At 38.3% G+C, this 144,179-nt stretch overlaps 1 protein-coding gene across 1 annotated transcript; it reads right to left on the reverse strand.

The window, feature by feature from the left end:
• Positions 1-228: 228 nt before the first annotated feature.
• On the reverse strand, positions 229-111,478 carry galnt9 (polypeptide N-acetylgalactosaminyltransferase 9). The gene is made up of 11 exons (XM_033973392.2): positions 110,560-111,478; positions 97,134-97,314; positions 76,688-76,854; positions 59,134-59,308; positions 44,389-44,586; positions 36,565-36,682; positions 12,417-12,602; positions 10,084-10,221; positions 7,390-7,485; positions 2,589-2,756; positions 229-1,038 (listed from the first exon to the last, which is right to left on the reverse strand). Exons 1-11 carry the CDS (start codon positions 110,798-110,800, stop codon positions 892-894), a joined length of 1,815 nt encoding a protein of 604 aa, XP_033829283.1. The 5' UTR covers positions 110,801-111,478; the 3' UTR covers positions 229-891.
• Between the last annotated feature and the right edge of the window lie 32,701 nt (positions 111,479-144,179).

Here is a 144,179-nt window from a genome sequence, read left to right on the forward strand (position 1 = left end):
ATTATAGAGGCTACTGAACGGCATACTATTGACATTATATGAACTGGAAAAGCTGTACACAATACCAACGATAAAAACGACCCCACAAAAACTCCTCATAAAAATGTTTATTATCCTAACTGTTATCAGAGGACAGATATCAACTGTTCACTTTTTACAATATATTACTATCATTAGACTGTTTTTATTATACATTGTTTTAAATATTAATGATTTTCAAATAACTTTGTACATGCTTTCGGGAGTCACATTCCCTGGTCTGATGAAGCAGAAAGATGAGGAAAAGGCACTCGATTGCTCTGGTCTGCCGTGAGCAATACTGTCCAAAGTAACACTGAGCTGGAGTGTAGTTTGTGTGGGCGCGCGTGAGGACGTCTCCACCGTCACCAGACAACGAGCCCCTTAGAAACCTATTACAGTTCTTCGCCAGGGCCGCGCAATATGTCCAAAGCAATTTTCCAAATCATACCCCAAAATAATCACTTTGATATGGCGATCGACAGCAATTATACCTTTTTTTTTCCGATTTCACTTCAAAAATAACACACACACTGACACACTCCTTCTTGTTTTAACGTAGAAAATTGACAATCTCTACGACCCATTTTCAGAAGCTGCGTACACGTTTTATTATTTTGTACATGTAGCCTACAGTCAAAGCTATGGGTCATTTGACGTAGTATTTGTAAGGTGTCTGTATGCTGCCCTAGCTTGAGCTTCTTAAGATGTGTTAGCGCTCCATGGCCTGAGGGTAGCTTAGCGTGTGTGTGGAGAGAGATACCACAAGCTAACACGCTAACAGCAGCTGGACCCCCGCAGTTTGCAATCCACCTGCAACACAAAGCCCCCAGCAGTGTCTCGGTGGCGCACATTAGCTCATCGGCGCCTCAGTCAGTGCCGCGGGTGTTTAATCCAGTTTCGGATCATCCACTTCTGACCCGAGCAGCGCTGGACCACAAGGCGCAGGCCGAAGTTAGCGTCTTTGGACATTTCCACCTCCAAGCACCGACCAGTGTCCCTGCTGATGATGGGGCCGTTCTGGAGACGAGATGGAGGCAGAGAATATTAATAAGTAACTTAACACATTCAAGATCAATAAGAATGTTACAGTGTTTCTCATAGACGATAGGTGAGACTATGGCGGCACATGAAACTTTAACATAAACAAATTGTGTAATATAGGTGTTTTGCAATTATTAAACTTAAAACAGCCCTTTTCAATCAGTATACTTATTTATGTTTATTGTTGATATTATTGTTGATTTTGTAATGCTCCACAATGCTTTTATGTTTTAATGCAGATTTGAAAGATCATTTGCATAGTATTACAGATTGACCTATGAAACTGTGAGAAGCACCTCTTCACTGTTGCCACTGTCATGGATATAAGTAAATGTTTAACTGTCAGGCTGCAGTAAGACACATCTTGGCACTTCCCAACCCTCATCACGCCAGACCTAAATTCCATTTTAAGATTCATGGATGCACATTTGAACAGGCACAGATGTTTAAAAGTTTTATTAAACTTTGGAATAAACTCTTCATAAAGAACTACAATGTTTCTCCTACAATGAAACAATTGACAAACTGAAGTAACTCAGTGGAATTTTCCATAAATGAAAGACTTCACAATTAAACAACAAATGCCACGAGATTAAACACATCAGCTCAGCTAATGTGACTTTTCCAGAGGATATAGCATCCCTTCAGCCTGATGCTGCCTGAGCCTGGATTTACTGTTTAGATCACATAACCACTATCTGTCTCAGCGCCTCTGATTCTTCAGACCTGACGCTCTGAGGACATCAGACCTCCAAAGCATCGGGCCCCTGGATGACACACTGACTAACATCTCTGCTCTCCCCAGGTGTATGCATGTGGCAGCTTATCTGATCTTTAATCTTTACATCCAACTCTATAGCCACACTCATTTGCATATTTCATGTTCAAATGCTCTGTTTAACTTGATCAATAAATATTCATAAAGCACAATTTGCTTTGCTTAATTTTATGCTGGATGCCCTTCCTGTCACAGCTCCCTCCATGCACTGTATTTGGGCTTGGCAGGAGTAGTATGAGGAGTATAATGTCCTGTGATTCTTTGTATGTCCAATACCACATGTTTTCTTAGTGAATGTTTGTTTGTTTTAATCTTAGAATTCCTGTCAGTGTGTACATTCACATGTAAAAAACTCAGTAATTGGATCAAATTCTTGGTGTGAGTTTATTCAAAAAAAGAAATCTGTCTTCCAAACACAGTTACTTGAATTAATCCAATTAACTTACAATGATGATCACAATAAAACGACTTTCCAATCTTTAACATTGCCACTGACATTTTTGTCTTTGCCTCATTAGTTTGCTCATTTTCCTTGTCAACACCTACTGAGTTACTCTTATTAGAAATTTACATGGCGTTTTAATTCGTTCATAACTCAAGAAATCAGATAATGATCAGATTTGTGGTGCATATAAGCATAGCCAGTGTCACAAAATGCAAGAATATGAAAGCCAAGTACATATTTTTACTACCTACTATGACGTGTGTTGAACTAAACAGACCCTCAGTCCTCTCATATGGGACCCACCTGTGTGAAGTCCCAGAGGCGCTGGGAACTCCTCGTCACAGCCTCACACTTCTTGAGGCTGGGGGTGCGTCCTCTGCCGTCGTCAATCAGACATTTGGTGTCAGGGAGGAAGGTGGTGGAGCCCAGGGGCCCCAGCTGCAGAAGGCCCTCAGTGGAGTACCGAGCCAGCTGAAAACACACACAAAAGAGAGGGTGTGATGGTGTACCACTGCTCTTTATTTGTGTATTTATTAGGATCCCCTTTAGCTGTACCCGAGGGCCTGTTAATCCTCTGTTAATCTTAGGGTCCATTAAAAAATAATTTACAAGTTTTAATTTCATAAAGATATAAAACTATATAAATAGTAATAGACATGGGAGTTTTACAGTCAAAGCAGAATATTACTGCTAGTGATGTCAAGGTTAATTGAAAATTGTAATTATTGTAATTAAGTTGCAATGTAATCATAAGAGCTAAAAAAATATAGTGAGAATTTTGGAAGCAAAAATAAGTTATTTGATGTCCCATAGGAGGAGCAGAGGAATGGTGATCTATTAAGACAAGATAAACAAAAACATGGATTTCACCGTTGTTTGGTCCTGATGTTATAATTGTGAATAATCGTAAACTAAAATAATTTAATATGGTGACATTCCTAATTACTACTAGACCTGCTATTTCATTCTCATTTGGTAAAGACCATATGACATTTATGAATAGTAAAGTTTACAGATATTAACGCAAGGATTCTTTCTGACAGGTTGCATTACGGCTGTTCCATCAATACATAAATAAAACTATTCAATACTAACAGAATTATTCAGTGTACTTTTGTTATTGCTTCCACAAATGCTACTTCGAAAACCTTGCATTGCCTTTTTCCGATTGCCAGACAAGCGTAACCACCTTTCTACAGAGGTTCAAATCTTTTTACTTATTTAAAGAGAAAATCAATTGAGTAAAAGTATCTTGTTGCTTTCACCTTCTGGATTTGAGACAGAGGGCATTCACTACTGTAAGCCTGAGCTTGCAGAGTTTGAATGGGAAAGTGACAGCGTTCCCAAAAGCAGAACTTGATCCTCGCTGGCTAATCCTGCACATGAAAGAGCCAGCGCCGATCCGTATCTGTTACGTAAGGATACAGTAGAGATAGCATTTATTATTTATCGATGCCAGTGATCCTCTCTCTGAAAGGCGAGATGCAAAAGATATGGAGGTCTACTGTACAGTCCTGCTCAGAGCACAGACCTGCTTCTTATTCACTGCACTGGAAATCAATGGAACTCAATCCCTCTCAATCTGTTGATTTATAAACAATGTCTTCTTTAATGCATAATTCATCTCTTATAATAAATATTTCAATATGATGTTGACAGTGGAATAAATTCTGCAAAAACCCTATAGCTTTTCTACATCTTAAAGTGTTGAATGAGCATGTCTGTGAGAACCAAAGTTGGTACAAGAAACTGCTTAGTCATTGCTTGACCACTATGTTATGGTTCGTTGTACACTGATTCAGTATTTTATTTTAATTGTTTTGTTTTTTGGATAATTGTTCTATAAAATGTGTTGGTAAGTTTAGTTTAGAAAGCATTGAATATAGTAATTTGTAATTATTATGGTCTCAATTGGTTCATTTCAAGGAATCCCTCACCCATTTACACAAACATCCACCCACCTGCGTGCATAGACACTGAGGGTAAAGTGGGTCAAATGTCTTGCTCAAGGACACAACAACAGTACACTCTGGTGGTAGCTGGGATTGAACTGCCTACCTTTGAGTGAGCGGGCAAAAGCTCTAACTTTCTGTCTATGCTTCAATGTTTCTTTTAGTTTTTTCTTATACTGGTATTCAAAGTAGCAGAGCAAGACCATCATGACATACCAACGTGTCTACTAGGAAAATTACACAAATGAGTTTTACATTCCTGCAGTGGGTCTTCTAGGGTCATTATGATCTGAGCAGATTTATGCATGGTGTAAAATGTGACTAGCCACAAAAGCCCATATAATCCCCCTCTAAGACCTGTTTACTGGCCTCTCTGACAGCCTCCTTCAGCTTAATACATTTACAATGAGACCGCAACAAATAATTAAGAAATGATTGAACCAGGCCATTTACCCTGAGCCTTTGAAGCTGCCTCAGACACACTGCTCCTTCTGCTCTTTGTTAAAGTTTGGGAGAGACTTGTGTTGAAGGTCAAAGTCTTCACAGGTTTTAATTAGCTGCTGACTGGAGGCACACAGCGGTCCTGTAAACCTCAAACTTGTACCTCATAATCTGTGCATTATAACTCTTTATGTGCTTAGCTCAACCAAGAAGGACATGGCCTATACTCAAAGGGCAGAGATAAGGAGCAGAGCTGTTGGCGCACATGCCACATTCATGTGATAAAGAAGATTTAATTTTAAAAAGTTAACTAATACATTGAAAGCAGAAATTCAAAAAATATTAAAGGTGATGGACACAATTTTCGTTCTGTAATCTGTAATAAATGTAAATCACTTTTAACATGTAATATAGCACAACAACAATTTTCACCATTTCACATTAAATGGCATTAAACAGGCAGTTGATGCCTCTTGTACATATACATACAAGTACATACTTTGGCCAAGTGTGGAGAGGAAAGCTTGCTCACAGTAAGAATGCATGTTTTATTATTTTTCAAACATTTTTCTTTAGCAAAATATATGTGATGGATATGTTTAATGTCATACTGTGCATGTAATAACATCTCTGTGGAGACCGACAGGTAAATGAAAAAAAAAAAAAAGTATTCATTTGTCAGAGCAGTGCATGTTAGTAAAAGGCAAACCCAACAGCACTGACAGTGACTGAAGCTGGAAGTGAAGCGAACATTTGGATTAGTGGGCGGACACTCTGCCACTGGCCCTTTCTGAGTAGACCATGAGTTTAAAACTAGTTAAATGTTAACAAAACATTTGTCAAAATCAGGTATAAGACATAAAATGAGTGCTAATCGATGTTTTGCCCAACAGCACTAGTACCTAATAGACCCGACACCTGCTTGGAATATCTGAGCAGGCTTTTCTCTCCTACAGTTTTATACTGTCAGATTTCCTCTAGAGAGCGAGCACAAAGCAAAGTCATCCCTCAGACACACTATCAAGATTTCTCCTCCGCAATTGCATAATTTTTCATAAGTAAAACGAACGTCGCTAAAGGGACGTGAAATCACAGCATCCGACTAAATTGAATCGAGCCTCCTCACGGTAAAGTCGGTCATCACAGTAATCTAATGGTGGATAGAAAGAAATTCATCTTTGTTTCCGTAGGGGATTAGAGCCTAGCAGACTTGCATTACTGGGCCTCTTTGAGAATGGAAAATGCCAGTGCGCGGCTTTCTTAATTTGACAGGTAACAAACATGACACTCGCCGGCAGCACAAGCGGTCAGGAAGAGATGAAAAAATGTAAAACAAATGAATCATGAATAATATTTGCATGTTTTGTCTTTGGAATCGCCTTTTGTCTTTTTGTACACAAACACACACATCCTGCCTCCCACCCACAGCGGTGTTTGTCCCACGCTCTTTTTAGGTAAAGGTTATGCTGAGCAGGCAGTACTCTTTTGCATATTCATATAATTACATCAGCGCTCACATGGGACCTAAACAGACTGTTAATGCATACAAAAGAGCCACTGGAGAGTATTCACTGAGATGGAGAGACAGAAAGGAATAACAAAAATACAGTTTTATATCTACAAGGAACAATCCACATCTGGGCTTATGCTGTGCCCGTCAATGTAATTTTGGTAGTGCTTGTGTCAGTTTCCATTTTGTTGCTACTGTAAATGCAGTAGCTTCCTCTGAGTTGTACTTTAATGGATTCATGCATGTTTGAGTAATCCTACTAGGTCTCTTACGATAACAAATTTTGAAGAACGACATATTGTTACCAAGAAATATTGCAATAAATGATAATATTACTACTTTATACAGTACTTTATAGCCCAGTAAACCTATTTTAAATATACTGTGTCATTAAAAGGAGTGAGCTGCAACAAAACATTAGTGATAGAAGTTATGTACCCCTCTGCAGATCAAATCTTATTACAGAAAAATGGCTAAAATCTCCCCACTATTGCAAAGTAATTGTACACATGATAAATATTAAGTCCCAAAATATATTGTTCCTATATCCTGCATTGTTCTGCATTTGAATCCTCAGAAAAATCCTCTGCCCACTTTTCTATACTTGTAATTATTTAAAAACATCAGACAAATATGTGGGGATCAAATGTAATGTAATGGAGCCTGTTTGCGCCAAAAATAGAGACTGCTGAACCATCTGTGTACATGTGGAAATCTACTCGAACTAACTCTATTATTAGCCCCTGCATTTGACAGATTTCCTATTGGTACAATTTATATACTGTGTGAATATCCGCCCATCCTTCTTTAGTATGTTATGCATGTACAGTTCACTGCCTCTGCAATCAATACCAAGTCAGAGGTTCTATAGACACACTGATCTCCGTATGAGTTACTGCTATGTATAAAGCCTGCCTATGGAGAACATTATATGACCTTGTATCCTGTTATTAGATTTTTCTGGTGTAGGTTGAGCAGTATGGAATATATATCTTCCTCTACATCTTGGTTCCTGGTGAAATACTTTAAGATGGCTAAAATCAATTTGTTCGCAGCCACTCTATGACACTCTAGTATCGCCTCCAAATGTGTTTAAACTTTTGAGATGACTTACGATAAAGGTGCAATTTCTACTAGTTTATCCAATATCTACTTCCACTCTCTCCCTGATTAAATGATGAATTTCTCTGATTCGTTGTACCTGTGATGACATGCCGTGGCAAGGGTAGAGTATTGCCTTGTCGTCGTCCTCTGAGCCCTGGTCCAGACAGTACCCGCTGGCTTTGCTGTTCCTTACCTAAACAAATAAAAGGGAAAAATTTGTGCAGCCCATGAGTATAGCGCCACATTTTTTTCAACAGGTAGATCATGATTTAAAATAACCTTGCTGGAAAGGTTCATGTAGACGGCACTGAAGTTAGAAATGTTAAAAAGTGTTATATTTAGATGAATCTGTTTCATGTTGAGCCAGACTTTCTTACTCCCTGTTCAAGTTTTGGAATCAAAATTGACCAAATATCCTTGTAACATTTAGAACAAAAAGAAATATTTAACTTCTTTTCTTTCAGGGTTACAGATTATAGCGTCTTTCTAGTTGATTCGGAGTTGTTTCTTAGTCCTTTTTTGTTTTTACTTGACTTTTTTGTTTTTACTTCCACCATGTTTTCTTTGACATGAATCGTCCATGGGTCCCTCCGCCTATTGGGAATCATGAAGACATAGTTGGATATAGTTCCAGATTATATTTTAATAGTGTTAAATACTATAAAAGCAAATGGCAAATCAGGGAATTTTTAAATCTTTGCTGAAAAGGGTAAAAAAGTGTATAAATAAGAGGATGTGTGATAACACTTGGTCAAACAATCACTAATCATTTACCCTCCTAATAAAAAAAAAAAGTCACAAATATTTTATGAAATGTATAGATCACAAAAAACACATGTGTCTAATTGTTGAATGTAAAGTCTAACAGAAAAGCTTTCCATTGATTTAAAAATAAAGAAATGACTTGAATTGATTCCCGCACTGCCTCTGTTCTTCCATATCCTTTGTGTTTCTCCTCTAACAGCGTGATCATGATTCAGGACCCGCTCTCCCCTGTCTCCTGCCCGTATGGTGATGTGTTCACTGAGCCTGGCCTGGTTTACACGTGATTTGAATGTGCACGGCTCTATTTCCAGGTTGTGACATATCGCTCATGCTGCGGTGTCAGGGAAGGCTTCACTCGACTGGTGCGGTCAACATGGCCGACTGCAACACTGATGTGAGGTGACAGACGAGAGCCACTTCCTCTCAGCAGCAATGGGGCTGCACGGGCTAAATGTGTTTGTTGTGTAAACATACCGGAAATCACTTTAATCTGAAGAATTGATTATCTGGTTGTCAATGTCGTGTGCTGAGGGATGTAATGATATCCAGACCACCAGCTACTGCATCAACGTGTTTGGGACCTTACTACAGACTGACTGATATGTGTTTTTTTCATGAGAGATGCCGATACTGATTGTTTAGAATACAATCGGTATTCTAAAAAACGATAAGCTCTACCAATATTTTGGGCAGATATACTATATAGGGCCTTTTTAGATTATTTTCCTCAAAGTATGTCATTTAAATTTATGAAAAACTGACCCACAGATCCTTTTTACCACAAACCAAACACATTTAGTGCAGTTGTGTTTTTTTTTTTTTGTATTAAAGTGTTAAAATTAAGCTTTTTGTGTATGTTCTAGGCAGCAAATCAACCAAAACAAAATATCGGCTTGTATTAGAGATATAAAAAGTTCAAATATCGAAATATCGGCCCGATGACCTGACCATTTGAGCGAACGTCTTGATGTTGTCAGCATATTTCCTTTATCTTAATATTATGGGAAAGGGTTGGAATTTGAAGTTATCTCTATAAAATGTTGAAACAAAAATCTAAAAACGGCCACTGTGTCTTAATTTTCGTATCTGTGTTTATTTAGATTTTAAAATACATCATTATTTACATGGCATATTCTCGACTGTAAAAGAGCAGCCCTGTAGACAGTCCACCCCATTCAATCTTGCATGGACTGTTTCACACACTTCACAAAGACAAAATAGGGTCAGTTGTGTTAGGTACATAGTAACTGCTCCTGTCTTATTTAGAAACCAAAACCCAAACCACTTAAGTAGATTTCGTCTGAATAATCTATAACTACCTGCCACAGTCAAAGAGGAAGCAAAGTAAGACCGATTCTCCCCACTGACAGATCTCCCGTTTCATTTGTATACATTCTGACACTACATTTGCACTGCATATTGATCTGCCTCTATTTTCCTTTGTCAGGATTGATATCAGTTAAAGAGCACATTTCAGCATTCGCTCTAATCGCATGTGGCTCCGAATCCTGTTCAATTCTTCAACCTGTCATATTCCTGTTCCCTCACCACACTGCGGTGAGGGCAGCAGAGCCCAGACCAATCAAGACGCAATGGAAAACTAATAAGTCTTTAATTAAAGCTCATTATAAGAAAATTGCATCTAATCCTATGTGATATTGCATTACCATAGCAACCAAATGTTTTTTATATCTGTGATTTAGGCTATCCATGGGTTTCACAACGATCAGAAATTACAACTATTGCCATTGTGATTAACTCTTTAAAACAAAATATATAATATCTTTTGAATGAGAAAAAGTCTTCAAGCTGTAATTGATTCCAAGGACATGACGGATGAGAGAATGAGAGGCTATAATTATACGTATAGAACTAGAGAGTGCATTCTTGGCTGTCAGTGTAAATCCATACTTAGTTTCATAAAAGCTGTAAAATATTTGCAAAGAAAAGAACAAAGCTTCCCAGTTCAAAAGCCTTGCACTGCTGTGAACAGAAAGTGAAGCGGTTCTTAGGTCAGGCCTCTGACCTCTCCGTATGTGATGGTGTTGTTGTAGATCCTCATTTCGGGGTAGACGTGTTCAAGGTACCAGCGGAAACTCCGACACTGCAGCTTCTTCCTCAGGGCCAGGCGCTCCGAAACATCCCCAAAATCAACACCCGGGTTCTGACAAAAACAAAAAATTGTACTTATTCAGTGAGTTTAATGGGGTATAATGAGGTACAATACTTTAAGATAATAATTACAGCTAAATAAATACAACAACTGCTGCTATGACTATGCTTTAACTGCCAACAAACAGCAAAAATATTTTTTTCACTGCACCAAAAGTTGTTCTCAGACAAATCAGCAGGAGCAGTACCAGATGGATTCTCATGAGTTTGTACACTCAAGCATCGCAACAATCCAGCTTATGGCAGAACTTTAAGTATTACTTCTTATTATTGCTCATTAAAAAGGCTTTAAATATACATTACAACGCAGAAAAACTAACAAAACAAGAACAGTGCAACAATTTAGTAAAAATATTGAAATAAAGGCAGTGTTTCTGACAGACAATAACATGTATTTGAGTGTGTTTGCAATGGACATTAGATGGATAGAGGCTGTAGTCATGAGGGACCTTCATTGTAATGTGGGAAGTGAGTTGCACTGAGCCAGTCCTAATCAGCTGTTTCATTATGAGTGCTCACGGCTCGATGTGTTACGGGGGTGGCTCTCAGATCGATCGAGGAACGCCTGAAGACTGCCCTGCCTGGCACAAGGTCCTGATTCGCATATATTATGACTTACAGTTTCCCATAGATGGTGCCCATAATAAATGAGTCTAAACATTATAGGAATATTATATCTTATACTATTCCTGTCTAACAGCATTTCACACTTGTGGAATACTTGGAAAGAAGGCAGCTCTGTCTTGCCAAGTCTGTGCACAAATTAACAGTGAAGGATGATCAAGGAAGGGTGGAATAAACAGAAAATACACCAATTACTGCTTGCTAACAATTTGATTTACAGGGAAAATATATACTATGTAGTCATTAATAGTTATAGATCCTGTATGTAAGTTTTTTCCCTTGTATTTGAGCAGAAATATGAGCAGCTCTGGAGGTAAAACTATATAATAAGCGCTGTCAGCATCTAATTTAAAAGCAATTTGTTGTCTAATATTCAAGAAGTGCGTGTTAGCATGCTAGTTGTTGTTTTACAGACACTATGCACTGGTCTCTGAGATTTGCTTATGAACTCATTGTGGTGAATAATTAGGATGCTCCGAATGCATAAGAGTGAGGAAAAGCTAAGGAAAAACTCTGGACCACTGAAGAACAAGCTATGTTTTTCATTTTTATAATACCATAAAAATCAGGAACAGTGCCCTTAAAACAAACTTTCATTGGTTCAAGTTTGGTCTAACATTTTCCAGCTCTAAAACTGGAGGCAGAAATGCAGCATCACCATCAGATGACACAAACAAATGCATTTAATTTCAGAAGTTGATGTTTTTAGATTTTGGACTCGGGGCTTGTGCTGTGCTGAATCATAAGCTTCCCCCCATAGCCACAGAAGTAATTTTCTCTTAGTAGCTCCAACAGACAATAACTAAACTGTTACTGTGTGTATGGGCGAGATGGGAGGCAGGCTGAAAGAACGAAGGTAGATGGAATAATTGTTGCGTTCGCTTTTTATACAGAAAACAAGATAACTCCACGCCGCAGGACAGCTGGGTAATAGCGAGCCATGCCACTGTGTTGGTAATTACACTGGAGATGAGATAGCTCCTGATTGGTTACTTATTCAGTACCAAAAATGTCCACCCCACAGCTCGAAGCAATAGTTACATGTACGGGGTTAGCTTGTCCTGCCCGCGTTTAGTGAAACATTGTGATAATATTAAGTCAAAGTGGGGGAGCACGCAGTTAGCAGCAGCCTGTTGGAGCACACTCTTTGACAGCCCCCCACAGTGCTGTCATCATTTAGTCAGAGGAGAGGTCCGGAAGCCATTGCTGGTGTCTTTCAGTCTTATTCTGCATGCTTCCATGGTCAATTAGGATGCAATGTTAAACTCTTTTGGAAGCAGAGGAGCTGTTTATTATTGTAGGTCCCATTTCAGCAGACCTCTGAAAGCAATTAGGCTAAAGTGATGTATGAAAATGGGCTGATTAGACTGAGGCTCCTCCTGTCTGACTGCTCAGCCTTCACTCTGCTACACTGAAGGTCAAGTGGGACGAAAACAGAATTTTGAGTTTCTATTGACTTGTGTCTCTGGAGAGCTCAGACGCATTTCAGAATGAGAAAGTAAGAGTAGGGTAAAGCAGAGAGAAAGATCTGAGGAGAAGGTCTACTAAGCCGAGCAAACTTACGTTCATGGGAATGTTCCAGGCCATGTAGACATGAGATTTGTATTCATCCATCCACACCTCGGCGGCTCTCAGGGCGTTGCGTTTGGCGTAGTAATCGATGTCATTGTTGTAGGGCTTCTTCGTGCGCTCAATGTGAGCCACTCGGGCACAGGGCAGGACCTCCATACTGCCTCCGCATTGCCACACCTGGGACAAGAAAATAACAACAAAACAACTTAGGATAAAAGCGTTTTCAAATAAAGCAGCTTTTGGCCAATGCCAATCTAATGCAGATGTATAACAAACAGTCTTAAATTCTGAGATAGAACTAAAATCACTTTACTCATTTTTGCACACAGTGATTTAAGCATTAAGTCAGATTTGCATTTGTGTTATCAGGGCTTATGAGGATTTGCTTCTTCTTATCAGCGCTCACGGCTGTGGCGTTTACCTGCTCCTGCTAAACACCTTCTGGAGCTGCCTGTGCATTGTGTTTGTTTTGTAGAAGCCTCTTTCTAAAGTCAACACTGTTGTTCTCAGAAAACCTAATACTGTATTTTGAGGCTAACTGCTCACATTTTCATGGTGTATGAGCTGCTAAAACAGATTAAACAGTGCTGACGGCTGCGGTCAAAGACACTGCTCATTACTGTTGCTCAGCTGTTGGGGAAAGTTCAGAGCTGGACCTTCAGTCGAGGGTCACTGCTTCATTTCACTGATTAAAATGTGGAAGGATCAGGCATGACTAGTTCAAAAACAGCCACTAAAGTAAATCAAATAAAAGATAAAAGATTCAGATATGAAATGTAGCTCACACAAGAACTCTCTCAATCATCACATCACTCAGGCAAAAGTATTTACTATGTATAATATTAATCAAAAATCAACACAGAAAATTAGACAACACTTTACAATAACTGCACCTTAATTGAGCAAATAGCTTATTAAGTATTTGTGCTCGAGGTATTAATTTGTAGTTACCAAATTAAAATGTCAAATGACTTTTTTACTTAATAATCAATGTTACGAATCATCTTTCAAACGTGATGTGTGATTGACTGGTCCCACATCAGCATCGTAAGGTCAAAATAAACGGGATTGTTAATGCAGTCTGTCGAAAGATTGGAAAAAACAATGTCCTCATTACATTCCTGGTAATAGTTTAATGATTGATTTAACTAACTATCGTAACTCATTACAAGTCATTTCCACAGATCAGTGCCACATATGGCCACAGTATACAAAGCTGCCATTGGTATAATTGAAGTTGTCTGTCAGTGGGGGGAGGCTTGTGTGATAAACAGCCTTTTCACTCTAATAGTCATAAATACAGCAGCCCTCGAGAGAGCAGCCTATGACAAGCACAAACCCTGATCCCTGCGTGTTTGTAGTGTTCAGATATATAAACCCTGGCAGGAACTAGATGTCAGCCTGAAATACATCCATCATGGCAGAACGTATTGATTTTAGTGGCACTTGACTGTGGCGCTCAAAGTGAGAAAAAGTAGTGCCAGCGCTTTCCCCCAAAGTGCAGAAAAGAAGTTGAGAATTTCATGCCACGCTAATGCAACACTGAAAACGCAACGCTATGGGGAAATAAACAGTCATTTGAATACCGTGGCATATGGTAATGTCCCTGGGTTGTATAAAGTGCTGAGACCACGCCACCCACCGTCTTGTAATGACTCACAACATAAGCAGGTTCTGAACAATTAGCTTTTTTTTTAACTTTGACATTAAAGACAAATAATGCTGTTGAACCCAGGCCATAAAATTCAGCGGTTTATTCAGCTGACCATGTTAAGTAGAGTTTATTTGATATTTAAAAGAGCTTCTCCTTCAGTTTAAATGCGTCGTCATACTCGACACTGGATTGAATATCAGCAAATAAAAAGACCTTATAAAAGCATCATAGAAGAAAGAAATGGTCCAAATGTGTGTTATGCTGTTGCTCCAAACTAATGTTGAATGGCAGACAGAGTGCCTCAAAGTTAATGCTAACTTTTATTAAAACCATGTAGTCTAAAATAAAAAAAAACTATTAAAATCTAAATTGATTCATGTAAAGACTACCCTGTTTTATATGTAGATTATCTCAGTTTGTGGTGTTATTTTAATCTGTCATGCCTCAAAATTAGCATTAGCGTTAGTATTGCGACACAAACACCTGCCTTTGGTTAGTGTTTAACATGTTATCAGAAACATGCACCCTCAAGTCATTGGCCACTGTCTTATCTTCAAATATTTATTCATTTTTACGTGACTCTGCAAACTCTAGACAACTGGACAGGAAGTAGTGGCACTGACAGTTTTTTATTTATTTGGCATGTTATTGAACAGAAATGACATGACAGACATGAACGTAAACACACCAGATTGTAAATAAAGGCTAATTTCCATTCGTTGTCCCAAGGGTGGGGTCACAGAGGGGTCAAAATAAAAATTACACAATTCCCATAGTTGCACATTCCACTCACTGCACATCCCACATATTGTACATCCCACATATTGCAAATTCCACACATTGCACCATCCAAAATGTTAGACATTCCACTCACTTCACAATTCCCATAATTGCACATTACATTAATTGCACAGACTCCATTATTCACATTTTATACCCACCCCCTCCATATTTGGGCTGTACATGCAAAATAAGCAGTGAGGTTGCCAGGACTGTTGTGCACGGACCCATATGCCAATTTACTTATTCATGGACAAACTATATCTTTACATATAGTATGACATAATCCATCTCCATGGAGACAAACAGGTGACACCACCAGGCCACATTACAGGTCAGATCTGTGGAGAGGCAACCCTGCGCTCAGTAAGAATGCACATCTTTGTATCACCTTTGTGTGTATTTTTGAGCAATTAAACATGTAATTGGATAAATGCAAGAGATTGACAAATTCCATACTATAGAACATTCCTGGCAAAGCAATAATTTCTCTATGAAGACGAGCAGGTAACGGACCACCATCTGAAATGTTACATAGTGCACCTTTATGAGACTTTTGCTGTTGTTGTTTTTTTTTAGCCACGATGCTTATTCTTCACTGTATGTCATTCAAGACAGAGTTCTCTATCCATTCACATGTTGCTGATGTGTTAAACTGTGCATTACTAAAGCCATTACAGACTTGAGCTCAGAGTTATTCCACCTGGACTGTACCTGTGAGGAGCTGCACAGAGCTTACATTTAAACAGCTCCATTGACTGAGTGACCCCTCATCTTCAGTGCTCCTGATCCACACTGACCCGGGACTAAAAATCCATTATCTCCTCACAGCACACTTTACTGTGTTGTTGCTACAGCCAATGACTTGCTCAGCTTTGCCACAACAGCTGGCTACTGCTGTGTGGGTGAGAGGGCCAATTTACAGTGAATTCTGAGGTCAGTCCTGCATTAAATGACACTAGTGGTATATTTTTGGGCGCATTCTCCAAAACCTACTTACTTTTTTGTACTGGCTTATATTTAAAGTCAATAAACTAAAGTGCAAAACAGTACAACAGTCCCCGTGGCAGCATACATATGGGACACTTGTGGTTAATTGAAAATGTGTAATCGCAGTTAGCACATTTCTTAGCACTTCAAGCTAATTGAAGAGAATTTCTTTTTCAACCACTTTAGCAGAAGGTCAAAACCCTTTAGCTAACAAGACTTGTGAAACACTTTTCTGCAACACATTTAGTAGTGTTGCTGGGTCTGTGAATATATATGTAGAAAACAAGACAGGCTTTTGGTGGCAGAAAAAAATACATCAACAAAGGATTAAAAAGTATTATGCATAATCAATTTTTGAGCTTTCTACCATATTATAATGTTGTTCCCTCATCAAAAGCATGTCTGGAGAGGTTTTGGATGTCATCCCTGCATGTGATCTCTCCCAGGCCTGATTTGAACCCTCCTTGTGGTTAGCGGTAATATTCTGTGCAATGTTCAGCCCATAAACCTCCATAAATATACAAAACTCTACACAACAACTTCACAAACCTGACGTGATGCGGTGTAGTTTGAGCAGCAGGATGCACGCTGATTATGTGGTGATCGTGCTGTGAAAGGGAAGTGACTTAGCGTAGAGAACGAAGACGGGGGGGACTCAGAACATCAAAAACAGAAGTGAAACTTATAAAACATGTTAATATGTTTTGGCAAATATAACATTTTCAAAACAAAAAAAGAAAACATGGTGATCTAAATGTGTTATGTGTTATCAGTTAATATTCCATAGACATAAAATACCTCCCTCTTTAATAACTATATCTTATAATCCAAGCAAATCTAAAGTATTGGTAAATTTATATCCTAACTGATGTTTTTCTTACGTTGACAAAAATATCTATATATATATTCTATCAAAAAGTTCTCATATCTGCCATAGTGTTCCAGTCAAGGACACGGAAATCAATATTACAGTTTGAATGTGTCTTATGACTTGGATGCAATAAAATCTGAGCGCATCCAAAAATTCTACCAAATAATTAAACCGTTGTAGACACCACATCTGTGCATAACTTATAAACTTGTCTCCGCACCAAGAAGAGTGTGACCGCACATCCAGAGTGTGAGTTATGCCCACTAAGTTTGGTTGCCAAGTCATACACACAATTTCGGCTTGTCGTATTTGGTTGTATTTTGCTTGGGCAGTGATCCACAATGTTTTCACACCTAGGGAACCAGAAAGCGTTTTTAAGTAGGAGTAGTCCAATATGGATTTTTTTTAAATATATACTTTTTAAAACGATAGCAATTTTCAGTATGTCTTTCTGCCAATAACCAATATTTGCCCATACTTGATTAAGGTTTTAAAATCCAATGCAACAACTTTTATTCTATTTCCATTTTTATTCCGTTCTCTTAAAATAAATAAATAAATAGATAAGAATTTATTTATAAGAAAATAAATACATAAATAGTTAAATAAATACATAGAAAAATTAATAAATAGAAAAATTAATAAATGAAAAATACATAAATAATCTGAGGACAAACTGGGACCAACACATGGGCTAAATGTGATTGGGGCAGAGGAAAACGCAAAAAATCTGCAACATTTTCAATATTGGACTGACTGATACCTTGGAGAGCCGTCTGATATCACCGATACTGATATTGGAACAGTCCATCCTTGCCATCTTCTCATCCCTTCATCTTCCTTCCACCATTTACAACTGGACTAAACTTGAACTTAATCCTTGCTTAAACCATGATTAAACCAAGACTAAACTAGGACTAAACACGTAGGAATGGAACCAAACAAAACAGATCTCGTTCAACTTGCAAAAAAAAGAGTTTGCTTATAAAAACTCTTCACGTACGAGCAGAGATATAGGGTGAGCCATAAATGCTGAGGTGACCCTTTTGGTGCATTGGAAATGATAATATAGAGGATAACAGGTGGTGCTCTGCAGACTGCTGGCCTGTTCAGTATGCTCCCGGCTCTATACTGTATCCCGCAGTAAAAAAGGAAAAAAAATCCACCAACTGTTCCTTCTTCCTATAAACACATTATAGAAGCCAGTGTTCATTGGGGAAAACATATTATTATCACGCTGTGAGCATCTTCGCTAACGATCAAGTCTCATGTGTTTTCTCATTGGAAAATAATTGTGCAATTTGTCATTTGAATAAATTTGAATGTAATTACAACATAAAAAGGACGCAAATGCTAATAGAAGCTTTGTCCTTGGTCCACATATAAAAAAACAAAGAGACTATATGAGAAACCTACTTTTTATACACTATTCATGGGTTTCAACATCCTGTCATAGGCAACATTTTGTTTGACATTGTTAATTGCTATGGCAGTGGTCCTAATTATTTGTCATTCTGAATGTAAAGGCTATAGAATGGATATAACTTGTTAGGTCCATACAAAAATAGCAGTTGCATAAAATCTGCTGTTTTTATAAACCAAGAGCTCTCCATGCATTGGTGAATAATTGGTATAAGGTCTAATTTTGCAAACTTTTCCAGGCTGTATTTGGACCCTCCTCATGGTTAGCAGTAAGATTCTGTGCAATATTCAGCCAACAAGTCAATGTCATCCACGCTCCCACATGACAATTCTCCATAAATACAGAATATCCAGGTTCATTAGCAAAAGTTTTCACTTTAATAAAACATGTAAATATGGTGTTTTTGGTGAACATAGCATTTTCAAAACAATAAAAGGTAACATGGTGATCTAAATATGTTTTGTGTTAGTAGTTAATACCCCATAGAAGTAAAATACCTCCCCTTTAAGGCAAGAAATCTGTACTAATTCTCCAAAGTGCTCTGCAGGCAGGCAGTGGACTTCCTGAAAAGGGAGATAATCAAATCAGATTCACAAATGATGTTATTTGCAAGCCCTCCCCTCCCACACAATGTTGTATTTTGGTGAATACTATCTGGCTGTGACCCTTGATAAAATTGTAGAATGTGTGGATGAGAGGCAGCACTTAACATGGAGTACTTTGATGTAGTGCTAATGTAATTACTAATTGAATTGAATTGTCTCCGCACATGCAGTTAGTTAATTGCAGCTGGACCATTTGCATGATAAGCTCTTAGAAGGAGTTCCCCTGAAACATGAGCCATAAACCCCATAAAGCCCATTAGCAGCAGTAAACAGGTATCCGCCATTGCAGTTACACAATACAATCAATAATACCAGCAGACAGCACCCGCACACACATGCTCTGTTTACAGCTGTAGAAGAAATGAAGGCTCTGAATGTGAATGCTGCAGTTGGACTTTTAAGTTTTGCAGTTGATTTGATTGTCATTACACAAATAAGCAATAACAGAAAACACTTACTTAGAGATTTTAATAATTAATCAGTGAATTATCAGAACCAGAATCAGAATCTCAGAAAGAAGAAAGAAAATGGACACCACATTAATTGTTTGTAAAGGCTACCAATTACTCCACCTAGACATAGACATTTACTTAATATGTGAAAATAATGTTTGCCAATTAAATTACCACATTGTTAATTGCTGTGGAAGCAGTGCCAGATTTGCATCACTCTGAAACCCATAAATTGGTGGTTTTCAGATTCTAGCACCAGATTTCCATTTTATTTTTACGATATTCTCTTAAGAAATCATTTAAATGTAAATTCACATACGTCGTAACTTCATAATTTTGATTAGTAACGAGGTAAACATTATGCCTCTGTAGTATCTTTACTAAGCTAACTGGGTTTTTTAATTAGCTGACCCCGACTTATACGATGCTCTACATTTTTTCACACAAAAGAGCATCAATTGGACTTGTTAATGATTTTTCTGTACAATGAGAACTTCAAAGTTTTAAAGTTGTTATTATTATTATTACATCTATTCCACAATATCAAATGAGCATGAGTAACTATGTTTGTGTCTTTTTACTCTTTGCCAAACTTTATTCATAATTCAACACTGAAAACTTGATCTCCTTCTACATCAGAAAGAATCACTTTATTTTAATTAGTCCAGCTTTTGCTTTGATTGTTTTTGTATGAAGGACTTATTCATGTTATTCATTTCCCTGTTGGATACATCACTACTATACGGATCCTCAAGATTTTACTATAGTTGTAAACATTTTTAACAGAGATAGTTGGAGACTTGGAGCCTCAAACCCAAAGAAATCCCAAATAGGCAGTAAAAGTTTTGTCAGCAGTGTCTGCAGTCTTGTGTCTTTGGGCAATACACTTCATCCACCACCATGCAAGAAAACATATTAGAGGTGGTGGTAAAGTGAATGGAGTCAGTGATGTATATGTTGATTGAGGATTGATTGTCTAAGTTAAATGACTCCACATTTGTACCTTACTCACCCTTTTGGGACCAGACATTCATTTATCTTTGTTTTGTTTTAACACTGACAATGTTTACATGCACCGCAAAAATCTGATTATTATCTGATTTCTGGAGTTTATTGAAGTGTCATGTAAACAGTGACATCTGACATCTGTTTTTTCACAAGGAAGATTATGCCAAAAGTGTTGTGACAAAGGCAAAAATGAAAGATAAAATGTTAAAGCTTATAGATTTTAAGAAAAATTTTTTAACCTTTTCTTCCAAATACAATGTGTCCATAAAGGCTCTTTACATGTTCTATTGTTACTCAGTAGTAGTAAAGTTTTTAATCACATTGCATTTTTCGTGAGTTCCTCAATCAAACATTTCCAGACCGTTGGATCAGAAGGTATGGACCAATTCCGTGGCCGCCACATTTACCAGATCTCACACCTCTGGATTTCTTTCTATGGGGCTATGTTAAAAATATTGTGTATTGAACAAAGATAAGCAAAACATAACAGATGCAACTGCAACCATTGATGAGGCCATGCTACAGCCAACATAGCAAGAACACGAGTACTGTCTTTATGTGCTTTGTGTGATTAATGGTGCCCATATAGAGGTGGATTTAATGAGGTAAAAAAAACAAAAAACTTTGGAAATCAATAGAACTTTGGAGTACAATAGAACAAGTCTGATTAAGATATGTTATCAATTGTCTTTATAATACTTTTTTATTGGAAAGAGATTTCATGGACATCCTGTACAACCATTTCTTTTGTTCATGTAAACAGAGACCAAAAATCTGATCTTATTGTTCTAATTATATGATTTCTGGCCATGTAAATGTTCCCATAGCTAATAATTTAACTCCTAATCTGTAACTCGGTTGAACTTGTATTTCAAATTACAATTAACAACCCACGTAGCACCATTACAAAGCCTGTTAAAACTTAAAAGACGACATTAAAAGTTAGCCTTACAATTACTGTGAGAGCTTGTGACGTTTAAACAAAAGAACAAGCTTTTTTCCAGCAGGTGTCAAGTGGAACGCCATAGCCTCTCTGCTTCACCGAGTGCCATTAATTTACTGCCAATCCAGGCACTAGATAAGACCTTTACACTACACATCATAACCCGGTCTCATTTGTTTCACTGTGTATAGAGCTGGAGACAATTACAAAACTGTCCACCTTCGAGACGCTTGCAATCATCTATACAAGCTACCAGGAGAGTTTGAATATGCGTTGGATATTGGTTATTCAGTACAATGATGCCTGGAGTGAGTGGATTATATTAACTGTCATGGCGGCCAAAAAATCTCAGAGTGAAGCTTGACAAATCCTCGCTCTTCAAAAACACACATCAAACACATTTTGCACAATTTATTTTTGCAAAATTCCACATACACCACTGCGCCCACTGTTCACTGTGTCGTTATTTTATTCCTGGCAGTTACACCAGGAAACATCTTGTACCAAGTGAAGTGGCCAAAATGTGTCATTGTACTCTGCTGCAAATCTAATTGTGAAATCATTTTTGAAAAAAAGTTTGTCCAAAACTTTTGGAGCAGAGAGCAAAATCAAGCCTTTTCACTGGGGTATGATTGTGAACATTGACTGGCACACATGGTATAAAGGTAAAAATGCCTTTTTAAATTTAAAACAGGGTAAAAACAGCTACAATTCAGCTAATACAAGAATAGTTTGGAGACAACTGCAGCCTTCAAACAATAATTGGATGCAGCTTACACACAGATTTTGCTGGTAATTTACAATATTCTTATAAGGTTAGGTTTAGGATGAATCACATCGTATCATAAAAAGTAGAATTACACAAACCCCTCAACACACATGGCAAAAGGCAAATGGACATGGCTAACTTGCTAGCTGCCTTGTATAGGAAGTAGGAAATAGGAAATGGTCATGGGCGCGGTTCTGGTTCCATCGACTGTGGCTCCAATTCACTTTACATTGAGTTCAGGCTTGTAAAATGTTAATTTTAATGTCTTAAAAAGTTCATATTAACCAGCTCTACATAATCCTGGTGTTTTTATTTCACTATTGTGTCTGTAACTCAACGTATGAACATTAATAACAAATCAGGCGTGTTCTTTCCCCGAGGTTGCTCCCAGTAGCGTTAGCAACAGGTTTGATTGACAGCGTTGCTAAGCACTTGCTCCCTGCTAAACCAGCGGTGTGGGTGAAAAGGGGCGTTACCTTCAACAGCATGGCTCCAGATTGGCTCTTTGGTTGCTATGATACTCGCAGAACTCCGAATTTGCCGCTGTAACTGCTAGCCCTGGGAAGTCCAACAGAAACAAGCCTACAAACAATCAATCACACACTAAATCCAAACAGCTGGGTGAAGTGTCTTGCCCAAGGACACAATAACAGTATTATAATTCCATTCCATTCAAAAAGTTGTGCAGTAAAACCAGCAAAAGACCAACTATTCACAACCACTGATCATTTCACGTAGAAGTCAGGACCCAGTGTTTACTTTCTCTCACTCGAATCATGACTACATGTGTCTATTGATCCACTACTTTTTCTGTCAGTCTAATCAAGTTTGACAACAGTGTGTGCCCCCGCGGCGGCCCTGATTACAGATCATAGTGCATGCGCATTCATCAGCAGCTGCCATGTACACGAGTAACGAGCTAACAAGGTCCTGGATACGGCCTGTTCTCTTAGGTGTTAATTAGTGTCAGACTCATGGTGCTAAGGCAGATGGGCTTTCCTTTAAAATGCATTTGTGCTGGAATGGTTGAATTTTGGTTTCTGTCCTGGAGTGAAAAAGCAGTGGAGGGCATCTTAGCTTTGGCACAGTTTCAACAAGTCAAGATGGGATGTTGTCCAGTATAACATATAGTAATTTTGAATATTGTGGAAAAGTGTTTATATTGCATAGATTCATTACCATGTAATCAAGCAACAGGGTCACAAAGCTTCCACACTGGCAGTTGAATCATGGACATCTGATGGGGGAAACCAGAGTGCCCAAAGGAGACCCACTCAGACATGGGCTGAACATGCAAAACTGCACAGAAAGGCCTGGGCAACCCAGAGATTGAACCCAGAACCTTCTTGCTGTGAAGCAGGAGTGCTCTCCACTGTGCCACCACAGGAGCTGCACTGCAGTTCTACAGACAACAGAGAGCAATAGATTTGCAGTTGACTATAATCTAAAAGGAAAGGTGGATTATACATTTAAAGGAATGACAATTTTGAACTGTTGTGTCTCTCATGTAAATATTATATAGATGTTATGAACAATCAGAAAATGATTACTACAGCTATTTCTGTACAAGTAAACTTGATTTTCTTTGTTCCGTGTCTTCCCAGTAGAGACTTGCCACCTGCACTTGAGATAATGACTTGGGATTGCTTTGTTGTGTTTGGGGAATTTTACCTGTTTCTGTTTTTAACTGAAACACTCTCTACGGTATTAAAGTTTCATTTGCGGCACAGAGTCATTTCCACCAAAGCTACACCTGGGTACAACTGTAACTGTAGAACATATAGATTACTGATGAAGCCACGTAAATGAACAGACTTTTTTATAGAGCGGAGCGATTATGAGCTGTTTTTAATCATAGGGACATAGAAAGCACACACAACTAATCCTCTGGTGCTGTTTCAAATGAATAATCTGGTGCCACTAACAATGTCTCCTCTCACCAGTAAGTCACTTATAGCCATGAAAGCTGTGAATGCCTCAAGGTTACAAGTCACAAGTCTCTTTTTCAAATGTGAAAAATCATCAGGGAAGACTAATGTGTTTTTATTTAAACTGTGCAATATAGAAGACACCAAGATTAAAATGGCACTACTTAACCTCATACAATACAGTTTATTTGGAATGATATCAAGTCAAATGTATTAACTAATATGGCATATTTAAAAACAGCCAACCTTTGAACAGTCGTCTAATTATTGCCATTCTCCTCTTTAGCTGAACTGTATCATTCCAACAATGTTCCTGCCTATTGATGTTAGCATTGTCTACTTCCCTAATGGCTGTTTCTTGGCTAAGATAAGGTTTACTTTATTGTCACCATAGGGAAATTTGTCCTCTGCATTAGACCCATCCTTCAATGCTGCTGGAACAACTTGTCAGGAGCAGTGGGCAAACAGCTTCAGATTTTGAGCTTGGTTTAATCAGAACTCCCTTAGTTGGAGGATTTTGTATTGGGTTGATGGGGAAAACGGAAAAGCTCCCAGAATAAAACACACCCAACCTGCAAGCTCCACACAGGAAGAACCTCGCACCAGGAATGGTCCTACATGCAGCTGGCTTTACAATCTTTCTATGAAGTAATGTGTCCCCATTTTTATAGGCGGGCATTACTTTAGTGCTGCTCTGGTCACTTATGTACAGTATTGAGTTGTTTTGCTCATTCTACCACCTCAGTGCAGGTACGAATGTTTTTTCCTCCCCCCTCTCTCCTGCCTGCCATTGTCATTATGAAAATATATAAACGCTGTACCAGAGCACGTCTTAGTGTGACTTGCTCTGCATCTATAACAGGCTTGTGTCAGAGTAGTTAAGTGTATGATAATATGTTTTTAATCACTTGCAAAACACCATTATTTCCAATTAGACCTGCTTAAGCTGCACTCAGTGTGTTTACTGATGCAGTTTTGAAAAGCATGGATTTTCTAAAACAGTGCCCAGCCCATTATTTATATATTAGCACAATATTTAAGGTTTTTCTCACTTGTTCAGCCTCTTTGAAAAACATTTACTGTAGTCCTTAGTAGGGGAGGTATTTTAACCCTATATCAAATAGCTTACAGGGGATTTTCGTAGTTATCCTTATCTGCTTCCTTTGCTTTAAGACTTCTGCTATCTTCTTTCCTATACTTCCCAAGGCTTTAAAAACAGGACAGCCCCTCCCTCTCTCCTAGACTGGATATGATCTACTCCCCACGGTCTCGTCTTTTCATTTCATGCCTCCTCTGTGCTGCGTGCATCTATAAAATGCAGGAAGTTGATGGAGAGACTGATATGGCACCCCTTTTAACTGCTCTTGTCAAAAAGGGCTCCGGCTCTTGCCCCTATAGCCTTTCATGTGCCCGCGTTTCCTTTTGCTTGTGCAGCCAAAAACGCCTCATGCAACTACCCTGCAAGTGCTCCATCCCTGTCAGAGCATCTCAGATCTCCGAGACATCCAGCAGCGGCAATTACGTGCATAGATTAAGTAATGGTGAGATAATGAATGAGATGAGCCGACGTGAGCTTACTTAGTTTTACTTAACTTTTCTTGCGGGCTTGACGAGCTTTGTTTTGTTTAATTAGTGCAGATACCCAAAATGATGCACGGCGTTCCCTGTAAATTGAATTAGCTTTTGAAACTTGGATTAAATTAAGTCAGGGAAAATGAGAATCCCATCTAATTACACCAGGTTTGTCGTGTTTATAATGATCATTGTCAAAAAGCAAATGTGTGCAAACTTCAAACTTTGCAGAATGAGAAGATTTTGAGATTATTTCATTAACATCTTCTCGTCTTCTAATGTAGCTACTGTATATTATTTTGCCTTTAATACACTCACACAATACGCTCTGTTTTGTCGTAATATCCGTACATTGGTTCCATTTTAAAATGAATATTCACATGTAGCAATATTTGTTGGCACTTTCAGTTTGCAGTAAATTAAAGTGTGTTATGTGGTTCACTGCCGTTTATCTCCATGGATCTTTCTCCGTGTACACAGGCAGATGACACTGCAAGGCCAAGTCACTTACCTGTGCCTACGAATGCATGAAAACACTTGTACAATGTTAATGCCATGCTGTAGAACATTCCAGCCAAAGCGATAACATCTGAATAGAGACAAGCATGTGGCAGCCTCATGGTGTATCTTTGAAGGTCTTATATTACACAAACCTGAGTCTTGTGAACTTGTTTTAAAGCTCACAAACTTTATAACATGGCTTTAAAAGATTGTGTGTTTACCTCATCCAAAACAGACCTGGAGTTGGGTTTTTTTTCATTCACATATGTCTAAGTAGTCCCGCATAATTAGTTTGTCTACATCAGCTACCTTTTACCTTTTGTTCAGTGGAGATCGGCAATTCCCAGGCTCAAATTATCCAAATGATTCTAGTGAAAAGCACAGTGGAGCACTTTCTGTATGACATGAGTGTTTTCTTTTTGAGAGAAGAACTCAGCCTAAATATGCAGGGTTTGTGTGTTAAACATGTGTGAATGAAACAAAACACAACTTCAGCTATGTTTTTGATGAAGAAACAACATTATAAAATAGATCAGAAAATAGCGTAATACAGGCTCTTTAAAAAGGAAAAAATGTTAGATTTACCAGAGAAACCAGGTTTGTCACATAGTTTGAGGCTCAGAACAGCACTGCATGTCACTGCTAAGCACACCAGACGCAAACATGTCAATCTGTTGCACACGTAAAACCCTAGTATACAATCCAGTATACGTCTTAAATTATATATATGCTCCCAACAGACTGACACATGCAAATCCAGAACATGTTGTAAAATGGTGGCAGATTGAATGCATAGACTAGAACACATATCACAAACACACGACATACGCAGCCCTACTCTGCAAGACCATATGTGAGCAATAAGTCAACATTAGTGGTGGTAATTTCACTCGAACAATACCTGATGTGTTTTGTCTGTTGTGTGTGTCTTAGATGGATGAGCTAGAACATACAGTAATGGAGCATGCCGTGTGTAAAGTTGAGTCCATTAAGTCCTTTGCGAATTGATTTAGCCACTAAATAATGCAGCTGTTGAATAAGACAAATGCCCGATCGATACTCAGAGCTATTGTGATCTTAACATATTGAGTATGGAAGGCAAGAGAACAGTGTTTTAACATAGACTAGATTACAAACTGGACACATTGTTACACAAGTTTATTCAGATGTTTTAGCTGGTCCAGAAGCATTTAAGGACAGACTTGATGAAGCAAAAAAAGCAAAAAAGATTTTTGACACTTATACTTATAAAATTGAATTATTATTATTATTATTATTATTATTATTATTATTATTATTATTATTATTATTATTATTATTATTATTATTATTATTTATACATGTATTTATTATTATTATTTTATTATTTGTATTATTATTATTTGTATAATTTTTTATTATTATTATTAAAATACGTAGTGCATCTTTAAGTGTAGCATAAAGAGCAGATAAGCAATAAAAAAAAAAAAAGCATTACAGTAGGCTGACCCAGTATGGACCCTTTGTTGCCATGGAAACATCATTAAAGTGACGCAAAACGGAGGAAAACATGGCCCACAAACGGCATTTAGTTCGCGTTTTAGCTCACGCCTGTTTCCATGGTGACTGAACACAGCTGGGATTTATCTATTAAGAGAAAAGACAAACTATAAGTGGTTCTCATGAGGCACTAATGGAGTTTTAAACAGAGTGGAGCTAGTTCACCTGGAAGAGGGTTCGACGCTAAACAGAAGGTCAAGCTCAGTGTGGGTTAATTTAGTGAGGGACAGTTTTGTACAGTCTCATAATATGAAATAAAATAAAGAAGTCTAGTTTATTTGAACCTGTACTATGTAACTTTTAGCGTAGGAAGACTATTGTCTGCTTGCCTCCATGATTTTTGGTTTGGAATATTATGCAGTATGACATTTAACTCAACTGCCTTATCTTTATTTAACTGCACGTGCTAAAAAAATATATTCTTACAGTAAGCAGGGTCGTCTCTCCACAGATCTGACCTGTTGTGACTTGGAAATAGGTACATTTAAAGCCACGTGGAGCATTTCAGAAGGCAATCACATGTCTCCCCCAGAAATGTTACAACATCAGCAGCCTGGAAACCACTTTTACCTCAGCTACTTTTCGGTCTCTTTGTGGCATCTGTTTGTCAATCTTCATCTTTTAGCTTCAAAAATCCTTGAAGTTATATTCAGCATTCTTGTGACCTACTTTTGGATCCCGAACCAAAGTGAAAGAGTCTTATAGTCACATAATTAGGTTTGAAAACAGTATCTTGTTGAGAGATACAACACTCATCTACAGATCTCCACTTGTGATCACAGAGGCATTCAACCAAGATACAACAAACATGGCTGCCACACTAAAACGCTCCAACACTCTGTGCGGTACAAGCTCCCAACAGCCCTCCTGATTCTGCTGTTCATCCAGTACAACAAATCTTATTATTGTGAATTTTAATTGCAGAATGCCACAGTTGTCCCAGATTTGAGGCTCTTCATGAGATGATTCAGTTTGTTGGCCTGCCTCACATATGGTCTGTGCCCGGTGTAATTTGCTGTCTGATGACCACAGGCTCTGAGCTGAGTCGGAGGCTGGCAGAGTGGCCGGTGTCTGCAGATGGTCAGGGCCTAGTGCCACTCCATAACCACGCCGCAGTCCTTCTCAAGGTGACCGTGGAGAGCGGCAGCCCAGAAGGGACCCACACAAGTGCTGATACAAAGAGGGAATGGAAAGTTTAAGTTATTATCTAGATAGAGGTGTCTGGCAGGGAAAAAAGGAACCTAGACCACGGTGAATTTCTGACTGTGAAACTAGCAAAAATGTGAGCTGAAATGAATAGCATTATCGGAATGTTTTTTTGGAAAGAACATTGCTAGGAAACAAAAAGCAAATGCCTTGAGTGAGTATGCTGGAGAGAAAATAAGAGATTCTGCTGTTTTCATGATGTTAAAGTGCAACATACAAGCGCAATACCCAGTTTAAACTAATACCTATGTGACTAGTAAAGCTCGTGTTGTTTTGTAGCAACTGACCTTGACAAAACTATACTAATTGCTATAGATTTTGACTTTTTTTTCGAGTACAGCTACTATGGAAACTGGTTCAAGCTTGGACTAACTGGTTGATGGCTCACGATATCAACTTTTTTCTCATGACTGGATCTATACTATATTTAAAACATGAATCTTTTGAGTACTATTTTGATTTCTGTACACAGCCTAAACCCGGTTGTGAAGGTGGTCCAAGGGCAAACATCTATAGCTTCGACATACTCCCAAAAGTACATCCATTTCCCGTTCAGCAGCAGATGTTTGTAGCATAAGTGTAATGTGTATTTTGTTCAGAGCTGGTATCAAAGGTTTACTATCTTTATGTTCAGATATAACTAACGGCAACACCTGACTGCATCTGCCAAACGCTTTGAGACTGCACCTGTTACCAAACCACCTCAACAAGCCATCTTTTTCACTTTGTTTTTTCTACCATCTGGAAAAAAGGCACTGCTTTTTCATTACCGGAAATGAAAAATATATGATTCATTCTGAAAGTGCAGCTAATACCTAGAAGAAAATGTAATAAGTAGGACGATGTGATTAGAAGTCGAGAATTAAAAGTGCAGAATCGAAATTTCATGTGGAGAAGCAATCTAATATTTTTCAAGTATGGGAGTCTTTGGAACCAGCTGATGTTGTACAGGCTCAGTGGGACTGGATACATCTGTCACCACTACAGTCCTGCAGAGGAGGAGGAGGAGCGTCATGGGGAAACCAATTGAGATGCAGCAAACATGTTGTTGGAGAGCAGCAGAAACTAATTCAGCGCAATATTAACAAGATTATTCGGTTTGTCTGTAAGTCTGTCCTTGGGTCCATGATCAGTGCTCCCTGTTAACTAAACACACAGGCTTTGGAACAGTTTATACTGTACATGTTCATTGTACATTTGTGTATGGCATGTTTCAGTATTGTTCCTTACTTTCTGTCCATGTTCCCAGTAGAACTTTGAAATCAGTGGACCAGATTATTCTTGGATGTTTCAAGGTCCCAGTTAAAGACTAGAGAGGACCAGGCTTTTAGTGTAGCTGACCCCAGACTCTGGAACAATCTTCCTCTGGGTATTAGAGCAGCAGTATCTTTAACATTTAAAAAAAAATCTCTTTTGAAAACTCATATACATGTACTGTACTGGCTAACAAGCTGAGCGGAGCACTTGTATTGTGTTGTTTTATCGTATTTTCGCAGGTTTTGCTTTAGAATCTTGCACTTTTTATTGCTTTTGTACAGCACTTTGGCCAGCTGTGGTTGTTTTTAAATGTACTTTATAAATAATTTTGACTTCACTTCACTTCCTTTATGTGCTGGGTCTCCATCGTAAAGATATTTTTTCAGTGTCTTTTTTTTTTTTTTTTTAATGGAAAGTCAATATGGACCAAAAACGCTATCTTGGAAGATATGAAATAAATAAATATATATAAATGAGTATAGTTATAAAGTTGCAATAAAACAACTGATAGAATTACAATGTCCAACATGAGTATTTCAGAATTTTTAGGTTACTTTTACAGTCCACTGAAGAAAGGGTTTCAAAGGACATCATACAACAATTTGAGACTATTCAGATGCCACCCAGAAGCAATTTTCAATCTGAAGATACTGGTCTCCAATTCAATTTACAATTCACTCACTTTTGTGCCATACTTTTGCACCATCTCAACCACTACATTTATATGCACATGACTGAGGACATTTTTAGCTGCAGTCCTGGTTTCAGACTGAGTGAAGTGTATTGCTTACTGACACCGCTGAGTTGCTGCTGCTGCTGTTTAATTAGCTCCATTGTCCTCACTACAGAGAGATAATGGCCAGTCACCTCCAGGCTCAACTACAACAAACGCATTACTTCAAACAAAAAAATAGTATGTTTTTAATGCATTATTTGAGAAAAGCTGTTCCTGTTGAAGTTAATAAATGTCGCAAAGTCCGCCCATAGTAAATCAGCAGTTTTCAAGATGAAGAACATTTTTGAGTGTGTTGATTAAAATGAGACGGCTTTAGCACCGCACCTTGGAGGTTTTCTTTTCTGGCAGTGCAATCATGTGGGTTTATTCGGTGCGGTTAGCCAGCTGAGGTGATTTGGGGAACTTTTAGCAATTTCAAATCAAATTTTAATTTTGCAAAAAGGAACCAGATGATTTTTTTATTTATTTTTTTATTTTACTGTTACATGTTGAGTAACTGGAAAAGCATGACATTATGCAGTAGAAACAAAATGCAAGCTGCTTACGTTACATATTTTATATACATTTACACAACGTATGCATTCTTTAAATTAAGCCAATAATGAAAAATGTCCATTGAAATGATCTACCATTTAGCCTTTTAAATACTGTATCAAATAACAATGATGTTTTACCTAAAGCCAGTATAAAATTCATTCTAAATCTCCCATATTGGACTCCAGCAGGACAATAACACATTTTCCAGATGAGGTACTGTCTGTATTATCCTTAAATTGCTATGCCAGTTTATTTGATTGTTGTGAAAAATAATTTCTTTTCTGTTATTAAACTGTTAGATTCAAAATAATTCATGTCACAGCCCTATAACATTCCCACACAAAAGATTGTCATTTTTGCTGACATTTCCCAGAGGTTTTAGAGGCAATTACAAAATAAATAGAAAGTACAAATTGAGCTGGAGACGAAATAACAGGGAACAGAGGCAGCGGGATGACCTCTGTGAGATTTGATGTAGTGTTTTACGGGACCACAAAGTATTAAAAATATAACGTGCCCTCAGGAACTTTGAAATGAAGGGCAATGTGCTGGTCGCTAAGAAGAGTGGGACCAAGTGGTGAGTGCAGAGGCCATTAGGAGATAAAGTCATATTGACACAGCTGGTATAGGATTCATCATGGCTGTCCCTGGCCTTTTGTCTGTTTGCTGAGGGAGGCTGCTGCAGAGCTCTGTGTCCTCAAATAGACTATGAGTTTAGTATGATTTATAAAGCGATAAGATCAAAATAGTGAAGCTGGCACTCAGGGAATATAAGTTTACCTCATTTCCCTGTTGCCTGGACTACGGCTGGTCTAACATGACATTACATTCATCGATTCATATGCGTTTCTGCCAAAGGGAGGAGTGTGGCAACATGTGAAGGACAAGTCAAATCCCCAAATAACTCGAGGGTTGAATGGATGATAAATAGATGTGGCTAAATCTGGTACTTTTCCAGAAATGTCAATTATAAGGTCCTTGTCAAGTCAATAAATAAAAAAAAACAAGCTGTTAACACTTGTTTCACTCCCCTCAAAGGGTACACTGTAAACCCTAATAGTATTTCTTACAAGAACAATGTGAAAAGTTTACTAAAAGGTCATTCAAATGGACTGTTTACTGAACATTGTTGAGTAATATGGTGTTTTTTTTTAACAAAGAGTAACGTTACAAGATTTAACTCAGTGGTGTTACTCACAAAGTTTAAGTATTACTAAAACTTTCCTTTAGATAGTAACATTACCAGAGTAAAATTAATAAGTTTACTCATCCAGGCATCCACTAGGACTAGACCAGGACTAAATCAGATACTAAACCAGGGCTAGACCAGGATTAAACCAGGACTAGACCAGGATTAAACCAGGACTAGACCAGGACTAAACCAGAACTACATCAGGACTAAACCAGAAGTTCTAGACAAGGACTAGACCAAATCTAAACCCGGACTAAATTAGAAGTTGAGTCTGTGTTGAGTCCAAACGCAGACTCAACACGGACTCGACCAGGACTAGGCCTGAACTAGACTAGGACAAAACCAGGGTTAGACCAGGATTAGCCCTGGACTAAACCAGGATTACATATAGTTAACCTAAATATGGTAAAAGTTGAAATTTTCTTTTTATTCTGATCTCTAGCCACTGTGTGCAGTAAAAGAAAGTTATTTTTGTCCAAAAACTAAGGTAAGGATTTAAATTTAAGATAACTCATGCTGTTGGCAGACATGTTGTGTTCATTTTAGAAGTGTGTGTTTTTACTTTAGTCAGGACTAGTCTATTATTGATTTCACTGTTAAAGACATTGCATTTTCAGTGCTGGTTCATCTTGTGCTTAAAGCTGGTCAAATGAGCCTCAGATTTGTGTTTTGTGTTGTTATTTTAGCCTAAATTTTGCAGTGACATTAGTAAGAAAACATAGTTGTCATGACTTAAAGAGTTTAAGTCACTACTAATATAGTATTAATTTAGAGGACTAACACTGACAGAGTAACTTAAATGCAAAAATGGTGTTGCTTACTCAAATATTTGAACATTATTCGTGAGTAATCATTACAGCGTATTAGTTAACAGAACTTAAGAGAACCTTGGACCTCATTCATAAATGTTTCTTAAAAACTGTTCTTCCACTTTATGATGATGCTGAGAGAAGTCTGCGCCAGATTCACAGCACGTTCCTAAGAAGCCAAATGTCTTCTTAAATGAGAGCTGTGCCTAATTCACCAACATCCAGCTGCAAACACCACCGCACTCATTTACATTTCATTTACATCAAAATTAAAATCTATCTACTAAGACACACCCTCTAAACTTCCATTTATACAGGATTTGCAGTAATACATGTAAAAGTGCGAGAGAGCGAATGAACGAGGAAGTCAGGTTGAGCAGACTACAACCTGCTGCTGTTTTACTGCTTCAGTGGCGATTTAAAATGTCCAAACACATGAACACACTCAGTGAGGATATATTTAAGCCACCAACTTGAAATAAGTGAGTGTAGTTATTGCACTTTCTGCGAGTGTATACATAGCGAGGGAGGAAGGCTGGAGTGGGGGCATGTGAGTGCGCTCTGGTCATGGGGGTGCGGGGGTGTTGAGTCCAGCGGGGCAGGCACAGGGCTGTAACAGTGGTCCATATGGAGAGCACTGGGACTGGGACAGGCTGTGGCTGTCACTGCAGCCTGTATAAAGTCTGTTAGACCAAATAGACCACATGCTCTATAAAACTTCTCATAAATGTTATTGGATCCAATATTAATATTTTTATAGGAAATTATTTAAGAAAATATATAATGTACAATCATAGAGGAATTCAAACTTTGTGCTGCATTGTCAGAGTAATAAAACAGTAGAATTTTTGTTCTTACGAGTGCTCCTGACTGTAGGATTTGTCCTTCCAGAAGAACATTTTAGGTTAAGAAAACATTTAGTGAATTCCAAAAATATTTATTAAAAGGTCTTAAGTACAAATTTGTTCGTAAGAAGGCTTCATTAATGAGGCCCCTTGTGTACAAAGTGGATTAGTAATATTAGCTGCTACTCTATTGTACTTATGTTACTAAGGTTACAGAGTATCATTGCAAGGACCTTCTGGTAACACAGATGGTTAGTACTACAACTTAAGCAACTTTTTAATTGACACATTTATGAGAGAAAAAAGCTTTAGCGTTTGCATTTCTAGCCTAGATCTTGAGTACAATTTTTTGTCTACTCTGCTGACTTCTGATAGGTAACATGACTATATAATAACATACACAAAACTAACACCTGCACATTATACAGGCTATTCAAAGTTTCTATCTGAAAATGTTAATTGCTTTCCCATCACAACACTCACAAAATTACAATGCATTGCCTTCCATTTAGTGCAAAAAACCCTGTGCTTTTGAACCAGCTGGAAACCTTTCTCCTTTCTGTTGGCAACAAAAGCCTCTCCAGCCCAAGTCAATTATAACTCCAGCATAACCTTTCAGCATGATCCCTGCTTTTCATCAGCAGCCCTCTCCATTCTGGGCACACTCGGCCATTGTGAACTAGCCCAGGCTAATTGTTAAACATGTCCGTGTCCATCAAACCTAGCCCTGAATGGCAACTGCTCACCCGGCACCAACAATAACTCTACCCCTGGACCTCAGTAGGAATAATTGTATTCAGAGACCCATCACCATTCCATTAGTACAGTATGAATGGATAAAGCTGCTTGTTGACTGCAGACCTATTCAAGCGACACTCAATGGACCTTGCTTTCTCTCGCGCATGTGGTTTATTTCGGACAGGCCAAATGGGGACGAAAAGGTAATTGCATTTGTGATGGCTTAGTGCAAATCTGGGGTCCTTGTGTCTCATGAATCAAAAGTTATAGTACAGAATATAATAGGGTGAAAGAGAGGTGGGGTTATGTAGAAGGACTACACTTTATCACAGACAACTCTATAGGGTTGTTACAGGTTTATTCGGCAAATACAGTGAAATTTATGCTGTGCTAAGAAGCAAGTAAAGAAGTAAAAGTGAGTCTGAAGTGGGGTAGTCTAAAGAATCATACATAATATCGCATTCATTCATTAAGAGTTATTAATTCTCCCATGTCTTATAAAGGTGCACGATGGAACTTATCCGGTGGAGGGTCCGCCGCCTGCTCCATTTACCTCAATACCTCTATGGAGATAAGCAATTACCCTCCACCAGAAAAGTTACATAGGACAAGTTACATCAATAAAAGAGAAAAAAAATCCATTTGGAGGGAATAGAACTAGCAACTGTATATTGCTTGGGGCAGAAATACTATTTGAAGTGGCTCATAAGGGATTTGTAGACATATTGAAAATTATGTTTAAATATTGACACACTACATTAAATGTGTACTCAATCTTGCCACTCAGAAAGAATAGCATTACCACTGCAAACGAGCGCACATATCATTTATTGTCATGCCCCAGACAGAAAACAAAAATGACTATCTTGTAACTGTCTATTTGAGCGTTAATGCGCTGGTTTTATGTAACACTGCTCCACAAAGACATAAAGTAATGGCTTAAAGTTCTGATATACAAAAGCCGACATATTCAAACCAGCACGGCACCAATTTATAGAATCAATTCTCAGGTAAATTTTCCTTTAAATACTTTCATAACGCTGTGCCCACTCTTCTGTCCCATCGAGCCTTTGAGAGCTACAGAGATGGATGTGACGACATTACATGATGAAGCAGGCTCTTTCAAGCATTTCTCATTCCAATAAGTCGAGGAGAGCGTTTAGACCCGAATGGTTCCAGTCGGCTGGAGAGAAACATTTTCTGAATTTAAACTCAAACCAATTCTTCAGCAAGTCCCTGCGCTCTCATGAAGCGTTAAATTTTACTCAAAGCACTAGCAAAAGCATTTACATTTTGCGTATACAGGCTTTGGCGCCGTTGGGTTGGCTGACGATTTGCATTAAAAGGATTCCTCCCGCCCTCCTTTCCATCTAAGAAAATTCAAAGTTTGCAAAGTTTAATCATGTCTTGTGTTGACGCCCCTGGGTTTTGTATCTTAAGCTGTCTCCCTTGGGCTGGAAACAGGAGCAGACCTCATCATAAGCTCTTCCTGAGTCTGAATATAGATTTCTCCTATCGCTCTCGCCAAGACCGCTCGTCGAAAAATTACCTCTTCAAATATTGGATTTGTAATTATGGCTTTTGTGTGGCCTTTCTGGTGAACAAATGCGCGAAAAAACTCCAAAGTGAAGACTCATTAAAAAGAAGCACATTCCTTCACAGCCAGTATTACCCCGGCCTATAACATCCACTGTTATCTTTGTTACATATTCCGGATAACTATCTAATTATTTCTCCCAAGCTCCTAACATTGTGGCACAGTGATAATATTGCATTGTACTCACCCTCATCCCTAGCTCGATGTTCTCTCCGCCGTAGACCTCCATGCCGGGGTCCAGTAGTCCGATCTGCCCAAAGTATTCTCGGTCTACCACAAAAGAGCAGCCGATCATAGCAGGAGTTCTGTAGGGAAACCGATAGAACAGTTTTAACAAGCTAAACGAGCTATAGTGGCTCTAAAGTGACCGTTTTTGGATTAAAGTTTTTGTCTGTCTGTGTTTGACTCCGTGCAAACATAATCTTTGGTATGAATTAAATGAAACAGATGGATTAAAATGTCTACGAAAAGTTATGAGGCGTTTAATCTTTTTCAAAGTTAAAGGTACATTGTAGAAGGATCAGCATCTGCTTGCCTGGACTTAATCATTTTCAAGGAGACGAACAAGTGACGCCACCAGGCCAAGTTACAGGTGAGATCTGTGAAGAGGCGATCCAGCTTTCAGTAAGAATGAATGTTTTATAAGTGTTTTTGAGCAATAAAAACACCTGTGATTGAATAAATGCTTCACACAATTATTGGTGTGGGGATTTAGGAATAATAATGGCTGCTCTGCCACTGCTACTTTCCTGCAAAACATATTAATTCACTGTATTTTATTGCGACACGCTTTCGACACATTTCTAACCAAAAATCTGATAAATACTTAAATGTCCTTACAAATAACATACCATAATGAACCCGGTTTGGCCTGAATCACTCTGTTACTTTACATAAGTGGAGTGTTACTTAAAAAAATGGTCTTACTCTCCTTCAGGCCTGGTTTTGAATACTATCTGTCAGCTATAAGTGCCGTGAGATGCACCCCCACAACATGACCCACATAAAGAGTGTTCACTACTTATCCAAAATCAGCCAATCAGGACGCTTTATTTCTCTTCTTGTCTGATAACGCCTGAGGTTATATACATACAAAGGTGGATGTGCCTGTTCTGTTTGAGGTGGTACAATAGAAAGGAGAGCAGAAGTGGAGCTGTGTTCTTATCCATCGGTTGACGTTTGACCCTGCGTGAATAGCACTACACAACACTGTACTGTATTTTATCATTTATGTTTAAGGCATTTGAAAGGAACTGTATGTCTATATGTTTTATAGGTGTCAAACAAGCGAGGTTTCTTCACAATCACAAGGTTGGGACAGGGAAGGATAGTAAATGTTCACAGAATTACAAAACATGAACATTGCATATTTTATACATCTTATTTGAACAGTATGTTTTTGCTGACCGGTCGTTGGAAAGTTCAAAAAGTAAATAAAGTCAACATACTTCATTTTATTCATTTAATTTTCTACTTTCTTATCTATTTGTCAAAGGAGCTGTGAATATTCTGCACAGATAACAACAAACACTGTTTAATTTTAGTTTTTTGTTGTTTTAAATACAGTCTGTAATGCCTTAGTCATCCAGGTAGGTTCCAATCAAAAGAAAGTTTAATTCTGTCAACTGGACAAAAGCTCTGGAGTGAATATGTTTCACCACTTTTTAGTTCTTTAGGTTACTTGTAGTTAACTAGTTAGGAGTTAGAAGTAGAAGTAATTATTTCTCTTGCCAAAAGTCTAAACAAAAGTCTATAGCAGCATATATATTTTTTTTTTTTGTATATTTCAGGCCATATTATAAAGGGGGTATATAAACAAAGTATATTTAAATCAACCCCATAAAAGCAATTATATGCCATATTTCTATTGTAAAGTGCCAGACGTTTACTTCCTTGATTACTATAGTTTTACTGCATGAGCCTCCCATCCATCACTTGTGTTATGAGATAGTTTATTTGACATGTTTATGCGGCCACAACTTGGGTCTATTATACTTTTACTGCAGTGTTTTGTCTAAGAATAGATCTCTGTGAAGCATGAGTACCCACAAACATTGGCTTTTCTCCCCTCTTGCCCTCCGTCTCCCACCGCGCTGCTCTGTCTGTGGCTCCTATAGCTCACTGGTTAAATCCCACACTGGTGACAGGAGGTTGTATGGTGTTGTTTGCTCACAGCCCACACTGAGAGTTCCCCTCATCACTCTCCTGTCTACGTGGCTGTCGCTGCGCCGCTAACTTCAGTGCTGTTTCAAGTGTCGCCTTTGGATAAGACCCCTCAGACACTTTTTAAAAAGAGATTACTTTAAATGCAAACACTGTGTATGTGTTTAAGTCAAGAGGCAGCTCCAATTATGCTGAGTGGATGCAAACTTATTATGTGGTCAGAACTCGAGTGTAAATGTGAGTTTTATGTCTCCCAATGTAGAGGTACAGCATATATTTTTAATGAGTCTAACTTTAATTAATGAGCACAGTTTTCAATGTGCTGTAGCTGATTTTTACCGCAATGTGTTTATTAAAGTGTTTCACAACTTTCAGATCCTGTCGTGTCCAGTGTTGAAAGGTAATAACAAGAAGTATTAAAGTGCTGTAGAAGTACTGTAGAATTTTTAGGTATCTTAAGTAAATTTTATAACGGGTACTTACTTTTACTTCACTACATTTGAGAGCAGTATCTGTACTTTCTACTCTGCTACATTTTTTAACTGGACTGAAAAGTAAAAAGTACTTTTCGTATAGTTTGAGGAGTTATTTTTTTTACCCTGTTTGTGGTAATATCCTGATTAAAGTTTTTTATTTCAAGTTTCGGCTTTGAGCAAACAAAAATAAATACACAAAATCCATAAGAAAAATTAAGAAATTGATTCGTATTGCTACTGTTGACCCAAATCTGTATGTTTTAATCAATATCACTACATATTAACACTTTAACAACACTTATGTGAAATACTTTTACCTTTTACTCTCAAAGAACATTTTAAATTTTTTGAAACATTAATACTTTTACTTATGTCGAATTTTTCATATGATGCTTTTACTTGAGTAACATTTTACCTGTGTATCTGTTCTTTAACTTAAATAGCATAATATTGAGTACTTCATCCATCACTGGTCGTGTCACTGCTAATGACAACTAGCATGCTAACAGCACACCAGCCTTATTTCCTGGCTTACAGAGAACATAAAGCATCACAACAGAATACAACAGTCTCATTTTGACCTACATGTACAATTTGTGTGTACTGGGACGACACAGATTTGACCAAATTATATTATACAAAGCCATTTACTAAATCACCACCACGCAGCTACTATTATTACTACTACTGCTGCATACTACTACAGCCAATACTACTCAGCCTACTGCAACTCAATTCATTTATCAAACCCAGTAAAACTTTACAGCCCTAAAGTTAAAATACATATCAAATTAAACGACTGGTAGTAAAAGTATCTAGTTACCCGACCCCTTCTTCTATTCCCTCGCGCCCTGATGTTTATGTGGGTGTATTTCAAAGCAGGAGAGAATTTGGCTCTGAACCAGGGCGTTGATTACTACTCTGCGATGGTGAAACGTCCCTCCGCGCTTCACTTCATGTCCTTAGGTACTGGGAGTATTTTTAGAGTGCAGATGGCCGGCCTGCTGGGAAAGTGCGTCCTTGTACCCCGGCCCAAACTGACATTCGGATCAGCGGATTTCAAATGCAACGCCTTCAACACTTTTATTTAAGGTCTGACCTGGGTTAATGCTGGTGAATGTGCCAAAAATATTAGACAGCTCTCATTCAGACTTTAACCTTTCTCAAATTGGAGAGATGTGACTTAATTTAATATAAGCAGCACTGCCGTTTAAAATATATCTATAAAAAGTGTGGTTGAGGTGAAACAGCTGTAGAAAGTATTTTGAATAAATTGTGCTTTAGTGACAAAAAATAGGAGTCTTCTCTATTGCCAATAATATATCAAGGCTAATTCTCACATTTAATCTAATAGATCCATACCATATATATTTTTTGTGTTGTAGGATTATACATACTAAAAACTGTAGCGTAAGTGGTGTATGGTTAATACACACTACAGTCTAAAATGGACTAGAATCACAGTAAATTTTTTAAACTTTTTGCTTTTGTTATACTCTTTTTGTCGTCATGTTACAACTAACTGGAGTGGGATTTTTTTAAGAAACACAAAAACAGTATATACACAGTTTTAAACCTGCAACCGTTCTTTTTCTTCCATTCCAAGTACAGTACTTCAGTAGAATTTTTAGATATCTGTACTTTGCTTAAGTACATTTTACAGTGGATACTTTTTATGTTTACTTCACTACATTTATAAGCAGGTATCTATACTTTCTACTCCACTACATTTTTGAACTGGACTGAAAAGTAACATCCACATCCTAACTAAAACTTTCGAGTTCAAGCTTGGCCATTGAGCAAACTAAATAAATACACAAAATGCATAAGAAAAAAAATAAATAAATAAAAACTATTCGCTTGTATTGCACATGCTGACCTAAATATGTATCTTTTTTCTATCAATATCACTACATTTACAAGTGTTGTTAATTTGTTAAAGTATGAGAAATACTTTTCACTCTTACAAGTACATTTTTAAACAGTTACTTAAATACTTTTACTTAAGTTGATTTTTTTTTCATGTGATACTTTTACTTTTACTTGAATAAGTCTTTATCTCTGTATCTGTACTTTTACTTGAGTAACATAATTGAGTACTTCATCCTCCATTGACTGCTATAAATAATATGCTGCAAATAATCTGTAATCTAATCTGTATTTGCATAATTCAGGATATGTTTAAGATACTCTTTCCATCTTTCTTGGCTTTGAATATCTTTTGCCCACTTGGGACTGAATTTCAGTGACGCACGAAGAAGCGAATACACATTTTGAATGCTTTCTCATTCTCCCAACACAGACTCGTGCTGCGCAGAAAATCTTTTGCTTTTGATAGCAGTCTGCTTCAGCACACCTCGTTTCTTTCTTTACTTCTACATTGTTCATTGAGTCCAAAGCATTGTAAAGGGAAGTCCGTCAGAGCTGCGAATGGACTTGTGTTGTTGATGGGCAGAAACCTCAGAGAAACAAGTGGACCAATGATTTCCAATAGAAATCCTCACAGCCGCCACACTTCAGCCGGCCCTTAGGCAATCTGTCGGCACACACACACACACACACACACATGAGTCGATGGCAAACTCCAAACAGCTTTGTGCGACTCCGGTTTGATTTGATCCTTTTTACATCTCTCACCTGGATGTTGCTATACTCAATCAATAGCACCGAAGAAGACTGTGAGGGAGCAGACAAAGGTGCATCAAAGTACAAAAATACACCAAAAAGTCTAAATCAAATATTTGGACAGTAAAACCTAAAAATAAAAACTACTGCTCATATGCTACAAAAACATGGTATGCCTACAGTTAGGATTAAAGATTGTCTAGTGGTTTCTAGTACGGATACGCAAAATATATATACCTCAAGATGGTTTAGATGATGTTTTTGCTTAACCTGGAGTGTGGAGCCAAATAATGAGTCTGGGGTTGCATTTATAAAACAGTACGTGGAACTCAAACCAAAAGAGTATGTAGGAAGAAAGCCCGGACTTCGTGTATGTAGAAAAATACGAGATTTGTACAACTCTTTGCACACACTCCAGCAGGTCATTTCCTCCTCACCGATGACACCTGCATGATCCCACCTCACGCCACGCCCCTACACCACCTCCATCTCCCATAAAAGTGTAATGCAAATTGTGTCCCATGTCAAGTTGTCTTTTTATAAATCCCAAACCTAATGTGAAACGTCAAGTACGCAACGCTGAGACCCCAAAACTATATCTCTTTAAAGCAAATGAGTTGAAAGATGGCTTCTAATACGTCTCTCAACAGTGATCCGCATCCAAAACAAAATGAATAATTCTGCCCTTGACTTTCAGCTGACCCTTTTCTAAAATGGCAATATAACACAATTTGCATTTATTAAATCACTCTATACGTTAACAGCGATTCTCCCACCTGCCTAATATATGCACAGCACTATAAGCTCTAAGCCATTCTTTTAATTGAATGACATTATTACAGGAAAGGCTCATATGCTGGCAATAATTTAAATTCTGGTCTGACTTCAAGTGCCAATACACCAAGCCCCCAGCAACATTCGCAATCCAGCAGTGTTTATGAATATGGAAAGGATGAAAAGCAATAGAGAAGCTGCGTCATGCTGCTAATATGGATTGACCCTGTGCACTGAGCTCCTGCCTTCACCATTTAAACAAACAACTCCAGGCAGAGCTGCAGGAACGTGGGGCTGTCAGAGCGCCCTACCTGCGTGCTCTCCTCTGTCACATACACATCAAAGCAATTAAGTGTATTTCCATTTATATGTGACTGAGTTGTGTGGATGAGAATAATAATGGGTGGAGATGTTAACTGTATGTAGCCTGCATTCTTACAGTTTTAAAAAAGATGCTACAATCACAATTGAACCTGTGCTGCCGGTGCTTTAACCTGCATATGGAGTACACATACAGGTTTTGCTCATTCTCAGTATACGGACATCATATACTGCAGCAGCACAGGTTCTGATTAATGATTAGCTGCAGGTGCTGGGGGTTTAGGTACTGAGGATTTAGATCAGAGAGTCCTTTTAGATTTAAATCAACTGAATTTCAGAATCAAAACTGGCAACTGAAATGAGAAACTTGCCTGAGGCTCATTCTGCATTCTGACTGGGTAATCATCATGTCTAATGTTTTTGTAATTAAGAATAAATGAGCATTACAGTTGTTATCAGTAAAAGCTGTATTTGATTGAACATGTTCATATCTGGGGACAGTTATCATTTAATTTTCAATATTCACAAGTGCATCATCCCAAATCTAAAAGAGTTTTCATTTGTAAAAGCAAGAAATGAGTGCGGTTACATGTGTACGAGTGTGCTGGTTATAGTCGGGCTTTTTGCGTTCCTGGTTTTGTGTGTGTCTACGCAGTATCCTGATTTCTCTATCCTGGATAAGGCAGTATCCTGATTATGAGAAACCACAATACTCTCACTGATATGTTCTTATAGTATCCAGGATAATGTGGCATGTAGAGACACTATTCTGATTTCTCACACTGGTGCTGTACTGGGCATGTGCACACTGCTCAGTATATCAAGTAACAAATATGATAGGAGTAACAACTTTCCCAAAACAACTCAAACCTCTACCAGAACTTTTAAAAACAATATTATTTTACACCTATAAACAAAATAAAAGCAGCTCATTTCAATACAACCACCTTTTAATACTTTTATTTTAAAGTATATCTTGTTTGTTTGTTATTATTTATCAAGGTTAGCAAAATGTTTAACTCCTCGCCATATCTGTGCCATGGCTGCCATAGCGACCCCTCTAAATATCCAGGATACTCTGATTAAGCTGATTGTGCATGTAAACATCATATCCAGAATACTGTCACAACTTGTCGTTAACGTACTCTATCACATTTTGTATTCTATTCTGGAGCCAAACGAGGCCTTTCTAGGGAGACTTCATGTTCTCCCTTTGCCTGGGTGGGTTTCTACAGATTCCCAAACTGAAGATTGTCCTGGTGGATGGATCAGTTAATCATAGAGGACAAATTTCCCTACTGGGATAATAAGTCAACAAATCCAGAATAGATATGCAGGAGCGGTACTTCTTTCATAGCAAAATGTCAGCCTGACCAAAGCACAAGCTAAATGACAAGCTGCTCATTTAAAACACACAATTACTGAAAACACATCTCTGCAGCTTTGTGATCCTGCATCCAAATGACCCGCATTCATCTGGATAATTAGACCATTTTGTAGCGGGAGATATATTGGTATGTTTAGGTGGCAGGTTGCGCCCCACACTCTCACCTCACTTTGATGGTTTGGGCACATGAATAAGTCATACCCTGCGGCTATCCATATTTCACCAAACACCCTCATCTATAATGGAGAGATACGTCACAGCTCACCTGATGGGGGCAGTCTCGTCGCCCTTATCCAGCCACTCCTGCGGGGGTATGATGTACATGCACCACAGGCCCCAGTTGTAACCGTGGGCCGCGTTGGCATATTGTTGCACCTCGAAGGTGTTGTATTTGATGTTGTCGATGGCGGGCAGGATGATGCGTGTGTGGTCTTCCTTCATGCGGGTCAGGATGGGTTCAGCCCTGTGGACATTGGCATAAGGAGACGTGAGGGTCTAATGTGGTAGACAGTAATGATAGAATCTACTAACTTGAAACAAAAAACAAAATATTTGCATGTGTGCGTGGAATTTTTAAACATAATTTTCTCTGAATGGATTTTGGTCTCACAAAATGGTTGATGCCAGAAAAACATGCAGTATTAGAATATGAGAGTATAAGGGCTTATGATTCGATTCGCACTTTTTGATGGGATGTTGTTCAAAGCAAAAGTTTTTAGAAGTCCAGGAACATTAACAATTGAGAGAAGATTGAAACACTAAACTATATTAGAATCCCATGCATTTCAAAACATGTATGTAGTGAATGAACTAGGTTAGCGAGTATTTTAAATGATAGGATAATTTGCTGTTAAATAATTGTACTCTTCGTGATTTGCTAAGTGTGACTTTACAATATTGTGATCTAATGTGCAGCCCTACAATGTCAAGAATTAGTAATCACTATTAAAATTAGAGAACATAAGAACACATGCAACATGCTGCTATCACCATATAAGCATACAGCAGCAGCTTTATTTCACCTGTTATGATAGAAGTACTAGCAGTGGTAGTAGCAGTAATCCTTCTTCTATTTAAGAAATATATGGGCCTACAAACAGGGGCTTTTCATATTCTGTGCATTCTTAAGGCCACTGTAATAATAACCCAGACTGTCCCTGGCTTCTTTGAAACAGAGGTCAGGAGCTCATGTTTTTGTAAGTGTTTCTGTTCTTTGGTATCGCGTGTATCCACTGACATTCAGAGATAGAGACCTAACCAATTTGTAGGTGAATGAGGTTTAGAATAGACTTATCGTGGAGTGAAAAGTCAATACTGAGATGTTTCTGATTTGTAGCACAAATAAGAAAGGGGCAATAATCATTGATTTGGCTGAAATAAAACCACAAAACAAGGTAGCAATGCTGTCAGCTGTAAAAGGTCTAATAAGGCACCAGAGAAAATGAGACTGTCCCAACTCACTTTCTGTAGAAAAGAAGAGCTACAAGCATACATAGTCTTTACTGTATAACAAATAGTTCAATTTTTACTTAAATTTGTACACTGTTCACAAATATCTACTAAATAGTGTGTTTTCTTAGCGCAGCCACATCAGCAGTTTGTGCCTTTTTGATCAGATATTGGACTGGTCTGACATCATAAATAATTCCAAGAAGTACCTCACTATGGCCAACCATTTCAGCAACTCGTATAGCAGTGTATGATGACAGGGTATTGGCACCGCAGCACAGCACAGAGGAGCTGAGGCCTATTTCACCAACCACGAGGTATTATTTACAGTAGATTCAACAGAACAGGGCCAGGAGCTACGGCAGCCTATGAGTCCTCCTTTAACTCTCAGCTCATGGCAACGTTTATTCAGCTTTCCACTGTTCTGTTGAATCAGCGTTTCTCCAACACCCAAAATGACATCTGTGATCTGCTCCCCGCCACCGCACAGAATGTCACTGGTCTGACAAACACGCATTTTAGCAGGACAAAGATAATATCATATCATCATTTTTATCAGTTGCTTGTGAAAACAGAATGTCAGACAGTGGCACTTTTCCCAAAGCAGGTAAAATCCTATAAATCCAAACAGTTGAAGAGAAAGGAAGAGGTTTAGGGAGCTCTTGAGACCAACAATATCCTTTAGGCCGAAGAGGCAATGGAAAAAATGAAGGGTTTACAAGAGCATTTGAGAAGAAATCTCTTGAAAGTGATGACACTGCTTATGATTGTCACATTTGATTTGTTCAATTATACTTTAGGTCAGAGCAAAGATAAAGTAAAAATATAAGAATTTATTTCAGCTACAGAAGCATGACAGTCAAATAATAACAACATAAAACTGGCAATGTGTTCTCTGTCACATCTTATGGTGGTAGTCGTAGAATAAATTGATGTAGCCCGAAAGTTGGAAGAAAAGGCTGAAGTTGTAATGCAGGAGAAGTTTATCTAACTTCTGTATGGGACCGAGATTCATGAATCGTCAAGACATTGTGATAGTATTGTCTATTCCAGTCCAGTCTGGCTATGCGTCTGTTGTAGGGAGTATTATACCTCTGGTAATTTAGGCCAAGATAACAAGGACGGAGCTCGCAGTGTGGGTCTGGCAGCGCAGGGTAGCAAGTATCTTTGTCACTACCATGCAATTGGACAGAATGTTAATGCAAACCTAAAAGCCCACTCATGAAACCCATGAAAACATTACTTCTTTGATTTGACATATTTGGGGCGATAGTGGCTCATGAGGTAGAGAAGGTTGATGGTTGGATCCCAGCTATAACCAGAGGGTAAGACACCATTGCCAAGTGACTGTGGCATGTGTCTGAGTGATTGGAAATTGCACAGATTGTCAGCCATATTTCCATTGTCTGTTGCTACAGAAGTTTACCAGGCACGAGTATGAGAAGTCACTACTGTAGAGCTTTGAGAACCATAACAAACTTAACCATAGATATTTTTTTTAAATTGACAATTTTAAGAAACTATTAAAGACTATTAACCAATAATTAACTCCACATATTTCACCTTTGAGCCTACAGATCTTCCTGAGTGCACTTGACGTCGACTGCGAGTGCTTGTGCCCCATAGTCGGTGATGCCACATAAAATCTCTCTGCTATTTTAAACCTTGGCCGAGAGCACTGGGCTTCAAATCCATATGGCACAGAAGGAAGTGAGTGCCACCAGCCACATTTGTCTAATCTCCTCCATGCTGACTTCATCTCCCAATCTTCAAAGCAGTCCCCATACTCGGATTCCCCTTGGTACTCTTCTAAATTTAACCCAAGTCGCTATTGTATAATAACTAATGTTTATAGTTCGCTTTCTGTGACTTTGCTTTTGTCCCTGCCCGCTCTGATACCATCTACACCTCCAAAAAGTAGAACAAATTTATCAAACGTCGCAATACATAAAGATACACAGACTGGAGTGCCCATATGCTCTAATAGATGTCTGATTTAAAGCACTTACTCAAAGATGGAGGGGAGAGTGCACTCAAGTTTAAAGGCATGCAAAATTGATAGAAGATGATTTCTTTATATTACTCGTACTTCAGAAAGTCATCGTGCTCTAAATCAAATGTAAGTTTCAAGCTCACATCCCCAGTCCGCTGCATTTAGAAATTCCCTTTGATCCCATACAGTGAAACAGATCTCAGCCCATCTTTTTATAGAGGATTTTTGCAGCCCTTTGTGGACGAGGTATATTTCTTCTATGCTATAATTTTATTTTCAATTGATCTGGTACTAAACTGGTTCATTCACCACCTTGTCATGTTATTATGTTTTATTATTTGAAGGACATTATTATTGAAGGTCAGCACGCACCAAAGCCTATCACCTTCAAACTCTATCAGTGTTTAATCAGCCCCCTACTGCGCGAGCGGTGGTACTGCGGAAACTCCAACAGCTTTCCAATTACTTTAACCTTGCGCAGTCAATCTCAAAATTAATATGCAGGTAGAAAGAATTGTGGTTAGTCTTAAAATGTCTATCAAACATATATTTTATGTTGTGCGAGTGAGGGCTCACTTCCGCTCTGCCTCTGTAAGGACTGACTCTCTGCAGCTTTCTCTTTCTTTCTGCTATCGTGGACTATGTAGTGCTATCACCTCATCTGTTTAGTCATAAGTGGTCCTGAAAAAGCTCAGAAAAGTAAAATAAACCCTCTATGACAATGTACAAACTGAAAATGAGCAAATGGCAGGCTGTTCAGTCCAACTTTCGATTTTGAGAATAGTCTTTATTGCTTTGGTTCCTAGATTTGAACAAACTATTGGATTGGCAAATGCAGCAGAATACAGGAATTAAGGCGTCTTTTTCAAACAGGGAGTGGAGAACCAATGATAAAAGAAAAAAAAAATATATATATATACATGTTTTTCCAACAAGAGGTCTCTCATTTTCACACTTTGTCCCACTTAAACAAAGCTGCTGTTCCACATTTGGTTGATTTCCATTTGGTCACGCTAATTATAACAAAATATACAGCAAAACATTACAACTACCATAAACGCAGCTAGCCGAAACCCTAATTTGTTACTAACCGGTATAAAATGCAACACTTGATTTTACACAATGGCGTTATGTTTTTTTTAATGTCCTTGAGAACCAAAAGCAGACCTGCCAGACTTCGTAAGAGCGTGATTGCAGTGATAAGATAGAGATATGCTAGCAGAGGACACATCTGGTAGTGACATTCTCTCCTCCCTCTTCTTGTACCCGCCGTTTCATCTGCGCTCCACTGCCAGGGTTATTCTTTCAGATCACATCAAATCCATATTCAAATAAGATTTTCTCTCTCCTCGCCACCTCCATCAGACTGACAGGTTCCACGGCACTTTTATACCCGCCATGTCGGTTCTTATCAGGACCAGGCGGCTTGATTTATTAACTCTTCATTCCTCATTATTTGTCTTTGGATAATGGCAGATGGCAAAATGGAGCTGCGTATCATGCTAACACACATTTGGGAAAATTAAACTAACAGGAAAAAAAATGGATAAACATGATTGGAGTCTCAACACAGCTCAATATAAGTCCCAATAATAGTTTTGGGCTGCTGTGTGTCAAATATGAGACTAAGTTCACATTTTACATTCAGATAGAGGGCAGGCGTCTATATAACTCTATAGGAAATTCATTGGCTATGTTTATGTGCACACTCAAATTGGGTCATTATCAGGTTTCTGGACATTTAAGTTTATTTAAATGACAGGTAAAGCACTAAATTGAATATGAGCAATCAGAGGGACCATTAGATAATTTTAATAATCTTATAACAAAAAAAAATCTAATGATAATAATTTTCTGAACTTTACAAACTGAAAATCTACAGAAAAACTAGATTATTATTTCTTAGAGATTGGATCCACCAACCAGCCATATTTGGATGGTGGATTTGTGGCTTAAGATTCATCACCATTTTTATTTTAATTTATTCTGGGGGAAAAATTAAATAAATAAATAAATAAATAAATAAATAAATAAATAAATAAATAAATAAATAAATAAATAAATAAATAAATAAATAAATAAATAAATAATACCAATGATACCAATAATAATTAATCATATTAATTTGTTTATGCTGACTTTTATGTGTTAAGACCCAGATATTAACCATAAACCTGGTCAAACATCGGCATCGAATCCTAACCTGTCCTCCAGCTCAGAATGCAACCTTGACATTTATAATGAATAAGTTTTCTTGTTTTTGAGCAAAATTAAAAAAATCTTGAATATTTCTGAAGCTTGCAGCCTTCAGCAACAGCCCAACAGGTCTTTTGTGCAGAACCACCATTCATTCTGGCACAAATTAGATATTGGGATGGAGCAGCACAGGCTTCATAATAGGTGGGACTTTAGATTCCACAAATACATTTTTCACCACATGCTGGCAGATAGGATTCAAAAGCAGGAAAAACACAAATGTGGTCTTTTCAGTGGTTTTCAGTGGAAGTGTTTGGCTCTGAGGACGGCTGCAGCCTCCTCTCTGCTCTCAGACTGATATAAAACTGATCCAGCAGCAGATGCCGAAAGCAGACATGATTTACCAAAGCTAAAAATATTTCCCAAGCCTTACAGACACAGGCAGGCAATAGTTTTATACAGAAATACAGCTGTGGCCTCCGCAAGTATTCTTAGTAATGTAAAAGTTAAACCAGTTTCTGTAATTATTGCCATTTAAAAAAAATACTTGATCATTAATTGACCAAGAAGCATGGCTCTTAACCTTATAAACCGGAACTAAAAGATGAAAGTGAATGATGGAATTAGGAATGTGCACTAATCAGAGCTGCATGTTGACAAAAGAAAAGTTCACGCTGAAATGGGTAAGAAAATTCCAACAATAAAATTAAAGGTACACTCCGTAACCTTTCTGTCAAGTTGCCATCTGCCTGTGTTCATGGTGACAATTACTTATTTAAGCTGGTTTATTCTGTATTTGAAGGGACAATGCACAGAAACATTAAGCTCCACACCAGATTATACCTAAACCAGTGGTTCTTAACCTGGGTTCGATCGAACCCTAGGGGTTCGGTGAGTCAGTCTCAGGGGTTCGGCGGAGGTCAAGACACGCACCCGACTCATGATTTGCAGACTGCGAGCGTCTCCAGAAGCCGGCCGTGTCTCAATTTGACAAATGCACCCTTCGGTGTGCCTATCGAAGTACCCGCCTGACTTAAATGCGCCCTTCGCACGCAGCAAGCGTTTAAGGCAGTGGTTCTCAAATAGTGAGGCGAGATGCCGGGGACGCGCGTATGACTCCACGTATGACACTAGTACTGTAGGTATCGCGTACGCAGTGCACACGCAGCATTGAGTAGGAGAGAGCGAACAGATCGTGACACAGGACAGTGAACAAGAGACACTTTTGCTAAAGAGACACTATGGAAAACATTTTAACAGGGATAAAAAGAAAGGCGGAGATAGACAGAGGTAATGAGACACACGAAAGTCACACGAAAAATAAGACAAGGAAGTCTGATGAAGTGTATTTAGCACTTGGCTTCACCGTGACTCCGGTGGGACACAAGGACAGACCGGTGTCTGCTGTGGCAGCGGACAGTATGAAGCCAAATAAGTTAAGACCCCACCTCATTATACCTCAGTCACGCTGATAAGACGCTGGAGTTTTTTCAGCGTAAACGTGCCAAATATTAACAACAATCATCCGCTTTGTGAATGTCACTTAAACCAGCGAGCACTGAGCATCATATAAGGTGGTGTACCAAATTGCTAAATTACTTGTTTTAATTTTATATTTATTTAATTTTAATGTATTATTTTGATATTTATTTAATTTAAATTTATTCATTTGATGTTTATTTAATTTAATTTTTTTGTTTTTAATTTGATATTTAATTAAATTTCATGATATTTAATTTTATTTTTTGAGTATCAAATGGTTCAATCAGTTGTTCCAAAAATATGTATAGTTCAAATAAGGATAAAAAAAATAAAAAAAATAAAAATAATTAATTACTTTAAAATAATCGCTGTAAAAACAGTAACATATTTAAAGAGCCCCATGCCTCTGCTTTGACATGAATTTACATGAAGCACAATTGGTTGCGGAGTTATGGTGTGTGTTAAAATGTTAAAAATAATAAATAGCATAAATACAATATGTTCATTATTGGAATACAAAAGATGCATTGTATTTATTCTTTGAACACAGTGATGTTAATGCACGGTTCACTTTGTGCACCAGTAAAATATACATATGTCTTGAATTTGAAAAAAATCATATTTTATTTTTCAATAAACAAGGGTTCGGTGAATGTGCATATGAAACTGGTGGGGTTCAGTACCTCCAACAAGGTTAAGAACCACTGACCTAAACAAATAGTTTCCATCTGCAGTTCTGACCTGTAACTAGGCCTGATGTTATCACCCACCTGTTTCTATGGCGATAGATAAGTCTATTTATGTATTGTGGAACAGGCAAAGTTGAATATATCCATGAAGACGAAGCAGTGGTAGACCCGCAGAAAAGATACGTAGAGTAAGTATTGACACTTCAGACGGGAGGAGTATATATGGAATTACACGAAGACGAACGACTTACAGTGAGAAGCTCCTGACACTGTACAGCTATGAGGTAAAAGAATAAGTACTTGTATCTGCTGAATTGGCTGTAGTGGATACAAAATGGTTGTTATTTCTTGATGGCATCTATAAAATGACTGGAATAAAATGTTCAGTTAACTGCAAAAAGCCATATAGCTGTAGGAACTATTACTAGCCCACAAATGTAACATCATTATACATAATATAGTGTAAATAACCAGAGGACATTATTATTTATAATGGTGCAGGCTAGCCTTATGCAGATTTTCCATTTTAATTCCCTCATGTAATTATTATGAGTTCTCTCTAGGTCATATGGCAGCAGAGAATTCAATATTGATCAGCGCTGTCTTGTGATGCATGTGTTTCATTTGGACATGCCTGAAAATGACAACCTTATCTCCAGCACACACTCAGCAGGGAGCTCCAGCATCTACTCCAATCATTAATCCTTAATAATCAGAATCAGAGCTGGCCTTGGGTTTCAAAAGCCACATAAATATCAATGTCTCTGTGTGTAGCTGCATGCTCAAGAGCCGAACACTGTAGATCCTAATTACAACGCGCTCCTATTTATGCCATTAATCCTGGTTATTCAACGGAGCTCGCAAGGGAAGAGACAAGGCTGAATGTGCAACCGCTAATACAGCAATGGGTTGAGTAGTAACACGTAACAATGTTATATATATATATTAAAAAAAAACATTCAAATTGTAAAATGCTAAGTGTTCTAAATGTAAGAGATTAAAGGACTTTGTAACTTTTTTGTGAAGATCTGCCACCTGCTTTTGTTACTGCTTTGCCTGTTGCCAAGTCGCAGTTGTGATACATGTAATTGCATCGATGGAAGATAGATGTCTTACTATGTTTTTATTATGGAACATTCTAGGGAAACCAATAACTTCATCTGCATTGCATAAGCAGAAAACACAGATTTTCTTTGAAGAAAATAAAAAAAAAAAAAACATCTCACTTGACAAGTTTAATTTGCTACTCTGTGCTATGTTTTGGGTGTTTCATCACATTATTACAACAACCTTAAGTGTTTTTTCAGCATTATTTATGAACACTTTTATTTGAGTACACTATTCTATCTAAGTCTAATGGAACATGAACACTTAGCAGATGCAACTCACTCTAAATGTTCTGCAACACTTTCTCATCCCACCCAACATTACCATACGAACAAATGCAAATCTGATTGTATCACTCCTCTGGCCCGTCGAGCTGGCTTCTTAACTCGCCATAAAGCAACATGGTGCACGGGAATAGGCAGCAGCTGTCAAGTGCGCTGTGCAGTATGATACAATTATATTTGCTTTAACGCTAATGCCAGCTAGCAATACGTCTGCGCTATGAATGCTAGTGCTGCGGGGAGGGGGGCGTGTGCCAGTGAATCACAGCGCAGCGCGGTTCAGGGCGTAAGCATTGTCTCTATGGCTCCCTGTGTGCAAGGTCATTCGCCACCCCGTCCAGCGGCGCCATCCATCTCACTTATCACTGTACGTGCCATAGCGAATAATCATATTGTGATAAATAGCAGGCTTCTCCCACTGTAACAAATGGATACAGCAGGGCAGATAGCTGGAGTGAATCTATTTGAATAAAAAGAGGATGCATAAAGGAATATGTCGCCACCTCTATCACTATGAGCATATGCTATGTATTAAATCTACATCTTTAGTAAGTGTAGAAAATCCATTGCTTTGGCATTTCAGTATAAAAGTAGGGTCTATCTTTTTACACTGTACAACTTACGTGAACAGTTGGGATATTACTTGCTAAAAAAACCTATATATGAACAAATATTACAAATCACGGAAACATACAAACAGCCATTTTTCAAGTACATATGGCCAATACTACTAAACTGTATCCACAAGAATTAAATTAAAGATCTCCCTGGTGAATTTTACTTCCTGTTTGGACATAAGCAACAGATGTGACGTGATTAAGTAAGAGGTAATACCATTCATCTGTTACTTAGCATCTACATCAGTAATGTTTAGGTTAGTTTATTTGTCATTTATAAATGGAAAAATATGTGCAAGAAGCTCAAAGTGCACCATGAGACATTAAAAACAACCATGTAAACAAACAGTAGATAATCATTACAGATGACATCCTGGCACTGTCAAATAAACAAACTATAAAGATTGAGAAGATAAAATATGAAGGTGCTAAATCAAAGTTCAAAGTGCATTGTTGAAATGTATAACAGCTCATGGGAAGAAGTTCTTAGCATGGCGAGAAGGATAGCCAGGTCATAGTTCCCGTTTTTGTTTTTTCTCTGAGTGGACCACCATGTTTAAAGCGTTCCTCTCTTTGGCTATAATGTTGCCGAAGCACACAGTGATGACTCAACCAGAAGCCTTTCAATGGTACAGCAATAAAAGTTTAGAGTTCCTTGTGAATTCTCTTAGTTTCCACAAAAAGAAAAGACGCTGCCGAGTCTTCTTAACAATGTTACTAGTGTTTTCGCTCCAGCTCGAATCACAATTTGAACATCAACATCGGCAATTACAATAGCCAGATGAATGATGTTATGACTTAACTCGATCATAAGTTTAGAGGTTTTAAATGTGTTCAAGAGAAGGCTGTTTTCTTTGCTCTACTCAACAACACTGACCTGAACCTCTGGTCTGTCACATGAGTCATTATTTGCCCTCCTCAGACTAAGGTTAGCAGTGCCCAGTGGTGGATGAAGTACTTGATTTTGTTACTTAAGTAAAAGTACAGATACAGATACAGAGCTACTTAAGTAAAAGTATTTAAGTACCCATTTAAACATGTACTTTAAGGGTAAAAAATAAAAGCATTTCACACAAGTGTTATAATTTTTTAAGTAGTGATACTGATTTAAAAATGATACATATTTTATCCAATAGTAGCAATATGGATACATTTCTTAATTTTAAACTTTAGTCAGTATATTAGCACGAACATGGTAAAAAATAACCCCTCAAATCATATGAAATGTACTTTTTACTTTTCAGTTCAGTTCAAGAAAGTAGTGGAGTAGAAAGTATAAATACGTGCTCTCAAATGTAGTGAAGTAAAAGTATCCACTGTAAAAGTTATTTAAATAAAGCACAGGCACCAGTGATATTGATCCTCCCCTATGTATATTGTAAAACATCAGCTTGACAATATACATAAGCAAATACTCAGGTTAACATGTTTGTTTTTGGAAAAAGTGCAACTCCCAACCACCCAACCACCAACCGAGCCACTTTCCCATCCCTCCGCCCTCCCTCCATCCAGCCATCAACCAGAAATCTTACAATGATGCATGGAATTAAACCTTATCTGAGCAGAACACTTGTAAAACCATCTGCCAGTTGTGTCCACAGTTCAATAATCTGTTGAGAAGCTTTTTAACTGTAGCTGGATAGTTCAAGATATGCAATGTCCAAAAAGCAACAAAGCCAGTGATTGAAGAGTATATCGTTAGGCGGTTTCCATCTCTGAGCTATTTTTTCCCCCTAACCTTTCTTCAAAAACTGCCACTTGATTGTTGCATAACTATGATAAAAAATTTACCACAGTTATTATCCAACCGAATGAGGTGATAATTTGAAAAATATGAAAACCCGTCACATTTATATCAGTCATATGGTTTCAGTTATGTGCTAGTAATAATTTAGTATCATTTGCTTGTTATGTTCTGGATGGTGTTGAATAATAAATGAAACATGAACATTTAATGTAATCATATTTTATAAAAGCTCTAATTCCTGATCCTTGGCTTCATCAGTGGAACAGTTTCAGTCAATAAGTTTAATACAAATGAGCCAAACATTTCCCCATTATACTGTATGTGCTCTGTAGCCCCGTATCATCGCTAGTGTGTGCATTAGCTGTGATAATTGATACCCCAGTGACATGTGTTCCCCATCTGTTCTGCCTCCAAAATAGACGTGCCTTTTCTGCTCCCACATAACCTGCTCACCTCCGCTGTGTTCGGCGTTCTCCACCTCCTTACTCTTCATGCTGTCAGCACTTTGGCTTTGTACACCTGTGTGCTACGCACACCTATCTGATACATCGCTCACACATCTCTCAAATATTCTTTGATTTACTGTGGCTGTATTTTTCCCTTAAGGCTTTTCTCTACTTTTCATTATATATGGGTCTGGCTTGAGTACAACAAATAATGAGCACCGAATGAATTTTGTCTTGTCTGTTAGTATCTTTACTTTGCAGAACTCATGACATGATTATAAAATATGTAGCAAAATGTGTGAAGTAGTAGGAGGGAAATTTCCTTCTGATTGGTCTGATTCATTAAGTTTGTAAAGAACATATTTGAACATTCACCATGTTTGCATGCATGCCAGGCAAATAAGATAACTGGCCTACTCTTTTTAAAAATGTTTCAAAATAAACCAGGGAACTACAAGTGAGATGCTTTGCCTCCCAATAAAACATCTGGAGAACTCTGTGGGTAGGATCGTAGTTTGACCAGTAAATTGAAACCTTTGCCTTTTGACTCAGCTCCTTCTTTACCAGAGCAGTCCGATACAGCGACCGCCTCACTGCAGCTGCTGCACCAATCCACCTGTCAATCTCTCGCTCCATCCTGTGGACATTGACAGGCGGGCTCCATCCTATGGTCATGAGCTTTAGATAATGACCGAAAGGACAAGATTGCAGATACAAGTGGCCGAAATGAGTTTTCTCTGCAGGGTGGCTGGGTGCTCCATTAGAGATAGGGTGAGGAGCTCAGTCACATGTGAGGAGCTCGGAGTAGAGCAGCTGCTCCTCCACATCGAGAGGAGCTAGCTGAGGTGTCTCAGGCACGCCTCCTTGGGGAGGTGTTGCTGGCATGTCCCCCTGGGAGGAGGCCCCGGGGAAGACCCAGGACACGCTGGAGGGGCAATGTTTCTCAGCTGACCTGGGAACGCTTTGGGGTCCCACCGGAGGAGCTGGACGACATGTCTGGGGTGAGGGAAGTCTAAGAGTCCCTGCTTAGACTGCTTCCCCCCGCGACCCAGCCCCAGATAAGCAGAAGAAAATGGATGAATGGATGGAGAACTCTGTGTACTTGGATGCTCACTGGTTGTAACAGCACAGTCTGATCGTGCTATGAGCAGAGTAGGAGAGGCAAACCACTGCACGGGGCAAGAAAAAGCAAGGAAAATCTTACATATTTGTGTGTATTCACTCGTTTTATATTAGCAGCTATGTCAAACTACGGCCCCTGCAGCATGGACTCGCTTGTGTTATTTCATTGTTATGGTCAGCTATGTTAAAGTGGGTAAAAAAAAAAAAAACACCAGAGCTTCAATGTGTTTATTTGCTAAAACACAGTTAGAATGTATGTATGTGTAGTATGTATGACAATTAGCCTACGTAAGCCTACATTAATGAGATGTCCTTATCAGTGTTTGCTAAAAGTGGAGTTATATGTATGATAGTCATTTTATTAGCAATTATGGCCCCCGTTAGCACCTATTTGGTCCTTTGACCTGCATGTAGACAGTGATAAGAGTGGTTTGACCAGTCCTGTGGAGAAGTGAGACAAAAATCAGCTGAAGAGCGTGCTCAGAGTTACCTGTGCATGTAAACGTGATTGTGTAAACCATGTTAGCAATTACAGAGTATGCGGTGTTCAACTGATGCGCTTCAGGGTTAGTGGAGCAGTTAATTAAGACAAGTTATTTAACACAGTGACATAGTATGCGATAACAAGATTATGTGAGGTTAATTAGAATAACAACACGAAAAGCTCAAGACTTTTGGTGAACTTTAGTATTATGCATATACTCACATCCAAAGTAGAACTTCTATCAATCAAAGGTATTCTCCACTACAGTATAGATGTGGAGATATCACACTGTTCTGGCTCATATACAGAGCACCTTACAAAATATACGGTTTTTCCCTTCATTCAGTGCCTCTTGTGCCTGCAGGTTCCTCCCTCTACTCTTCATCTTCAAACGCTGACAGGATGACAGCCACAAATTAGCTGCCAATTACACAGATATGAGTGACTGAGTGAGTTTGCTGGTAAACTTAAGCAGCAGGCAGACATTGGACTGAGACTCCCACAAGTAATTCCATATCACAAAATAAGCAGCAAGCCCTCGAGTAAAATAGCAATGCAATTTCAACATTTTGGCTCTCCTTTTTAATAACAGTCTTTTATTTGGGCTCTTCTGGTTTAAAAGACATCTCTTCAATAACTGGCTTTGCTCTCTTTTTAATGGGACACAAAGGGGAAGCTTATTAAAGATACATCCCTGGTAATAATAAGGGTCATTGCAGGAGAGTGCTGCTCCATCCAAATTCAGCCTTTTTCAAAATGCTCCAGGCGCCTGCGCTGCATTATACAGGAGCAGTTTTTATAATGATAATGTGATGAAAGATACACATGACAGGCATAATATTATGACCAGCTCCAAATTCTTCATGCCCTTGTTTGATTGTTACCAGTTCAATAATGTAAAAAAAAAATTGAAGAAAACATTGAACCAGGAACATTTTCTATTTTGTTACTGTACTTCCTGTCTCTTATCGGTCTGTCAGCCAATCACAGCCATTCGTATACACTAACAGTCATTTTTACTACTTTCTACATCTTATATATATATACACGGAAGACAATAAACATATGAAGCAAGATATATGGAATTATGTTTTAAATAAAAAAAGTTAAATAACTACTAAACATTGTTTGACACAGCAAAGTTTGGCTATTTAGATACAGAGTTATTTAATGTTTTTTTTCTTTGCTATATAATATATCTTACTTCCTATATTTTATGTCTTCCGTATGTATACAAAATGTAGAAAGTAGTAAAAATAAATAACAAAAAAAAAAAAAAACACTGAATGAGATGGTGTGTCCAAACCTTTGACCTTTGTAGTGTAAATGCACATTCTCTAGTCAGTCATCGTACGTCACTACTAACAGTGAGCTGCATAGATTTGAAGTTTACTTACCAACCGGTGTTGAACTCGACATGAGCATCGAAGAAGCCGACAACAGGAGCTGTGGCGGCGTTCCAACCATGAATCCTGGCTCTGATGAGACCCTCACGTTTGCTGTTCCTCACGATCTTCACCAAACCTGGGTAACGCTTGTTCACGTACTGGTCCAGGTTGAACTTTAGCTCAACTGAAAGAACAAACAAAACAACAAAATTACTTAGGTGTACGGGTCTTTCTCCCTAAATAATTTCTAAACCCAGAAATAAAAAGTGAAAAGCACCCTTAAAATCCTATCAAGTATAACAGAGGTAGTGACATTGTCTCTACAAGTAAGAAGTAATAAGAATTTAACAAGAAGAAATTTGTTTACTAAAGTTAGATGTTTTGGGGATAAAAACTGGGTTCATGCATGAACAGCGGAGGGATAAGACGATTACTTTTATTATGTGTTATTCATCCTGTGTTTGTGAGATTCCCTAATTTAAGCAATGGGGAAAAAACCTTGCAGCATGTTCTGATACGCAACCATGCAAATTACAAAAGCAGGCACAAATTCTCCAAACAACTCTCAAAAAACCCCCAAAAAACTGCGAGCTGTGAGCTGATATGAAACGAGTTTTAGGTAATTATCACAATTAACTCACTGTACAAGACCTTCACCAATACAGAGTGAGAATCTAGCATCAAAACCTTAAATTAATCAGTGCCAGAGGGTGATAAATGAGAGGGAGTTGCTTTACTTTTTAGGTGCAACCATTTTGTAAAAACCCACATTTGAATTTACAATGAACTAAGATTTAGGTCATATATTATACAAAATGGATTACTGTGAGCTGTAAGTGTTAGACTGTGGTTACCTCTTCAAAAATAGACCTGAAGTTGGGTTTTATATGTTTTATTTCATTCACACATGTTTGAGTAACCCTTGATTATTGTCTGTAACACCTCCAAAGCTCAAAATGCTCCGTTCCACCTTGTGATGTTATGAAGTGGTAGTTTTGAAGTTAACAGCTCTTTTTACCTTTTGTTCTGTAGATATTTTGCAGTTCCAACGCTGAAATCATCCAAATGATTCTGGTGAAGGTGTGTGGAGATTAAAAACATAGTAGAGCACTTCCTGTATTACCTCATGACATCACAAGGTGGCATGTTTTCAGTTTGAGAGAAGAAATATGCAGGATTTGTGTGTTAAACATGTGCAAATGAAACAAAACACAACTCCAGGAATGTTTGTAATGATAAAACGACATTATAACATAGATCAAAAAGTAGTCTAATATAGGTCCTTTAAATATCTTAAGTAAAACTCCATCTAACTTTCTACTATTTTACTTTTAACAGTCTAACCTATACGCCCCTTCAGTGCACTCCGATCCCACGGCATCGCTGCCACTGGATTATAACATCTTTCTTGGTTTGCGCTCACAAAAGGTGCGGCTGTCATCACTGGAAACAAAGATGCTCTTCCAAACAGTCAGCTGCACAAATTGCTGTCTGTGTCGGTTGCGAGGATAGATGAGTGCTCGAGCTGCTCCTCTGGGTTACTGCTGAGCGATCCACTTTCCCACATGGAGAATAATAAGGAAGCTGGTGGCGTCTACACCTAGCTCCTGACTCGCTCTCGCCACATTAATCACAGTTAGAAAGAAAAAAAGTAGTGAGAGATGGAAGAGTGATCCCCTGTCTGCGAGTGAGGAAAGCTCTGGATCAGGGTTTGAAGAACAGTGAGGCGTGAAGAGGAGGGATGGGTAAGTCGGAGAGGTAACGACAGGCTTGTACTTGTATTTAGGGTTGTCACAAGTATCAAAAATCAGATACTAATCAATGTTAAAACTAGTACCGGAGCTCCATATGCGTTTGAGAAGGGATCGAAACAAAAAAGTCGCATTCACAGATAGAAATGAACCTTTCCTGAATACTTTTAAAATGATCTTGAGCTGTATCTACTATGGAAACTACCTTGAAGACAGAGGGATTACGCAAAAATAAGGACACATGATAATATAAAAGAAAGTACCATGGTTTAATTGTGTTTGTGTCTACATTAAGAGTGTGTGTTTTCTTTTATTATTATAATTGCGGTATTGGTATAAAATATCAAGTTCATTCATTAGTACTGAAATCAAGTTAGAAATTTTAGTATCATGAGAACTCTAATTACTCTGAACTGATTCGGCGGCATATTTTGGTGCCACATTGTGTGACTTCTTTTACAGTGTAGTGATCTTGCACCATTTTTTCCATGTCCTTAATGAAGATCGGAGTAGAATTTCCAGTAACAATGAATGAGAACTGCACATTAATGACCCTTAATAAAGCATGAACAAAGACTTAATAGTAAGTCTCAGTCATTCTTTTAACTATTTGCTCATTAACTCCTTAAAACATAATTGGACCTTAAATAGCAAAAGCCTTTTGCTACGGATCAGACCTGGACGACTGAGGGTTTACACAGATATGGACCTTAAATACTAACCCGTTAACCGCCTGAACTGAAGCACTGAAACCTGAATTATTGAGGCTAATTAAGGCTGTAGATAGTGTAGTTATTATGTGTTACCAAATTTCCAGCTAACCCACTAATAAAAACTGAGATTTTAAGATGCTACCTACCTGTTACCTTTTCTTCTCCAGTTTTCTGACACAATAGTGCAGAAAAACGCATTTACTGCTAGTGACTCAGCAGCAAATCTTGTATCATTTGTTTACTTTTTTATATTGCTCTGGTTTTTTGATGTTCGATCTCTGTTGCTGCCTTTCGCGTTTTATCTCCATAGAAACATACAAAAATAGAAAACCCTAGCTATCTTATTTTAGCTTGCAGCATGTAATTTGGTAGCCCAAATCTGAGATTCTTGTTAAGTAATGCTATTAGGGTGAGTCATTTGCTCCTAAAGGCATTGCATATGTTAGGAGAAATAGTGACACTAAATAGTTTACTGAATAAATGTGGGAAGGAATGATTATGGATGTCAGAGTCGCAACGAGCTAGTTTCTGTTTAAAATGTAAACTGCTTGTCCTATACGTGGCTTTGAGAAATAAATGCACAGAGGAAATTAGGATCATTGCCATAGAGATTGACAACAAAAACAAAATACTGTATTATGTTTGAATGGGGAAACATAAAACAGGAAGCTAAATACCTAAAGCCTCTTCGTTTGATTTATCCACAACATGGCAGAGTATTCCGGTGACTTTGATAAAGGAGAAGTGGATCACAGCTTTGTCTTTTGGGAATATCTGGGACGCATTTAGAGGCACTGACCCTTTAAGTAAACCGGTCACAACATTTGACACTGAATTAAAACAAGTGCAGCGTCATGAAAAACTGTATTCCATCTCTCAAACCAAACTGATATCCAAGTGCATTTTCCACATGGACTCTCCTCTTCAATGACTCCAAGGTTATAGATCACAATCACCTTTTTATATCGCCCATATACCGCTGAAGTTTTATACAGTCCATAGATTTGATGTATTGGTTTTCAAAGTTGCACGCCGAAGATAAAGTAATCCACCTTCAATAGCGGCAGAAGCAGTAAACAAAATGGCCACATGTGATTACCTGGAGCCTGCACCTTCAAGAGAACAAATCAATGGGAGATGCAATTCCACGGTGAGGCGCTGCTTATTTTCAGAGTTTATGAACAAAACACTATTGACTGCGCTCATTTACAGATTCACATATTGCTAGTTTACTGCGCTCCCGGTGTAAAAATAGTAAAAGGATAAAAAATAGGAAAAAATATGTAAAAATAATAATAGTGTTGTGTTTGAATTACGTAGCTGTTATCTTCACTTTATATAGTGACAGTATAAGAGTAAAAATAGGCTGTTATGTTAATATACTCTGAAGAAATATTGATTTACTGTTCAAAATGGCAACAGACCTATTGTACTCTATGAGTTCTCATGTAGTGTTTTTTCCAGGGCCCAGCATATACAAGAACATTGAATTTATTAAACTATTTTAACAGTATAACAGTATAAATCATTATTTTTTTACATGGGGAATCTTCAAGTGGAATCTTCATTAATGGATGCACTGCAGACTTGAGGAATGGTTGGTCCAATTGATATGTAACTATAAACTGTCATGGTGGATATAGCCTTGGGTTGATATGTAGTTTTTCTGGTACTTGTATATGTGTGTTTAGGCCTAAGGAGAATGGTGGGAGTGTGGCATAGTGAATGAATGAAACATGAAAAGTACCAACAACACTGCGGCAAAACAACCCTACATCTCCCTGTTCTTCATGTTTTATCAACACTTGTTCGAATGTTAAATATAGATGATTTATGCATATCGTCATAACAACGATTGAACATTTTGACTCTTTTGTATATGCAATATGTTACCAACCTCTACAAAGAGCAATAAGCAAGCAGTCTGCAAAAAAAATCTACTAAAAATAACATTATGAAAATGTTCTTAGCATTGTCAGAAACACTGTCACTTTATAGAAGCAGGAAATGGTAAACGGTCATGTTTTTTTGCACCGTCAAGGCACTCAAAGTACTTTTACTTCAAGGAACCACTCACTAGGCTTGTCATGATGATTACGATATCGACTTTATGGTTTGTTTTCCATGTTATCGTTTATCATTTATATTCAGTTCAACAATATGTCGCGCTTCAAAAGAATTAGTTATCTGTCAAGATCCCAGTCTGCCTTGTGTTTAGTTTTCCCCCCTCCCTTTTGAGTCAGAGCCTGGAGTTGGGCAGAGATTCGGGCTCCTCCCATACACACTTGCAACTAATCTCTAATCAAGCTGCACCTGGGGAGGACAAAGGGACCAAGGAACTAACACTCAGCACCAGATCGCCCGTGTAGCCGCTCAGTCTCATGTTTTGCATTTCTTACTTTTCACTAAGTTGGATGTTTTTTGCTCCTCGTCAGATCCCGCTCCCTGGACCCGCTCCTCTGCCTCCGACCCAGCTCTCCACGAACAGTACGGATTACCTCGTCTCTAACCCCGCTGCCCACGATCCACTCAAGGAATACTCCAAACAACCCTACCCCCAACTGTCTGATCCATCTACTTACATTTGCATATTACAATCTATAAATAAACATTGTTAAACTGTTACCTGAGTTCTGAATCTTCAGCCCCCCTGTCAGTCACTACGACATTATCGAGACAGGCCTACCACTTGCCTATTCATACATCGGTGTACAGAGACACTGGGGGCAAGGACACAACAGCAATATTCATCTGTGGGAGCTGGAATCGCACCGCCAAACTGTGGGCCAACTTTCAAATCCGTGGACAAACACTACCAACTGAGCTACTATCGCACTTTCCACTTCACATACGGTTTCCGCTGGGGCAATTTTGGCCCCTACCGCCCTCCGCCTTTTCATCCTTCCACTCCACCCTGCAGATACCATATGATAAAAGCTATCAGAGTGTCATAATTAGTTAGTGATCCTGACTGGAGAAAGGAGAAACTTTATGAGAGTCCCTGTGATCTGGGCAAATAAAGGTTGGACTGCTCCCACTGGCGGAAAGTTATGGAGCCAAGGAGAATGCACTTTAAAAGACTGGCACAGGATCATAGCACTCATGATAAATAAATACAACTCCAGCCATAGCTTTAAATAAACAGCAGATTTCCTATAGCGAAGCGGCTGATTATAGTAGACTCAGAGGGCTTTGGCTGTTTGCTGCCTCACCTACACACTGCTAAGTTTGAATGCCCTCCTCCCACGTGGTACTGTATGTCTGCCCAGTATAGCACAATGTGATTTAAAGATGAGCTATGGGTTCTTTGGGACTACGCCAGCCCCAGAGCAAGCAGTTTGTGTTTTGTGTTTCAACAAAGCCCTGGTATTCATTCAAAATACCCAGGTGGAATGAAAAGGATTTATAATGCTGGTCAAAAAGGTCTATGTGGGTTTTTAAGAGGAGCTACTCACAAAAGGCTCCCAAACAAACAAAAAAAAAAACCCTCTACCAGGTCCCTGATCCTATCTCGCAGCGGTTAAAAGTTGCGTTATGGAACTTTTTGGTTGGAGGGTGCACCAATGTTCCACAGCATGGCATTAAACTTGATGGAGACTTGAAGACACGCAGGTGATGATACCAGGCCAAGTTAGAGATCAGATCTGTGCAAAGGTGACCCAATATCAAGGTATTTTTGAGTAATAAAATGACCTGTACTTGAATAAATACAAGAAAAATACATACTATAGAGACAACCAGGGTTATAGATCAAACAAGAAAAGTTACCTAATGCACCTTTAACATAATGTGGCTCTTGATTTAGAAATATTGCAGTGATCTGATATTTTGTATCTAGTTCAGAGCTGACACCTTTCGTTGTTCTTGTTATTGTTGTTACTGTATGTGTTGTTGTGTTGGTTGCTATGCCGACAAGTTGACGTAAAGGTTCTTTTCATCAGTTACAGGTCTGATGTGGAGACTGACTCGAGTGAATTGAGACTGCTGTTGCTTTTGTTTTGTCGTGGGTTACAGCCTACAGTAGCCCATGTGTTCATAAAATTTGAAAAAAAAAAAAAAAAACCCCAGAAGAAATCGGCATGTTTCCATACACCAGAACGATACAATATTTTACATGTGAAGCTATTTCTTTTCATTTGAATAGCCAAGGTTGTAAAATGCCCATGGTTGCCAGTTCAAATCCCACTATCTCAACGTTTTGTTGCCAAAGAGCCCTTGATCAAACCAACTATAGAATATAAAGACAGTAACACTTTTGCAGTCATACCCAAAGTCGGGCCCGGGGGCCAATTTCTGCCCTTGTACAAATTTCCACTGGCCCACAGCCTCTGGAATAAAAAATATGCGTGGCCCGCCAGCTTTGATGGTCAGTGTAAAATACACATGTACAAGCAATATTATATTTTACCAGAAGATAGCAGCAGATCCGAGCCTTTATCGCCAATTGGATAAAGGCGGGTTTAAAGAAATTCAAGCCTTTGCTAAGAAAATGCTGAGTTTGTTTGGTTGAACATATTTGTATGAAAAGACATTCTTGGTTATGAACTTGAACAAGAAACGTGCGAGGACAAGACTAACTGACTCTCACCTGCGTGATGTTTTGCGTGACCTTTTGCGTGACGTTTTGCGTGACATTTTACACATCAAAACCACTGTCTTTGAGCCAGATCTGGCCTATTTACTACAGTCCAGATCTCATTTTCACCTTAGTGCAGAGTTATTTGTTGCCTTCTAAAGTGAATAACTTTTATTGAATTTATTTTATTGTGATTATTAAAACCACTTAAATGTTCACTTTCATATTTATAATCTGTGTATCATTCATTTTGTTTTTGAAAGGTGAAAGTTAAAAAGCATTAAATAGTTCATTTGCATTTAATATTCACAGTTCAAATAATGATCAGGCAGAATGGTTGGCCTACACACATTTTCAACAGATGTGGCCCTCTTTGCAAAAAGTTTAGACTTTCCTGCACTATTGTATGCCAAAACTTAACTGTATAAAATGTGAGTATTTCATTTTAAAATATTACAGAATTTAATCATTCCACATTCTCTAAACAATGGTCAGAATCCAATCATGCCAGAATAAATAATTTTGTCTCACAGCTCATTACTGGTGTACCCTCGAAATAAATTCAAATTATTCAAGTACTCTAAGCTAACTGGATTTTTTCATACCTGACTACACCAGAATGTGACTTAGAGATGAGCTCGGGGGTGTTAGGGACCACGTCAGCCCTGAGCAGCCTGTTTGTGTATTCCTTTGTGTTTCTACAAAGCCCTGGTACATTCAGATCCTCAGCAAGGTTCAGAAAGAAAAGAAAAAAACATGGATTTATTTGTCCAACATGCACCAAAGCGGCTACATCTGTCTTGCTGAGGATTTATGGACCTGTCTAGGATTCTAATTCAAAACCAGTCCTGAAATCAATAGTGTTTATAGATCACAAGAAGCAGAGTGGTGAAGTTACCATCAGCTAAACCACTACAAGTAGTAAAGCGGTTGATAGATATTCCCATTTCTGGGTCAAAGGTATGATCTTGCTTTGCCTAAAAGGTTAAAAAAAGGCATGATATTTAACTTACAGCGTATTTAACTTATACGCTGAGAGATAACCCTGTTTGCAGTAAGTTTTTCAGGGTGTTTTTAACCAATAATAAATGCCAGTTAGATTACTTTAATACTTTAACACTTTGATAATATGAACAGGGTCGCTTCTTCACAGATCTGACCTGTAACCTTGCATGGTGGCATTGTTTACTTGTATTTCAATGTGCATGTTTAGCAATAAAAAACACTTGCAATTGTATTTTATTTAGTTTAGTACCAAAATTATGACATAAAACTAAAACTACTATTATACGGGCATTAAAAAAATTAGTTTCAAAAGTTCTTTAAATAACATTCGTAAGATCTGTTGCGCATTTACACCTCAGGAAAAAGTAACGCACTGTGGAGTATTCCAGGTGGCAGACCCCACGCCAGAAAAGTTACACTGTGCACCTTTAAAATGTCCAGTCAAAATGATAAAAGAACAATATAAGAACAGATGTTTCACACTATTTCAACTTTTTTTGGTATAAACTGACAATATAGCCACAAGCAGTAACAGTCATTCAAAATTTATGGATAAATAGACTAAAGTACCATGAGCGTAAATAAAAAGTACAAAGTTTTTCCCAGAGCCTTTACTGAAAGAGCGCTGGTACTTTTGGCAGAGCACATTGGGAATAATGTGGCCGGCGGTGTGTCAGCAGTATAGAGGTTAGCTGCCCCTCACGCGCTCACTGAAATGGCTCTGCGGCAAATTGGTTCATATTTTCCACTCCTTGACCTTTGACCCCGAGCTAAACAGTGTTTCTGGAGTGTGCATTTCAAATTCAGCTCAGGTCATATTCGCCTTGATTCTCACTGAATTATTAAAAGATAATTTCGCTGAACAAACAGGTCAGATTTACTCCCCAACACACAAGACCTTCAGTATTTACATTATACATGAACATAACTATTGCAAAAAAAGGACTTTTCTCTGAGGCGCAGTAAAAGTAGCAGTGCTAGTAGAAGCAATAACACTGTTAATATGCACTTTCTAGATAAGTTCACTCTTTTCACTTTTATTTTCTTGGTTCATAATGATACTGTAATTCTGTACTGATCTGATATTTTGTGTTTACTTCAGAGTTGTAACTGTTTATGTGTTGTTGTGAATGAAAATGGCCCAAAAGTAACTGACAGTTGATAAAAATTCATAACTCTTTTGTTTCTAAATTCTTTTCTTTTCTTTTTTCAGAGCATTTAGAACTACTCTTCCGACATTAATCTGAGCAAATACAGCACCGAGGAAGGAACCCTCATTGTACAGTGGTACTTTGAGTCAGATCAGAAACCCAGATGTGTTACCCTCGACATTTTAATACCAGAGATGCCCCAGGCGTAAAGGAATAATAAGTCGTTTTCAAAGACCTGACTAGTCCTGATTTCCTCCTGTGGGGTGATCTTAAAGAAAAGGTGTTTGTGAATAAACCTCAGACAATAAATGACTTAAAACGTAATATCGAGGATCAAATAAGAGCCATAAGCCCAGAAATGCTTAGTTTAAGAAGTGATAAAGTGCTCAAGTGTAAGTGAACTCTATATACTGCCAAAAATCTCTGGTTCAATTTACGTACTGCTAAAATTTGGTGAGTATAACTAAATAATTATAGGAGCTATTGAAGATTTAAAAGTGTCAGTGACTTTTGGGCCACCAAGTATGTGACACTTGGTTGCCATGCCGACAAGTTGATGTGAAGGTTATATTTTTTGAGTTACTGGTCTGTTTTGGACACTGTTTCTCATGAGTTGAGACTGCTGAAGTTTTGCTCTGCGGCCTTCAGTAGCCCTTGTGTTCAGAAAATAAACAACCAGAAGAAATGATGCGTGTTTCCTTACTCCCGAACACTACAATACATATAACACAAGGAGTTACAAGAAAGAAGTCTCTCTTACTGTCACTTAGTCCAAAAAAGTGATAAATTACAAGGGGGAACAGCAACTGCTTGTCTCCATGGAGATTTTATTGCTTTGCCTGGGATGTTCCACAGTACGGGACTAAACTTATCTAATGTGTATTAATACAATTGCAGGTGCTAAAACAAATATACTCAAAAATACGTATTAACCGTCTATCTTCATGGAGACATAGGTAGTAGGTAATGCCACCAAGCCAAGTTATAGGTCAGATCTGTGGAGAAGCGACCCCGTGCATAGTATCAAAGTGCATTGAAGAGCACATTTGATGCAAACACATGACTTACAAATCAAAATCACAATGTCTGCAGTTATTTAGACAATAGAATGTCTCTGTAAACAAAATAGCTAATCTTTTTACTGAAAAATCTACAAACACTAGTGCAGCCATAGTAGTATTGAAGTATTGAAATGAAAAGTATCACAGTATATACAGTATTTCAAGTAGTTTTCCTACTTGTTGATGAAGCCACTTAGTCGTATTTGTTTGTGAGGCTCAATGAGAGTGTGACTCGGCCTTGTTGTTCTGTGGAATAGTACAATTAGCTGGTGCCACGTTTTAATGGAGGTGATAATGAGAGATCCCGCACCCGGTCCTGCACGGTCAAATGGAACAAATGGAGGAGGCTGAGTCGAAACTGCAAGCACTCCAGCTGCGTCCGAGGCTCATAGTGTCAAACAAATTTCCTGTGCATTTAGCAGCTTTAGGCAGATGTAATGTATGCAGTGTTTAAAAGTGTTCAGCTCCGTTTGACATTAATATTACAAGCTGTTCTAAGCGCTATCCTGTTTCCATTATATGAGTCATTACGTTATCAATTTGGTTGTGGTATTTGGCTGAATTGAATTGTATAGGCCTCATTAAGTTTCTCTATGCGGCTAACGTGGTGAATGGGAGCCGTCTCATCTGACACTCACAGAACGTCAGTAGTTTCTCTGTATATGCTCATTGCTCAAGTTTACCTGAGTGTAGAATGAGAACGATCTGAGCCTCCAAGTACTAACCAAGTAGTCAGGACAAATATCTCCTGTTATTATGGTTGCATATGCTTGGTCTGTGTATACTTGGTCTTACCTTTCAAAACTGCAAGAGATAAAAAAAAAAAAAAAAAATCTACTTTATCTTGCAAGTGTACAGTATAAATCAATTTAAAGAATACTATAGATTTCTAATAATTCATTTTCAGTGTAGGTTTTGTTTCAATCCATTATGGATTTAGTGTACAGGGTAGGGATAAAGAGTGGGAGTGACATTCAGCAAATAGCCTGAGTCTGAAGTATGGATGTATGTATGATAGATGGATGAATGAATGGATAGTTTTGTGGTCTGTCTCTTGTAAATAATCATTATGCAGCATTCATTATTTTTCAAATCAGAAAACAGATGCTACGTCCAAACTGTTACAATCACTTTTACTCCTAAATATATTTTCATTCTCGTTTGAGTAATTTTGTGGGCTACTACTTTGTACTTCTACCTAAGTAATATTATTATTATGAAGTAACGATACTCTCACTTGCGTAAAATATTAGTTTTTTCTACCCATTCTTCAAGCCAAATTTTAATCATGAACAGAAATTCCTCAAGTCTCAGCCCTTCTAGTATCTCCTCAAATCAGCAATTTCGTCTGTACTTAATCCCATACAATGTATCAGCAACAATAAGAAAAATGATAAAATGTTAGCTACAATCAAATCTTTAATGATGTCTAATAATCTTTCCATCAGTTTATCTAGTCTTTGTTTTGTATGAGTTATATTTAAACCTGGGTATGTACTCAACACCTCTCATATTTAGCTGTGTATTTGTTGTATTTTGTTGATGTATCAATTTAAATTTTGTAATTTAGAAAATATTTAAATGAAAAAAAAAAAAAAGTTGATGTGTTTCTATAGTCACTTAAATAAAATCGAATAAATAAATAAATGTACTACTGACACTTTTTTTTCCCAAATAAACTAATTTCAAATCTTTTACTCTATTATTTAAACTAATTTCATAGCATTTGAATTATGGCTCATATTATTTTGTTGATTCTTTGCCTATTAGTTAACCGTAGCATCATAGTTAACAGTTGTCTTTTGAGGATGCTGTACACTAGGCCCATTAGCAACAAAAACATATAGATTATACAGATATAGAATATTATTTAGTGAATTAAACCTCATGACAATATCTTTACTTTGTTAAAGGTGCAGTGTGTAACCTCTCTGATACACTGCCTCTTGTCTTTGTGGCTATTATTGCTTTAACTGGATTGTACGGTATTAAAATGATGCATTAGGCTGAATAACTTGCACAAGACGTAAAAGATCAGTTTTGTTACAGTCCATTCACTTACTGCGCAGTGAATTCACCTCAAACAAACATTTACAAATAATATAATTGTACTTCTCATAGGAGTTTTCAGACACCACATTTTTACTCCTATTTGAGTAACATAGTTTACCAACAGTGTTGCTTGAGTTAAAGTTTGGCTGACTCTTTCCACTGTAAGTCTACAAAGCTTTATGTTGTGCTGACACCGCTCTTTTGGGGCTGCAAGTTTCTGGGGAAAAATATCGAATTGTGGGTTGTTGTTGTTTTTTTTTTTTGGAAAACACGACTGCGATTGCATTTTTTAAAAGTAGGACTTTGTTGCTTTCTGGATTGGATTGGTCACATATGTCAGATTGAGAGGTTTGGACATTTACAAAGGAGGGAGAGTGAAATGTGATCACATGTATAATCACATCTGTTGTTGTATTTTATGTATTTCGGTTTTTGTTTGTTGTTGCTTATGTGAAGCACTGTGCTATATAAATAAAACTGAATTGAACATTTACATTTACAGCTAAAAATGACCAAGCAGCAAAATGGAAACAGTTGACGGACCATCCAACAGAAAAGTCATATAGTGTAGCTTTAACAGTGACAAAAGAGCCAAAAGGAAATATCAAAACACTAATTGTCTAAATCTAAATTAGATCAATTTATGCAAAATCTGAGTCAAATTTTATCCAATTCAGAAGCATAACAATCAGGCTACGCAATAAAAGTAGGATTCTGTCAGAGTGCACAATTTAAACAACAATGTGTTCGATTTTTCTATTAAAAAATCAGGATTTTATGTGCTTTGAAATAATGCAGCCTTTGCAATTTCATGATGTGGCTTCTCAACTTGCGATCTCTATTTGAGTCTGATATATAGTGCAGCCCTACTTCAGATATGATTTAGATGCAAAAAAATATATGTTTCTGGACAGTAACTTCTGCTACAAACTTACTCTTTTCAAATATAAAAAAAAATACAGTAAATGCTAATGTAACTGACACGAAACAATTGCAAGATGGTGGTCTGGGCCAGTCGAGTCAAACAACACTGTGGTTGTTGTTTGGCCGTCAGCTCCTGCCTGTTGCATGAATAAAGCTCTGAGGCACTAATAAATGTCAACGTCTGTTTGAGCCCAGAAATGTGTGGTGTGGTGACAGTGGCTACTTCCTGTTGAGTCACCATGATACTGTCTGTGTGTGTGTGTGTGTGTGTGTGTGTGTGTGGGCAGTAGCGCTGAATTAGCCTGGTTAGCAGTCAGACAGACATGCAGAAAAGGTCAACAGTCCTGTCTGCATGTTAATAGTGTAATGTGTGAAGGAGAGCAGGACAAACAGCTTTCACATCTGCACCTATCATCATCAGGGTTAGTAAACACGGAGCCAGAGGTCATTCAGGGACATTCAGTGAAGTCGGGGATGGAGTAAGTTGTGGATGTGGACTGGAGTTAATAGCTCTTTTTCTGGATTGGGTAATGACTTGGGAGTTATTGAAGTGCTGTGAATGAATATAATTGCCAATAATTGCCAGACAATTGCAAGCGCTACTGCTGCTCCCGCTTCATCACAGCAATAATAAAAGGTACATTTAAACAATACATAGGCTACATAGTTTTGATGAGTTGTGACTTTTTAACCAAACTAACTAATTATCGTATTATAATATTTTCCTGACAGCCGCTCAAGCTATCTGCTTTTCACTCTACTTCACCCCTATTTTATACAACATAGTTACGTTTATTATACATGGTTTGAAACAGTAACGTCATGCATAATAAAACTACAGTGTAATTGACTTTTTCGATCGGAATGACTTACATAATGTTTGTGTCAATTCCAATATGAAATAGTGGATATTTATGTTCAGACAATCCAAGTGATAAAGAATATGATGTTGGTCCAATTGAGTTTTTTGCATGTTATAGTGGATACAATTAATCTCCCAGGTTCCATAATTTTGGATAATTTTTGACTTTTTATGTATATTGTAGGGGGCGCGATTGTCACCATTGGTTATGTGCTCATTGCTCTACTCTATTAAATATTGCACTGATGGTTAAAACTTTAGCTCTGTGCATGTGACGCTGAGCAAGTATCAAAGAAACAGGAAATATTGACAGTTTTTGACAGGTTAAACAAAAACTGTAATGAATATATAAGAAAGGAAAATTGATAATTATTGATTGCCAGTATTTCTAAATGTGGTATTTGGAGTGTGAGCTCATTTTGATCAAAACCATAGGACTAGATAGTTGTAGCGTGGGGTGACTTTTATGCCTAGGCAAGCCGACTTGGGACAGACATCAATATTTAGTTAATGATAATTTAATTATGTCACTTTTTATACAAACTATCATGCATTAGAGATTCAAATTTGAGGCCAGTGCCAAGAGAAGTCATAGAAATGAAAGTGTTATTTGCCTACATGGAACATGCCAGGAGTATCGCAGAAAAATTGATAACTTTTGAAAACTATGTCTCATGTGGCATCTGGTCTTATCTGGAGCAAAAAACAAGGAGTAGATACTTTTTATAAACCGACAGTAAAAATGGTGAAAAATTTCCGATCCAATATGACAGACTTCCTGTTCATCGTAGGGCAGTGCTCCAATTCAATTTTAGGTTTCTCTCGTGGATCTCTATCACCGTTCCAAATTTCTGTCTCATTTGCCATAGAGGTCCAATTCCAGGAGGCACTGTTGAGTCATCTTGGGCTGGACATTGCCACGATGACCGCCTGGCCAATCGATTCCACACCCCGATGTGAGAGTTTTCGCCGACATTCAGAGGGTCAAAAATGCAATCATTTGTTCAGAAAAAAAAGAAGAAAAGAGCTAAGAACAACCCACTGGTGAGGACCAATGTGCAGTGAGAGGTTTTGGCTGTGTAGAAATTAAAGGAATTTGCGAGTTTTTACAGAGAAATACACCTGAAGTTGTCTAAGATGGATGTACTCTGTGTATTCACAAACATTTTGACAAAATGCAACACTTTTTGTTTATATTTTCACATACAGAAGACAATTTATTGAAAAAAGTTTGTATTTTGGGCCAGACTAATGGAACACAGTGTCCTTCAGAATCCACTAAAAGAAATCCCGGAGTGACGTAAAGCCTTTTGTTGCTGGCTCTTTGCTTAATGGTAGCCTTTTAGAGCCACAGCGGGGAGCATGGATCTGCCACTGGTGACTACTCATTGTAGCAGCACCATGTAATTTCACTGGACTGTCTGACGCTCTTTGGTGAGAGGGAGGTCTGACTCTGTGCCAGGTGTGGAGTGAGGGCTGAAATTTTAGTGACGAGTGACGAGGATGCTGGATAAACATGTCAAGTTGAATAACATTCAACTGCTGACAAGAATAAAGCACACATCTCCTCATATAAACATGCTAGTAAGTGGTATATAGACCTAACTAGATAACTACGTCTAAAAGGTATTATCGAAACTGTGGCTTTTTGGGGTAGTTTCCAGTCTGTAGTGGTCAAAAGGAAATATCAAAAGTGGCCAAAAACAGATCAGCATTTCAGAACTCCTCCAGATATGCTAGTCTTGACCAAGTCTAACTCAACAACTGGATCTAGCTCTTTTAGCGCTAAAGGTGAGCTATGAACTTTTTCGTGGAGGGACAGTGCCCTGATAGCCTCTTGGCAATGTTATAGCTTTGTCTAGAATGTTCCAGAGCATAACATTACATTTAAATACATGGAAAGAAACATGTACCTCCATCAGATCAAACCACTACAGGCCAGATCTGTGGAGAGGTGACTCAGGTGAAAGTAAGAATGCATGTTCTTCAAGGTATTTCTGAGGGGGGAAGGCCTGTAATTGCATAAATCCAATAAAGACAGTTTAACATTATTCTCTAAAACGTTCCAGGTAACACAATGTCTCCACGAAGACGAGCAAGTGGTGGACCCTCCACTAGGAAAAGTTACAGAGTGTACCTTTAACATCTTACTGTGCCACCAAGAATTCCCAACAAGGCCATAGAATTAACATTGTCAGCTGTAGTGAGCATCACAGTAAAGACCAGCCTCCAACCTGCTACCCCATCACCATGGAGACAGCTGAACGCAGCGGCGGAGATAACCACAGTGAATACCTCCCCTGCTCCTCTCCGGGTTTATAATCGGCTTTAAAGGCAGGTGTGTGCGTCTGCCCTCAGGGGTCCTCCATCTTTATAAATGTTCTTCATAAAGATAAGCCCACGTGTGCTCCGGTGAGGCGCCACATCACACCATCACCTGCTTAAATGCTGAGGTTCAAAGTGCAGCGGAGCGGAGGAGCCAGTGATCCCTGTGGTATCTTGAAAACATCTATCAGTTCAGATGTTATCCACAGACGCACAACTGCACACAAACATGACGCTGGTTTTGCTTAATAGGCGTTTGTAATGCCGCAATGTTGACAGCGAGCTTTGAAGATGAAAAAGCATAGTGAAATACTGAGCTTAAAATAAACTGGGTCAGTCCAATGATAGTCATAAGAAAAGCCAGCAATGCACAAACAACATAATGCTTGCTCTACCTTGCCTATACATTAGAGATAAAACCAGTTCTTCTGAATATCCGACTATGGCATTTGAGATGAACTCCCATAGTCATCGAGTACGGATGTCGTGGCTGTGTTGTTCTTGTATGTTTGCATTTATACTTGGTCTCATTTATGCATGGCTTTTATTCTACCATACTTTATATTTTGCTGTTGTTGTTCATTGTTGTGTTGCATAGTGTCACCGAAGTGCCTTCCGAGCCTATGAATTTTATCCGCTGACAATGGCAATGAAGCATTTTCTGATTCTGATTTACTGTATCTAGACAAAGCACGTCCTTGCAGTGTAAAGGTGTATTCTTTACTTTCCATTCTGCTAGGATTGGAAAAATACAGGGTGAAAATCAATATGGCCTAATATTAAAGGTGTTGTGTCTGTCTTTAAAACTTGAAAAACAGAACTAGTTCAGTTTAAATGATTTGCAGTGATCCAATGTTATTCCTCATTTACCTTATGCATTTCGAAAATCCAGATTACTCACCATGTTGGGTTTATAACCTCTTTTCACTGTCAAAGACCAATGCGGGCCATTTTAGCCGCCACTGTAAAGCTAACATTAACTAGCATACTAACGTACAATTCCTGCTAATTGAGAAACTGCTCTCTAATAAGATGCAGACAGCACATAGGAGGCATATTTTGATCTACAGAGCTGCTTATACAATATATCTGTAATGCGGGAAAGAGACATTTTGCTCAAATACATGAGAGAAATCCTCTTACCACTGTCGCTGTTGTCGTCGACCAGGATGATCTCTTTGAGCAGATGTGCTGGTGTGTGGTTCACAACACTGTGGACGGAGCGCAGGATCACAGACAGAGCCTCATTCACAAAGATGAAGACCACCGAAATCTGAGGCAAGTCCTCAGGGTACGTCAGCTGCTTACACCTGCATAGGCAAACAGCACGGGGATCATGGGGGAAACACACAATGATATTCATGAAAAATCAGCAGCAAGGTGAAATCAGCTTGAAACATCTTTCAAATACACCCCATGCTAGCCACCCTAAAATGTGACTAGCAATAGTTATAAGTATGAAATATTACTGAAAATCTGTTATATTATTGAAATTGTGTTAAAAGTGTTTGACCTATCTTCTGCACTGCGCTCAGCTCCCAAGACCATTTCTCCCTTGGATCCTGGCCTTCTTTGTAGTAGAAAACTACAAAGATATCACTTTTTCCATTTAAATAAGACATTTCTTCATGAATTTCTTAGTAGAAAACATCCTTTGTAAGTAAAATAAAAATCCTCTGTTTATGTGCCAGATGGTTGGGAATGTATAGCCTGATACAGAAAGCTCACTGCTTTTAATTCTCAGTATAACTGAGAATGGATAATATAGTTTTCAAAGGCAAAAACACAATCTCAGATAGGCTCAGTTTCTATCCAGATTAAGAAACTATGGCTGTGTTCCATCCAATTTTGACTTTCACTTTCTGTGTTTGTTGGACTCATTTCTGTACAGAAATAGCACTCTTCTTCAGTACATCTGGTCCTATTTCTGTTTTATGGAGAGGCGCAGACCTGGAAATTCTGTTCTGTGCATTGACTACAGCAGCTATGGGACTAAAATTACATTTGGGCCCGAAAAGTATATTTTCACCAAAGTCACAGACAGAATCTATGTAGAATGTACTTGGTCTTGACAGCTTTGGGTATGCTACTGCACATTTTGTTTAAAATCACATTCCTCCCATATTGTGTAGTATTGGATTAAATTAAAAGTAACATAATCCATAGAGAATACGCAGGGAGACAGGGAAGTTGTTTTAGTGAAATGAGACCAGTCTGAGCTCCGTCATCTGAAGTTACAAGAGCTTCTTAACAAAACACACATCAGGCTCATCAGAGGATTTGGGCTACTGTCTGATTAAATGCATATTAATATTGTGCGCTAGAAAATTCATTTTTGTTATGCATAAGATTTGGAAATCAAGGAATATTGCATTACTGAAAGTCTGTCTTGTGTGGTGACCTTTGAACCAATACAAGAAAGTGAATTGTTGTCATTGCAATGTGTTGTCCTCAAGTTCTGAACATGTGTATAGAGTGCAGCATCTTTTTTTCTTTCTGTATTGTTGCCATTTGAAACAGATATTTTATGGCATTGTGCTTGTACCTCTACACATTACTCCATTGTGCCTGTGTTGAAACTGTATTTTCCACAATGGCCATGTATTCTTTGTGTACAGCCATTTCCATAAAAAACTGTGTATTTGTTCCACACACACAAAAATACAACCTATGGATTTGTGAACATGTCCACACAATTACAATCAACATGTTATGAATCCGTCTCCCAATTAACGGCGAGCGCCACATCTGACGAGCACCCCTCACTCGCCTCTGCCTCATGTTTCCTCATATTCAGCCCTGAGTCATTTCCACATAATGAGGTGTCTCTAATAATTGTTGTGGATGAATTATTTACAAAGGGTTTTGGCAGCTTCTGTTATTGTTCTCTACGCAATATCAAGCTAACAATCAAGGAGAGTGTAAACAGATCTGTTGTAGTCAATTGGTTTGAGTCAATGCTTGTTAAATCTTCGAGGCTTTTGATCAACACGAGGGTGGGTGAGGACAGGCTGCCATGTCGCATTAGATAACGCACAAATGACAAATGTGTTAGTGAGGCAATATTCTGCATTTGTTTGTGCTGAATCCTCCAAGCCACAAGAATGAAAAATATGAAATACTGTATGCATATTGTGTGAGAATGAACAATGTCAGTCTGCAACCTGTAGAAAATGCAAAGTCCCTCATCTGCAAGTTACAATTAGAGGCTGTTGGATTCACACAAAAAAGCTAATGTTGTAGTGAACACTGCTTTATCTTCCTGAGACCCGAGCTCTTCCATGACATGTTTTATTAATTTCTCTTTGTTATTTGGGCCCTGATGAGTGTAAATACAAAGAATTATCTTTTTACATTATGTAGTTTCTCAGAAAAATGATGTAAATCGAATGTTATCATATGTGGACATTTTAATTATTTTGATAAAACATTTGAATAATGATTTGCAAAAACTATTTATTTAAACCCTGAACACAGCAACATTTGTCCTGAATGTAAAAACAAAATGAGAAACAACAATTATCTTGGAATAATGTGTCTCGTGAGAAGATCAGGAGACAGGAGCAGGAAGACATGTGCCTTTACAAAAAAAAATATAACAAAAACATATTCTAAATATTCTAAACTGTTAAAAATATTCTAAATTGAATATATTTGCATTGTTGCTGTTCTTGTATGCTGTTATTCGTCTTCTAAAAATCTGCATTGTGGCCTAGACAACCCAAAATGTGTTGTCCACATATGAGGACGCCAGGTCTCAGGAGGTTAAATCTATATAAGGCAGTGTTTTGTCGCCCATTGCACTCTGTAAACTGTAAATGAATAAGTAAAAAAAAAATACTCTGGGGTTTATAATAGTGGCAGCTCAATAACTGGTTTGATTGTGCTGAATTTTAAAATGCATAATTTGTCATAAAGATTGTTGGATAACGTTTAAAAGAGGGTTTGGTCATGTTAGAAAGAGGTAGATCATATTATTTTCTCTTAATCATTCTGTAGTTGTATTGCGATCTCTATTTGACACTGTGGGTAATAAACTAGCGACCTGCAACAACGATATACAGCTATGTACGAACACTACTTTCCTTTCCTAACCTTGATATTACAGTACTTTACTTTCTGCTATCAAAGTCAACAGTGTGAATGTGTGCCCTTGACTGAGGACAGTATGTTTGATGTTGGTCTGCGCTCGCTGAGATCTGACCTCTACCTGTGAACCGGAGCCTCATGTAGCCTTAACAGCATTTCAAAGGTCAAAGGTCAGACCGTTGCAGGACATGGGGGGGGGGCAGGAGAGGGGTGCGCGCGGGTCACGACGTGGCACTAAAGCGATCTCCTCCTAACCTCAGTCATCTCGAGCCCTCCGAGCGGCCCAGGCTTCATTATGTGGGTGTCTCGCGTGTTAGCGGGTTCTCACCTTTCAACAATGCGAACTGGCAAGAGAGGAACTAGCAATTAAGTGGGATGATACAACAGATGGCCGATTATTTACTCCTGAGTGGATGTTGTAAGCAGCGTGCATGTCAAAAAGAAATCGTAACATACTGAAACATCTCAGTAACACTATATAAACAACAAGCGCAGGAAACACGTCTGATAATAACTGCTGTTAATTTGAAATTTCAACAGATTTTCAGGTCATTGACTAAAACTATAGTATTATTATTAACAAGGAAGTGTCATGGAAGTACAAATAGATTAATCTTGCATATTCATTCGATTGAAAATGTATTTATTTAACCAAAAATATGTTATGTTTTTTACTGTTACTGTGTATTTTTTCATTCTATTTGCACTTATTTTAATTCATATAATACAGAAAAATACAATCAAACAAAACAAATAACTACATAGGTCCACTTAAAACATTAAAACAGGTGCAGATGTGATTATAAAATGTTTATCACCAGATTATTAAAGTGCATTAGTGGTATCAGTGTATCCATTTATGAGAAGCAAAATAACCAAAAGCTTTTTTTTCCTCCATCATTTCAGTTCTAGTGCAGCCAGTTTTTAGATGCAGACAATCATGAGATCTTGTATTAAAAGTTCCCGTATCAAAGTTAAACAAACAAGTGAGATATTCAGCCAGTCTATCAAGTAATCCCTTATAAATTCAGTGTTGTTCTGACAGATAGCAATGGCCAAACTACAGTGTTGCCAGTGCCTTAACCTGCAGATAAAAGACACAGGCTTTTCTCATTCTCACTATATGGACAAGCCCTGCCTCACGTGAAAGCTCAGATCCTCCAGAATTCACTCACTGAGCTGCGAAGGCTGCACTAGCACTGATTAATGACTGGCTGCAGATGCTGGGGTCAGTCAGCATTCATATCACAAACAGTTCTTTTAGGTTTCAAATCATACACACAGTTCCTTTAACATCATACTAGAGTCTTTTTTTCCCCCATTACCTAAAATATTTCATTTAAATCTTTTCCTAGATAAGTATTTGAATTGCGGAAAACTGATCTAGCAAAAACATTTTAAAAGTACAAGTGAAGTGAAGACACGCCTTTCAGACTAAAGCCTTTTTACTCACATTTGTTCCCTCCTGTTCTATTTCATTTGTCATTGTTGGGCTCTTTTTAATCATACTGAGTCTTTGGGACAATATTGTATAACTTCTCATACATATAATGGATCATTTCTAAGAGCCATGTCCAGGTGTGTCTTCTCTGTCATATTTCGCTCTAATCTCAGTCCCGGCTTGATTGAGGACATCAATCTTATTCGTTACGCAATAAACCAATATGTGATGAGAAATCCAACACCGCCCATTCCAGCTTCAGCAAAACAATTATAAGGATGTGTGCATGTGAATCAGGGACTCGTCTTGTGGAGCAGGTTCTACTGTCAGGGACTATGGGGAGAGCTTTGTTTCACGAGCTGCTATCAATCACCCTTATAACCACAGCCCTCGTGTATAGACAGCAGAGGTAATAAGGACAAACTGAACTCCAGAGACTGAGTGGATGTTGCCTCAATTTCAAATGTATTGTTAGATGGTACAAGTGGACTTTGTCATATACTGCAGCGCTGTTCTCTTCTACAGCGCTAGGAACCAGAATTATAAATATTAGATTGATTTTGAACTTATTCCAGTTGCATGAAATCGATGAGTTGCCTTTGCGTACATATGATTTTTACAGAATCAACCAAAAATGTGCGGGCTGATTGTCGCTTATAACACCTAAAGACACACTCACGCACAGTTTTCTGAAGGGAAAATTGAATACCCGTGTTAAGTTTAGATGTTAGATCATTTTACCCCTTGACCCCTATGAGCTCTGCATTCTATAATACACTCTATGGTAAATTATCGCATTTTTATACAGCGCTTTTCCAACTTTAAAGCACTCAAAGCTCATTACATCAAGGAACCACTCATCCATTCACACACACACCGTCGTCGTATACGCAGTGTAAGCAGATACTGGGGGGCGAGTTGGGTTAAGTTGCCCAAGGACAAAATGATAGCATTCATCTGTGGGAGCCGGAATCGCACCGCTAACCTGTGAGTCGATGGATCTGACTGCTCAACCAATGACGTTTATGTCGAGAGCTGGATTCAAACTGCTATACAACCAGAGCTACAGTCACCACTAATATTATAAAACTGGATAATATCAGTTAGTATGTTTAGCTGTGTAGTAAATCTATTTTTTTTGTATCTATAGCCTAACGATACACCAACCCAAAGGTCAGCGGTTCGATCCCAACCCAGATAAGTCCATGCTATTGTTGCGTCCTTGAGCAGAAACAGCACACTTGGTAGTCTTGATTTAATCTTTCCTGAGGCAGCCATGGTTAGAGAAGAAGGTTACCGGGTTTGGAGAGAACAAATGTTGCAGATGCAGTGTAAAGTGCCCCAAAAAAGTGCTACATAAATCAAATGCATTAGTAGGTGCGGTGCTCTGGAAGTGGCTAGTGAAATCTGACCAATCGAGTCACCAATGGACATGTTTTGCATTTCTACATTAGCCGGCACCCGTACGCATACGAATGAGTAACTTATCCTTCAGGTATATTGTGGTAGTGTCTCAGACGATATGGAAAGCTTTATTTCATGAGCTGTACTATCAATCACCACCAGAAATGCAGCCCATATGTATTAGACAGTAGAGGTAATAAAAAGATATATACCAAACCACAGAGAGTATTTATTATGGAGCACTGCGCATATGTCTATCTATACCCTAAGCCCCCATAGAGGAGTGTTTTGATTGATAACCCTTTCACTGTATCATTTCTGCTCTTCCTCTCACCGCTTTTTCTATTGGCTCTCTCAATCAGCGCTGCCAGCTCTATAAATGCACTGACAGAACTGGAGTGACTGTGAGGGGTATCTCCGGTGGTTTCCTGAAAAGGGATACAACCTGACAATACTGTACACTGTCACATGTGCTCAACAAGAATACAGTGGAAGGATCTATAGACGATGTAATGAATGTGGCTTGAAATGTCAAAGGGGTAAAGCAACCTCATCATTTCTGCTTGAAACGAGGTGTCAACGAGGATTTGGGGACTGTAAAAGTGATTTTTTTTAGTTCCTATGGCCTAGATCCTAGTTTTTATTAGAAGAGTTATTGGTTTTGAGATGGGATGCACCTGGGAAATGGACAATATTTGTACAGAGAACAACCATTCAAAGTTATACAGGTCTAATTTACTATCGCCAATATGTTATTAGTGTCATATGGACCATCTTGTACTCTGAGGACTTCAGGGACCGGCCCACTGCTGGTGCCCAGAGTCAGGACGAAACATGGGGAATCAGCATTTCAGTTTTATGCAGCTAAAACCTGGAACAGTCTTCCTGAAGATGTGAGACAGGCTTCTACTTTGACAATGTTTAAATCCAGACTCAAAGGTTTTATTCTGCACTCTTCTCTTTTAATGTAAATTTTATGATGATTATTTATGTTTTGATTTGTTTGTTGATTTGATTTGTATTGTGATTTCACTGTCTTTCTTATTCTCTAAAGCACTTTGAATTACTTTGTGTACGAATTGTGGTATACAAATACACTTGCCTCGCCTTAAGAGTTGAAGATGTTGTATCTCTGATCCATGAAACCTGATGGGATAGGTCAAACTTAGGTCAATTCTACACATTTCAACATGTTGAAATGGACCTCACCTGCATGTCTGATGGATCACAATAGTAGTAGTAGTTTGTTTGATGAGCCAGTCCCTCCAACATTCAGTTTGAATACAGGAGGGTCTGGATCCAGATCATAAAGCGCGACAAATGATGTTCAAATGAGATGCCTTCTATCTCATCTTGAATATTCTCATATTATTTAGAACAAAATATAACTTATTTTACCTCATAGGAGTTTAGTGCTCTGTTTGGTGATCCTGCAGGAAGTCAAAGTAAGATATTTCTTTTACTATGGATCATACTGGATTACACAGACATGATTCTGCAGAAACCTATAGTGTTCCTCAATACTACGCACTATTTTTTTCATTTATTATTTACTCATAAGCCATCATCTTTGTTTAGACACAAACGGCCCATGCTTTTCTGTAACTGGGAGGAAAAAAAAAAATCTGTATTATTCATTTTTGTCGGCATTAATGCTATTTTACAACACAAATGTAAGCATCGGGTTGTAAATTAGACTGAAGTCAAATATAAGTTGTCCATAAAATGTGTGTTATTTGAAACTACGGTTTTGTTGGCCTTGTTACTGTATCAAATTTAGCACAGCGATCCTCCTTAAATTTGTACCTGTCCAGTGAGGTGTGCAGGCCTTGTAAAGCAGTAACAGGATGAGCGATCGCCTCATCTGTGCATAATGGCTCTGAGCACCGTGGCCAGTGCACATAATTTGACCTGGAACAAGCTCTGACAGAAACAGAGCACCATATTAAGACATATTCCCATCACATACCCCTCCACCTCATTTTACACTCTTCCACTCCTTTTCTCCCTCGCCTCCCCCTGCTGGCCGCACTCACTCGCTGCAAAAAAATTCCCATTAACCTCGCATAACCCCGAACAGTGCATGCAACGCCAAAGCAACTTTCCAATCTGTGCCGAGTCCTCTGCGAAAGATAATAGTTTGCCTTGTCATTTCTACCTTCTATCCGGAAGATAAACTCAGAGCAAAGGAAAGTGCAACAATCTGCAGCAGGAGCCTGAGCACCGGCAGGACCTTGTGATCCCATTTTGCCGCACCGGACCACTACGGGTGATGAGGTAAGCGAGTCTGTTCTGTCTTCCAAGCGCTGTTCTCTGCTTATTACCCTCACGCGGTCAGGCAAAGCCAAGGCAAGCAATATGTGCAGTATGAAACGGTCAAAGATCTCTGGGAAAGTATTGTTCTTTTTGTAGGTGTCAATTTCACCCCCAACTTCCAGAATACAGTAGATAGTGGAAGTTCTGCTTTAGCATTATTAAAAGTAAGTCTAAGCAAGTATCTTTTGCTATTACTGTGGATGTAGCCTCTGCCAACATTAAAGTGCTCATATTATGCCGTTTTCCAATCTATTTCCGAAGTTGTGTTTTGTTTCATTCACACACGTTTAACACACAAACCCTGCATAGTTAGGCTGAGTTCTTCTCTAAAACGAAAAACACTTTGTTCCACCTTGTGATGTCATGAGGAAATACAGGAAGTGCTCCGCTGTGCCTCTCAACTACAACCACCCTCACTAGAATCATTTGGATAATTTCAGCCCTGGAATTCCCATTTGTATTGAACTAAAGGTGAAAGGAGCTATCAACTTGAAAACTACCACTGCATGACATCACAAGGTGGAACAGAGCATTTTGAGCTTTGGAGATGTACAGACTAATAATAAACAGTTGCTCAAACATGTGTGTGTGAAATAAAAATCAACTACAGGCATGTTTTTGATGAGGTAACAATATTATATCATGCCTTAAAGATCATGAGAGTCAATTTTGTGTAAATATATTACCTTTAAATTATAATAATACAATTTAACTGAATCGTGGTGATACAGATCACGTGAACTGGCCCAATTGATAATAATCAGTACTTTTTACAGCAAATTTGAGTAATCCTACCACTATAACCTAAATAACCTCACACTGCATTGTCAAACAGACCAAATGTTAATATTTCAAGCCTTATTTAAAGTATGAAGTCAAAACTATGTTAAATGCACCATCTGAATTATTCACACTGTGGCCCTCCGTGTTGAATATTTTTCAAGATATGGCCCACGGTGAAAAATGTTTGGTTGTACCTGGCATACAACATCTTGGGTTCGATTCCTGGTAAAGGCTAAACTGTATGCTCTGAATTCCAAACCACAGAGAATTGGCTGTAGCCCCTTGATTAAAAACATCCCAGCATCATTGAAGATAAGAAATGACTGATATGATTAATAATTGACTAATATGGTGTGCTCTACTTCTCAAAAGCAACTCTTATCACAATATCCTGAGTGTTTTCCTCAACTACAACAATGAATTTATCACCAAGTGTCACCTAAATCTTTTGTTTTTGTCAGCTTTCGTTCTACCTATCTGTGCACTTTGAATGCTTTCCTCTTCACGGCCCGCTGAGCTGCGATGGCGCCTAAGCCTCACCAAGGACGGTAAATGGCTGGAGACGGAGCAGCGTAGAGCCCCTTTAAGTCTGTGTGTGTGAGAGTCAGGAATGTCACTCAGAACGTCAAGGACAGGAGCAGAAGACAGGGCGGTGTGCACAGAAGGAGGATTACTGAGGAGTGTGACTGTAATTATGATCAGCCCGTTTAGACGCATACACGGAGAGAGAGGACTTTATTAGAGAGAGGGGAGATGGAACAGGGGCTTTGTGGCATTGTGCGGGTTAATGGACAGTCCTGGATGATTCAAAAGTGTATTACCTTGGTTTGATTTTGAGCATGTAGCAATATATATCAAGACGGCCAAGAACACTACTGTCTCTAGATAGGTTTATTCGTATGTATGATATGAGTGAAGTGGTTTGTTTTCAAATGTGATCATTGCCACAGGTGATAGTGTCGGGTTTATATATTTTTTATTTAATTTATTTTTTCATTTTATCAAGTGGTCCAGTTTTGAACTTGGCTCTTGATCTGATTTGGTCTTGATTTGGCTCTTAAGGATATGAGATAGTGTTTTATTCCTCTCTACTTGCCTGGCATTCAGAATACACACTTCTACATTTTATGAAGATGTGAGTCTGGTCACTAGTGATTGATAGTTGGATTAGCCGTGCCATGATTGACAGGTGGATTAGCCAATCATGGACATGCATGGTCTGTCGTATGGAAAAAAAAAAAAAAAAACATCACAGGGGGCTGAACATTTTTCTGCAGAATCAATGGGTGAAGCAGAAACCTTGATTTTATTTGTAAATCATAGTTGACCAGCTCCTTCGTTTTACATGTGTCAACAGAAAGTGTGAGGACCAGACTGATCAAGCTGTACAACAAATACAGAGAAATATCATTCTGGATTTGACAGGCATCTTCTCTACACTTCCTGGGGGAAAAAATACCAATTGTAGCGATACAATACATGTCTAATTACTAAACACATATCCATAACATAGTATTTGTCCCTTTTGCATTGTAGAAGCTTCTGATTTTCCATTATTCTAAATATTTCAGGTGTTTGATTTCAAAGTCTATTGCATATTTTGCCAATACAGCCTTCTGCTCTATAGCGCTGTTGTTCCACTGCCAAGCTTCCCCAGGAAACTTAACCACAAATAAAGTTGCCAACTCTCTTATCGGCCACAAAATGTCTGAATTCCCGAGCTTTATCTGTTCTATTAAATCCTTGTCAAACCACTCCACAAATGGCAATAGAGCACTACACTAAAAATCACAGCAAACATAAACACTACTCTGCCTGCCAACAAACAGCCGACTGCCAGAAGTGAAGCTAACCTGGCGCACAACAGCACCAGCTTTCTTACTAGGTTTATTTTAATACATTTTCAAAGTGATTTATAGGACTATAGTCAACTGAAGAAATTCTTGGTTAGGTAGGGACACGATCGATTAGTCAACTAAAAAGGGGGCGTGGCAAAAGCTCTCAAAACTATTATGTATCGCCCAAATTGCATTCACAAGACTATACCTGCACGGGAGTTCATGCAAAACAAGTTTATGCAGAAAACATACTACGAAATAATGTGTATTTATAAAAAAAGATTAAACTTCATAAGAATCATAAGTTTAATCTGCCTTTTAACACATAAATATAATACTAAAAATACCAAATCTTCAGTTAACTCACACAAAAACGTCTCCTTTCCCATATAAATCTAAATAATCAAAATAAAAGTTGGCTTGTACAAATTTTGACCGACCAAGACGCCATCTACCGACAGCCTTAGTGATTTAATACAACTACCTCAAAGTAAAACAATTTTATCTTGACATGTTGGATCTAATTTACCACAAGTGCCCTATAGCAATTGCCTTTACAGCCACAATAACACATCAAAATGACAAACCAAGACGTAAAAGTCCATCCTGGGTTGAAAATGACACTAGCCACCACAAAAGAGGAGTAATGTTGCTTCTACTCCACCAAAGTAATCAGTTTCTTTCTTTGAACTTACTTCCAATTCTGAAAGTCCTCCTTTCATGTTTCTCTTCCATCTTCAAAGAGTAGCTATAGCCATATAAACAAGAAAAAAAAATGGCTAGCACATTTTTCCAGCATCGATTTCTAGTTTGTGTGGACTGGTGTACTCAGGCTTTATCAAACCTATTGGTATTGGGCTTATCTTTGGCACTGGACCATTGGGTTGGAGCCAATCCATCTCGGACAAGTCGCTACTGGTCTATCAGGGGCTCACGCACACACATACACACACACATATACACACGCGCACGCTGTCATTGGCTGTACTCTCTGTCGCCTATAGTGCTTTAGTGTATTAAAGGAGATAATTGATGAAGTTCAGAGGCACGTTTCAGGCACTCCCATCCGGGCGTACATCTATAAAACAGTTCATCTTGTTGACTGGCTCCGCCCCTCGCTCATTTGTCCAAGTCACCCTCCCAACTATATAAGCTGCATACCTTTCTATGTTAATGTGATTCTATTATTAGAGGTAAAGTTGTATAAGTACTAGCGATGCGTTGTAAGATATATTTTAATTGTTGTTTTGGAGGTATGCAAAATTATAATATTCTATATAAAAATAAATATAAAGTAAAATGCTACAAAAAGAGCTAATTGAAAATAAGAAATAAAAGAAACTTGCAACATAATATTGTAATAAACGTCCAAAATAATGATATTTATTTCGTTTTTTTTCCAATAATTTTGATGGATTGCCAAAATATTGTCCGAATATCAGCAGTAAAATTAAAATAAAATAAAAAAGATGATGATGATGATGATGATGATGATGATGATGATGATGATGATGATAGTGATGGTGATGATAATAAAAATGGAAAAAAGTCAAATTGCACACAGGCATATATGACTAGAAGTCTCAGGCATTTGAGTGCACACACATCATTAAAAGCATGACAAAATTTCTGTCTAAGAAAAAGAGAATTGTGCCAGACATAAAAGTTTTAAAAAATGAAACTGTCTTTTGACTCATTGCTGCAGTTCCTTGTGAATTATTCAAATTACAACAAGACAAAAAATGACTTTCTTTAAACCTTCCCATTTCCAGCGCCTGCTTTAATTAATCAACCAGTTCCCTTTTAGTCCCCATTTCCTCCGTTTTTCTATTTTGTGGGCGAGAAAAAAGCACCTCGGAACGAGAAAGAAATGAATGGTTATCCCACTAAAGCCTGAGGAAAGCTCCCTCGGTCATCAAATGGGCCGCTGTGTCTTTGCCGGGCCACATTGTTCCTTTGACGCTGTGTGATAGAAAATGCCACTGGCAGCCATGATTAGCCCCTCTGCCCCAATATACCACTGTATGACATCTGTGCTTCTAAATATAACGTTTACAGGAAGTAGACCATTAGAGCGGCAGGCGGGCAATGTCTGCTGGGTCTCTTTTGGGTACATTGAACCTAATGGTAAGTAATACGAAATGTCTTTATCACTACTACTGAATGGCTCTTATGGTATTGCTAGTATCTTGTTCATGTCCTTTTATGTTGGGGATTAGGCGTGTCGAAAACCATTTTCTTTTGTCAGAATACCCGTGGTTTGAGACTGGGGATAGCTCAGTGTAGGGCTGCAGGATTTTGGGGTAGAACAAACTGCGATTTTAGAATTTTGTTCATGGTGCACATTGTAAACCTCTCTAGGAGCATTTAAGAAGACCTAATGTGCTTGTGTCTGCTTTGTAGTTATAACCTATGAAACCTGTGGATCATTATGTTGTAATTTGCACATTTTAAGGTGAAATATTAATCTAAAATGACTTAACAAAAGAAAAACAGTGTCCAATCACTCCAAAAACAACTTTGAGAGGGTAAATGTGAAGGGGAAACAACTACAACATGGTCAAAAGCTCTGAAAAGTTGATTTTGCATAATAGGTCTGAGAATTTTAACTGATAATCTAATACAAGAATCAAATGAATTTCAGAACATGTTTGTTGACGTCTAAACTACAGGTACAGATAAGACTTTTCAATAGAGACAGAATATTTTGTTCTTTGCAGAGAACATTCTAATTGCAGCCACGTTTTGATAATTGCGCTAAATGAAATTGCAAATTAGCCTTAGCTCATAAGACGCCAGACAGTCTGATGCTAAAGAATATGATTAAATCGATCAAAAATCTAATGAATTTCAGAACATGTTTGTTGTGGTCTAAACTACAGGTACAAGACTTCTATAAAGACACAGGATATTTTGTTCTTTGCAGAGAATGTTCTAATTGCAGCTGCATTTTGATAATTGTGCTAACTCAAATTGCGAATTAACCCTAGCTCATAACACGCCAGACAGTCTGATGCTAAAGAATATGATTAAACTGAACAAAAATCTATGAAATCCATTCATATTTTTGTCTTGAAGTCTCCAACCAACATGGGAATTCTGGTGTTTTGTTTTCCAGGCAAAAAAACAACTCACTGTAACATTTTAGTCATTGCAATTTGTAGTTTTTCAGGTTAAATGTTTGCAAGTTTAGCTTCAAGTATGCTACCGTAACTCATTCATTTAACAGCGCATCATTGCAGACAGCTTACAGTACATGTCTAGTATAGTTTATAGCAACATAAAGCTGGTTTATTGAAGACCAAGGGCATTATAGTCATCATGTTTCAGACTCTGTAACTCGGGCTTGAGCGACTTTACAGGAGGCCACGTGTCACACATCACTGCAGGGAATTAAGACCATAAAGCAGCACATGCACCGTACATCTGTGTCCCCCATTGGACTTCATTATATTCATACTGGAGCATTTACATTTTTAGATTAAAATTTAAAGCATGCAGGCCATGTTTTTATAAGTAATATTAAACATGTCTGGAATTTTAAGAAGTATGCAAATGCCCTGCCCACGTTTTATCTAAATTGGTTCAGAGCAAAATTTAAATATTTTTCATGAACCGGGAATAATTTTATGTTTCTATGAACTAGCCTGAAATTAAAAGTTTGACTCTTGACTTTCTGTGGCAGCCCGATAAGGAAGAAAATCTGTGTACAGTACTGATTTGCAGTCTTTTGGTTTGAGCATTTTTCTTCCACTAATTTTATTAAACATTAAAGTTAAAGGTGCAGTATGTAACTTTCTGGAAGTGGCACGTCAAATACATGATTAAATGGAGATATACAGTTAAAACCACACTTCAGAATATTCTCCATGGAAATAGATATGTTTAATGCCATAGTTTGAAAGATTATAGCCAAAGGAACAACATTTGTATGGAAACAAGCAGGAGGAGGCCGAATGACAGTCAGGTTTGTGGAGATGCAAGCCCACTCAGAGTATGGACACATGTTTTTTATACATGTTTCAGAGCAATAAACACAATGCAAAATAAAACGCATGCTTTATTTTAGTCACTTTTTGGGTTAAAAAGTTGCATGCTGTGGCTTTAAATATGTTTTTGATATAACATAAATACTGAGTAAATGCTTTAACCCTATAGTGGCGTATGCTATTGTCGTCGATAGAGCGTGGTTGCTGATTTTCTATTACCGTAACTCTGCAAACAGTTGTGCTTCATGTAAATTCAAACAGCATCTCAAAGCAGAGGCATGAGGCTCTTTAAATATTTTACCATCATTACGGTAATCTGCCTCCGTTGTTCCTCGAAGGTGAGGAATGAGAACGCAGGTGTCGCGGGATTTTCTAGTCACTTACTCAATGTGTCAAAGAAAAACTACAGATGGATATGTAAAATGGAGGTAGTTGTGTGAAAAAATGCAGTGTTTTCTGATACTTCAACATGATCTTTATGGCTAAAAAAAGAATAAAAGTCTAAGCAAGCTACACTGTTCTATAGTGTGCTCAGTCCTTAAAGGGTTAAGTCGATGTTATGACAAAACATAAGCAGATTACATAAAAATATTGTTCAAAAGTACATTTGCATGTGTCACGCTACTGTCCTCATTCTAACCTAATAGCACAGGATGCACTTTTGACCCTGCCTGAGCTGAACAGCACTAATCCCACCATCCCAAATTCAACTTTACACTTTAAACATTCGTGACGCAGCTTGTATTTCCTGGCACAGCAGATGAGCTCGAAAACATGCCAATGCATTTCAACATGGAGGAGGAACATTGTGGGTTTGACGAATAATAATGTCAGTTTGCTGGCAGTGGGGCTTGTCGTACAATATGTGCCTTTGACAAAAATAGACTCGATCAACTGCTGCAGGGCTTAAACTGGCAAATATACACATCTTTGTCACCACTGGCACTTAAGTGTGAAAAACAGGTGTCAGGAACAGAATACTTGGAAAGACAAATTGTTTGAAGGAGATACTTTTTTGTGAATATATCCTAGATGCCACTATTATTTGTTAGTCACATCTTTCTTGCAAATGTGCAATATTTTATAGATAGATTCATTGGTTGCATGTGTCTTTGGGCAAGAAACCACAAATGAAACATACAAATTTATATTCAGCTACATGGAGTGTAATATTATGTCAAACCATGCCCAAATATGATCATCAAAAACATCTGATAGCACGTGTTGGTTAATCAGTGGATGTACATAATAAAAGTACAAAGAATTTCAAAATAACTCAGCTTCGATCTTTAATAATTTGTCTTTCATTTTTATTTTTGACAAATTTGTTCTTTTTTGCATTGTTTTCATTGTCAAAACAAGTACAAATGTGAGCAATCAGAAAAAAAATCTGATTACTCACATTCATTTAATTTAATTTCATTCATCTTTATTTATACAGGGAGAACCCACTGACACTACCAGACTCTCTTTTTCGTGAGTGTCCTGTTAAAATACAGAAGCATAAAAACAAAATCAAACAAAATTAACTACATAGGTCAATTTAAAACATTAGGTGCACGTGTGATTATAAACGTTTATCTCTAGATCATTTAACTGTGGCACCAGTGTATCCAGTTTTACATGTCCTTGAAATGTACTGTATTCCATTTTTGGGAAGGAAAATAACCAAAAGCTTTTTTTCCATTTCAGTTAGAGTGTAGCCAGTTTTTCGCTGTAGACAATAATGAGATCTTCTATTAAAAGTTCCTGTATCAAAGTTCAACGAGCGGGTGAGATATTCAGGCAGTCTATTAAGTAATATCTTATAAATACATTTTATACAGTGTTGTTCTCTTCAGACAGATAGCGAAGGCCAACATATTTTTTTCATAAAGTGTAAAGTGATGGGTTTTAAATTTTATCATTTAAATAAACCTGTTTTACGAAACGAAGGGCTCAGTGAAAGAGTGTATCTAAAGTAGTAGTAGTCTTTCAAAGTAGAGGCTGAAGTCTGTATGTATCGTATATATACATAATCTAGAACAGAATGAAAGGATAAGTGTTCACTGAGCCAAAACCCAAGATATTTATTGGTGGTGATTCTTTCAATCAATGTAACTTTTAGTATATAAACATTTGTAGCTTTTTTTTTTTTTTTTTTTTTTTTTTTTTTTTGAAAAAATCTAATCAGTGATAATTTAAGATTTTTGAGGAAATTTTGGATTTCATTGCATACTAAACAGCATCATCTGCATATAAATGTTTGAGGCTTTCTCTTAAATTACAACAAATTAAATTAATAAATATAGTAAAAAGTACCGGGACCAAAAATTTAGCCTTGGGGCACTCCTTTGCTTAAAGTTAAAACATCTGATTTAAACCATCGACTACTACTGCCTGGGTTCTGTTTGAAAGATGATTTTAGACGTAATTACTTGTATCATTGTCAAATCCAATATGCTTCAGGCGCTTCAAGAGGATTTTATGATCTACAGAATAAAAACCTTTAGTTTAATCAGTAAACAGTGCTACACGATATTGTTTGTCATCAAGGGCTGTGAAAATGTCATTTTAAACTTTTGTGGTTGCTTTTGTGGTTGTGATCAATTGTGACTTGATTTGCAACTAACTTTTCTAAAACTTTTGCAAGACGAGGTTATTTAGGTATTGGCCGGAAATTATTTACATCTTTAATTGTCCAACCTTTATGTAAAGAAAAACATGTGTCGTTTTCCATAATTCTGGTATAACTGCTGTTTGAACTGATAAATTAAAAACATGTAGTAGAGGACGAATTAAATATGGAATGAAAGTTTTGGGCAGCTAGTAATAGAAGTTTTATAGAAGAGTATATAATAGAAGAACAGAAGTAATCTCCTTGTAACCTCCATGTAAGTGAAAGATCTTAAAGAGAAAGTCTGACTGCTATTTGCCCGAGGTTCAGAGTCAACATAATCAAGATCAGAAGGATCACCATTATAAATAAGATAAAATGCCTGTTAAAAGCATCACGTATTTCCTGTTTTGAATTTACAATAGCTGAATGAAATATCACTTAGTAATGTATGAATACTAGATTCTGAGAGGGATCTTACTGGCCTCCGGAGCTTTGCTGAGTTTCTGTGACTTTCTATCAGCGCAGAGAGCGCAGCATTTATTTTTGTAATTAAACTTGCAATTTCTGTGTTGAACCAAGGATTGTTACAGTTTATCATTCAAATTTTTCTTTTAGGTGTATGTCGGTCTGCAATTTTGTTAAATGTCTTAATTAAAAATGTAAGACCATATCAGAGTCATGGACTGCTGATGTTAAAACGATATCAGTGTAATACCGGTCAGTGATGAAGGCTTTGCTTATTGAAATGTTGATATGACCTTGAAACCTGCACACACGATGTGTCTTTTTAACTGTTGTATTTTGAATACACCCGACTGAACAGTGGTCACTAAAATCCAGTGGGAAAACACCATTTTGAGTTATAATAGTTTGGGACTCTTTCTCCAGCCAGTTAATATTTATATCTCCCATTAATAGAACATTGTAATTTTCCAGTTTACAAAACATCATGATAGATCATTAACAGCATTTTTGGGTGTCAAAGTGCACGATTAATATCAGCAATAGCTTTTTTTTAAATCAGGATAATTTACATAACTAACAGACAGAGACAGACATTAAAACATTTACGCTTTGAGCAGGAGAATAGAAGGTCCACAGACACGTGATCTTTGACAAAAAATGGCAACATCACCTTCTTTAAATTGCCTGTTACAATAAAAAAAAAAAAATGTAATTTTCAATATTTTCGTTATCACTTATTTTGTTTAATAGCCAGGTTTCAGAAAATATAAATATTCCTGGATCTGTTTGATTTGCCCAGACTTTAATGTAATCTCATTTAGATGTGATATATATTCAAATGTACACTTCCCAGTCTCTTCCTTGTCTTGAAGTTTTGAACATCAGATAGGCCTGACTCTTTAGGGATGTTAGGCTCATTTGAGTTTCACTGAGATCAAACTGATGCCTGGGTATTTGTATGCCATATTGATGTCAACCAAGTTACACAACCTTCGATCTTTTCTTTCATGTCTATATGAGAAATCTGCAATTTGTTTTAATGTGGAATCTAAGCACTGATTTTATCAAAGAGTCATGTGAGATGCTGTTTATCCTATGCATAAGGAGTTACTCAGTGGCCTATTAGGTGCAGACTCCAGTTAGTTTGATATTGTCACTAATCAGTTTTCTTCCAGCCCTCTGTAAATGAATGCCATAGTGGGCAAATAGATTATTCCTCTTTCATAATCTACAAAAAATATCCACAAAAGGAATTCCTAGAGCACTGCAATAACCCTTCACTTGGACTTGAAGCTGGCTCATCTGACTAACCTTCATGTGGATGAAACTGGGAGATGGAATTGGACCAGACATTATGCATTGTTTTCCCGAGTTTAACATTGATTTGATGTCACTTTCCAGCACCTCACACTGTTGTAGTTTAATGTCATTGGAGCCGATGTGTACGCTCACAGTGGATATGTCCGTACAATTGGACAGTGTGTGTGAGAGCATGGTGTTTACATGTGATACTTGAGCTCCAGGTTTGCACTTGTTTTCTGCCCTTTAGATAGCTACATGGTGTACCACAGATGAACCAATCAGGAGCCGGGTGCAGGTCTTGTTCAGTGAAGGACACAGTTCCCTTACCAACCAAGGCCAAGCTGACTGATGATTAATCACATACTGAGGAGGTTTTCTTTTGCCCTCTTTTCCATGTTTGTAGTATCTTTATGAACATGGGAATTACTACGACTTTGTGGTTGTAATGCAGTGGGTGTCTCTGTGATGTCCCACAAGGATCTAAGAGGGAGGATTTGATGGACATGGAAACTCGTTCAGGTCAAGAATGTTAAATCTATTTGACAGCTCTAATGGCTGCCTCTGATTAGGACTTGCATGATGATGTGAGTGTTTTCCCTTTTGTTTACTACTGAGGGACCAGTTGTGCAAGGGAGTAGAGGATGTTGGGCCCTTTGGTTTAGCTGCGTCATGACAACCCCATGTATCATGATGAACATGGGTAGAGGTTGGCTGACTGCATCTCACCAGCAGGAGTGAAATTTACACCGGGAACCACTGTGGTCTAATTCATTTATCATGGTGATGGACATTTCTCACTGTCACCAGTGAGTGAAGGAGCTGCTCACGACACTGGCTCTGGGTTTAAGTCAGTAAGAAGATGCGGTTCTCTAGTTCTGTCATCCTCATTTCCAATAGTAGATATCTGTCACGGTGCGTCAAGCCGGCAAGCGACGCCAAACTTTACACTAAGGAAAGTGTTCCACCACCGCGTCCACACAAGGCTAGAGCAACGATCTGGATGTCCGCCTGAAGGACAGGGATGGCTGGGTGCAGAGAGGACACTTGTCTCTAAAGCCTGTCATGGAGCCAGATTGTACAATGGCAAAGCGGGGTGTTGCTAACACCACGCAGCGGCAGCTGAACCAATGGAGCCAGTTCTGTCCCCCAACACAGACAGAGGACGTGATGAAGCAGCAGTTATACTCTGAGCTAAGAGCGACATCAATTCCACATCAACTGTTTACGTAAACAATTTACATTCAATAATCTGATCATTCCAAAAAGCAGATAATGATCAGATTTTTGATGTACTTTACTATATCTTAAACTCACACAGTTCTACATGAAAATAAGTATCATGCAAAATATAGTTGAAACTCACTTTTTGGGCCTGTAGTCTGGGATGCTCCTGTCCAGAGAGATGCGGTCGCTGAGCTGGGCGTTGTACCCATACTCCTCGTACTTGCCCTCCGCGTCACGACTGTCTTCCCCCAGAGTGGCAGCAGCTCCCCCCTGCCCCAAACCTCCGGGACCCTCCACCAACCCCATGGGCTTGGCCAGACCTGAGTGACAAAGCAAAGACAAAACAATAACACACTAGTCTCCTCACACACACACACACACACCTGTGTAGACTAAAGAGAAGTAGACAGGTGAGGAGAGAGGCCGTGGAGAGGGCAGAATGCTGACAAGTGGAGAAGATCCGCCGTGACACCTCTGAGACCCATTCACACGACATCATTATACTGTCTGTCAATGAAGGAGCGGCAAAACACTCAGAGATGTCACATACAAGTCAGAGTGGAGGGGGGTTGGCTGTGTACTTGAATAAAAAATATGATTGGCTCTGAATATTATGAAACAGTTGAAAAAGTTGAAAAGTTCATTCTTTTACTGTAAACCACATCTACATCAATACTGTTTCCTCAGCTTTGGCAGTTGAGGTTCACAAACGTTTTTTAGCTCAAGCTCTGGAGACGGGTCTGCCCCTGACAGGTTGTCCCAGCAATATTGAAGCATGAGTCCAATGCAGAAGAGAAATTTCCCTATGGTCGTCTCATTTTGACCCTAAGAGCTGCTTTTGCAATATATCTGGAATGGGACAAACCTGTAATCTACTACATGGCCAAAAATCAGATCAGGTACAGCTAGTTTAAAACAGATATTAAATAAACAATAGTGGACAGTCATGTTTGATTACTTTAAGTGAAGATCGACATGGCAAGAGACAACACTTCAACGTTACACTTAACCACATGGGATCAACATTGGAAACATTAAAACACCTGTATTACCATAAAGTGCTATTACACAATCCCATTTAGTAATTCAGCATTTTGACTATATGCGTTTCTCTATAAATCACTGACACTCCAAAATAATACTACACAATATAAATTTTAGGAAAGCGCCGGAGTGGAGAAGTGGTTTTATCTCTCTTGTTTATCCCAGCAGATGGACACAGTGCAGACAGTCAGTAAACAGTGTTCTGCTCTCATCCTCACCCTCCAGGAAGCTTCCACTAATCACCACATTTGGACGGTCCCCGTCCTCTGGTGCTACTGCAGATCTGTAATTGGGACTGAAATGTGCAAACTGGCTGTTCCCTGGAGGGGGATTAGTGATGCCCCATACCCACCATGAATGCTGCTGCGGTGGCATTCTGACAAGTGGTTCAGACTACTGGTGCACACCTTTACTACTTAGTACTTGGGCTGCTGATTCCATTAATACTATTGTTCCTGTTACCACTACTGTTACCACTACTGTTACCACTACTGTTATCACTACTGCTACTACTATCACAACCACATCTACCTCCTACCTACACTGTACCTGCACTGCTGAAGAGTACATTACTTTAGAGTTTACAAACAGTTATAGGGGCTGTTTCAGATTTATAAATGATGAGTTAGGTGTATTGATTTGAGTTGGATGAAAAAGAAAGAATTGTGGATTCAGTCTGGCAATATGGTGGCTTGTCATGTGTCTAAGTATCCATGATGATTACATTAAAATACTGCTTGGTTTTATGACAGTGTGTCAGTTTCTGTCATAAGCTACTTATACTTGCTATTATACATGCAATTTTTTTATTACATTATTATTTTTTACAGCTAACAGTTGTTGTGTGCCTCTACTACTGCATTGAAAATTCCTACTCCTACTTTAATATACCCATAACTACTACTTCCTTGGACCTGCTATCGCTACTGCTGTGTTGGTATTTTGACAACACACCGTAGGGGTCAAGACAGGGGCACATGTCTGGCTCAGTGGTGGTCGTTGTCTCACAATAAGAGCTGTCCCCTCCAGTGCACATGAAGACTGGAGAGCTCTCAACCTCTGTTAGAAGTAGGACAATGCCTGCTAGCTTTGTTTTCTGGTCCTTCCTGTGTCTCTGCTTCCTCCGTCTGATTGAAAGGAAATGCCATTATGGTCGGAGGATATGCCTAAAATTAGACCTGGAAATTTGATTCGCCCTTGTTTTATCAGTAGCTCGCTGTAGACTCAATCTGATTGTGACTCGCTATGCAGTGGTGCAATTGAAATGCTTTGAATCAATGCATTATAAAAGCAAACTATGGACATTTTGCCCTGCTACTACACTGATATACACTGAATGAGATGAATATAAAGTTGGAAAATAATACTAGAACTAAGCTAAACCATTACAACCATCACAAAGTAAAGTCAACATTTATTTTCTAGATGCTTTCAACAGTAACTTTTTCAGTTACGCAAAGTAGGTTAGGCCATGACAGGCACAGTGTGGTTAAAAATGTATGTCCGCACAGTCATGAGTCACTTTGTGTAAAAGCATCACAAAGTGCAGCTGTTGTTGCTGCAGCAGAAGCTAAAGGCCAAGGACGAGCTGCTGTAGGGAGCTCAACCACCAGTGACCATAAACAGTACGAGTGCACTCTAGACAAAACAAATCACAGCCTGTACTTTAAATTATCCACTCAAAGATGCTTTTTTTCCCTAGAATGCTACACAATATGGCAAAAACATGTTTATGAGCGCACTCTCACAGTAAGTATGCATGTTTTCAAGGTATTTTTAAAGCAAAAAACACATCTAAGTGAATAAATGTGTTCATAATTTTAAGATGCTTAACACCAAACTGTGGAACATGCCAGAAAAAGCAATGATATCTCCATGGAGACAAGCAAATGAGAAACGTTACATTTAAATTGATAGAAAACATTGATCCTTTTGCACTAACCACTCAAGACCACCCAGCTTTGATCACGCAATAACCTTTAACAAAACTAAAGCAGGTCAAAACCAGGTCATGCAGGTCTACACCACCACTAAAACAAAAATAGATTAAATTCATTCCATTCTAACTACACTTCTAAGACATGGCGTGCCCTGGCATCGGTTGGACTCCTCAGCTCCCACACTCCACAGAGCACCTCAGCCACATCCATCATCTCACTATGAGGCAATTACAGGCTAACATCTGCCTGTGCACTCAAACCTCCTTCTCCATCTGAGCTTCAGCTGGCCCCGCCGTGCCCTTCCTCCCCAAGAATCTGACTATCATTGTCTGGATACGCACACACATCTGTCAAAGCGCTTCACCACTTCACCAGCGTGTCCAAAGACATCTGACATGCTCCTGGCTGTGCATAATGCTGTCCTATCGTAGAGTGACACATTCAGATACGTGTAAGTGTGTGGCGTTTGGGTATAGATTAGCAAATGACGCTGCTAGATATGACAAATAGGGAAAGAACACTGATTAAACGTCCATAGATATTAGCAAAAATAATAGAGAGTAAGCAAAAAGAAGTACAGAACAACTCATTAAACTACTGCGCCACTACTGCTAAATACATGTCTCACTCTATAAAGTATTTAGCATCTTAAATTCTCCATTGGTTCAACATTAGGCTAAATGAATATTCTCTGAGATGTGACGACACAATCCCGACCAGATTTAATTGTTGAGCCTTTCATCATCATCCCAAATTGTAGTATACTGACTTTTAAAACCCTGCAATCCGGTTTACAAACACTAAAAGGGTCCATAACTGTCATACATTATAAAACAGCCACCTCAATATGTTGCTTTTAGCTCGTTGAGAAAATTCAAAAGTGACCCCATTTTTAATCAATAATTGAAAGACAGAAGTGGATTCGTGCGTGTCCGATGAGAAGGAGTGGGGTCTAAATATTGATGCTGGGTACAGACCACTCATATCCCAAAGAGAAATCACTTTTTATAGAGAGATTAAAGCCTCCAAAGACCAAAACAAATATGAAGCCTGAGTGACAAGGGATGGCATTAATTTAGTGCAACCACTGTGAAGGCAAAGTGAAGGCATGTCAGCGCCGTAACAGCTCAGATTCACAAAGGAGAAAACTGCTGAATGAATTAAATCTAGTTTCATTTATTTCTAGGTAAGAGGAGACGGAATAATAAGGTTTTTCTTGCTCATTTGAGAGTCGGTGGTGAGAATATCCCAACTTTCTTTGGATCTTAAAAATGTTCATGGAGACAAGCAGGTGGCAAACCTGTCAGCAGAAAAACAATGTTCTTAAGTGCGGGATTACATTTGCATTCATTAAATATTGCTGAAAAATGTTACTTGGTGGCTTGTCTCCATGGAGATTAGTTTAATGACTCATAATGGGACATCCCAGAGAAAGCAAGTTACATAGTACACTTTCAAAAGACTTCTAGCTAATCGTTCAGTCACTGGATTTGGAGCAATATTCAACTTTTTGTTCCAATTTTGTCCCATGTTTGGTCTGGGAGACACGGTTTACTTTCTGAATTATATTTCCTAATCATAGACTGTATATATTAAAGGACATAGCTAACCTGCTAGCTGCCGCCACGTTCCAAATAAGACGTGATAATGGCCGCGCTCCCGTGGTCAGAATTCCTAATATACGCTAGAATCCAAATGCGCCCTATAACCGCTAGACTCGATAAGCTTCATTTGACAGGAGCTGAACGCTATTAATGACATCACGCTCCTTTAGTCCACTCCTTTATGCAGACTATGGTCCTAATACCGGCATTGTGCACTCCTGTGGTCACCAGTGGTCAATGGTAAAGCATACAGCACAGCAAACTGCATGTGTGGGAAGCAGCACAGAAATTAGCTATTCACCGTTTTACTAAGGCATATGAGTATCTTTTGTATCTTTTATAGACTGCTGGACAAACTGTGCACCACCTTCATCCACAATGACAGTGCTGCCAATACTGAGTCGAAGGCAATTTGAATACAGCCTGTTCTGCTAATAGGGCTTCACTAAAAAGAGTTGTTTTTGCACCAGTATGTTTCTATGGCAGCTTGGACCAACACAATATTGGCTTTGTAAGGGCTTTTAGGCATCGGCATTAGTGTTCCTATTGAGAGGCATCCAAACTGAATACTCCACACAATTCAATTTTAAACTGGATTCAGAAAGAGCCCTTTTTAAAGGTCCCTGTTGCAGAATGGCGTAATTGCAGTTTTTTAAATAATAATTCCATTTACAAAAAAACATCTATGTAGAAATTTAATAAAAGTACATGTTTTCATTGACAACAACCCAAGAAATGGGTAGTATTCTGAGCTGCTCTACCAAACAAAATTATTTAGGATTAACCAAGCCTCGGGTAGAAAATTGAATGCCTTAAAAATTCATCTATTTGGTATTCATAAGACTTTGAGCAAGCACCTAAGTAAACTTATAAATTTTAAGTATAAAATAATGAACTTCAATGTTCCAACTAGCAAAAATACAAAACTCAATTGTCCAACTTTTAATGATTATTTCTGTTAGATTTGCGTATTCATATCTTAGATGATAGTGGGGAGCCAGAAGGAGCCAGAAGTAGCCAGAAACGACTTAAAAGATAGGCAAGGGGAACAAACGGACTATAATTAGATAGAAATTCACTGGCCCCCAAAATCAAATCAAACCCCCTACCCCTACCCCCTAAGAGGCACCATGTTTGCACCTCTCAGTCGGCCTTCAACAAAATAAATTACATGAATAAAAATACACCATCAGAATTGCCATATGCAATCAGGGAGCGGAGGGCAAATGAAAAATCAAATACATCTTTAATTATCCACGCTGGCAATGGAGTGAGCCCTGCACGACAGTAGACCACAGATGTAAATATAGGAGACGCTAGCTTCGTCTCAATTTGCCGTTATTGTCTGAATGCTGATTGTCAGGTGAGCGGCAGAATTCATTAAAATCATTCCTCAAGGCACAGTCGAATTGATTGTTATCTGTTTGTGAAATGGGCTTTGTCAACCGCTCCCATCTACATATCATTACTGGAATATAGTTCATTTAATCATACCAGGGGTCCGCTCTGGTGTTGTTTGGGCCATTAGATTGAAGAAAAACAACACAACAACACGCTCTCGGATGCATATCGCTGTACAGTGTGAGAAGAAGGGAGGGCGGGTGACATCTCTCATCAAGTCAGTGGCCGCGGTTTAGCATACAAACAGCCGAGGTGCCTGGGCTGTAATGGGCATTATAGATAAGGGCCGTATCTGGCGCTGCTGTAGCCGGGACAGTGAGGTATCCCATCAGCCCGTGCACATGAGAAAGAGAGAGAGGAGTGACATGCATGGCTGATGACAAGAGACACCTCGAGCAAGTATATGAGAGGGACACAACAAACAATGCCCGGGGACGCTCAGGACTACACATGTCTACATACAGTACTTTACAAAGATGTATAGTCTGGAGCTGTATATGCAAAAACATGGCAGTTTGCTGAATGAATTTTAAAAGAATAAAAGACTTTGCACTGAAGATTGCACTGAAGACGCAGAAACAGCACAGTCCTCTGCAGAATCAACAAGAAAAGCACTAAACTCTGTAAATCTTGAGAGATTTCTTTGAGAGAAACATGCTACAAAAGAGAAATTGTGACTAGAGCATCCAAAAAAAATGGGACAATTGTCTGATACACTCACTTCAGCTTTCAACATAGCCTATTCATTCCAGAAACATTATCATAAAATATTTGTTGCATGTAAATCAAACAGTATACTCAGTCAAAATAAATGAAGCTGACACAGAGAATGAATAAATTAAATCAAAGGTCACCTCTTTTCAGCTGAATATTTTACTATCAATTTTTTTCTTTCAAACTTGAATTAATTAGCGTAGCCAAAAATACAAATCTGGTTCACAGTTTCAGTTAGTAAGATCACAAGCACTAAATAGTTGGTATTTGCAGCGTCTGATACAGCATAAGACTTATTTATAATCCAGCTAACAAGCTTATAGGAGCCTCTTATTTGATTAAACCAACACTGGGCATGCACAGAGAAGAGAGTAACGCTGAAACCAAAAACACTACAGGTGAAAAGGGGAAAAATACAGCAAATTAAATGTTTCACCATACAAGACACTACACTTCTGTATGCAAACAATAAATGTACTAATGGTATTTCAGTAAATTGCGTACACTTTTTGGACAACTTTATTAAAATGCCCATTAAGGTATATAAGAAAAATTTGTCAAAGGCAGATATCTACTGACTACATATAAAGAAGTGGTAAGGTAAGGCACGGCAAGTTTATTTGTATAGCACAATACGTACTTAAAAGTAATTCAAAGTGCTTTACAGAATAATAAAGGCAGTAAAATCACAATACAACAAATCAAACATAAATAATCATCATAAAATCAACATTAAAAGAGAAGAGTGCAGAATACAAACCTTTCAGTCACACGCGCAGCTAAAAAGAACAGTTTAAACCTGGATTTAAACATTATCAAAGTAGAGTCCTGTCTCTTAAAACGCGTAGTATCACGTCTTGAAAGAATAGACTGAATTCTTAATATCACACGTTCCAGTTCTTTTGTATGAACCACTTTACCCTGCCCCATGCAATCATAAAACTGAAATCTTTGACTTATTTATGGCTTTCAAATCTAATTACCAGGACTCCCCACACCACTACAGTAACAGTCATAAACAACACAGCCAATGGCCAATTACTACAGATTGCTGCCGGACCTGGTAATGTTTATTGGCACACGAGGCATTCCCCCATCACCACACGATTCCCAATGACCCAAGCGTACAATGTGTCATCAGTGGATAATTTATAAAGAAGGGTTAAAGACCTGGGATCCGAGCATATGACTAAGTACAGCATTAAAACAAAGCAAGAGACTGATCATAGCGGGATGTTGGGAGCGGGCGTGTGTTCAAAGCATGTGCCAGGCAGGGTACGTGTTGCTGCTGTCAAGAAAAATGACATAATGAGGGCTGATGTGTTTCTGTCAGGGAGGGATTTTTATAACTCAATTTCAGCTTGTTATGTTGTTATGTCGGCCATTTTGAACTAAAAACTTAATGAGGAATAAACTAAGGGGAGAAAAATATCAGATTTGTTAGGGTCATGGAGGTGTACGAGTAGGACTTAGTGAAGTAAAGTAAAGAATATAGAGGAGTAGTTATCAAAAATCTTGTGTACTGTGCATTGATTAAATATATTAGATTTGAGTTTGGGTTATGTTATAAGCTGAGTCACTTATTTTGTTAAAAACGTCAAATTTATGGTCTACAATTGTTCGTCTTTTTAGCGCGATAGTAATCTTTACATTTTTCATGCGTTTTAACTGACAAAAGGCTGATGCAAAGTGAATTATGCACGTTTTTGCGAGTACATCAGGGTCTAATTGTAAATAAGGGGAGCGGAAGGGGCTGTCCTCGTACCGGAGCAAGGTCAGACGGTCTGAAACGTTGTGCGAATAAAAGTGAATCAAGAGCGAGATAAGAGTGTGCGGGAGTTTTCTTAACCTTTCAGACCAAGTGCTTCTCCTCCTCTGACGCGCCTGTCGCCCAGTCAGGTGTGCAGAGTCTACACAGAAACAAGTAATATGGAGGGAACAATAAGAGACGACATTGTTTTGAGGTTGAATTTGAAGAAACCCCAGTATTAAAATGGACAAAATAAAAGTAAAGTAACTATTTTGTCTAAGTTTAACCAAATTGGTGCAAGATTCTGCTTAAGAAGTGGTCTTTTATCATCTTTGCTGTTTCTCTTTTCACATTTCCATATCAAATGAATGAGCCTACTCCAGTTTTGTGTGTTGTATTTTGCATAATAATTTAGACTTTCGTTTTAAGTTGCATTTGATTTCTTTCCTAGTGCATTTCAAAGTGACACAAAGAGTTGACGGGCTAACCCAAAAGGAATCTACTGTTATTATTCGCTGCATATATTCCACTTTTGAAACCAACTACTGCAACAAATTAACTCGGAAACAATATCCAACTGTATGTATGTGAGTGATATTATGTTTAAATGTCGTTTTGTCAGCACTTGCACGTATCCTCACTGGATATTTGGACTCTAACAATTCATTATTTGACTTCCAGTTCATAAACATCTTGGTGGGCATTGCACTGAGCTCTGTGAGGGTTTAATTTTCCTGCTTCTCTGTTGATTGGAGGTAGGTGAGTGTGCCAGCTCTGCACTTAGGCTGCTCATCTCTTTCACTTATAATGCTCTGCCAGTCTTCCTCTGACTAAGACGTGTAAAATGGTGTCCGACCCACTTCCACGCACACATTTTAAATAAGTTATCAATAACGTCTAATGCATTTATGAAAACCTTTACGTGATTTGGCTCTAGAATAGAATCCAAATTTGCATATACTATGAAAACACCAGGAAAGGGATGGAGAAAGTATTGTTAAGCTACCCAAGGAAATACTGCTTTTTTTTTTTTTTTTGTCATATTTTGACAAGTAATGCCAGCAGAGTGGATGCCAGACACCCAGAACAGACCCTTAAAATAGCTATGGCCTGACAGCACAATCGGAATAGCAGAAGAAAAATTCAATTCTGTCAACTGAACAAAAGTGGCTTCTTCAGTTCTGGTCAGATTGTTTGTGGACAATGCCTTATAGCTATATGAAGAGAGGAGCTGAACACTGAAACTAGCACACCTATTTGTTTACAGTTTGTTTGTTGTGAGCTGTGCCTGAGTCATATTTGCCTAACTGTTAAGGCTCCTAATGGATTCTCTCATAAATATAAGCATTATTTCCATGTCTGAGGATGCAGTTAAGTTGGAGATAAATGATGTCCAAGGCCCCCATTCCTGTTCAAAGATGGATTGTCTTTCCTAACAAAAATTGCTTCTTTAACTCTCCTCTCAAACCATTTATTTTCATTGGGTAAGATCTGTACCTCACTATCTTCAAAGGAGTGGTTAGTGGCTGTTTAGTTTCTCCAATATAACGCTCACTGCAGTCTTCACTACACTGAATAGAGCAGACCGCATTGCTTTGTTTGTGGCTCTGGGTTTTGTCCATTGGGTGAAGCAGTTTCTGTCTTTAAGTGTTTGTAGGTTTGGAACAGACTGGGATTTTATGCTGTCTAAAACTTTTGTCCAGTTGACAGAATTTAATTTTTCTTCTGCTGTGGATCACACTACGACGGCTGAGGGATTACGCAGACACAATGTGAATATGTTTATTAAAGGAACGTTCTTACATTACAACAGCATAGGCATCCATCTTTCAGGTTTTTCAAAGTGTTGTGTACAGTTTAGGATCATGCTTTTGTATATTTATGGAGAATTGTTGTGTGGGAGCATGTATGACATAGGCTTGTGGGCTGAGCATTGGACAAAATCTTACAGTTAATCATAAAGAGGGTCTGAATATGCCCAGGGGAGATAGCTACATAAATGAAACCTCTTCAGGCATGTTTTGGATGAGGGAACAACATTAAAACATGATAGAACAACAACAACTAAAACTTTTGCATAATACCCCTTCTTTAACAAATGGATGCCTTTGGACAGATTGAGAAGGCCAAGGCCAATTTTGCTGTGAGGTCCAATTCTCAAGTACATCTAACAACATATTTTCAGTATAAAAATAATAAGCTTGTGATAAAGTAATAGCTGTCCCATATTTTTACATAAATTTCCGAGTATCCATCATCTTATTGCAGAAGCTTGTGAAATGCTAAAAGGATAAGGTAACAGAGCTGGCCCCATAAAAATTATGAATTTCAAATTTCCCTGAATGTATTCATTCATTGATCTCTGCTGCATATTCCCATTAAGAGGTTGTGGGGGTGTAACCCAGATATACATTAGAATGTCAATGACAATGGATAGTTATCTGCAAGTCTGATACTGAAACATATGAACACTGACATTTATTCACAGGGGGCAAGTTTGATTTAACAATTCGCCTATATTCTTCTATAGAGGAAGTAAGCAAAGGGTTTCCCAAAGGAAGCCACAGAGGCAAAACACGTGAGGCGTTAACAACTCAGCACAACTCAATTACCACATAATTACATGTAACATATTGAATCACCAAGTCACCAAAACATATCCATCAACACCACTTTCATATTATATTTTATGGCTCAAGGACGTCCCAACAGTGGACATTGAACATGGCTGTTAATATTGGCTGTGTTAAAATAAACTGTAACTGACAAATCCTTTATTATTTCTGTGGGCCATCAATGGAAATGACTGTTGAGCCTGCATAAGCACTAGTGTATACAGTATATGAAAATGGTTCCACAATTTCATGAATTTTCAAAGTTTCCAACAGAATTAATTGGAACAATTGAATATACAGAAATTAACGTGAATTAACAGGCAATTCATCTTACCAAAGGCTGTCTCTTTAGCAGAAGTGATGTACAAACACATACAAAACTTCATTTATACTAAAGTTAAATACCTATGCTTTCACAATCACAGACAAGAGCAACTTCCTCAAAAAAGTTATCATTGCCAGACGTGGCCGCTAGGGCTAGATGAGGAAAAGGTTTCAGTCATCCAGGCATGGCAGGTGTGGCTTTTAAGGGGTTAGACTTGTTCCAGAGACACATGTCACATGTTGTTGTGTCTCATGCTGTTGTCTCAAACATCCTCAAACTGATGAAGATCAGTGACACCTAAACATGCATTATTATATCTTTAGGATCACACATACAATGTTCAGTGACTTGTCAAACATAAGACAGACCCTATAGAACCAACTGACCAGGTTTAGACACTGCACAATCTTCAAAAGCACAGTTAAGGTTTAGTTTAGTTTCACAAGGTTAACAGATTCTCTTTGGTATAAAGTGGCACTTAATTTGTAATTGTATGCCTGGAGAGGGGAATTATATTATAGCAGAATATATTTAATTGTTGGCCCCTTTGCAGCCCTATATGAACTTATACGGTGGACGAGCCAGAGAGCTAAAAAAGAGCCAAAAGAGTGGTACTGTTTCTGACCCGCACTGACTAATGGTCACACAGTAAAAACACCGTCTGACCTTTTTAAAGCATTTACATTGACGTTTCTTTTAAAAGTCAGCCAGCTTGTTAAATTGGATACCTGTCATTGGCACTATGGACTGCAATGACACCGAGGACAGAGGGTCTTGAAGTAAGGAGCAGAGTTAAAACTAAGAAGACATGTTAGTTTGGGGTTTTCATAACAAATGTGCAATATGTATCACCCCCAAAATGCATATGGTTTAGCCTATTACAAGTATTTATTTATTACACTGTCACTTTAATCCCTTTCAGTCAAGCTGCTTGTTAAATGGGATATCTATCAATGACGTCATGATAACAGCAGGGCAATTAATGGACATGTACCTGATTTTTGAGCTAAATGTGTCTTGCCCATTACAGATATATTGTATAAGCAGCTGGTTAGCACGCTAGTTGTTGTTACCGTTACCTGCTCTCTGAAAATTGTGAAAAGCGCTTATAAACTCATTGCAGTGAGTAATTAAGATGCTCCGAATGCATAAGGTAAGTGAGGAAAACCTTTGGACCTCTGCAAACTGTTTAAAATGAACATGTTCTGTTTTTCACTTTTTATAAGACAGTAAACATCTGGTACAGCGTCTTTAAAAGTTAAGTACATGCCGTGCCATCGTGGAATGAAATGTCTAAGAGATACAAGCTAGCCTATAATATTTGTAAGTATTATAAGTATTGCACGGCGATGCCATCAGCCTGAATCATTAGCTCGGTCTAACCAAGCACCAGACCTTTACTCATACAATCTGCTGTTACATGTGTGGAGAAGGAAAAAGATGCTCCACTGAGTCAAAAGATGGAAGCTGACAAATGAATGCACATGAGTCACAGTTTGTTTCTGCGAGAGCTCAAAGCCCTACAGACTCCTAGGTGCCTTTTTCTGTTACTGTTACAAGGTTGACATATATAAGAAAATTATAGCTGCAGGCTCTTCAGCTCGGCAGTGATCAGAGATGGGTAGTAGTTTCATCATCACACGCTTCAACTTCAGCGATGTTATTTCCGAGTTATAAAATTCACAGGCACACAACTCTATGCATGTATGTCAACATCACTTGGTTTCACAAGTTTTACGTAATGCAAACAGTTTAATATGTGTTGTTTCTGGAAAAAAAAGCAACAAAACAAAAACAAAAGTCGGACATTTAACCAAAAACATCTGTAATTTGCGAGTATGGTCTCCTCACCGCAGATCTTACATGTAACTGAGTAAGTTTAAGGCCAATACGCATTACATATTTAAACAATATATCAATGAGAGCGAGGAGGTAGATGACCTTCCAACAGAAAAGTCACACAGTGCTTCTTTAAGTAACCGCAACTTAATTTATAGGCATTTCATGTAGGTTTTTTGAAATAGAAAAGAAAATATAAAAGCAGTACTGTTTTGTTTACTGATGTGAGCATTATTTTCAGTCAGTAAATGTGTTATAAATGTATTAATAGTATTTGGATGATCACTTTTCTGTCTCTACTTGTGTTATGATTAAAATATAACCATAACTTACCATTGAGCTGATTGTAGACAACATCCTCCAGCCTCTCCAGCCTCTGCAGAATGGACTGCCTGTCTACCAAGTTGGAAACTTTGCCATTTCTTCCCCGTAACCTCTGGTCAGTAAGCCTCCCTAACTGAATCAGCTCCTCGGATCGGTCCTGTATCCTGCAGTAGACCGAAAACAAGATAATCCCAACAAAGACTAAAATATTCACTGTCAGTAAAGTTTTGATTTTGCGTGCCACAGCCATGAAAGAGCAGATTGTTTGGCTGATCCCAGTCAAGCCAAGCAGCTGTCCGTGTGCGGTGGCCTGCTTTACCACCTTAAACTCTAAAAGGGGGCTCGTGTGTTTGTCTCCAGAGAAGGTCAACTCTTGGATGACTCGTCCAGCACCGCGGACAGCTCCCTGTGACTGCGCTAACTTAACACGGGGCACCGAGGCGTCACATGGGAAGTTCAAGGTGGATACAGAAGGTTGTGCCACGACGTTCAACGAGGCTTTACGTGTTGGGGGGGCTTCAAACGCGCTTTCAAGCCAATCCGCGCTACATATTACAATGAAGAGCTGACGCCAGGGAACGGTTCATCTTTTCGGAGCTGGATAACACGTCGTCAACCCCGGTGCGCCCCGGTATCCATGATGTTGAACGAGACGCGATGGCAGTGGAGCATCTTCTTCAGCTGCTGTGGTATTTCTGGGGTTTTGCAAAAAAAAAAAAAAAAGAAATGCTGGCGATGGTGCTCGTTTGCGACCGCGGAGGCAGGCAGCAGCTTATGTCGGTCCGGCTTCACAAACGAGGCGCTGTTTTGGCCCCTCTCTCCTTCCCTCCTCCAACAGCCCCTCTGACGCTACGTGCATCCGTCTTTTATTATTGTTGTAGCCTATTCTTCTTTTTCACTGTGCGCTGGAGGGTGAGTCGGAATCAGATTTGCCTTCGCACGCAGAGAAATGATGCCTATATGCTGGGTGTCCGTGAGAGATATGCCGCCGCCTCCTCCTCCTCCTCCTCCTCCTCCCAGCCTCTCTAGCTCGCAGCAGTCTCTATCTCTCCCGCTCTCGCTGCGTCCTGACGTTTCTAGCCACGATCATGAATATTCACGTATTTTACTATTGGGATCAAATAAACAGCGCGACGCACACGGCCGAGCGGCTTTTTTACGCGCGCAGCTTTAAGTGAACTGTGACAAAGTACGCGGCGTTAACAGATGTTTGATCAGGAATGCGCACGGGTTAACGCTTTCCTGAGTCTCACCTCTGATGCCACAGCCCCGGGGTTAAATGTAACGTTGCATACAGTCTGGGTTTAACGCGCGTTATGTAATTGCAGCGCCACATGTACGCATGGTCAGCTTGTTCACAATCTTCATTTCTCCAATCATATGCTTGGCCAGTCTATCTGCTCCATTATGTCTAGATGAGCAAACATGCCACAGACGTACTAAATTACTTCACTTAAGTTAAACACATTAAAAGAGGACAAACAAGTTCACAAAGTAACTTTATCCCCATGGAACGCACATTACTTCTGCTTTGATTAGGAAGGGGATTTTATTATGAAACTGCACATCTGGACCAAAAAAAAGGAAAAGAAAAAAGCCTACACTGATGATTTTGAGTGGTTCACCAATAGTATGTGTCATTTTACATGTATCTCATCTTATGTTTCATTAATACAGCCACCGTTTGTGAGTAACTTTGCAAATAGCTTCTTTTTATGTGATTATTGGCAGAGTTTTCATCAAATATTACCCTTCATTTAGCACATTTACACCTGTGCCTGTAGGGAATTAAACATTTAGAATAGCTTATATATTTCCCATTGGGGTTTTCTTCCTTGCCAAGAAGGATAAGACCCGAGGATGCCCTTGGACAGTTATCCACTTGTTTGTTTCCTTTAAATGTTGGTTAATCTGCTTGTTCGTTAATCTGCTTGTTGGTTAATCTTTTATTGACCAATGACTGTTTCACTGTTTGATTTTCTTTTGGTTAAATCAACACTTGCTTGAAGCTACTGTTGCGATTTCAGGCTCTACAGAAATAAATGTAATTGAATATAGGTCTATACTTAACCGTCAGTACCACCGTTGTGTCATTAGTGCTTCTTATAATATTGTAAAGCTCTCGTGTTGCAGTTCATCTTTGTCTAACGTGCATCTGAAGAGGCTTTTGTGCCACAGCGAGACATCTGTTTGTATTGTATCACACCATATTCTGTTACACATGAACTGTATCGCTGTGCATACATTTAGACATGACTACAATGTCTGACCTTGCTTCTTTCTCCTTGCTTTTCTAAATCAAGCCTTATCAAACACTGCGCATATCTGCTAAACCGCTCTGCTATGAAGGCGGTTGTAACAGTCTGCCTCAGCACCTATGTATTTTTTCTCTGCAAAACTACTAAGGCATAAAGCAAACTTTTGATGATAACTGCATTTTCATTTTTTTGGCATATTTGCTTCGGTAATAACGCACAATCATGAGCTCCCCCATATGGTGTTCTCGCCTCACTACGAGATCTCTTCTGCTTGTTCCGTCTTACTATGCAGCGTTTAATTAAGCGTACCATTCTGCACATGTGTCCTATTACAAAATGTGCTGATTGCTTTCAAGGTGTGTGCAGAGGGATGACAAAGATAGATCATAGATAGGCTGGAATAATCAGATATGTTGTGAAGGCAGTTTCAAGACAAGAATACTGCCGTTACTATTCATTTATGCAAGGAATAACACCGTCGTTTACAAAAAAATAACAATATTCAAATGTCAGAAGAGTCACTAATGTACAACCAGGCTCCAGTCTTTAAGCTGATGTAGTATCTATTATTAAACTTCATACACAGCATCATTTTTGAATAATACAATACAAAAATTATATAACGCACCTTTTTGTACTTTGAGCTTTTGTCATTGATCTTCTAAACGCATGCCTCCATTCTCTACAAACACTGAATCTTTATAGGAAATCACAGTCACATTTATCTAAGTAAATTGCAAAGGACACAGTGCATAACTGGCCTCTCTGCACCCTCCATAACTCTCAGTGAAGTCCTCCAGCCTGTTCTGAGCATTAGGCAAAGCGCGGGCCGGCCCTGGCACTCCAGTGTTTTAACCATATTAACCTGGGACTCTGCCAGCTGCACCCGGCCCCTCAATCAGAGCGCCCACATAAGGAGCTCCAACACATTCAGGACAGCTGCTGGAACAAGCACTGTGCATACTGATACAGGAGCACACTGGTAATACACAACTAGAGTCATGTACACTAGGCTCCATTTACTAATTGTTCCTCAATATAAGCACTTTGGGATACATACGCAATCAATATTTAGGGGCATTAAGTAAAATTTAAATAGTAAATGTAATGGGAGCAGATTTACATAGTATACAAGATATTATGAATTATATTTTTGCTATAAAAACACATTGTTTTAATTGATAGCATTAATGCTGCTATAAAAATATGAAAGGACAATGTTAGTTAGTTGGATAAGTTAACATTTCAGGAAAAGGCAGTGGTCCCTCCAACAAAAACGTTACATAATGCCCTTTAACTTCTGTATATGTTTTAGAATTTCTTTCAATTTCTGTAAAACACAAATGTACTACTACTCTTTCCAGGGTGAATCTGTGTGACCTTTATAATAGGTGTCATCCACATGTGTTTGGCTGGAGTAAATGTCACCATCTTGTTTGTTTGGGCTTTGTTCTGATAAATGCCACATAGTCACTCACTCTCCACAGTTTCAGAGATACACCACAACTCTACGGTCCATCTTTATTAGTGTCTATTGACCTTTTCTGCTTTAATCCCAGCTGTCACCTCTGGACAGATAGGCATCATGTAGCGTAGAGTCCACCAAGGAAAGGCCTCGATCAAATGCAGCGTATTTGTTCAAACCTGGATAATAAGGACTGTCTCGGGAAGGACGTGTGGGTTAAACGAAGAAAGCATAAATTCCAGCAGTGTTAAGCAAGCATAAAATATTAACATCATAAAATCAAACCTGAAACCGCCTTTCTAGGAGAACGTTTACGACTGGAAGTGCACTAATAAAATAAAGTGTACAACAAATGCACCGTAAAAGCTGCTCTTAGGGTCAAAACGAGACCATTGTGTGCTGTGTGCATCTAATTATAAACCATTTGTGTCGACTGCAAGCCAAGAAGTAACACAGGTGCACAGTTAGCATGCTAGTTGGGCTTCAAAGCTAATCCCGGGAAGATTTAGGATGCTAAAAATGCGGTAGGAAATTGAGAAATGCTGTCTATTTGGACCGCTACAGTTTTCAAGACAGTAAAATTGGGTACAACACTTTGAACGTATCTATAAATAAAACCGTATAACTATTTATAACAAAATAAATACTGTTACATCAATAGAACCATGTGGAATGATCGCTTAGAAAACTAGATTCCCTCACGCAGTATAAAAGAGCTGACACACTGTACCCGTGCGCTAGTCAATCATGGTGACAAGTCAAGGACAAAGCTCATTGTTTGAGCAGCACAAGAGGGATGGCCACTGAAGTGCTGATATAGGCAAAACCTGAGATAAAGGTAGTCATTTGCAGCTCTCATCTCACTAACAATTTATCTGCTTAATGGGTTTAGCAGAGCATTCCTTTCATCAAAAGACTACATAGTGTTTAATTAAAAAGGCCATACACACGTGCGACTATGGTCAATACACACAAGAAAGGATTCAGCTAGTCCAAATATCACATAATGCTACGAATTGTGACATGTTTAGAAGCAAAAAGCAGCATTTCAGTTCAGTATAGTCCCAAAAAATAAAATTGGATATGTGCGTTTAACGTTATCAATCAGAATGTCTGGTTTCATAACGCTGGTCAAATACTCGAAGAACGGACTAGTCATCAGTTATATATATTTCAATTTCAATTCATCTTTATTTCGGATTCATGGTCCATTTTTAAAAAAGACAGGGACAGTGACAATACAAACGATAAACATTTTAAAAAGACAACCATACCAGTGTTTCCAAATCCTGCACTGATAACAAATTGCACTGAATCTGATGCTTGTTAGAGACATTATTATTTTATTTTTTTGACTCGGTCTGCAGATAAAACTGTGCATTAAAGTTTTTAGTACAGCTTGCAGTGACAAATATCTCAGTCGCACTAGTCCATTGTGCATGTACACAACATTAGACAGGCAAAAATCAGGATATCTCATGTGTTTATCCTCTTTGGTCCTACAGATCATGATCGTACTTTTATTTGCTTTATACTTAATATCATACTCCACACCATAAGATGAACAAATGTTGAGTAGCTGCTGTAGAGCTGCGGTGCTCGGATGAAATGCAACCAAGTCGTCTGCATAGATTAAATGATTCAGGACAAGATTCCCAGCCACACAGCCAGTTTTACATGTTTTGAACTTTGTTGACAGTTCAACTAGATCAGGGGTGCTCAGACTTTTTCAGTATGTGAGCTACTTTTAAAATGATCATGTCTGAAAGATCTACCACCTAATACAAAAATGTTAAACATATATTTATTCGTAAATGTATTATGAATTCTTACATGTACAGTGCATTTTGATGTACTTTGCACAACATCATGAGATAATACTGCACAACACAACTGAACTTCCTACATGTTCATAATTACTTGAATGATGATTACTGCTCTGACTTGCACTGAATGGAATCAGTGAGGGATGCATAGTTCGGGCAGTAGCTTCTGACAGCTAGGAGTAAAATTGCATTTTTCGTTTGAAAGCGATAACAGAGCTAATCATGTTGATTATGGTTTTGTCTTTGTTTTATAGCCATAAAAATCATGTTAAACGAAGTATCAGAATTTACTGCATTTTTTCACACAACTACTTCTATTTTACAAATCCATCCGTATTTTTTTTCTTTTACGCATCAAATAAATGACTTGGAAAATCCCCGCAGCCCCGCGCTCTCATTCGTCACCTTCGAGGGACAACAGAGGCAGATTACCGTAATGACGGTAAAATATTTAGATAACCCCATGTCTTCGCTTTGAGATGCCGTTGAATTTACATGAGAGCACGACTGGTTGCGAAGTTACGCTGCTGGAAAGTCCGCAACCGCGCTCTATCAGCGACGATAGGATCCGACGCTATGGGGTTAAGCTAACTCGCGCTTGTTTATTCGTGTGCAGCGCCCATGATGTGACCTAGGGTCAGGTGTAATCTGACTGGTTGTCCTGTATATTAGTCTGACTGAATGGATGACGGGACATGATCTACCCAAAATGCCGGTCGATTGCGATAGACGTAATGAACCCCCCTGATCTAGATACAAATTGAACAGAATATATATTGTATTTACCTTTTTTAGTTGTCAAAACTTGTAAATATTTGTACAATAGTGATGTTTCTCCACAAAAACACAACATTTATCTGATATCGTGCCGTCCATAATGACAACCTCACACACTCAATTTGCCTCACAGCTTCGACCATCCCTTATTTATCCCTATCTAACCCAACCTTTTCCTATGTATTTGGTGATGGATATTTAAAATTGGCTTAGTCCGGTGTCAGTGAGCAGCAGTCCGCACTAACAGAATACAAACATCCTCTGAGCTGAGTGAGTAATTGAATGAATAAAAGACCTTTTGGTTCCATTGCACATTTGTATTCCGTTTTGTCCAAATCAGCATTCCGAGATCCCAAACGAAAACCCTGCAGGTAAAAATGAAATAAATAAATAAAACCTTGAATTGATTAACTGAGAGAATGCTTAGTTGTAATTAAAAAGGAAAAGCTCCGTCTATTTATCCGCCACAACGGTCCTGAGAATACAATGAATAACATGAAGGTCAATGAGGCTGTTTAAAACTGTTCTGATTAAAGAGACTGAAACAGAGTTCGAATCAGGAGGTACTTGAGACATGCTCCCCATGCACCTTTTGTGTCTAAATCCTTGGAGTGAATCACATAATATTTTACTCCAGATGCCCTTCCTCGCATAACCTTGCATATGGATTTGGAGGAAATGACATGCGGCTGTCTCTAGTCAGGAATAACTCTGGATGTATTGGATCAATGACCAAGATAATTCCAAAGTACTACATTTACTGTCAGCTAAAATTAAACTGCAATACTGTATTTCACTCTCCACAGTTACCGAATGTATAAATGCATATAAATGTGTATAACTGTTGTCTTACGGAGCAACTCGTTAACATTATAGGTGCCCAAATGGCAACAGTTCAAGTTGCTCAGTCAATACAACTTGTCCCTCGTCTTGGAGCTATAGATTATAAGTGCAAATCCAGTTGGTCCAGAGCTGCAGCGATACTCTCGCCGCAGTAGCCTATGCACTGTACCTATGTATGCGACTTTCAGACTATAGTGGCCACTCAGAGACACTGGTTGGTCACTAATGCGCTGCTGCCTCCTCGGCTGCTGCTACTTCATACATTATCACTATGACCCTGAGGCTAACGGCTAGCCCCAGTTCTGTCTGCTTTAAGTTGGCTCATTCAAATTCCCGTCTCCCCACTGCGCTGCTGTGGAGCTGTTGATTTGGCTAATGCCTTAACTAAATTACAATAATAACCCTGTGGACTGAAATATGTGCGCTGTAGCCCTAGGCAGATTTTTACATGTTTTTGGGTTTAGTACAACCTATACATGAGGCCATCGACTGTGAGATAGCCGTCTGGCGGCAACTTGTTAAAACGCAATGAGCGCACTAGTTGACCTTGTCAGGCAGCTGGTGGTACCTGTAATGCATCATCCGCTGGTGCCGTAATCACATATGTAAAGTGGTTGTTTCTTGAGAGACAAGGTAAATCTTGACCCAGTTAATGAGACAAAGACAAAGGTGCTGTCCACTCACATGTTGTCCATTTGTGTGGCTCGGACCTGATCTCATGTTATTGTTAATATATATATATATATATATATATATATATATATATATATATATATATATATATATATATATATATATATATATATATATATATATATATATATATATATATATATATATATGTATATATGCATTTTTTCTTGTAAACAAAACCTGATTTTAAGATGATTGGAGACAGCACTTTGAGGGATTGACTTTTCCAAACTATTATTATTAATTATGGCCAACCACACAGGGCCATAAGGTTGAACTTAAAATTATTTTCTAATTGTCCAAAGCCCCTTTGCAGTGTTATGTTACTGAAGAACACAGAAGTGGGTTTAAAAACTGATCGGATCTTAACTTGATAAATGATGGACATTGATCAACTGGAACTTTTAAATGAAATAAAGTTACAAATAATTAAGGAACACTTAAAGACTTACCATGATGTTTTAAATAAATAACTATGATTATGCAGAGTTTAATGTGCCGTATGAATGAAAGAATAGTTCAGTGACTGTGTAAGCCTAATATCAGTGCCAGATGTTCTATTTAATTGTCTGCAATCACAGTGGTTCCCAAAGTGGGGGTCGTGAGGCACTGAGCTGGAGACTGGAAGATGATTTGCAAGGTATAATTTCAAAATTATGACACTGTTTTTAATCTATTTTTAATTGAAAAATTTTATATTTTAGTGAATACTACAGTGACTACTATTCATAAACTACTCAGATACATTCAGTTAAGTCTGATTTTAGGTGTTTTACTGCCTTCAAATTATTACAGACGTCATTTTCTCTTTGCAGGGAGATTTCTGAGTCAGTTTCGTGGTTAGTTTAGGTGGAACTTAAAGTGCCTTGATGTTCTCAAAGAAGACAGATTATACTTGTGTCTGGTATGTAGTTATAATCTGACATAAAAAAAACTCAAACATGCACAAATCTCACCAAATACAACTTTGGGTGAGTAGAGAGGGGTGAGTAAACAATAACATGGTTAAAAGCTCTGAAAAGTTGAGTTTGCATAATGGGTCTGCTTTAAACTGCGTCACTTTTTAGTGGAGCATCTGCTCGCTTGTCTCTTGGAAATGTTATAGCTTTGCTTGGAATTTTCCTCATGCATCTTGGCATTATGGTTTGGTATGGCAGGTACGGCATTAAATGTATCCATATCTTGCATTTATATCATACAGGTGATTTTACCGCACACCAATATGTAGAAAAACATGCATTCTTACTGTGTTTGGGGTCGACTCCCCACAGATCTGTCTTGTAACGTGGCGTCATGGTGTCTACTTGTCTTCACAGAGATAGATAACTTTAATAACATAGTGTGGAACCTTCCGGCATAAGCCTTAACATCTCCATGGAAACACACAGATATAGGACCCACTTCCAGAAAATTACCTAGTATACCTTTAAATTAGGTTAACTTACTGGTTGGTGTAAAGAAAGTACACTCACCTCAAGAAGTTCTCAAAGTCAAACTTCAAGTGTAAATGTGAGTTGAACTCCTGACAGAACATTAGGTTAGACAGTATGTACATCAAATATCCAGATGTCAAAATGAATGATTGGATTTGTCTAAGAGCACACGAGGCCGCTCCAATGTGTGTTTGCGTTAATGCCACTGCTGTGCTCCAGACACCTCCAAATGTTTCCTGATTTATGGCAGAAGCAATTACGTCTTTGCCAGTGTCCCGATGGCTGACGGCGAATCGGCGCAGGTAATTAGAAAGAATAATGAAACGCAACGCTCGGGGAATGAATCTGTGCATCAAAAAATCTAATCAAAGATAAATGGACTATGCGTATTACCTCGTCATTATGCCGGAAAGATTATTGTTTTAAATCCCAACGTGCGGAGAGTATAGACTACCTCACAGACGGAAGCCATTACTCCACTGACACCTCCGACTTGTTCGCAGACTGATTGATATTCCAGGCTTCGTGAGCATAGCACAGTTTATGTTTTCCATTTCTGCAAGAGACAATGGACGCCGTTATTTTATACTCACAAAAACAGCTATTGATGGATCCACTGAAGAATACAAAAACATTATTAAAATGCGCCCATAAAGCATACCTGGTGGCGGTGCTTTTGTTATGGGCTTGTGCAGCGATGAAGGCAGTGCACTTTCTATAGTTTCACCGAGGCTTTGAAGAACGACGGGCCTGTGCTTTAATTGCTGCCCATGTTGTGCCAGGACGCCTTTCTTATATCGATACATTCTGTGAAAAAAACACATTGACAATAATAACAACGTTAGACACAAAGAAATGGGGTTATGCAAGTTCCTGGAGGATGTTTGTTTTTGTTTTTTTTCTCTGTTATCCAGCTGAAAAGCATTTAAAGACGTTTGTTGTTAGTGCCATTTTGACACTTTTGATACCACAATAACAAAAAAGACAATAGAATGAATGTTTCTTGAATATTAAAAAAAAAAGTATTCAAGACGGGTCCAATTTGTCCAATTAAGGTGATTATTTTTCACTATTCACCTGCTCAACTTGCTTGTTTTCGATACTAGTTTTAGAATCAATATGTATCTCGATTAGCGTTGTCAAAAGTATCAAACATCTGGTACTAATCAAGAATAAAACTGCAAAAAATCACATTAACAGGACATAATTTGAGCTTTCCTTAAAGAGGCGGTATTTTAAATCTATGGGGTATTAACTGCTGCTTAACACATAACATTTCTAGATCACCGTGTCACCTTTTACTGTTTTGAAAATGCTATATTCACCGAAAACAACATCTTAACATATTTTATAACTTTCACTTTTGTTTTTGACATTCCTTCCTTTGATATCCTTTGGAGCGCTATCAAAACACAATCAGCGTGCACACCGGTAATGAAGCTACTTGCCAAGTTCTTTTGTAGTTTTATATCCTGCCTTTGTGTGAAGAATTGTATAAAAACATGGATGATGTAGGTTTATGGGCAGAATCTTATTGCTAACTGCTAATATACTCAAACATGCATGGATGACATCTAACACATCTTTAAACATGTTTTTGAGCAATGTTATATCATGGTAGAAAGCAACGAAAAACATTTTAAAACGATTTTGCATAATACTCCTCTTTTTGACAGGTTTGGTTTGATTTTCAGCTTTATCAGAACAAATATAAGACCTCACATTGAGATATTATTTTGCAAGTGAAAATTGCATTCTATTACAAAAAAAGCTGCATTCTTTGAAGTTGATATATAAAAGAATACAATCCCTGTTCCTCCCAGGTCACTTTGTGGAAATGTCCTTGACAGTATCTGTGTGTGTGAAAACTTGTGAGACAGGTTCCTTGATGTAGAGTTCTTTAAGGTAGAGAAGCATTATTTAACAGCAGCAATTTACCACATGACCTTTGCTTTCATCAGGCAGGAAATAACTTTATATCACACCTTTGTTGTTGAAAATTATACACCTCAAAAATACAAGGCCACAGTGACCCGAAGTTAATGATATATAATCATATCATACACAAAGCAGGACTGAGGAAAACATTTTGGTTACTCTTCTTTATGTGAGGAAGTGTACAAGTTCTTTAAATACTTTTACTCTAAAGTGCTGTTTTTTTTTATTAATGCATTTGGCAAGGCAAGGCAAGTTTATTTGTATAGCACAATTCGTACACAAGGTAATTCAAAGTGCTTTACAGAATAAGAAAGACATTAAAATCGCACAAATCAAAACATAAATAATCACAAATAATCATCATAAAATTAACATTAAAAGAGAAGAGTGCAGAATAAAAATCTTTCAATCGTATGCACAGCTAAACAGAACCGTTTTGAGCCTGGATTTGCTCTTATTTCACATTATTAGCTGTATTGATTTATCTAGAATAGAGTTTTATTTCATATTTGCATTGCTATATGTGCACAATCTCTCAGTTTTAGAGAAATTCACTGCTCTTCTTCAGTTCTGGTCAGATTTCTGGTGGATACTGCCTTGTATTTACCTGAACGGATTCGCTAACTACACTGAAACTACACTGAAACTACACTGAACACACCTATTTGAATACAGTTTATGTTTTGAACTCCATTAAGTTTGAACTGTGCCTAAGTCATATATTGTATAATTGTTCAGACCTCTTATGGTTGCTTTTACACCTATTACCAAACTGGCTAGCACTACTGTTTAACTCGTTTTGATTTAGGTCTGAGAAAGTAGTTGTAAATACGGGATAAACGATGTATAGGCGCTCCATTCCCCCATTACTATCCACCCATCCATCCATTTTCTTCCGCTTATCCGGTGCTGGGTCGCGGGGGCATCAGTCTAAGCAGGGACTCCCAGACTTCCCACACCCCAGACACATCCTCCAGCTCCTCCGATGGGACCCCCCGAATAAAACTATATATGTCTCCTAAACTCAAGCTACAGAGTTGGTGTCTTGCATTTAAATGTCTATCGGGATACGAAATTTTGTGATATAGTATCAATATTGTGGGCTTTACAAAATGTGAAACTTGTTTATGCAATACATTTGATAGTGCATTTGACGTTCAGTGTTTTGATGATCAAAATGGGTGTATTTCAAATTTGCATAGATGGTTTAAGTATTTCTGTTGCTAAAATGTATCATTGCTATATGGGCCAAGGGGTGTCCCATTTACACAAGATATTTGCTTAACCATACTTATGTTTTTACTGTATATTTTGTCATTTTATAATAAACTAAATCTAAAAAAAACTAAACTAAACAAAAACATGGATTAGCCTATTGTGCAGTATTTTGGAAACAGGATTTTTTAAATACAATAGACTGTATAAATAAAGTGGATTGAGTCATTTCCTGGACCACTAGTTTGCACCGCTGTGAGTAATAACATTTCTAAGTAACAGAACTCTTATTTCAGTAAATGTAAATCCGCACAGCTCTGCAAAAAAGTAGTTGCTGTCTACACATTCGAGCACTGTTTAAAATACTAGAACTACTATCTTTCTTTCCCTTTCTCTTTCTCTGCGAAGTGACAAAGTAGAGGCAATTGATTGAGTCCACTTTTGTGTCCGAAAAGAGTGGGCAGTGTAATCATCATCAAGCTCACAGCAGCAATCACCGCACTGGACTATAAACAAAACAACCGCACGCAGCAAGTCTCCTCCAAGCACCAAACAACAAGGGCACAAGTCCACAGATATTTACTCTGTCCTGACTCACTGAATTTATAAAGACGGGCTCGGAATAGAGACGCGAACAAACAATGTTTTTTGTCCTCTTGAAATGAGACAATAACAGTAAATAGTGTTACAACAAATTAAATAGCGTTCTGGTGTAAGGAAACATGCTGAATTTCTTCTGGTTGTTTATTTTCTGAACACAAGGGCTACTGTAGGCCAGAACCCACGGCAAAAAAGAGCAAAACAACAGCGGTCTCAACTCACAAGAGCCAAAACAAACCTGTAACAGACGAACAGAACTTTCACATCAACTTGTCGACATAAGAACCAAGTGTCACATACAAACGCAGCTACATTAAAAACACATAAACAGGAAACAAGAACAACAAAAGGTGTCAACTCTGAACTAAACACAAAATATCACATCATTACAGTAATAACAACACCTTAAAGGCCACGTTCTATGATTTTTCTCCATGTATTTGAGCTTTATCTTGATCCAGTACAGATATATTTGAGGTCAAAATGAGTCTGACGTGTGCTGTCTGTATTTAATTATGTGTTATTTAAGTGTTTTATTGTCTGGTAATCAAGAAGTTGTATTAGCATGCCAGGGTTGTGAAAAGTACTTATAAACTCATCATGGTGAATTATTAGGATGCTCTGGATGCGTAAGTTAAGTGAGGAATAACTGCAAAGAACTGCGAAAATAGTTCTGTTTTTCACATTTTTAAGACAGTAAAAATTTGGTACAGCACTTTTAATACCATAATATGTACTTGTATGTCATTATAAATTCAATCTTTCTTCATGCTTTATCAAGGTGAAGTTATTATAAAATGTAACAAATACTGGTTCAACGGCTACACAGTGTTTAAGTGCAGTTTTCATTCACCTTCTATATCATTTCTGTTTGCTTTCATTATTGCAAACAGTGATTTTCTGAACTCAAAATAAAGCCATTTCCTCAGTGACACTCCTTAAACAGAGGAAACTATCTCAGGCTCTGTGTCACATAAACATCCCTGTGTCTCTGCCCCCTCCCACAGAACAAAGTCTGAGCTGGCAGCCGGATCAAAGTGTGCAGATGGGCGCACGGCAACAACACGCTGGCGATTGTCAAGCTACGGGAAAAAGAATTTTGTCTGACCTGGATCCAAATATTCACAGCCTGTTTTGGACAAATAAACAAAGGCTTTCAATTCTTACTGACCTCAGAAAATCTAATCATAAAGTGTTGTTATAGAAGGAATAGGTATTATATGGGTGCAAGAGATACAGAAATCAGAGCCTCAGCTTTTTTCATTTTAGATCAATATTACAATTTATAACTTTCAAAATGTAAAATCATTATTCACTGACATCATGGATTTTTTTATGTGCCAGCAAACAGTAGATAAACAAAATTCTGTTCTGCAAATTTATGCTGAAATTTCCCTTACGCCTTTAAAATCCTACACTTCTGGAGAGTTTAAAGATTATTTTACTTCTACGGGCTATTACTTGCTAACACATAACATATTTTGACACCGTGTTACCTTTTATTGTCATTTTTGTTGCTCTGTGTCTCCCCTACCCTTGCTCTCTGCGCTAAGTCGCTCCCCTTACAGAGCGCTATCACAACACAGAGTGCATCCTGCTAATGAAGCTACCACACAAAGCATCAGGTTTGTTGTGGTAGTTGTGCCTTGTTGTGTACAGTTTTGTATCCTGCTTTAGTATTTTTCTGTCGTGTGGGACCTAAACGTAAGGAGGATTCAAGTAAGGCCAGGAAGAGAGCCCTAAATTACTTTAACATGCATGCTTTTGATGAGGGAACAAAGTTATAACATGGTAGAAAGCTAAAAAAAACACACAATGATTTTGCATAATACCATCTCTTTAAATCTGGCCAACAATATGAAGGGATATGACGTAATTATGTGACCTTGATGTGAATGATTTACATAAAAATCAACAGAGGTTCAGAAATCCCAATCCCATGTATTTCTACAAGTCTTTCTACTTTGCCGCAGGCCACATTTGATCAATATGTCCTGAAATAGTTGTCACAAAGAGAGGACGAATTACAGTGGTCTCTTATTCCTCCTGCTGCTGCGTGATTGTATGTAGTCACAAAGGGCTTGCATGTTCCTCCATTTTACAAAAAAGAAAGAGAGAAAAGCCAGAGAGCTGGGAGTGTGACATCAAAGGAGAGGTACGTCTGCTCCGTGACGCTGGGGCCCCTTGTGTGTGATTGTAATTAAAGATAGAGGTGGTCTCCAAGAGGAAATAATTATGGGATGCTGGCAGAAAGAACATCAGAGAGGAAGAGAAGGAGGAGGTGGAGGAGAGGTGGAGGTGTGAGAGACAATCCACCAGGGACAGACGAGGTCGCAAAGAAATCCAGGTCATTGCTCCTCTCAGTACTTACCTCCTCACTAATGTATTTGTATTTGCAGGAGCTCATTAGCAAAGAATGAACGTGAGTCACAGCAAAAGAAATGAAGGTGTTTTTCTACTTTTTTCTTTGTTGGTACGCAATAATAATGTTTGATCGATATTCAAGCAACTAAATTCAGGTGTGGAAATGAAAACATAGAAAGAAAATAGAGAGAAAATATTTGATAAAAATGTAAAATGCCGGAGAATATGTAAACGGCAGACTTGACAGAGGTTAACTTGTCCCAATAGGTAAAAATATTATAATATTTGACATATCCTTCAGTGCAACTCATCTGCAGTGTTCAATGGCTATTACATCTAGATTAAAAATGGAATATGTAACTTTTCTGGGGGGATGTCCACCACTGGCTTGGGTTCATTGAGATGTTGCAACAAAACAACGAAACATGCATCCTGACTAGGAGCAGACAGGGCTGTATGCAGGATATTGAAAATACTGTGTTCCAAATAAATTTGACAAAAAGCATATAACCTATAGCATATATTTAACTAATGAGAATAACATGGCGTAACTTTAAATAGTTTTAGATTGTCTTGCATTATAAAGCCATTAACTGAGAGAACGTCTGAATATTGTGCTGAATTATATGTATCTTGACTTGTAGCAGGTAAAACTACTGTTGAAGAAAGTGGGTCTGGAGGGTCCACCCCCAGCAGATTTTGAGAGGAAATTATCTAAATTCATGTATTCAGTGGTAGTTTTGAAAGTTGAGTTGAGGATATAACCTGCTTTATCGTTTATTGTTTCCAGTATCCATAATAGGCCATTATTTAACAGCTGCACTTATGACATAGTTGGCTTTAACTTGTTTCTGTCATTCTTCTGCTCAAATAAAAATCTAGTGGAGCCCCCAACCCACTGCTCGCCAGCACCCCCTGTCTGTGAGCCTCACACTGGACACTTAGACACTAGAGCCTAAAACTACAGTGAAGACTCATGTTTTGTGCATGTTTTATGTAGCTCATAGAAGAATTCAACAGAAATGTTAAGAAAATATTATTGTTATGGCATTCTGTATTCTAATCTTTATCGTGGAGACATCTGTCTGTGTCACAACCACCTTATGGTGAAACCAAAGTCTATTTCTGTGGAAAGACATGTCCATTGGCCTTGAGCCTCTTTGACTAGACTAAACTGTTTTTCTTGTACTACTGTTCCCATGTATAAATATGCTCTATATTTGTTCATTTGTAGGCTGAGGGTGAGACGACACTCTGTTCGGGACAACAGCTCTTTGACAATTGTGCATAATTGATTCAGTAAACCAAACTTTTTAATTCAAGACAATTTCTTTGTTTATTTTATATTTTAATGGTTTTAACATTAGAAAATTCCACAGCAGGATACTCACGCGATTGATCACAGACGTATTATTTCCACTGCTATTTAAAAGCTCATAAGTCTGTGATTAAGAGGCAGCTTGTAAAAAATAAAGTAGCTAAAAGCTTTTGTGGTGTAGAACATCTCCATGGGTTCCTAACTGTCCCTAGACTCTTTAAATTCTCTGTTTAGGCTGTTGAAGAAAGGACCAATCTGTTGCACCCTGTCCTCTCCGCTGATGCTGCATGTGCACGGTGTGTCTTCCTCTCCCCAGACACACACTGACGCTCTCCTCACACGGCTTAGAGATGCTCATGTATCATGTGCATATAAAAATAAAAATAAATAAACAATAATAAACAGCTGGGCTCATTATTAGTAGAAGTTGCTTTGGAAAAATGACAGAGATCTGGACCTCATAGACCTCAATGTTGCACACGGCCATGGGAATAGTTCCTGTTCACATAGACCTGAGCTGTAACTTGGTCTGGTGGCACCACACCACCTGCTCTTCTCCATGGAGATAGATATGGTTAATGCCATACTGTGGAGCATTCTAGGCAAAGCAATAGTATCTCCATGATGACAAGGAGTTGGCAGACCCTCCACACATAGTGCAGCTTTAAGTCCATAAATACAGAGTTGGGTAAAGAGACATACCAAAATACCTATAGAGATAAGTATTTTGTCATCAGCAAATTGGTGTTTTTAATTTCAATGTGATTTAGTTTCAAGTGACCTACGAAGTGATTTATTTTGAACTTTCAAATAGAGTGGCTTATTATTTTAAATTTATAGTAACATTTTCTCCCCCAGAGAGATGATAAATCTGCATTGTATTTCTCAACACAAAACTAGCAATGAAAATGTATTTATCAAACACAATATCCCTTGTGCACTGCATGTGTGGGGACATTTCTTACTGGCATTGCAGCAAGGAAACAGACCCAGGGAGGAAACCTAATTCCACATCTTTGCAGCTTGGCTTTCAAATGGTTGTTTTTGCAGCGTAACAAGATAGCGGTCCATGGCAGCCCACTCGTAATGAGAAGAGAGACAGATAGTGGTCCGGATGGTAACCAGGGAGTCGCCGGGCCAAGACATAATTCATCAAGGAGCTTCTAGTGGGGATCAGAGAGGATTAGAGCTTTTCAGACAATACAAAGATTGTGGGAATTACATACACGCAAAATGAAATCTTACATCTCAGGCCACCACTCAGCTCTAGCCTGCTGCTATTAATGACAACGCCAAGAACAATACAACCCATTTCTCCTGACAATTGCACAAAAGTGGCATATGTTATAATGTAAAATCAACACCCACCTAAGCACTTTACTTAAATGCCAGCCTATTCTTCTGCACTAACTGAATTTCAGAGATGCGCTGTGTCGGTTTTTAAAAGATCCCACGCCAACGCTTAGGAAAGGAAGCCACTTTATGTTGCATTGTCACGAAACGGTGTTTGAACTAAAGCGATCGTCTGCTCACTCCATTTTTCAACCGCGTCGTCTATTTTATGCAGAGGGCTAAGAAAGTCAATTGAAAGTTAATTCCTTGTTCTTGATTAATGGGTGCTGGAGGAGGTTCTCTAATCTGTGCACTCTCCCCATTCAGAGACACACAGGTAATTATTGGCTTCTCCACTTCGCACTAATGTTTGGTTGCTATTTTGTGACATTGTAGGTATCTTCTCTGCGAGCTATTTCCACAACTCAAGGGCACGTTGTAAGTCACTGGTCTAGATCATTCAAACAGAGAGGCTAATTAATGTTTCTTGAATTTAACTACTTTTATCACATATTTAATGCAACCTGGGACCATTTAGTTCACTGTTCTGCCTGAATATATTGTAGCGTTCTGGTGTGAGCAAAGACGCCGAATTTCCTCTAGTTGTTTATTTTCTGAATACAAGGGCTACTGTAGGATGTAACCCATGCCAAAACGAGAGCAAAACAACAGCAGTCTCAACTCACAGGAGCCAGTCTCCAAAACAGGCCTGTAAATGACGAATAAAACCTTCAAAATCCACTTGGCATAGCAACCAAGTGTTACATACAAAAGCGGTTACATTAAAAACAACACGTTAACAGTTATAAGAACAACAAAAGGGGTCAGCTCTGAACTAAACGCATAATATCAGATTATTACAGTTATGTGTACAAAGATGCATTCGAAAGGTTGGCAGTTCAATCCCAGTTTTGGCCATTACGTGTTGTCTTCGTGTCTTTAGGCGATGCATTTCACCCACCTAGTTCAATGCCATTAATCACTGCTAACCAAATGTACCCAAGAGTACGAATAAACACAACTTAACCTTAACCTTAGAGACAAATAATATTAATCAGATGAAATTAGTAATTATAACCAGGATTGTATCACATGTCAGTCTTTCAAAATCTCTCAATTCATGAAATGTACGTAGCGCAGTTAAGCAACATTGACTTTTCATCGAAGTATTACAATATTACGGTGCTACTCTAGCTGTTTCGCTAACTGTGAGTCTTCTGGCAGTATAGTTTCCACACCACACAACACCTCATTTAAGTGTTAAATTATGCAGTGTACAACTTTTACCACACTGGCTTCCCCTGTAATACCGCATCTAATACAAGGTCCTTCAAGTCCCTCAGTACTGTCCCACCTGCCACCTCAGATCAGCCCACACCAACCTCCTTGCTCCACTCATCAGGACAAAGCGCTGAATTTTGAGGGACCGAGCCTTCACTGCCATCGTCCCAGCCCTTTGGAGCTCATTCCCACAATCCATCAGGAACTCGAACTCATTACAGCACTTCAAATCACTACTAAAAACTCACCCGTTCAATCTGGCATTCACCCCATGATTTCCACCATAATTTTCTACTCTTTTTTATTGTTTGTTAAATGTCTTTCAGTGTCCAAACAGGTGCTATAAAAGCCAGATGTATTATTATTATTATTATTATTATTATTATTATTATTATTATTATTATTATTATTATTATTATTATTATTATTATTATTATTATTATTAACATTCCAGCTCAATATGCCTTCAAATATGCCATAATATTGTGTGTAAAAAAATCTGAAATGTTTCTCGGCTTTAAGCTTTTATCTCCATTGAGTCATCGTTGCTATGCAGGTTCACATCGCTAACATTGCAGACTATTCCTTTTATGTCTTACTCTGAGTTTAATTGCATCTTGCTTGAACAGACAAAAACAGATCTTAATGGAGAACACAGATATGAATGATCAAATAAACTTAATAAAATTGCTTTTTGCTTCTGCTACCCCCATTTCAGAACTTCATTTAGTTGCTGCTATCAACATAAAATTGAAGGTTTATGGGTTTACGGAGTCTATTTCCTGGAGTTGCTGCCCTGTCTGTCTGGTCGTTTTGGTTATTATGAGAATATTAAAATCACATTCACAGATTAGATTTCAGGATTAAATAAGATTATCATCTGTGTTTATATGATACTTACCAAAATCTATTAAAGAAATCCTCATTCAACCATATTAGCAACATTACTTCCTCTCTACAGAGCAATGCAAGATGCTTCATTTGTGCCATTTTTTTATGTAATAGAAAATGAAGGTAATTTAAAGTAAAATGAGATCTCTGTGTGCTGTCTGTTTCATTTTTATAAAAGATTTTTATCATCTGCAAACTAGAAAGTAAGACTGGAATATCTTTGGACTGCTGCTGACGATTTTAAATGAACAAGTCCTGTTTTTCAGAGATTTAGTTTTTCAAGATTAGTTAGCATGTTAATTCATGCCTGAAGTAGAGTACTCCATGGACAGTGGCATACGAGACACATTTTGACATATAAACTAGGCTACAGTCATTTATACTTCTCCATATATTTAATAAGTCTGTAAATGCCGTTCTGTGTTTTTCTTCCCTCAGAAAACGTACTTAAATGTGTCTTTTCTTTGGTCGTGATTACTTCATTTACCACTGTGAAAATAAATGGTTTTCGTGTTTCTTGGAGAGATGAGAACCAGGTAAATAAATTTGATTTTCTCTCAAATTCTCAAGTTTATGAGAAAATATGATCTTATGCACGGTTAAATTGAGTTTCAGTTCATTTGCATTGACAGATTCCTATTGTACTTCATAGTCAAAAAGATTTATAAAAATATTTCTGCATTATGTAACCTCATTAATTATAAAAGTTTTTTATTTTGACTAGAGATAGATGGTTATACGAGTCGGCTGATATGTCAAGCCGATATTTGGACTTTTTAACATATCGGCTATTGGCCTTAAATCTCCAGCACAGGCCGATATTTTGATTTGGTCAGTCTGCTGCCTAGAAAATAAGCAAGGAAAACTGTATTTGTATAGCACAATTCATACACAAAATGATTCAAAGTCCTTTACAGAATAAAAAAGACATTAAAATCACAAAACAACAAATGAAAACATAAATAATCAGAAATAATCATCACAAAATTAACATTAAACATTACACACAAAGTTTTATATTAACACTGTAGCTGAACAAACATGAAGACCCAGCTCTCTTATAGGTTTGTGGTATAAAAAAGGGTTTGGGGGATGTTTGTAGTACATTTAAGTTATATAATTTGGGGAAAATCTTCAAAATCAACCCTAAATATCGGCCCAAAAATATCGGCAGATCTTATTAACCATTGGATGCTCTGTATTTTAAATAAGTGGTATCAGTAATCTCATAGCGGTCGATCTCTAATGTTGACTTATTGCTGTGTTACTGTACTTGGACACCACATCTTGACAACAATAAACCCAAAAAGCTACTGTAACAAGTAAGAATAAGAAGAAATCACAAAAGATATTAGTAGTCTATACTTTGGTTAGTCGTTTTCTAACAAATACAATCCCCAGTGTTCTATATGAGAAATAAAAAAGCAGCAAAACGATACAAATGTTAGAGTTAAAATATATTTATCACTATCATTGGTCAGTGCATAGTGTAGCCAAATGCCTCATCTTCCCAGGCTGTTTTTGGACACCATATGGTCACACGCTGTACCATAGATTTGCTCGCGGCTAGATACACACATACACCTCCTACTCAACTTCTCTATGTTCCTTTGGCTTTTGTGTTGGAGTGTTCTGAGCTGTTTTTTTTTTAATGTAGAAATGTCAAATCAGTGCGGTGCATGGACATCTTGTGACAGCCCATAATCCAGTTACAGCGCCCACTCGGCACCAAGCGAAAACTCCTCCTCACTTAGGCTTTGAATAGCAATAAATCTGTGGACAAAGGTGTTGGGTAAAACTGGAAGACCATGCCAAGCTTCAATACAGCCACCATGAAGATGAACTGAATGAAATGGTTCCAGTTCTGCAATGAGACTTGTACGACACTACCATCAGGCAAAACCACGAGCGCAGGAAAAGTAACATTATACTGCACAGCTTCTCATTTGGACTGTACTCAACTTTTGATAAATACTGACCTCTTATAGTGACAATAAGATCGAATGAATTTGAGCCAGGAAATCTGTTTGAAAATGTATTTACGACTGAACAAAGACATGACCTAAATACAGAAGATTAAACCAAACAGACTTTCAGCTGCTTTGTTGCATCAGAAATTTGACTTGGAAAAGCGTTTATTCATGGAGCGCAAATAAAGTTTCGATAAAGCGTACAATTACATACAAAGATTTGCCAGAAAATAAGCAACCTGTACACAAATACAGAGCAAATAATAGTACTTTAGCTGTGTATTTCAATGTTGTGTTTCCATCTAAAATGATGACAGGCTAACTTCAATTCAACCTTTATTTCTGCATCCCAATCGTTCTTCTGAAACCATAATAAAGTTGTGATACTGGAGCGTTATTTTACTGTCACTAACTGCCATTATCATTGCAAGGTTGGCGGTGTAAATCCCAAAGTTATGGAGCGCTTGGGCAAGACACTCTATCCACATTACTGTAAGAACATTTTAGTGCCGCTCCCATCCTCTTCTGATAAATCACAGCCTTCTCTTTAGCATTTGAGTACATAAATAATCCTAATAATTTCAGTATTGTGTGTTTGCCGTTTGTCCTCAGTAGACCCTGAATGTCACGGAGGCAAAGCGTATGGACCATGGTCGCTGCCCTCTCAAGCTGATTGAGTAAAGCTTATTATCTGCAGCCGTCACAATGAATCCATTTCATCAGGCACACAGCTCTCTGTATCAACTGTCCACATTCATCTCGTCCAATTGAATTTGAGCCGGCCGGTCATGCAGGCGGGCGGCCCTCTTTATGGTTGACAGCCTTCTTGTTGCCACAGTCTCTCTTAAGCAGATTAGCTCCTCCTCAGACCCGGTGTGTCTTCCCTGCTGTGGATGGACTTGATTAACTGGCTCTGGAGTAAACAACTACTCCAGGATGACCTTTAGAGACACACTTTCGGCTCCGTGTGAGGGCCAAACAACTGCTGCAATCTGTATTTTATCTCATTGGCACACAAAGCAAATTAAGACAAAGTTTATAGTGTCCAAAAGACACACTGCACCAATCGCCAAATGCCACTAGTCTGCCCAGTCAGAAGCGGAGCACCCGGAGAGTACCCGGAGAGAGCCCAGAGAACAGGCTTCAGACACCATGCAAAAAGAAGAAGACATGTATTTATGGAGCACATTTAAAACACGCATACTTTCATAGTGAATAGTATAATAATATAATAATAATATATAATATCTACGTTAGACCTTCAAAAGGAATTGTATGTAGCCTGCCTTATGGTTTTAAAAAAAAAGGTATTACAATCACAACTGAACCTGGGTTGACAGTGCCTAAACCTGCATAGACAGGCCTCATGTGAACCTCAGAACCACAAGAATTCACTCACTGAGCTACAGAGGCTGCACTAGCACTGATTAATGACTGGCTGCAGGTACTGGGGTTTAGGTAACTCAGCACTGAAATTGGCCACCCAACTATGATACTCTTGTGAGGCTAATTCTGCTTTCTGATTGTAGAGTCATTTTGAAAACCCAAACACCAAATTATAATATAAACATCATGTCCAACATTTTGCAATTAAGAATAAACCAGCAAATATATAAAAATCAGTTCCTTTAAGGTCAGTGTGAGCAGACAAATCAGTGACTAATTGTTTTTATTCTTATTAATATTTGAAACTTTTGATGAGCTTAGATTATAAACTTTAGCAGTCTGACACAGTTTGATGTCAGATACTGCCGGTGTGTAGTGTGTAAAGTCAGCACAAAAGAGCAGTGTAATTGTGATTGTCTAGGCGCCTGCAAATGAGCTGGTCTAGTTACCCACTAAAGATCCATCTTAAAAAATCAATGTTGTGGACTTGCTCGATGTAGGCTAGAATATGGCTCTTTATGTGGCTATTTTTCTGATTAAAAATGTGGTGTTGTGCCACTCCATCCATCAAATTCCTTTAATAAACTCAGGGCATTAGACTGGGAGAGGAGGGCACATGGGTGATTTGATTAGTATTATTATATTAGTTGCATCTTAAAGAGATGAAGGTGTGTCCTTGGTCTGAGGTGCAACCAATTTGCAGTGCTGTTTTAATAGCTCCATAAACAAATAAATATTGATCCCTAAACGCCACTACACAAATATGAATAGTGTCGCCCTTCACCAGTCCTGTGGGGTGTTCCTGCGGATGAAGGATGTCTCTGGTGAAAAAGGAGAAAAAAAAGGGCTGATAATGTGTCTAAAGGTGAAGCCAATGTATACGGGATGGATCAGGAAGGGCATCTGGTATAAAATATAACAGAAACCCAAATTAATTGCTACTGTAGAAAATACATTGTAAATTCTATTCCATATTAAAGATAAGCCACCACCAAAATTGCCAAAAATTAAACAAATATTCAAATGTAATCACAATATTCAAATTTTCAACTTTGCTCAAAAATTACTGTTTATGAATTTGGTTTGGTTTGCATTTTGTTTCTTTGCTTTAAAAGGATGGGGTAGGCACACGTGTTTAGTTGAAGAAGAAAATATTATTAAGTTTGTGACTAGCAGCTCGAGTTTGTTTAAAACATGAACAAAGAGACTGTGTTCCAACCATGAAAAGAATGGTGAGGCATAAGCAAAGACCAAGGTTACGTTCTTTTGAAATCTTTGAAAAGTATTCTTATAAAATGCCTTTAGTTGCATGTCTACACACAAAATGAAAAACTGTAAAACTGTAAAAAGAATAGGTTGATGTTTTTAAGTTGCCAGTGAAGTTACTACTATTTGACTCTTGTGTGTTTTGCTCGGAGGAATTGTCATTTCTTCCGTTACCAGTGTCTAGAAGCTAAAAGCTCTTTACCCAACCAAACAGACAAAGTATTGGGGGTGAATGGCTAATGAACAGCCGTCCTTGATAGCGTCTGAACAAATGCCCCTGCTGGGTTTGTTAATGAGTTTAACTTGAGTGCTCAGCCGTTTTCCTGCATCTCGCACATATTAATTTCATGTAAATGGGTTTATGCCAATGGAGACCACTACGGATAGGGATACAACATGCTCAGTGCTCACTACAGCAGCAACATCATACAGACAAAACTAGGGCATGTTTATAAGCTGTCTATAGGAGCGGTTTCCATATGGTGGGTCATTAATGTGGTTCGCAACTTACAGGGAATACACATCGTTATACTGCTTAGATTCACAGACGCACATCCATTCAAGGTCACATTCGTTATGATTATTTTAGAATGAGTCTTTGTTATCATAAAAAAGAAGAAAAAGTACCCCATTTTCAGACCACAAGAGAACAAAATTAAGTGCAATTTGAATGGTTGCAAAGACTGACATCGTTTCTTTTGCAAACAAAATATTCCGACTCATTATGTACAAAACCCAGTAACCCTGTACTTGAGACCTCTACAAACATGTTCTGAAATGCACGGGATTCTTATGATAGTACATAGATAGTAGTTGATGCCTCTTTCTTCTCTAAAATGTTTAAAATGTGCATTCTGTATTTTTTAAATCAAAACCACATATCGTGCCAGAAAATTCAAAACTAGCTTTTACATTAAAGATCCTGTATTATGCTAAATTGATTCTTCTGAGCTTTAAGCCATGTTAGAATGTTGTTACCTCCTCAAAAACATACCTGGAGTAACTGTATGTTTTGTTTCATTCACACATCTCAACTCAAAATACTCTGTTCCACTTTGCGATGTCATGAAGCGGTTTTCAAGTTAACAGCTCCTTTTATCTTGTTCCTGTCTATTTATTTAAGAATGGGAAATTCCAGGGATCAAATCATCCAAATGATTCTAGTAAAGCTGTATGGAGTTTAAAAACATAGTGGAGCACTTCCTGTATTACCTCATAACATCACAAGGAGACAGACTGTTTTCTGTTTGAGAGAAGAACTCAGGCTAGATATGCAGGATTTGTGTTAAACATGTCTGGATAAAACAAAACAAAACACAACTCCGGGTATATTTTTTTTAGTAAATAGTGTAATATAGGCCTTTACCTACACAAATAATCTTCCTCTCATTACTTACCTCAGGCAAAGTCAGAAGAAGTAAGGCATGGTACTTGCTAAATACTTGCCGAGCTATTGTTTACATAGACTTGATGCATAAAATCTTTGTCAGTCCATTGCTTTCACCAACCAACATTGTGTAAAGTTTAATATCCTCATTTATAGATCCCTGTCTCCTTTAGTGCTTGAGTAATTATCACCATGTTCTCCTATAACCCTCACTATTCAAATTGATGTATCTTTTGCTTGCACCACCGTGTGTCTGTCTCTCTTGTAAAGCTTGTAAGCTGTGGACCGGCCTTGGGTCCAGAGCTAAAGATCGATAGCGCAGCCTCAGTGTAGCGCTATAGGCTCTTGATTGGTTTGCTTTACGGGTTTAGGGGGATGAGGACTGCAAGAGAATAGAGCCGTGTTGCTAAATATTACAAGGGTAAGCAGAGATAAAGACTATAAGCCCTGCAGTGCAGCTTTAGCCCAGGAGGGGGTGTGACCAGTCAGCACACTGCGGGTTAATAGGACACAGTTATATAGGTGGGAGGCAGCACATCACAAGTGAGCACACAGCATCGGCAGCAATAGGAAAAAGTCTGTAAATGCCATCGATTGTGAGGCAGCAACCATTAGAGTCTGAACCTGGGCATAAAACTGCAGATAATGGAGTGAGTAATTATCAGTTGTTTTAATAAAGGTCAGATGACTGGAGGGTGTAATTTAACATACTGAAATGGATTGCCTTCAAAACAGTATTTACAGAACAGCTCAAAACAAATGTCAGAGGGGCAAACAGAAGCTTGCAAAACAATGTAGCCTGGTATTACATGACAATTCCTGAACTCAAATGCACAGAAAAAATAAAATATCAACAGTTATACTTTTGAAAATTGAAGAAACTGTGAAGAATTTTTGAAGATCCGTATTATAAAAGTTCTTTAAAGTCGAACTAACCTTTTATTTTTGCTACTAAACTATGTCTATGGTGTTTTAATAGTATTATCACCTGTTCCAAGTAATTTTTTGTCTTTTTTTGTGTGCAAACTAGGTAAATGTGCAACTCACTGATCCACACCGCCAGGATCTACAGCACAGACACTGGAATGTCATTCAGGCTTGAGAATTGTAGTCAGATGGTGACAAAGAGAGGGAAGGTAGTCCACACAGAAGGGGTCTCACTGCCAAAAGGAACAATAGTAGTGAGGACAGTTACAAGTACTTTGGTATTCCACAAGGATATGACAGCCTTGAAGAGGTAACAAGGAACCCAACTACAGCCAAATACCTCCAACACGTAAGGTAAGTCCTACGGAGTCAGCTCAATGGCAAGAACAAGACCCAGGCAATAAACAGCTACGCCCTGCCAGCAATCAGATACCCAGCAGGAATCATGAGCTGGCGAAAGGAGGAGATACAGACTGCAGATGTTATGACACAAAAGCTCCTGACCATGCATTGACGGTGCCATTGCAAATCCAGCGGCCTTTGCTTTTTTCTGTCTTTGAACAGGGTGCCCCTGAAAAGCAGAGTCTGAATGTTCTCCCTGTATCAATAAAGATAAATAAAGTTCTCCAAAGACCTTCAAAAATGTAAACCTATAGTTGAGATAACCACAGGACTAATAAGCAGCTCCATTTATAGTTTCTGCAAAGAATCACTTTAAAGGACATTACTAATGAGGATACTGTGCTGTTAATACGGTGTAGGCCGTGTCAGTATATGTAGACTTCACCAGAACACCCCGAATGTCCTCTGCATAACATGGTCCTCCATTCAAGCCAGAAAAAAATCCATCGAATTCATTTAGTTTACCTCCTCAACATGAATAGATAAGCATTAAACTTACAATGTAGTCTTGCAGTACAGTACTTTAATACATATTCTATTTGTATTCATTGTACTGTAAAGTTTAGGTTTATGTAAATGATTGGTAATGACTGGTTATAATAACACTGCACTTGGACTTTTGACATTTTGTATTGTCTAAAAGATTTGACACACTGAAGCCAAAATGTTCAAGCTGCCTTGAATGTAGGAAAACTACCTCTTAACCCGAGTGTTGATGCAGACAAATATGCCATACTTACCCCCTCCCAAACACTCTCCAGCAGGATTAATGGAGCAGCCTTGGACCCTTTGCTGGACTTTGCTCACTGGCCCGAGGATTCATTTTTGCAGCTTAGCATCAAGATGTGTTGATCGATTTCAGATGCCAATGTTGTCAAGGGCCAAGCTTCGGAGCGGCCTGGCAAATACAAGCGTCTGGACATGTTTATTGATGACAAAATGAGCAATGACCCAGAAAGAGAAGGGCAAGTCTGTTGATATTACAAACTGTGCTATGAATAAAGATAGGCCATTTTAGAGGGACACATCAGTTCTCTGCCATTTCTGAAATGAATAATGTTTTTTGGAATACTTCTGTTGATCCATATACCGTAGTCTCTCAACTATTTCATAAAGTTGTGTTAATGTCACTACAAGGTATACTGTGAAATATTATGATTATGTAATTGTTGTTTAATAGAATATTGTGATTTGTATGGCATTATATTGTAACTGAAAGTAAAGCTGTACATCAAAGATAATTCATCCATTATATAACCTGTGCAATTTAAAGTATAGTACAGTTTTTATACTAGGTTATGGTTTGGATCAGGAACATAAAATTTAAGTAGAATGGCCAAATAAAAATAACACTTAGTATACTTGTAGTTATCGTGCTGTGAAGTACCACTGAGTAAAGTGTAAGAATAACACTTTGAAGAGCTTTCATTATTTAAGTTCATAGCAACAATAAAGAAAATAATAAAGCACTTGATAATACATCTTCCAGCCATAAATAACATCTCTGACTAAATGATGGCAAATCTAGACTTCTACAACAATATGGATAATATCACCTCCAAGTTGTGTATTCACTTGGAGAAAAAACATATTATTCTGGTTCACTAGATATATCGTGTGCGTGACAAGAAAAATATTGTTTCCCTCAAAATTGTTTATGGTGTCTTGCAATAATGGAACTGAATTGGCAGTTTAGTGACTTACAAAGTATTATTTCTGTTATACTATAGGCTCTGTGTGTATAGGGCTGCCCAATTATTCGTGCATCTATTCTTATACTCATGATCATGGTGTCACAAGAAGACTAATAATAATAGGTTACTCAAACATGTGTGAATGAAATAAAACACAGTTCTGAGTACATTTTTATGGGGTAACAACACACTAACATAGCTTAAAGAGTCAATTTTGAGTAATAACAGGACCTTTACAAAGCTATCCATACTGACTCTATCAGTGTTGAGCTAACCTTTTACTGAGCTAAGTAATATTTCGCACATTATTCTCAATGTGGCCAGTTTTTCAAAGGATACTCACAGTGCAGGTAGGAGGGTGTTAATGTTCGTCTCACACTGTACCCTGGCTGGGGCATAGTGGCCCAAGAGCAGAAAGACAATGGATTCAGACAGCCAAAAAGGTCACTGCTCCAGGGAAAATGTCTCGACACATTTCTCCACAAGTGCATCAAAACATCTCCAGAAAACAGCACCGAGCTATACAGGTAAGCATTGTCTTTTCATGATACAGACAGCACCCACCATGGCATCTGCAGCTTTCCGTTTACACCAGTGGTTCTTAACCTGGGTTCGATCGAACCCTAGGGGTTCGGTGAGTCAGTCCCAGGGGTTCGGCGGAGGTCAAGAAAGACACGCACCCGACTCATATGATTCGCGGACTGCGAGCGTCTCCAGACTCCGGCCGTGTCCTAATTCGACAAATGCACCCTTTGCTGTGCCTATCGAACACTGTTCCCTCTAAACTGCGCGTGTGCGCAATTGCGCACTGCTGACACGGTCTCCGCGCACAGAACATTTGTGCTGCGCACAAAAAATCGAACCGGAGTTGAAAATAAAATAAACACACAATTCATTCTGCGCTATTTTCAGTGTGAGTCAGTGAGTGTGACCGGTGACGAGCTCCGGTGACAACAATTATGTGATTCACATACGTATTTGCGCAGCTTATCAACGTCATTGACAGGCGTCCTCATGTCCCGCTCTCAGTGTTTTAGCCGATGTGACCGATGTGGAGTGAAGACTCGCTAATGATGCTAATGATGCTAAATGTTGTTTAATCCCTTAGCGTTCCGACGGCCCGACCTCGGGCAAAGATCCGCGCGTAAAATTACGCGTGCGTAATTGCGTAATTTTACGCACTGTTTTACAGCAGTTTTGCGTTTTAATCATGACGAAACGGACAAAACAAAGAAAGTACGCGACTGAGGACACTGGATGTTTGTACAAGTTAAACAAGAGGCATCTCAGACCTGGAGCGGTTCGTGGAACCGAATGAAGATCTCATGATGGACTCAGGAGCAGAGGGACCTGATGTGCTGATGGACTGGATGAAGTTCCTGATCGGTAAACGGGGTTTATTGTGCTATTGACTTAATTGTGGGTCAAATGTGTATTATGTGTAATCATTAGCATTAGCTAATGCCAATCTGCATTATGTTATATATGCATATATTATTATTATTATTATTATTATTATTATTAATAATAATAATAATAATAATAATAAATTGTATTTATTTATTTTTTACATCTTGGCGCTTGTCCTGTAGACTATAACAACAGCCTTACCAAATCAAAATCAGGTATGCTGACCTGTGGTGCAGCTGCTGCAGACGCGGAGCTCAGAGACATGAGGCAGCACTGGCAGGACCCAAGGACAGCGCCCCTGACACTGACAGGTGTAGACAGTGGTGACAATACAACGGTGCCCTCACAGCTGCACAAAGGAGACAGTGTGGGGCAGCCACCCACCAGGACGGAAGGTACAGAGAAAAAAAAACAAAAACCCACCAACTTGTGACATAGAGTAGGCTATGACTATTGGCTCACTAAAAATATCTTAAATTATTCAATTTTTGTCAATTGATAGTCAAAAACGTGTTATGTGGGTAGACTAGTAATACAATAAAACATAGATTTGAGTAGAGTAGAAATTTTATAGAGTAGAAAGTAAAAGATTACTTTCTACTCTATACACCTTATCTAGAATGATTTGGATGACTTCTGTCCTACAATTTCCAATCTCTACTGAACTAAAGATAAAAGGCAGCTATTAACTTGAAAACTACTATTATATGACATCACAAGGTGGAACAGAGCATTTTGAGCTTTGGAGATGTAGACAGAGTAATAAAAAAAAGGTTACTCAAATATGTGTGAATGAAATACATCACAGCTCTAGGTATAATTTTGATGAAGTAACAACATTCTAATATAGCTGAAAGGGTCAGTTCTGCATAATAATAATTTAAAAAGCTGTCCATACTGACTCTATCTGTGTTGAGCTTTCCGTTTCTACATTTTACTGAGGCAAGTAATATTTCACACATTATTCTCAATGTGGCCAGTTTTTCAAAGGATACTCACAGCGCAGGGAGGAGGGTGTTAATGTTCGTCTCACACTGTACCCTGGATGGGGCATAGAGGCCCAAAAGCAGAAAGACAATGGATTCAGACAGCCAAAAAGGTCACTGCTCCAGGGAAAATGTCTCGACACATTTCTCCTCAAGTGCATCAAAACATCTCCAGAAAACAGTACCGAGCTATACAGGTAAGCATTGTCTTTTCATGATACAGACAGCACCCACCATGGCATCTGCAGCTTTCCATTTACACTATAGTCAACACATGGGTGAGTGGAAATGACTTGAAAATTAGGTATACAGGGTCTATTTGTTTGGACAGGTTGTTTGGACATTTTTATTGATATTATTGTTATTATTATTTATTTATGTATATATGTACGTATTTATTCATTTATTTCTACATTAGGAGACGTCATGCGTGAGCCTCTGGCGGTCACGTGATGTTTACATTTGAATTGTCATAGTTAAATACAATATCGAACCGCCCTGACGTTCAGGGCACGGTGGCCGAGCGGTCTACGCACCTTCACCATGCGGGTGCAATATGGGTTTCTAGCCGTACCTCGCCATAGATGAGGACGGGCTCCGCACGAATGAAGCGTGTATGGAGAGACTGGTTTAGAGTACCGGTCTCCCACCAAACCCGCCTCCATTCACCTGATGTGAAATGCTTCGGCATTCAGGGATGGTAGGCTTTTTGCTGCGAGCCACAAGGTTGTGGGTTCAATTCCCGGATGGGTCCCACTCTTTGGGCACTGGATAGCAGGTGGTCACGGCTCATATTCCTTTGCAAATTTGACCTTTTAAATGCGACCGAGGCCACTTACATATCCCACATATATCTAGATGAGAGTCAAATCTAATCTCTTGCAAAGTGAACAAGGCAATTGTTTTATATAAGATGTTTTGTGAATTCTCAAGGCCATTTTCCCGCTCCATCTCTCTTAATGCTTTTTGTACTATTACCTTTCACAAGAAAAGGCGAGAACAAGACAAAGGAAAGAGAGAAATCAACATGATAGATCGACTGTAGACTTCTGTAATTACTTTCAGTTCATTTGTGTTTGAATACAATGACATCAAAACAATGTCTCATCAAGGTAGCAGCATTTAGGCAGAATAACAGAAAGCTGCATGCTATCCGATATTCATTGTCACAGCCAAAGTACTACAGTTAATCAACCGTTATATTGATTATGTATACCGCATAGGCTTTAAAGTCCTCCAACTTCTGCTGTCCAAACTAAAGCCTGCTAGTATAGAAAACCTTTGTCAAGCCAAGTCAAGTCAAATTTATTTATAAAGCACATTTAAAAACAACCACCACTGCCCTAAGTGTTTTTCAAAATCAATATAAAGTGCAAACTTATCAGACAAAACGTGCAAAAATACAATAGAACAAAACAAATACAATACAATATAGTTATTAGATGAATGAAAACAATAGGACAACAGTGCATGATAGGTGATAGGGGAGTGTGACCCAGCGACTGAGATGAAGGCTCAGGTTATGAAAAGGTGGCTGAAAATCTTGTTACACCTGACTAACTTTCCCCACACCGTTCATGACCTCACGCATGGCTGAGCAATGCACCATGGGAGTCCACAGGAGCCAGCGGGGAGGCTAGCTTTTCCAAGGACACGAGACTACACTAGACAAGGTTTCACAGTCTGCAGCCATTCCCTCGTAGTTATATTTTGAGCAAAGTGCGCCGTATCCTTAGATTTCCTCTTACCTCACTTTTGTCTGGTTGGAGAATGTCTTTGTATTGCATCATCAGAAACCTTGAAAAACAGCAGCTTGACTGTTTTGTGTAAGTTCTCTTTGGATAGTAATTTGGCACACCTAATATGGCAGGCACAATTACAATAGAAATTTTATTTAAAAAAAATAAAAATCTAAATTCATGTTTTAAAATTTTGGTGTCTCAGCTGAACCAATATTATCAAATTGC

The sequence above is a fragment of the Periophthalmus magnuspinnatus genome, chromosome 9 (genome assembly GCF_009829125.3).
Source record: "Periophthalmus magnuspinnatus isolate fPerMag1 chromosome 9, fPerMag1.2.pri, whole genome shotgun sequence".
Classification (NCBI taxonomy): Eukaryota; Metazoa; Chordata; class Actinopteri; order Gobiiformes; family Gobiidae; genus Periophthalmus; species Periophthalmus magnuspinnatus.

What these genes read in the sequence shown, in the direction of transcription:
- galnt9 (XM_033973392.2), bottom strand. Translation starts at nt 110,800, where the DNA reads ATGGCTGTGGCACGCAAAATCAAAACTTTACTGACAGTGAATATTTTA. An exon ending in TGTCTACAATCAGCTCAATG is followed by an intron (nt 97,315 to 110,559) that starts GTAAGTTATGGT and finishes TTTGTCACTCAG; the next exon opens with GTCTGGCCAAGCCCATGGGG. An exon ending in CGACGACAACAGCGACAGTG is followed by an intron (nt 59,309 to 76,687) that starts GTAAGAGGATTT and finishes TTGTTCTTTCAG; the next exon opens with TTGAGCTAAAGTTCAACCTG.